At 41.9% G+C, this 121,896-nt stretch overlaps 3 protein-coding genes across 7 annotated transcripts in view; 2 read left to right on the forward strand and 1 right to left on the reverse strand.

Moving 5' to 3' along the window:
* Positions 1–7,833, forward strand: part of IER3IP1 (immediate early response 3 interacting protein 1) — a 16,730-nt gene extending 8,897 nt beyond the window's left edge. The window contains exons 2-3 of the mRNA XM_032859461.1: positions 5,290–5,391; positions 6,646–7,833. Of these exons, the coding sequence (XP_032715352.1) occupies positions 5,290–5,391; positions 6,646–6,701 (158 nt within the window). The 3' untranslated portion in view covers positions 6,702–7,833. The remainder of the gene's footprint in view (positions 1–5,289; positions 5,392–6,645) is intronic.
* Positions 7,834–11,540: 3,707 nt separating this feature from the next.
* Positions 11,541–45,877, forward strand: HDHD2 (haloacid dehalogenase like hydrolase domain containing 2). 3 transcript variants are annotated; one of them, XM_032859460.1, is made up of 8 exons: positions 11,867–11,997; positions 17,975–18,018; positions 19,448–19,558; positions 23,173–23,381; positions 28,821–28,905; positions 38,033–38,249; positions 40,584–40,647; positions 44,498–45,877. In XM_032859460.1, exons 3-8 carry the CDS (start codon positions 19,458–19,460, stop codon positions 44,599–44,601), a joined length of 780 nt encoding a protein of 259 aa, XP_032715351.1. In that variant the 5' UTR covers positions 11,867–11,997; positions 17,975–18,018; positions 19,448–19,457; the 3' UTR covers positions 44,602–45,877. The 3 variants fall into 3 exon arrangements, with proteins under 3 accessions (XP_032715350.1, XP_032715351.1, XP_032715349.1); XM_032859459.1 differs by lacking the exons at positions 11,867–11,997; positions 17,975–18,018 and adding an exon at positions 11,541–11,648; XM_032859458.1 differs by lacking the exon at positions 17,975–18,018.
* Positions 45,878–51,903: 6,026 nt separating this feature from the next.
* KATNAL2 (katanin catalytic subunit A1 like 2) lies at positions 51,904–119,360 on the reverse strand. Of its 3 annotated transcripts, XM_032859463.1 has the most exons (16): positions 119,220–119,360; positions 94,012–94,082; positions 91,169–91,338; positions 89,795–89,837; positions 85,769–85,886; positions 84,534–84,632; positions 82,157–82,255; positions 81,877–81,954; positions 78,313–78,411; positions 76,236–76,299; positions 75,919–76,037; positions 69,522–69,613; positions 67,239–67,349; positions 53,881–54,043; positions 52,867–52,969; positions 51,904–52,363 (listed from the first exon to the last, which is right to left on the reverse strand). In XM_032859463.1, the coding sequence occupies exons 1-16, from the start codon at positions 119,268–119,270 to the stop codon at positions 52,224–52,226; spliced, it is 1,620 nt and encodes a 539-aa protein (XP_032715354.1). In that variant the 5' UTR covers positions 119,271–119,360; the 3' UTR covers positions 51,904–52,223. The 3 variants fall into 3 exon arrangements, with proteins under 3 accessions (XP_032715354.1, XP_032715356.1, XP_032715355.1); XM_032859465.1 differs by lacking the exon at positions 94,012–94,082 and having other exon boundaries at positions 119,220–119,285; XM_032859464.1 differs by lacking the exons at positions 94,012–94,082; positions 119,220–119,360 and adding an exon at positions 96,080–96,122.
* Positions 119,361–121,896: the final 2,536 nt, after the last annotated feature.

Below are 121,896 nucleotides of genomic sequence, written 5' to 3' on the forward strand. Positions count from 1 at the left end.
GCAGTGTATATGTGTGTGTGGTTGTTAAAGTCAAAAAGCTCTTCTGTTTGTAAAGAAAGATAGAAGCCCTCTGCCCCATCTCTCTTCAGCCTGAGCCCCGTTTCTCAAAAGCAGTTATTTTCAACCCTTCCAAGTTCACTGACTTACTGTTGTGGAAGGGCTTAGTATAAGTATACCATCAGCAGCACATTTGTGCTTGTGGGAGCCCAAGTACGCACACATTTCCTTTCCCCCATCTTATCTCCAACCAATTATTAGCGATATTGGTATTCCATATTTATATTACTATCACTGAATATTGCTCACAGCTGAACAATAAAAAACAGTGATGTCTTTCCTCTAGTTGATTTGTGGTTTGGGTATAGAATTCTAGATTGGAACTAATTTTTCTTCAGAATTTTGAAGACATTTTTCACTTTACTCATTTCCAGTATTGACATAAAGAAGTCTGATACCATTCTGTTTCTGATTATTTGTACAACCTGAGTTGTCTCTCTGAAAGCTTTTAAGGTATTCTCTTTGTCTTCAGAGGCTGAGATTTTACAAAAATGTGGCAACATATGGGCCTTTTTTTATTGGGCTGTTCTCTTGTTGGGTCCTTTTGGCTTAAAGGCTCATGTCCTTCAGTTCTGCAATATTATCTCTTAATATTTCTCTGATGTTTCTTCTTGTCTGTTCTTTCTTCTCTCTGAAACTCCAGTTATTTTGACGGGTTGATATTCTTCTTTTTCCTTTAGCCTTGTCTAATAGGTTTCCTCAACTTAATCTGTCAACCTCTCGAACTTCTTAGGCTAATGTAGCAAGAACAAGGGCTCTGTCTTAATTCCTTAATGTTCCTTTTTTATGTCATCCTATTCTTGTTTCATAGGTACAGTAGCTTTACTCTCTATGGATATTCATTTTTAAAAATATTTTCTCCTGGGGCACCTAGCTTGTAGTCGGTAGAGCAGACGATGCTTGATCTTGAGGTTGTGAGTTTGAGCACCAGGTTAGGCATAGAGATTACTTAAAAAAATAAAGTATAAACCAGTCACTTTAAAAAAATAGTAAAAATACTGTCTTTGACTTCTTGCTTTGTCTCTTCCTCAAAGTTTCCTTTTTCCTTTTTTGCTCTGTCTTCCATGTTAAGGATTGTTTCTTCTGACAGTTCTTTTTTTTTTTTATTTAAAGATTTTTATTAATTCATTTGATAGAGGCACAGAGAGAGAGGAAACACAAGCAGGGGGAGTGGAAGAGGGAGAAGCAGGCTTCCCGCTGAGCAGGGAGCCCAATTCGGGGCTTGATCCCAGGACCCTAGGATCATGACCTGAGCCAAAGGCAGTCACTCAATGACTGAGCCACCCAGGTGCCCCCTGACAGTCCATTTTTAAGTGTAGGGCACAGAGAGGTTCATTGGAAGCTGTGCTGTGTGGTTGGGGCTTGTTTACTAGTGGGTCTCACTGGTGTTTAAAGAATTTGTCTTGTTGACCCTTCCCTCCACTTCCCAGTGTCAGTATCTGAAGTCTTTCTTACTGGGGAGCTGGACAGTTTCCAAGTAATTTTCTAACTTCCTGCCTGCAGAATGTAAGCGTTATATGATTAGACTTAGAGACAAGCAGAGGAGATGGGTAAGAGTCTGACACTTTGGTGTGCAGACTTTCATTCCGTCCACTCATAGTGGACGTCCCCAAGTCCAGAGCTTCTGTGGTTCTCTGGTGAGAGTAAACTTCTTGTCTTTGATGTAGTGAGAGGCATACTCGCATACTCTTCCATCAGTCAAGTCTAGGAAAGGAGATGGGAGGGCAGGGGGGAGCTAACCGCTTTTAGGTACACCTTCAGTGAGTCCTCCTGTTTTTTGCCCCTGTTGCCCACATTGGCACTTTGAGGATTCTCTCACCTTCCCAGGGTTCTTATTCTCAGCAGGAGTTTCCCCAGTGTTGTGTTGTGTGCTCCCTGCAGAGTTTAGGTTTCAGCTTTCTCCGCTAGGTCAGTTACCCTTCTTCATTTATTTTTTTTTTTTCTTTTTAAGATTTTATCTATTTATTTTGACAGACAGAGATCACAAGTAGGCAGAGAAGCAGAGAGAGAGAGAGGACGAAGCAGGCTCCCTGCAGAGCAGAGAGCCCGATGCGGGGCTCGATCCCAGGACCCTGGAATCACGACCCGAGCCGAAGGCAGAGGCTTAACCCACTGAGCCACCCAGGCGCCCCTCATTTATTTTTTAATGTCCAAATTTTGATTGACTTCTCTTGCCTGGAGACTTCTCTTTTGTTAACATATATCCTTTATTGTCATTTTTAGTAGGGTTTCAGGACAAAGCTAAGATAAAAATGTATATCCATTGATGAGGTTCAAGGTTTAGGACATGCTGCCCCAAAATATGACACCTTGGCAGTATTGAGTATCTTAAGCTGAAGGAGCTCAAGAAAATGGCAGAAGCAGGAAGGTCACTCTCACCGTCTGCTCCCATCTCCCCTTGCCCTCTTTTCTCAAAGCCTGGTGCTTAATCTCCCATGTGAAAGGTACCCTCCCTGTATCAGGAGGAGGGGAGACATCCTTATCACCAGAGAGGCTGTAAAAACAAACCTTCTTACTTTTCCACCATTTATTGCCCCCCACTCCCAGTTCAAACTCCTTTGTCTTATCAGTTCTTCAAAAATGTCTCAAAAGTTTCCTGCTATAATCACTTCTTTAGGTCTACTTTCTCTTCTGAAGGCTCCCATGTACATGTGAAAAGTTAATAGAATTTGTATGCTTTTTCCTGTGTATCTCTTTTTATCAGTGTAATTTTCCCTGTTTTTTAAAATACTTTATTTATTTTGAAAGAAAAAGAGAGAGGGAGAGATGGCGGGGCTCAGTCCCACAACCCTGAGTTCATGAACTGAACCAAAATCAAGAGTCAGACAGTCAACTGACTGAGCCCCCCAGGCACCCTTTATCAGTGTAATTTTCAGACCTAGTCAGGGACCCCAGGAGGGTCAGAGTTAACTTTTTCCTCCCTGACCCTATCAGGTTGAACAAGCAGCACCACACTGCTTTTTTATTGTACAGAGCTCTTAAAGAAGTTTCTGTAAGTAAGTTATCCCAGCGGTGTGGGTTTCTCACAGAAATCTTCTGTTGCAGTTACGCAGGTTGGAAATTGACACAGCTGATGGTGGGTGGTCATTTTGTGTGTCCTCTACATCTAGAGAGGAATATAAAATAGTTTTTACCACACTGTAAGTAGGTGAAGGCTCATGCTACAGTTTGAACTTAAGATTTACAAAAAGAGGACTGCCATTTGGTGGGCAGTGCTGATTGAGCTCTCAGAACAATGAGACAGTTATTTGGAGGAAAAGCATGGTGGTAAAACTCGTAGTGGAGTAGAAGCGGGTGTTGGAGAAGTGGCAGTTTATTTGCTTGCCGGACAGAGTCGATCCTGAAGTAGGAGGGTGATGTTGCCCAGTCAAGATGCAGGTCTATTTTCTAAAATTGCGTTTAGCTTGGATGGATGTGTACATTTAATATGGAAGATTTCTGTCTTCATCTCCTAAAGCTATAGTGGAATATCTGTTCATATTATAACTTATTGTGTCATAAAAATTCAGAAATAGAGTTCTTTGGAACTATGATCCTAAAATTTACCTTATTTCACCTTGTCCCAGATTAACTCAGTCGACCATTATTCACTTCAATTCCACAAACATTTACTAGGTACTTGCCGGAGAGTGGGAAGGTGAAGAAAGACTAAATTTGGTCCCTGTCTTCCAGGATTTTATAGTCTAATGAGACACTTGAAAACAACTAACCAAGGAGAACACAGTCACAACGATTAGGAGGTTATTTGGGGAACAAAGAGAAAGAAGCCTTATTATGATATGAGAGGGAACTAGGAGAGGCCTTCAGGATGAAGTCACACCTAGATTCAGAAGCTCCCTTTAGCGTGTAGCACGATTAGGGGGCATCGAGTGTGAATAGGAATTCATGGAAGGTTGTGGTGGGCTATAGGGCTAGAATGTCAGTTTCAGGAGTTTGGACTATATTCAGTAGGCAGTGGGAATCATCGCATGATCGGGTGGTGGATAGATCTAACCCTGTAAGCGAAAAAATTCAAGGAGTCAAGACAGCTAGATTCCCGAGGCATCTGCTCAGAGAGTCTTGACAGACGTCAGAGAGGCTGATCGAAACCACTGTGATGGTGCTGCAGTGTGGGAGCGCAACGAGTGACAGCCCTGTGGACTGCAGTGGCTTGTCAGAAGAGCCTGAGCTAGGCCTCGAAGGGGGAGCATGAGTCCACACAAATCACCTCTTTTGTGAACTTGAATTTAAAAGTAGTTTTATCCCATAATAAATCTCAGGGTTGATGTGACCAAAGAAGCAAGCCAACCCTTTCTTGACTTTTATGTTGACCAAATAAAAGTTGATTAAATGAAGTGCAGTCTTGTTTCCTGAGACCTGGTTCTTTCATGTATAAAATAAAGATCATCTCCAAGTTTAAGGGCCAGCATGTCGGCAAGTAAGCCCTATAGTCATCAGAGATACAAAACAATGTAATGTAAGATATGAAAAGTGGGCCTGAAATGCCAGCCAGAGAAGGAGGAGTTGCAGAAATGAGGACTTGTAGGCCTTTAGCAGAATGTAGGGCAGTAAAGAAAGAACTAGTAGATAAAGATGAAGAAATAATGATGTATAATATCAGGAAAGTGACACAGAAGAAGGTAAAAGACTCTTCTACAGAGAATAAGTGGGGTAGTAAGCTAAATTGCACAGCTGGAGTGGAGAAATGAGGAGAGTGATGAAGGGGGAAAGATAACACCCCAGTTGGCAGGACGGACCACGCTCTGAAAGCCTAAGCAAGCCGTGAGCATGTTTGCATTCACTTTTCCCCAAGGAATGTAGTTAGTGTGTCTCAGCTACAACATTTTTATACTGCTCATTGGGTGAGATTTTATAAATTCTGAAGTGAGCTAATTATCGAGTTTGACAGTATGCCTTGGTTATCAGTTCTGACATGAAAATGTTTTGTTTGAAAAAAGGGAAAAAGCCAATCAGGGTGTCAAAACAATCATCTTCACGGAATTAAATGCTGTGGAGTAATTCAGACTGTAGTTTATTTTATAAAATCAGTGTGGAAATGAAATAAGATTGTTGCTATCAAAAGTAAAAAATATATTCTACAATATTTAATCAGTGTGGTAACTTTTAAGTCAGATGACTATATTTTATGTCTTTAACAAAGTCTCAAGCTAATCTTTTAGAAGATGACTAATGAGGGAGCAAGGCAAGTGCATAATAAATTTTAACACAGCTAATCATTTTTATATTATGCAGTTGGCTGGGGAGCAGACCAGGGAATTGGTGGATTCGGAGAGGAGCCAGGAATTAAATCTCAGCTAATGAACCTTATTCGATCTGTAAGAACTGTGATGAGAGGTAAGAAGAAAAACTAGTGATACACTCTTTTAAGTTTTAATTTTGTGGTGTTTAAGTAGCAAAGCTTCTGAGTGTGAATACTATCACACCACTTTTGTAGTGAAGTTTTTTTCTGTTCAACCTGGGTTTACTGTAGAAGTTACTGATTTTCTTTTTTAGTTTTGCCTCTTACTTCCGTCTAAACCACTTGATGCGAACGGAATGCTCAATGGTATATCTGTTCATGTGTTGCCTCTCAGACTTCAAAGCAGTGTTCTTACGTTTTGAAATTTATGTTGCTTCAAGTAGTGACATCATCTAGAGTCCTAGAAGGCTTTTGAGAGGAAAATAAAGGTCCCATATCTGCCAGTCTATTGGATATTATTTTAAAGATTTTATTTTTTTGTCAGAGAGAGCACAAGCAGGGGGAACAGCAGGCAGAGAGAGAAGCAGGTTCCCCGCTAAGCAAGAAGCCCGACGTGGGACTCGATCCACGTCAGCTGAAGGCAGATGCTTAACTGACTGAGCCACTCTGGCATCTCTATTGGATAGTATTTTAGAGCAACTGGAGAGAGAAGGGTTCAAAATTTCTACTTAAAACCATTAAAATTAGGGTTTCTCTGTGTCTCCCTCTTTGTTAGGTCTTTTGATCACAATTTTGGATAGAATGGTAAATAAGTTCACTCTCAATTTAGTGGTGAAACTGTGGAATCTTCTTTGTTCTTTTTTTTTTTTTTTAAAAATTTTTTTTTTTTTTTTTTTTTAATTTACTTGACAGACAGAGATCACAAGTAGGCAGAGAGGCAGGCAGACAGAGAGGAGGAAGCAAGCTCCCTGCTCAGCAGGATGCGGGGCCCGATCCCAGGACCCTGAGATCGTAACCTGAGCGGAAGGCAGATGCTTTATCCCACTGAATGACCCAGGCGCCCCATTCTTTGTTCTTTATTTCTTATGTCAAGTGTCACAGCCATATGGGTCTGCTTTTGCCTGGGCCTGGTGTGCTTCTGTGTTCCCAGCCCTGCACTAGCACCATTCACATATGTCCCATATTGATCTAGTTGTACCAGTGACCCTTACCGCAGTCACACAAGCCCTCTTTAAAATAAATTTTGGATTTTATGATCCAGTACATGTTCCTTTGTTACAACAATTTGCCACATGGTTATGAATGACATATTGTTTGATATTTTCATCCTTCCTGGATGCTAATAACTATTACTTAGTTTTTCCTGTTATTTTCTTTATAGTAACAAACTTTTTTTTTTTTCTTTACAGTGCCATTGATAATCATAAACTCAGTTGCCATTGTATTACTTTTATTATTTGGGTGAAGAACAGTGGGGGAAATGGAGACTCAGAAGAAGAGATGCCAGCAGAAATTATTACTTCGGTCATTATTGGAATATACATGTTATCGCCGGTTGTCCTTGCACTTGACAAAAATGTAAATCTGACAATAAAACCAGAGTCCCTATTTATCTGATTTTTAAAAAAATGTTGCACTTACAGTTTCATTACAAAAGGTTTAGGTCATCAGAGGCAGTAACTATCCAGAACTGGAATACATTTGATTGCTAATTGTTAATAAAAGTTCATCCTATGGTAAAGATTGTTCAGAGGGTATAGGACTGTCACTTGTGTGTTTTTAGAGATTTTTCTCTCTCACTTCTTTCTCAGGGATAAATTTTTTTTCAAAGTTTTGAAGTTCTTTGTGACTTAGCTATGATGTGAGAGTGATTATCTTCCTAGATAAATTTAAAGGATTTTTTTTAAAAGCAGTTACTACATATAAAATGGTAAGTCAGTAATTTGGATAGTTTTACTTTGAACTCTTTATTTTGTCTATGTATCATTTCGACTATGACAAGTTCAAATTTATAGCAACTATGAGCAATACTCTCTGACTTCAGGGAGATTTCTAATTTTGTAAGTCAGTCACATAGGTTGTGTTTTTAAGTTCTTTCATGTGTTTGTTATTTTATTAATTGGCCTGAATGATGAGGTCAGATCACTACGTATTTCCATTGGTAGAAAAATCTGTGTAGAAAAGTCTATGCCCTTTTTACAATAATATTTTATTTTTTAAAATCAGCCTAAATATTAGCCTGCAAGAGCTATCCTAAACAGTCACAATTAAACTGTGCTATGTAAGAAGACTATTGTGAAGCATTTACCTCTCCCCCAGATTATGACATTTCCATTTTCTGGAGTAGCACGTTAAGGGGTATAATTCTTAATTTTTTTATTCTGTCAGTAGAGATTCACGTTAGATAAGTTTTCGTTTTGTTTTTATATTCTTAGACCATTCCATATTTGCTCATCCCATAATACAGTTTATGCAGGAAGATTAAAATTATGTAACTTTTTTTTCTGAAAACTACCAGTTATAATAGTTTAAAGGAATAGATTGGCATCTTTGTTTATAGGAGAACATTTGTAAATAAAGTTAAATTTCCAAGTCAAGTACTTGTTTTTGTACCTTACCTGTCAGTGTTAATTGAATTAATCTCATTTCTTTGCTATAAAATCACAGAGCACAAATTTAATGAAAGTAAACATTACAGTCACTTTTTTCCTTCAGTGAGTTAACTGAATTGCTGATTACATCAAGGAGACTCAAGAGCAACTTTTATTCCATGACTACGGTTACTTCTAAAACTTTGGAGCAGGTACTGAATGCCTATTGGCCATGCCTGAATTAGAAATAGATGATCTCTGGGCTGCAGGCTTGCAGCTGAACCAAAGAGATGTACCAGGGATTCTTAGTTGATTATCTGGCTCATGTGAGTAACTAACATATTTGGCAGCTAGAAGCAGTGTTCTTGTGGCCTTACAAAGATCCGATTCATGCGTCCAAGTTTAAGTCACTGAACAGGTTCAATACGTGCAGTTAATTGAGAGCACTCCCATTTCTCCACAGATCATACAGAATTTTTAAAGGAAAGAAAAGAGACCTTGGCCTGATGCCATTTTCTTGTAAAACTTCACAGCACACCTTCATGCTCATTTAGTGGCAGGATACTGTCCGAGTTCGGACTCCAGTGGAGAGCAGTCGTAGCATGGCAGGATCAGAGTATTGTGTAGCAAAGTGGGTCTGAGGAAACTGAGCACTGAATCTCAAAATCTGTCATCTCTAGAGGCCACTTAACACAATGCTAGCTTCAGTGTGCCTGAAGGGAGGCCTGAAGATCTGTAAGCTTCCACAAGTTAGCGCTGATGTCCCCAGAGCAGAGATTGGATAACCACGGTATCTTACTTAGTTGACAGTAACTTCAGTGTCTGCTTGCCTGCCCACATCCTCCCCCATAGCCATTCTCGTTAACAATTGGTGATCATTCTAGATTCCAAATATCCATGATGTTTATGGTCCTAATGTGTGCTGACCTTGTGTCTATATGCCTCTGACCTATCTCATGAAGGATCTTGGCTCAAGTGTAGATATTAACCAAATGTATACCCTGATCTTTAGTTAAATACAGTGGTTTTCAAGTATTGATTGTTTATGGTAGAACCAGATTTCAAAAGGGATAACACAGAACTATAATGCCCCACTATTTGAAACATGATAGCAGTCTACTTATTTCTAGTTGAAACAGGGATGCAAAGGCCCATTGTTTAACCTCCACCCCACTCTTGTTATCCTTTCTAAGGTCCTTCCACAAAACTCCAAGTTTTTGAAAACATAGTTAAAATGAGTATCTTAAAAAAAAAAAAAAAACCCTGCTTTAGAGGAGGAAGTGTGAACTGTGGTCTACTGGTATATGCTATCACTTGAGTGTATATGTACTCATATCAAGGGACTTGAGAGAAAGCAATATATTTGAGTAGTAAAAAGAGTGGGAGGCAGGATATTTGTAACATGCCGAGCAAAACCTTTTATCGTGACTTAAGACAAACTTCCTAAGACCTCAGTTGTTTTCTGTTGTTTCATCTGTAAAACTGGTCAAGAATTATTTCAGAACAGAAATCTGCTCCAGGTGATTTATATATTTATACCTTTTCCAGGTCACTAACCTTTGATGCTAGGTTTACCTCAACCAAAGAGATGTTCTCCTAAAGTAAATGTTTTCAGTGAAATAAATTGCTTTCTCGGTGCCTCATAGTTTCAAAGTTATTACCAATAAAATTTTGATACTAAGCAAAATGGGATTATTTTTTGCTGAAATTTTTCTTGGCCCCTGATTGGTCGTTAGATGCCAGATATTGTGAAAACATTCTGTGCAAGGACTTCAGACGCATAATGGCCAGTGTCCAAGGGTGAGTTTTGGAATCCTGCTGTTTTTCAGTTCTGACACTGCTTTCTTTACTCCCCCTTTGTGTTTTAGTACCATCTTTATCTTTTCCAAATTCAGCCCCTCCTTTTTCCTTTTTTGTCAATAACTGAAAAATTTTTTTTCAGTATTGAAGTATAGTTGGTGTGTAATGTTAATTTCAGGTGTATAACATAATGATTTGACAGTTCTATACATTATGCAATGCTCACTCCATGAGTTTAGTCACCATCTGTTTAGACATCCCATCCCTCGTTACTCATCTTGGCCTTTGGCAAGCAAAATCACTCGAGTCTTTCAAGAAGGAAGCCATTAGTCCTGTTTAATCATGCCACATTATAGTCACTGACACCATCACTTACACTACCAAACTGCCCAAGCCTAAAACTCAGTAGTTACCTTTTTTTTAAAATTATTTATTTCACAATAAATAAATTTTTTATTTAATTATTTATTTCACAGCGAGAGAGTGAACACAAGCAGGGTGAGTGGGAGAGGGAGAAGCAGGCTTCCCGCTGAGCAGGGAGCCCGATGGGCTCGATCCCAGGACTCTGGGGTCATGACCTGAGCTGAAGGCAGGTGCTTAACAACTGAGCCCTCCAGGTGCCCCCTTAGTAGTTATCTTGATGCCCACCTCTCCCTTACCAATTTAATCTCTAACCATTTCTATTTTACCTCCTAAGATCTCTTGAATTTGTCTGCTTTGTTTCCCCACAATTTAGTGCAAGCATTGCTCTTGTAGCCCTGCAGTAGCTTACCTGGTCTCATGTACAATTTGGTCCCTCTCCCATCCATTCGCCATACTGCAGCCAGAGTATTTAGGAAAATGCAAGTCTTAACATTACGCACTTGCTTAAAATCCTTCAGTGCTGTTTTAGTTCGCAGCTCTTAGTTCTGAAGGGGAAACTAGGAGCAGATTCCTTTTCCTTTAACCAAGTATGCCCTTACATAGAAAATAGACTTAACAAATATGAGTAAAACAAAAACAACCTTCAGACCGAGTGGGGAGGAAAAGTAGAGGGTCGCTAGTCCAGAAGAAAGTGTTCTAGCTCACAACATAGCAGGCTGCAGCACTGGGCAGAGGGCGTGTTGGATGGGTTCTGGCAGCACCCAGGCAAGGAGTTCCATATGTGCAAACCAGAGTGTGTATCCTACTAAGTCAGACTGCTCCAGAAAGTTTTTCATTTAGTCGTTTTCATAGAGAATGCATAAGATGACCACATCTGCACTCAAGTTTTACTTATTTAAAGGCAGCCAATGTGGATCAGAGACTCCCAGTAGGTGCGTGGGAGAGGAGCAGTGAGGGAGATGGTTACACGCACAAGATTCTGCTCCACTAGGGACGACAGGCAAGGCCTGGGGTTGGTCTCTAATGACAGGCAGGATGGGAGAGTTGGCAGCTTAAGGTTTTGGAACAGCTGATGTAGGAAAAGAGGAACCTCGTTGCCTGAGGTAGGGGTTAACACAGCTACAAATGCCAGATGCTATTAAAGTAGCAAAGCATAAAATGACTTAAGAGATCGGGTATTTCACAGAAAGCATCACGGAGTTAACTTCCAAGTTACACCTCGAGAATGGGCATGAAGCGGTGCAGCGAGGGAGGGTGGCAGCAAAGAAAGGTACTCAGTACTTGGTTCACCAATGGGGCTGCAGAAGGGTAAAGAGCTGCTGAGCGAAGACAGAGGTTTCGTTTATCCTCCTACACCTGGGGCTAAGCAGGCCGTGCCCTTCAGGGAGCGGGTCTTAAGAACAATTTTTACACCTCAAATGTGGCAAGGAGTAAACCTACACTCTAGAGTGAGGGCCCGCAACCCGGAAGCAGCCGGGGCGGATGGGGCGGAGTTGGACGGGGGAGAGGCGGGGCTTCCGGTGCGGCTGTCGGCCCAGTTTCCGGCGTCTAGCGGCTGCTTGCCTGCCTGGACTGGTCTCGAGGACGTTGCGGACGGCAGGGCTGTGCTGACTTTCCTGGTAGCGGAGCTTTTGCTGAGGACCGCGTGCGGAGCAGGGGTGAGGAGCCGCTCCGGGACGGGCAACCTCCCACCCGTGCAAAGGCTGCGTTTCTTTGTGAAATGCTGGTTGCGTTTCCAGGCCACCACCCCCTCCTGGGCCGCGGACCAACCCGCGCTCGCGCTCCGAGATGACGGTCCCACCCCTCCGGGCGGGGGCGGTTCCCGTGGCCGCCGGGCCGGCGCGCATGCGCGAAGTGGGGTCCTAGCGCTTTTGTGGGGCCGCGGGGCTTCGGGGCCGTGGTGGTGCGGGGCTCTTCGTAGTCCTGGAGCACATCGCGATTCTGGTGTGGTAGACATCCCACGGGACCTGCCCCCTGGACTGTTTCTCGAAGCTGGTGTCCCTTCCGGTCAGTCTGGCCAGGTCCTGGATTTTGCAGTGGGGCGGAGTGCAGTGACCAGTCCTGAGGCCCTCCATCCGGGAGATGGAGGAGCTCGCAGTTGTTCGTGCTGAAAGACCTTTGTTCCTGGAATCCTCCCAGTCAACTGAGACCGGGATTCATGAATTGGGTTAACTCACAAGCCCATACTGAGCGGTCAGTAGTGCCGCGGAAAAGGCCACAACAGCTCCTTTCCTCAGTGAGCTTAACACTTTGGACCGAGTGATAAGTGGAATAATAGGAGCAAGCTAGGAGCTCCTGGCCCGTCCCTGGGCGAAAAGGAGTTGCACTCGGGAATGCCAGAGGAAAGGATGCTAATCTGAGACCTATGAACTGCAGTTGTCCAGGGGAAAGGAGGATGTAGGTGACAGGTGTGGTAGAAGTCAGAAAACAAAAGGATTTCCAGACAAAAGTCCAGCGATGAGGGAGGTATAGGGCTGGTAGCCGCCTGCAGTGCTGTGGAACTTTGGCGTGGGAGTAGAGGGGAAGGAGTTGGAGAGGTGAACCCAGGGCTCTTCACAGCAAGGTTCATTGTTGAGACTTTACCCTGAGGTCAGTGCTGAGCAACTGGAAGATTTTTTTTTTTTTTTTTTTTTTTTTTAAGATTTACTTATTGACAGAGACGGAGGAGAGGGAACACAAGCAGGGAGAGTGGGAGAGGAGAAGCAGGCATCCCGCGGAGCTGGCAGCCCCGTGTGGGACTGGATCCCAGGACCCTGGGGACCTTGACCTGATCCTGAGGCAGACGCTTAAGGACTGAGCCACCCAGGCGCCCCCAACTGGAAGATTTTTAACTGGATAGTGACTGAAAACTAGTGTCATTTGTGGAGTGCATACAGTGGTTCCAGACTTTTCCACCAGAAGTGCATAGGGAAGAAAAGAGAATTTGTATTCCCCAGGAGGTCTAGAAGGCATATTCTGAAAAGCCCCAACTTTGCAGAAGAAAATGGTTTGTTGAAAACTCTTGTCTTAAATATTTATACAAGATTTGAATGATATGCCAAAGTATAGACTTGGTTTGGTAGAAAATGTTTTCTCAAATTCTCAATTTATTCTGAGGCTTTAGGACTTTCTGTTATATGTATCCTGTGATTTCTGTTGGCCTTGACATGTGCCTCAGATTCTCTCCCTCCCCCCCCCATACATAAGGCAGCCTTTCTGTGTGCGCAGCAGTGTTCACAACACGCGTTACTTTCTGTAATTGACCTGTCAACCCTTAGAGTTGGGTGTAATTCTTTTTTCTTTAGTAATGAAGAGCCTGAGGCTGAAAGGTTAAGAAACTTGCCCACATTCACACAGCTAGTGAGTTGACATTCAAACCCAGCCATGTGCAGCCCCTTAGTTCTTGGACTTCGCTAAACTACTTTGCTTCAGGTAGCGGATTTGGGGCTAGAAATAAGATTTGAAGCAGAGAAGACACTTAGGGAGTTGTTGAAATAGGCTAGATGAGAGGTGGTTTCAAAACCAAGATCATTTTATGGGGCGCCTGGGTGGCTCAGTGGGTTAAAGCCTCCGCCTTCGGCTCAGGTCATGGTCCCAGGGTCCTGGGATCGAGCCCCGCATCAGGCTCTCTGCTTGGCAGAGAGCCTGCTTTCCCCCTCTCTCTCTGCCTCTCTGCCTACTTGTGATCTCTGTCTGTCAAATAAATAAATAAAATCTTAAAAAAAAAAACCTTAAAAAAAACAAGATCGTTTTAGTAATTATGGAGAGAAGTGAGTGGATTCAAAGGAGGCAGAGCTGAGGTAACTTGGCATTTGATTGAGTGGGAGGAAGGAGTGGGAGAGGCTGATGGCTACATCTGGATTGCTGGGATGGCCATTCCCTCATAAGGACTGTAGGAAAGAGCAGCTTGGAGGGTAAAGAGGGCTTGCTTTCCTGAGATGCACCACGATATTCAAGGGGAGATATCCTTCTGAAGTATCTTGAAGAGTTCCTTTTGGCATGAGAGAGAATTTACTTTTCTCTGCACTGAATATGGGCCGTTCATTATCAGCTGTTGATGACTTTCTAAGTTATATCTCCTATAACCTTTCCAAACTGTGGGAGATGGTGAGACATGGACCCAAGAAAAAGGACATGGACTACTTCTGAAGCCTTTGCCTGTTCTTTGGAGGTGCACATGTATTTTACAATTATATTTTATCAAATACTGACCTGTAGATCAACTAACAAGTATTATAGAGGTTCAGACAAGGTCATGGCAGAAGTGGCCATGGCCTATGCTGGGGCTAATTAAGGAAGTGTGTTTTGAGGTTAGAGTGGGGCATCTTAGTTTTGTTTTTTTTTTTTTCTTCTAGACCTGTCAGTCACTCTCAGATATGTAATGCTCCAGAGAGCATTTTAGAATTTAAAAGGTATGTTCTGTGGAACTGTTGAAAGCAAAAATAGCCTTTTTAAATGCTTTGGTAACATTAAGCCTATGTGGATACTTCAATAAGGATTAATATTATCAGTATTTATTATGACAATTTGCTGGCTCTAGCTGTACAGGTTTTTTCTTTGTTGTTGTTGTTTTTTTAACTACAATTCTTTTGTTGTCTGTCCAGTCTTGTTTATATTTTGTTCTTTAATTACCTTCAGAGTTAACATTTTTTATTGAGTACAGATGTTGCCCATTTTCCTACTGGGTTGTTTGTCTTAATAGTTACAGTTTATATTTTCTGGATTTTGGTCCTTCCTCACATGTGCTGGAAATTTGTTTTTCATTTTGTATGTTTTCACTCTGTTTCTCTCTTTCCAGTACTTTTAAAAACTCTTTTCCAGTAATTGAATTTATCTGCCTTTTCCTTTATGGTTGGTGCTTTTTATATCTTTTTTTTTTTTAAGATTTTATTTATTACTTATTTGACAGAGAGAGACACAGCAAGAGAGGGAACACAAGCAGGGGGAGTGGGAGAGGGAATAGCAGGCTTTCCGCTGAGGAGGGAGCCCTATGTGGGGCTCGATCCCAGGACACTGGGATCATGACCTGAGCTGAAGGCAAAAGCTTAACCGACTGAGCCACCCAGGCTCCCCGGTGCTTGTTGTAGCTTAAAAAAAAGCCATTCCTATTCTCAACATGAAGATATTCTATCTAAAAGTTTTACAGTTTTGCCGTAAACATGCAGTCGTTTAATCAACCTGGGAAAAAATTGTGTGTAGTGTTATATGGGAGTGCAATTTAATTTTTTCTGACACCATTTTATTGACCACATCATTCTTTCTTCATGTATCTGGAATTACCTCTGTCATGTCCAGTTTCTACACATGGGATGGGGGTCTTTCTCTGGATTCTCTCTTCTGTTCCGGTGATTACTTTGTCTCTTTATGTGCTAATACCACAACATCTTAACTAATTATGAGACCTCATTAATCAAATCTGTATATTAGGTAAACCAAGGTCCCACCTTCTTTTTCTTCTTCAGTCTTGGCTGAAGTATGTTGGCTATCTTTGGCCATTTGCACTAATGTCTAGCTTTTAGAATCAGCTTACCAAGTTCCACAAAACACTCTTTGAGATAATGATTTAAATTGCCCTGAGCCTATAGATCATTACAGGGAAAACCGACATCTTTACAATATTGGGTCTTTTAATCCATGAAAATGGTACATCTGTATATTTAACTCATTTTTTGTGGCTTTCATTGAAGTTTTTAAAATTTTGACCTAAAAATATCAACATCATTAGACTTTCCTGGTGACTTGACATTTTATGACACTGTTGCAAGTAATATTTTTAAATTTGTTTTCTAAATATTTTTAGTGACATAGAAATGATAATGATTTTTAATATCAATTGCTATACTTTCCTGCTGGTTCAGCATCTTGAATTTTTGTATATACACTCATAACATGTATGAATAGCAATAGTTTTCTCTTTTCCAGTCCTTATACCTTGTTTTTCTTGCCTGACTACACTAGCTAGGATATGATTTACACTGTTAAGTGGAAGTGGTCATAGTAACATCCTTGTGTTATTATCTCTGAGGAGATGTTTCCAGTATTACTGATAAGTCTAATGTTAGCTGTAGGCTTTTATAGTTAGTCTTTGTCAGCTTGTAGAAGTTGCCTGCCATTTTTATGTTGCTTAGAGTATTTTAGTATGTATAGGTGCTGAATTTTATCAAATGCTTTTTCTGCATGAATTGACATGATCAGACATTATTTTACTACATTCATTTGTTAATGTGGTAAATACAGTGATTGGTTTTCTAATTTAAACCAACCTAGTATTAGTAGGATAACCCCAATTTGGTAATGAATTTTATTATATGTTACTAGATGGGCAGTTATTTTCTTTCAGCACACTGAAAATATTATTCTAATGTGTTTCGGTTGTCATCGTTGCTAGTGTGAAGTCAGCTATCAATCAGTCTCTTGGGTCTTTGAAAGTAATGTATCTTTTCCCGTGGCTGCCTTCAGGATCTTTTCTTTGCTTTCAGTATACTGCAGTTTAGATAATGGACTTCTTTTTATTTTGCTTGGAATGCACTGGGCTTTCTCAACCTGTTTTGCACAGATTTTCAGTCTTTTATTCGTTAAACTTGCAGGCCTTATCCAGTGGATTTGTCTGATACTCACATTATCACAGGAGCCCTTACAGGACGGCTTTATGCTCGGTTGTTTCTGCAGGTTCTTCTCCATTATGGTCCTTGTTTCTGTAGGTTACGTGCTCATTGTGCTTAGAATTTTATTTGATTTTATTTGTGGGATTTCTTTGCTGTTTGGGCTGAAAGTCATATCCTGGGGAGGATTTGCATTTGCTTCAGCAGGCACCTGCTAGTCAAGGTCATTCTAATTAAAATCTTGAAGGTTCTCTGAGGACTTACCTTCGATGATGTGTTTAGTCTGCAGACTGGGTCCAGGGCTGGCTTATGTTTCCATATTCTCTGTAGCATTTTCTTCCTTTCATTCTTTGTCCAAGTTTCATAGCAGTTGATTTTCTTGTAGTCGCCTGAGATGGTAGAGTGGGAGTGCCAGTGATGGTTTATTTCTGGCTCATCCTTACAGGGAAGCCTCTGCACTTAGATTGGGAGGATCTCTCTCTTCAGGTGGGCTCTGAGTTTTATTTTGTATTCCCTGAAGGGGCCAAGGAGTTGGGGGACTCAAGGTAACCTAGTGTGGGCAGATGCTGTTAGGGCCAAAACAGGCTGTGGTATTCTGCTCATCTTCTGGTTTGTTGCTTTATTCAGGTCTAAGAAATCCTTATTTTCTTCCTTGTTCCTTGAAGCTTTACACACACGTGCGCACGTGCACACACACGCAAACACATATACATGTATCATATACATACATATGCACCCTTGAACAGCATGTGTTTGAACTGCGCTGGTCCACTTATATGATTTTTTTTTCAATAAATACAGTATAATACCGTAAATGTACTTTCTCTTCCTTACAATTTTCTTAACATTTCCTTTCTCTAGCTTACTTTATTGTAAAAATACAGCATACAATACATACAACATACAAAATATGTGTTAATCTAGTGCTTGTGTTATCCATGAGGCTTCCAGTCAACAGCAGGCCATTAAAGCAGTTACGTTTTGGTGGAGTCAGAAATTATACTGGATTTCCAACTGTGCAGGGGTCAGCATCTCTAACCCCTGTGTCATTCAAGGGGTGTGTGTTTGTGTGTGTGTGTAATCTAGTATTGTTAGGTTTCATTTGGAGCATTAATTTGGTCACTTAGCCAGCTATATTATAGGAAGCCCAAGTCCAAGAATGAGTTGGTTTTGTTGTTGTTGTTGTTGTTGTTGTTGTTGTTGTTGTTGTTTTTAAGCAAAGAAGCATACCAGAGTTTATTCATCCACAAATACGTATTTACTTTTCAAAGGAGTCAGCATAGGAGATTACAAGTTTCTGCCATTGCTCAAGATATATTTGGAATCTTTTTTTGGAATTGGTTTCAGAGCTGTAACATAATCTTTTAAATATCTTTATTACCTACATTTTTCATCCTTTGAAGGTGAAACTTGGGCTTACCAAAGGATCCAGCAACCACACTCCTAGGTATTTACCCAAATAAATGGAAAACTTCTCTTAACGCAAAAACCTGTGCATGAATGTTTATAACTGCTTTATTCAGGATCACTGAAAACCAGACAGACCAAGGTAAAATTCAACCGGAGAATGGATAAACTGTGGTATATCCACATTGTGGGGTACTATTCAGTAGCAAGAGGAATGAGCTTTATTGATTCTAGCAAAAACATGGATGGATCTTAAATGCATTTTGCTAAGTAAAAGAAGCCCACCCCAGCAGGCTACATATTCTATGATTTTATTGATAGGACATTCTGAAAAGGAACTAGGGACAGAATATCAGTGGTTGCCAGGAGTGGTGGAGAGGAGAGCAGCTGACTACAAAGGAGCTATACAGGGGACATTATAGAGTGATGTCTTTTATACTTGTTTGTATGTCTGAAGTATTTTATTATTATAAAAACAAAAATGGAAGAAAAAAATGAATAAGCTTAAAAAAACTAAAAATGAAGTCCCATTCTCTTCTCTTTAGTTACCCTACTGTTCTTATCCACTCTGTAATTTTTAAACAGTACATATACCTTATATGCCACTGTATATATGATGTAGCTCATAATAAGAAAATTTTAAAGGGGAAAATATACAGAAGGAAAGTTGAATCTGGTTAAGGTAGGGGAAACATCTCCTGACTAAAATTACTTTATAGCTTAAAATTTCCTTCTCGGTGACCTGTAAACACTGATAGCTCCTTGATTACATATACCATATCAGGCTATCATTCTAGAGATGGGCAATTAGAACATTTGCTTCCTTCCTTCCTTTCTTTCTTTTTTAAGATTTTAAAAATTTACTTATGTATAGAAAGAGTGCACATACATGCATGTAAGCAGAGGGAGGGGCAGAGGAAGAAGGGGAGAGAATCTCAAGCAGACTCCACCGGAGCCTGACATGGCTCTCTCTCGACCCTGAGATCATGACCTGAGCCAAAGTCAAGAGTCGGACACTGAACCGAGTGGGCCACCCAGGCGCCCCTCAGCACTTTCATCATATATAGCAAAAGATGAAAAAGATTTTGCCCATGATTTAAGGCTTCCATTCACCCATTCTTCAGAGTACATTTGCTCATATTTAAAATAAATTTTTGAATGAATTGTTCCACCAAAGAATTATTTTAAGAAATCTAAAAGTAAATAGTAACTTCTCTTTTAGTATTCCCCTTCCTATGGTTTTAATTCAAGATTTTTTTTTTTTTTAAGAAAAATCAAACATTGTAGAAGTTCTATGGATCAAATTTTAGATTTTTTTATTTTTTAAAACATTTTTTTTTTCCTGAAAGAATCAGCTTAACATGAAGCAGTATTTTTCTGGATATGAATGATATTTTTGAAGACTTACCAGTTTTTAATTGTCCATTGTTTCCTAAACCGTATTTTTAATTTCATTTGCTCTCTCCTAGGGAATGAAGGATGGCAGCACGCCGTGCGTTAAAAGCTGTTTTGGTGGATCTCAATGGCACACTTCACATTGAAGATGCAGCTGTGCCAGGCGCCCAGGAAGCTCTTAAAAGGCAAGCTATTCTCCAGGTTCAGCTGACAAATATGTTTGTAAGTGCCATTTTACCAAGGCAGATCATTAGCTAAATGGATGGCCTTGGGATGGCATTTCACCAGCTTACCATATATACAGGAACTGCCTTGGGTTTAGCTAGAAGATGTATGCACTGTAATATCCTCCAAACACTGTTTTCTAAACCTTTATTAGGTTTGGCCTTTTGATCTAGTGCTTTTGTTCTGTGTGTGTGTGTATGTGTGTGTCTTTATCTAAGTCAGTAATGTAAATTTGGGAATAAAAACTTAAGATTCTAAAGTATGGTATAAATACCCATTGGAAAATCACAAATGAATCCTGGAATCACAAAATGAAACACACACGTACACAAAGGCATAGTTCTGCCCACTCCCTTTACCCAGAATTTAGCATTGAGTGTGTAACTGCTTGAGTAAAATTTAGTAAGAGGCTTGAAATTTTATATTGCTTTCTGTCAACTACATATAATGCTTTTGAAGTCTAGAGACTAGCTTACATTTCTCTCTCTTTTTTTTTTTTAATTTGAAATACAACTTTACTCTGATTCTAAATGAAGAGGAGTGGGAATGACAGTGACAGACGAGATTACGCCACTGGATATTGTGATGGGATTAGAGCAGTCTCATATCTGAAACTCAGGAGGGAACGGTTGCGTTCCAAAACAGCTAAATATGCAGGTCCAAAAAATGAAGGTACTTTTTTAAACGACCACATTGACTCCAAAGCCCATTCATCTCCTTCAGCATCCACAGGTTAAGCACGTGTCCAGCTCGGCTGTATCATAAAGTGGCAGACATGCTGCACCACTGACATCATAGGACAGTTATCCTAGAACTAGACTTCTGCCGCTGGGCTCCAGCTACCGTTCTTCTTGGGTCACCGTCCTCACCCCAGGGAGCAGGTGTCTGAGCAGCCTCCAGCTTGTGCTCTTCCTGTGCTGGCTGAGCTGGCTCTGTGTCTGCCAGTGGTGGGGCAGCAGCAGACATGGCCACACACCCACACAGCACATTGGGCCTGTTTTCACACCCTCGGACCAGATCTCTATGCCAGTTAGGCACATTCTTGTAAGTAAGCCTTGGCATTACATCAGATATTACAGTGGCACCCTGGGCTTGGATGTCACAGCCATCTCTCAGCCCACCAGATTTCTCCTGACGAGCCGTATCCCATACGTTGAACTTAGTAGGTCCTCTGTTGGTATGGAACACAAAGGGATAGACCTCAACACCCAGGGTGGCTCCATACTTCTGAAATTCAGTCTGATGATGTTTCATGAACATAGTTTTTCCGGTACTACCATCGCCCGCCAACACAAGTTTGAACTGGACTTGGGGTTCTCCTGGGGCAGCCATTGTGCTGGTGCTTCCAGAAGCATCTCCGGCTGTCTGGCTGAGCTCTTCTATTTCTGATGTATCAATCACAGTACTTAACACAAGTCTGCATACAAACTGGGGACATGGGAAAACTTTATTAAAGTGAACTGAATGTGTTTGCTTCTGAGTTCTGAAAAAGGTACTCATCGATATGACACAACTAATAATGTTACTAAGTACTTTCATCCTGAAATAATTTAGGGAAGTTTTCAGAAATCAGCAGTAGTGAGCCTGTGGTGCTTATCATTTTCCAACCTGAAAATATTCATAGTATGCTGTTAATTCAGAAAATATTGTGACCAGGGTCACAGGGCCAGGTAGTAGAGCAAAAGAGTGACACAGACTTTGGACTCTCAAGGAGCTTATTTCCCATTGGGGGAGTCAGTAAACATGAAGAGGCTTTTGTATCTGGTAGACTTCAGTTGGAATCTATCATTTTCTTTAGAATTATGGTATCTGTTAGAAGTGGACATGTTTAAAACCAAAAGAAAACCCATTGCAGGGTTGGACTTTCTCTTGACACAGTTTCTCTCCTAGGTAGGATTTCTAGGGAAAAGGATGCCTGTTGTTAGTCCATTCTACTGGGTAAGAGCTTTTGCTGCTTTGATGATGAGCTTTCTACTATGGATCCAAAGAATTTCTTTCTGGTGAACAGTGTACAACATTTCTAAGTTGCCCAATAAGCTGTGAGCCTGCCAGTCTTGGGGGACGAGAGTCTACACACTATTCTCTTACTGGCACTGCAGGCTTTCCATCCCAAAGAAATCACTGTACTCTTGTCACTGCTGGTTTGGGTTTCTGTGCATACAAAAGAAACTAAGGGAAGTTGAAGGACTAGTCAAAAGAAAAGTGTTTTTAAAAATCCTCATTAAAAGTGATGTGGTGGGGCTCCTGGGTGGCTCAGTGGGTTAAAGCCTCTGCCTTCAGCTCAGGTCATGATCTTGGTCCTGGGATCGAGCCCCACATCGGGCTCTCTGCTCCGCGGGGAGCCTGCTTCCCCCTCTCTCTCTGCCTGCTTGTGATCTCTCTCTGTCAAGTAAATAAATAAAATCTTTAAAAAAAAAAAAAAAGTGATGTGGTAATTTCCATTCTTGTACTGGTTCATTTTTAATTATGTTGATGGTAGTTATGTTGAAGTCACCAGTTTCTTTTGAGAGAGAAATCACCAAATTTAATGTGTTTTTCAGAAAAGCTATCACACAGATATTATACAGATAATCATGATTACAGTGAACCATTTAATCAAGGAAATGTATTTAATGTTCTTTGGGTGAATACTTAAAAATGTTTTTTCTGATTTATTTGCTTGCTTGTTTTAAATTGTTATTAGTGCTGTTATGTTTTGTGTCCATTCGAAAGAGGCATAAAATAAAAAGCAACAGGGTATCGATACAAAATTTTAAATTGTGGTTAAATTAAAATTATTTGTGGATTTTAGATTAAAATATTTTAAGGCTAAGAAAATCATTTCCATTTTTAAAGAAAGCTAGACTATCACGAATTCTCATTCTGGTTGCCAGTTTAAGTTCCAGGAGCAGATCACGGAATCAAAACAATCCTGTATGTAGGTAGTTCAAGGGGAAAACACATTTCGGTGTGTACAACTGGAATGTTTCTTTGAGCATTCCAGATAGTTTCTGTTGATTAACTTAGTAACATATTGAGGGTTTAGCCTGACTCTGATTGACTGCTGAAGTGTCCCCTGTTCTCTTCACATAGGAGTTCAGAAGTTGTACCACAACATAGATCTGAGTTGCCCATGGGCTCTACTGACCCCCTTCTGTGCAGAGCTGAGCAGTCACTTAACTCCTGGCTTCTTTTGTCCCGTCTTTAGGAGAAGGCTGCACTAGTAGATAATCTCTAAGATAACTTTCTCTCTCATAATCTGTGAGTAAACTTTGTTTTGTTTTGTTTTGTTTTGTTTTTTCATTTCTTTACTAAAACCCTGAGGTAAAACTCAGTTTCAGAAGGCCTTCAGAGAGGTAGACATACATAGCTTTTACAGTTAGACGGTGCAGCCTTCGAAGATGAAGCAGTCCACAGGGTGCGGATGGTTTGTAAAAATCTGGATAGGTTACAAAAACAAGCTTATTGGCCATAAAAACGTTGGCTTGGTGACGAACTCTTCATTTTCTGACCTCTGGCAAGTTCTTGTAAATCCAGTTTTATGGGGCTAGAGTGTAAAAGCTGCTTGTTGACATATGAATTTGACTTTTCCCAGGTTGCGTGGAGCTTCTGTAATGGTTAGGTTTGTGACCAATACAACCAAAGAGAGCAAGCAAGACCTACTGGATAGGTTGAAAAAATTGGAGTTTGATATCTCTGAAGATGAAATATTCACTTCACTGACTGCAGCCAGAAATTTAGTAGAGCAGAAGCAGGTTCGACCCATGCTGCTAGTGGATGATCGGGCGCTCCCTGATTTCAAAGGTAGGGGACATTGGGAAATATACAGAAATTGGTTCTTCACGTTTGCTTCTAAGGCATTCTTAAAACTGGACATTAAAACATTCTTAAAACTGGACATTTTGTCAGATTTACTCTTATTATTGAAATGGTCAACAGATAGTTTTAATAAGTTCATGTTTCTCAAATCTGGTTTCTTTGTTGTTGTTTTTAAGATTTTATTTATTTATTTGACAGAAAGAAACAGAGCCAGAGAGGGAACAAAGCAGGGGGAATGGGAGAGGAAGAAGCAGGATTCTTGCTGAGCAAGGATCTAATGCGGGGCTTGATCCCAGGACCCTGGGATCATGACCTGAGCTAAAGGCAGACGGTTAATGACTCAGCCACCCAGGCGCCCCTCTCAGACTTCTTTTGACTACATGCTACAATATGCACACATAATATAGTAACCCAGTCGATAAGTATTTGTGTTTATGTGTGTTAAACAATACTTACTCCTACTACATGAGATGTACTCCATTTTCTGTTTGGTTTACTTTATTGTTTGTTTGAATTTGATGCTGCTTAGAGCCCTCTAAATTAGCTTCACAGTCTGCTAATGGATCATGGCCCACAGTTTGAAAAAACACAGGTCAGAATCACTTTATGTATTATAATCTTCAATCCAGGAGCCACTGTATTAATTTGATTAAATGAAATATGTTGGAATCTTACATTTTACTTTAGTTTTAATGGAATTAATCTGATCCCATTTATAAATGATTGATTATGAGGAGTTTCTATTTATGATGGGTTTGGCTTTTGAGGCTGATGAATAAATCTTAATAATACTGTGAAAAAAGTAGATATTCTGTATCATGTGAAGTTTTTACAATGACCATAAAATACTTTTAATCAAAATAAAATAAAACTTTTTTCTTCAAAAAAATTAACAGACCCTGGGAAAATATCCTGTTTTTTATGAAGCTTTGCCACATTACTTCTTTTTATAAATGACACTCAGAGTGAAATGACACAATATAGAAAAATGGGTATAAGTACCTCATTATAAAACCTTATGATGGTTTTACAAATAATGATTAGGGAATTCAGCGTGACTATATTGTTAGGCAGAACCTAGAAACTTGTCCTATCAGGAAGTAGAACAGTGTATCAAGCAGTTATTATTTGTAAGAAACAGAAGCCAACTTTGGCTGAATTAAACAGAAAATACATTTATTAAAAAAATATGGGGCGCCTGGGTGTCTCAGTGGATTAAAGCCTCTGCCTTCAGCTCAGGTCATGATCCCAGGGTCCTGGGATCAAGCCCTGCATCTGGCTTTTTGCTCAGCAGGGAGCCTGCTTCCTCCTCCCTCTCTGCCTGCCTCTCTGCCTACTTGTGATCTCTGTCAAATAAATAAATAAAATCTTAAAAAAAAAAAAAAGAATCTGAATGCTGACAGGAATATAAAATGGAGCACCTCCTATGGAGAGGAATTTGGCATTAGCAAAACTGGGTATAAAGCAGAACTGCCACTTGTAGGAATCCATCCCTAAGAAGTAGTTACAAAAATACACCATGGAATGTGATTAGAATTGTTCATTATGGCCTTATTCGAAATAACAAAAGATTGGAAACAATATGAATGTTCATTGGAAGGGGCTGATTGTTTCAACTATGATATGTCCACAAAATGGAATGGCTTGTAGCTGGAAAATAAGGAAGGGCAAATTCTGTCTCCTGATAAGGAGTGGTCTTCATAGGATATATTAAGTGAAAAAGCAGGGTGTAGGAAACCTTACATATTTTTGTGTAAGAAAATGAGAGAGAAATGGATATGTGTTTGTCTTATATTTGTGAAAGGAAGCTAAAGAAGAATAAGTGGGAATCTAGGAAAAGTGATTTATCTAAACAGGAGGAAGAAAGAAAGTGATTAGGAGACAAGACTTCTCTGCAAGTACCTTGTTTATAGCGTTGCCTTTGGAACCATGTAAATGTTTTGCATGTTTGAAAGGCAGTTAAAAAGTAAAAAACAAGCCAGTCCCTGAAAACCAAAATCAAATTGAAACAAATAAATTTAATTCTATATCAAGTTGGTGACATATTCACTCAGAGAAAAGACTTATTTCAAATGACTTTAAAATACAGTATTTTTTTTAAAGATTTTATTTATTTAATTGACAGAGATCACAAGCAGGCAGAGCAGCAGGCAGAGTGTGGGGAAGGGGGGAAGCAGGCTCTCTGCTGAGCAGAGAGCCTGATGCAAGGCTCGATCCCAGGACCCTGAGATCATGACCTGAGCCAAAGACAGAGGCTTAACCCACTGAGCCACCCAGGTGCCCCTAAAATACAGTATTTTGATGGTTCGTTCCATAGGGGGGTAAATTCTAAGGATAAAAGCACTGCAAAGAGATGGCATGATAATGTATGTTGAAAACTCAAAAGACTCCACCCCAAAATTGCTAGAACTCATACAGGAATTCAGCAAAGTATCTGGATATAAAATTAGAATGCACAGAAATCAGTTGCATTTCTATACAATAACAATGAGAGTGAAGAAGACAAATTAAGGAGTCGGTCCCATTTACAATTGCACCCCAAACCGTAAGATACCTAGGAAAAAACCTAACCAAAGAGGCAAAGAATCTATACTCAGAACTATAGAACTATAGTTCACTCAGGGAAGAAATTGAGGAAGACACAAAGACATGGAAAAACATTCCATGCTCGTGGATTGGAAGAACAAATACTGTTAAAACGTCTATGCTACCTAGAGCAATCTATACATTTAATGCAATCCCTATCAAAATACCATCAACTTTTTTCACAGAGCTGTAACAAATTATCCTTAAATTTGTATGGATCCAGAAAAGACCCTGAATAGCCAAAGGAATGTTGAAAAAGAAAGCCAAAGTTGATGGCATCACAATTCTGGACTTCAAGCTCTATAACAGAGCTGTGATCATCAAGACAGTATGGTACCGGCACAAAACAGACACATAGATCAGTGGAACAGAATAGAGAGCCTAGAAATAGACCCTCAACTCTATGGTCAGTTAATCTTAGACAAAGCAGGGAAGAATGTCCAATGAAAAAAAGACTTGTCCAAAAATGATGTTGGGAAAATTGGACAGACATATGCAGAAGAATGATACTGGACCATTTCCTTATACCACCCACAAAAAGAGACTCAAAATGGATAAAAGACCTAAATGTGAGACAGGAATCCATCAGAATCTCAGAGGAGAACACAGGCAGCAACCTCTTCGAGCTCAGCCGCAGCAAATTCGTGCTAGACATGCCTCCAAAGGCAAGGGAAACAAAAGTAAAATGAACTATTAGGACTTCCTCAGGATAAAAAGCTTTTGCAGAGCAAAGGAAACAGTTTACAAAACCAAAAGACAACTGACAGAATGGGAGAAGATATTTGCAAATGACAGATAAAGGGCTAGTATCCAAAATCTATAAAGAACTTACCAAACTCAACGCCCAAAGAACAAAGAATCCAATCAAGAAATGGGCAGAAAACATGAACAGACATTTCTGCAAAGAAGACATCCAAATGGCCAACAGACACATGAAAAAATGCTCAACATCACTAACCATCAGGAAAATACAAATCAAAACCACCTCATACCAGTCAGAATGGCTAAAATTAACAAGTCAGGAAATGACAGATGCTGACAAGGATGCAGAGAAAGGGGAACCCTCCTACACTGTTGGTGGGAATGCAAGTTGGTGCAGCCACTCTGGAAAACTGGGTGGAGATTCCTCAAAAAGTTGAAAATAGAGCTACCCTACCACCCAGCAATTGCAGTACTAGGTATTGACCCCAAAGATACAAATGTAGTGATCTGTAGGGGCACATGCACCCTAATGTTTATAGCAGCAGTGTCCACAATAGCCAAACTATGCAGATAGCCCACATGTCCATCAACGATGAATGGATAAAGATGTGGTGTATATATATAGTGGAATACTACTTAGCCATCAAAAAATGAAATTTTGCCATTTGCAACAATGTGGATGGAACTAGAAGGTATTAGGCTAAGCAAAATAAGTTGATCAGAGAAAGACAATTATCATATGATCTCACGGATGTGGAATTTAAGAAAAAAACAGGATCATAGGAAAAGAGAGGAAGAAATAAAAGACAATGAGATGAGAGGGAGACAAACCACAAGAGACTCTTAATCATAGGAAAACAAACTGAGGGTTGCTGGAGGGGATAGAGTGATGAAGGGATGGGATAACTGTGGGTGATGGACGTTAAGGAGCCTGTGTGATGTAATGAGCACTGGGTATTATATTAGACTGATGAATCATAGACCTGTACCTCTGAAACAGTAATACATTATATGTTAATAAAAAATGAACTGCAAAGGAATCTTAAACTGCATTCAGTAGTCTTAGTGTTGTTAGTAATGTAGTTAGATATTATTTTTAAAATTATAGATACAAAACAAAGTAGTAATTACACTAGTATTGGTAGTACCCGTGATTTTATGTATAAGTGAAAAGAGATAAGAATATAAAAATCAAGCCGTGTATTACCAATTTTGAATTAAAAATACCATTATCAATTCCCTTTTTCTCTTAAAAAAAAAAATTCTCTAGATCTTGTACTGCAAAGGCCTAGAAGCAGTGACAGCCAGTGCTTGCTGGTGGCGTACTACCAGTACTGAACTACTACTCAGTATTTGTGGCTACTAGTAAGGAGGCAATTGGAAATCTGGGTATCGCTCTTTCTATTTCTGCCCCTCCCATTTTGGTGGACTCTATGTTGATGCTTCAAGGCAGGCAGTGAGAGAGGAAAATAGGAATTGGTATATAGATAATCTGCAGAACCTTTAATCAGATCTTTAATAACTGCGATGGTGAATGCACTTGTTCAGTTGTCATATCTAAGGTTCTGTTACCAGATACCAAGGCCTTAAAATAATGATAGAATAATATTTGTGGAACTGAGAGTAGATGAGGCATTAAGTAGGAAACTGTAGAATCTACGGTGCACTCCTTATTTATCATGAGTGTGTTCACCTCAGCTGTGTCAATTAGAAAGTCTAATTTCCCTTGCCTCTTGGACTTTTAGTCCCTTATCAGTTGCTATTGATCTGATAGCTCATAGAGAACTCAGTGGCTGTTCTTGTTGATTGTAATCAGTAAAGCTTTTAAAAGTTAGAAATTGTCCCTTGTTTGAGAGCATCAAGTTGTAAGTTTCCATTGGGATCTTCTGATTACTAAGCATTGTGACACCAGGGAAAAGGAATATGCAGAAATACTAGAAAATTAAAAATAACGAAAACAAACTATTTAAAGTATTGCTTATACCTCCAAAGTACTTTGGGCAGAATAATCTCTTAAATTTCAGATTATGGCTACAGCAAAAATTTGTATTTGATCGACTAAAGCTATTTTATTATAAAATATATCATTACTCTTAACTGCACTTTTCAATAATTACATATTTTTTCCATTCCCAGGAATACAAACAAGTGATCCCAATGCTGTGGTCATAGGATTGGCACCAGAACATTTTCATTATCAAATACTGAATCAAGCATTCCGGTAAGTCTCTAGCTATTTATTTTTCATCTGATCATATGCTCCTCTCTTCCCTTCCTGAGTCTCTGTCATGTAAGGTTATAGATGTATTTCGCTTTCTGGCCACCCAAATTGTACATGAGGGTAGATGCCTTCAAGATCACTTCAAGATCAACATTAAATCATATTTATTACTATCTTGCTTAGTTTTTAAGAATTAATCAATATGTTAAAATGTGATGATCATTGGGGTTTTTCTGGTTTGTAGAATCAATACCCTGGGACAGAAATTCATAATAATATTGCAGCTCTGAAGTTAGCAATTTTGTAATGGAACCCAAGTCCATCTGCCTGGTGGGGCTCAAAGCCAGTCCCTGAGACGTCAGTTTTGCAGCAAGGAAGGAGTTTATTTGAGAGGCAGCTAAAGGAAGAGACTGGAGGATAAGCCTCCAATCTGCTTCCTCAAAGGGGGAGAGAACAAGGGTTTTATGATCAGAGGGGTTGAGATTACCTACATATTGCTGAAAAGGGCAGGGAAACTTACATGACTCTTCATGAGAAAAGATGGAGCGTGATCACTGAGCAAACATAGATGTAACATCCCATGTTCACTTTGGGGTGGAGATTTAACCTCAGAATGAGGTAGAATTCAACCCCTGACGTCAGAAGGTTATCTTGGGGCAAAGAGTAGAAGTGGCTATAGGCATGCTCTGAGAACTGGTGTAAACTGAATGGGGTTTTGGTCTCCTTATCTCAGGGTAGATATGCTGGGCGTGGCTTTTCCTAGGCTAGAACCCTGTCAGATGACCTTGATTCCAGGCTTCTGGAGAGACAGCTAGTAGATATGTTAGTAGGGTCTGAAAATATGTAATGACTGATGAGGGGGCAACAGTTCTCTGAAAAACAAGCTTTAAACTTTCTGCTCATTTTAACCTCATTTATCCTGTGGGAAATAGTTTCAGTTTTATCTTTTATTATCATTCTTTTGATTCTCCATGGACTATGCTATTGTCTGAAGGAAGGTATATCATCCCGATTAATGCTCCAAAAACAATACACGCGATTTCTTCCTCTGGAGATAATCTAGGGTATGGAGAGAAGTTGACACATTTGACCATACTTTCAAAGAGACTATTTGGTAAGTGATAATGATAGTCTGAACTGGGATGGTAGCAGTAAGGATGAAGGAGCAGATTCAGGTAGTGTCAACATGACTTGATGGATGGTTGGGTTTAGGGGTGAGGAAGACCAGTGAATCAAGGCTGATGTCCAGATTTCTAACCTGAGCACATATGACAGAGACACCCCCTGTCGGGGTTCAGGAGGTGATAAGTTTAGGTTGGGGCTGTTCGTCCTTTGGGATGTCTAACTGGAAATGTTCCAGTGGCTGCCAGTAGAAATGTGGGGAAATACAACATGGAAAATGTTCTGAATCTTCACTTGTGTGTCCATTTTGGTTACATGAACTTTGCACTGGCTGCTTCAAAAGGAAGACAGCATCCTGGTTCTTACACTTCAGATAAATTGGAGCAGAAACTACCCACAAATATGCTCTAGAGGGAGACTGATTTTTTTTTTCCCCCTTGGATTTTTCATTTTTCATAGATTTTTCATTTTTCATCTTTTTTAGTTCTTGTCAAGCCATTAAACAGTGTAATTTGCCTTTCAGTTTATGACAAGTTCAGTAGTTCTAAATATTGCATCAGGATACGCTGAACTTGTGTAAACATTTTTTGTAATGGCTTGGTAAATTTTTGGTATTTAGTTACAAAGAATGCCATAAAACCATCGTTTTCTTACTAGTATGAAGATCTGTAAGAATCATTCTAACATATACTTGATGTAGAGTCATTTCTTGATGTAGATGTCCGGTAGTCAGAATGTTTGCAGGAAAGTTTAAAACTCACTGCAGGGTTCACACATCTGGGCTCATTATTTGCTGCTGATCTTGGAAATCTTTGTGGCCAAAAATAGCACTTTGGGAGTAACCACCTTTTCTCTTTGTATGAATATTTATTTTAGATCCTTGGTTAATAGAAACCTTGGCTACTTAATGCACTTTTATTTGTGACTCTCTTACCCGTCACTGTGACAGTCAAGCCTTTGTTTAAAAGAAATAAACTCACTTTTCATAGTTGTTCAGGATCCATTTGCTGTACGTATTTCCTGAAGATCCATTCTGTGGTGCACTGCTTGAAGTTACACTTTGGGGTGTCTGGTAGTAAAATTCTTCTTGCTTCACCTACTTCAGTTATCCTCCTTTAGCTTCTTGGGTTGGGGGTAGGGGGGTGGATTATCTAGCTGCTCCTTAAGTAAGGTTTACCGCTATGCCAAAATCAGTTTTCATGTAAATGAAGAATCTGCTATGATTTCTTACTTGTGAACTTAACCCACTACCTTTTATCCATTTCTTTAACCACAGAATTCAAGGAGAGGGTATTGATTGATTTTAGTTGGTAATTTGGGAAGGACATATTTAATAGGAAGTTGGGAGGTTTCTGTCTTAGATGAATACTAGACTCAGGGTAATAAAAATGTATGTTGACATAATACTGACTTTGTAATTGCTCGGATGCTGTCTAATTAGTACACTTCCCTAACCATATCGATTTTTTTAAACACTACATTTTAAAGCATTACAGTGCACTTATAGGTCAACTCTAATTTCACAAATGCACTTAACAGCTGGGTGGAGAATTAACAGAAGGATTTTAGGTCTTGCCCTTCTTTGCATATTGATGTCTCCACAGAGACTGTGCCTTCCAACCAATGACTACAGCTGTTTGGATTGTGTGTGGCAAATATAGACATCTCAAATAAACCACCGATTAGTTAAATTACTATTCAGGTTGATAATGAGAATAAACATTGGATTTTAAACCCCGTTGCATCGCTGCCTTGAATAACAGCTTCGGGGCATATCGCCCTGAGGCAGACACATCAACCTTCCACATTACACTGCCTCTTATTTACTGTGTTTTGAATGGGTAAACCCATTCATAAACCCATATGTAGACCCATACATAAATGTATGTAAGCCCCAAGCACATACAGACACACACACATATATAGCACAGTCTGTCTACAGATTTGTCTTAAATGTCTGAATGAAACTGAAAAACCTGAATTTAAAGAATTGATTTTGGGGAAGGATAAGAACCAGCTATAGGGAACAGAAATGACTTGGGTTTGGGTTCTAGAAGACATTCAAAAGCTAAGAGCCTTGGATGGCTTTTCCCCTTTTATCTAACACTGAAAGATACAAAGTGTAATATAATGAACACTCATATGCCTGTCAGTCAGTTTAAGAAACAAAAACTGTCAGCACATTGGATGTCCCCTGCGTGTGTGTTCCTGACTTTACCACCTAAGACCTAGAAGTAATCACGGTCATGAATTCTGTGTTGATCATTGTCATATATTTCTTTGTACTTAGCGCATACGGCAGGTGTCCCTAAACAACATGTAGTAGTATTTTGTGCGTGTTCTACTCTATCAGTGTTGCTTTATCTGCTGGTAGTACTGTTGGATTCATCACCACGAATATCCCCAGCTCCAGTACATTCATTTGCACAGCAACAGTACTTGCTTGTGGCTAGGTCTCTTTTCATCTGCTGACCTGAGTAAGAAACCTAAAGCTTGAGCATTTTAGTAGTGGACCAATTATAATTAAGCCTCGTGATCTCTATTAGGAGAAAGGCTGCTGGGCAAACAGATCACTTAATAACAGATCACTTAACTTAGTCACAAGACTAAAAAAAAAAAAATCAGCGCAAAAGTAATTTTAAAAAGTCTTCATTGTGGATAAGTTTAAATGCTCAAAAAGGAAAAGAATAAATAAAATTACTTGTAATCCTGCTACGTAAAGAGAGCCCCAGTTAACATGCTAGCACGTAGCTCATTTGTTTCCATGTCCATAAATACCAGATAAAAATGAGAATGTACGTATACTCTGGGTTCACTGGCTAACTCCACTTTTGTGCATGTTTATCTGTGTTACTAGTCCTCCAAAACACATTCGATTGCCACAGCATATTCCACTTTAAAAAGTACAATACACTTCCTATTGTTGGCTCTTTCCAGGATTTTGAAGTTAGTTTTTGAAAAATGAAAGCACGTTTCTTTAAATAATATTTATATTTATTCCTTAAGATTGTTTTCAGAAGTATATATTGCTGGGTCAAAAGGATTTGGGAGGAAAACTACAGAGAATTGCTTAACCTAGGAAAAGTTGTAATTTTTGGTGTTTTTTTTTCCTAAGAGCAGCTACCTGTAGCTTCTAGAGGAGCTTCTTAAAATATCGTTATAACGAGGTAAATGATACCGAAACTTTCACAATTAAATGCAGAGATGAAGTGTACTTAATAATAATGTTTTGAAACTTTGTTAGTGACTTCTCTTCTATAATTGTTGCCAGGTACAGGAGTCCTCCCAAAGTCTTAGATGTGTGCAAAAATTAGGGGGTTTTGGTTTTGGGGAGGAGATCCTTATCACCATGGATGGTTTCTGTTCAGTGTTGAATTGCTTTCTTTTCCCTATCTCCTTAAGAAAAAAATAAAATGTTTTTATTACTCCAGTATATTCAGTTCCTTCGAAAGGGAAGAAAAAATCAACAGTAATGGCCTCGGTTATTAGTGCATTTGGACAGGAACTCCTGAACTTTTTCTGGGTATTCAGAGCCTTGGGCATGAGGAATTCCAGAACAATGTGGCAGCAGGGCTTAAAGTAGAAATCATTTCTCTGGGCTTCTTCTCTTTTGAAAGGGCTATGATGCAGTTTTTTAAATTGAAGTCCAGACTATAAAATAAAATACTTGTAAGTAAGAAATTGTTTAAGACTTAAGAACTTGAATTATATAAAGCATTCCATTAGTATATGCAGGAGGACAACTTAATATGCCAGTCTGAAAATCAGATTACAGAATTGAGTTGATTATCGGCCACTAAACGACTCTTACTTTTTAATCAGTGGGGAGATTCTTTTATGGTCAAGGCAGCTCTTGCTACTCCAAATAAAAGCTTCCAGTGAATAATTCACATAAATATATTATTACTGATTTTTTTAATTTGATGTATAACATGCATGGCAGAGTATACAAATTGTCAGTATATGACTCAGTGAAATTTTACACTTAGATATACCTGTGTAACCCCCACTCTGATCAAGGACCAGAACATCTACAGCACCCTAGAAGGCTCCCTATCCCAGTCAACACTACACCTTCCTTACAGTCACCCCTATGATTGCTGTCAGTGTTGCGGGTTCTTGATCTTCATAGGAATGAAATCATATAATTGTAGCATATTTGTCTGCTTTTGAGATTAATCAAGTTGTTGCATGTAGCAATACAGTTCGTTGTTAGTGAGATTTTCCTTTGGTATGTTTCATGATTTACTATCATTTTAATTTGGGCTTTTGGTAGTTTGTGTTTCTCAGGTTGATGGATTTTAAATGTATTGAGTGTCAAGGCTTTGGTAGTTATCCAGTTTAATGGTTCTTAACCAGGGGCACTTTTGCTTCCCAGGGGACATTTGGTAATGTCCGGAGACATTTTTGGTTGTCACAACTGGGGAAGAGGCTGCTGCTGTCATCCAGTGGGGAGAGACCAGGGGCGCTGCTAAACGTCCTATGCATATAGGACAGGCACCACAACAATGCCTTTTCCAGCCCAAAGTATCACCCGTGCTGAGATTGAAAAAGCCCTGATCTGTTTCAGCCTCTTCGTTTGATAAGAAACCAAGGCCCACAAATATGAAGTGATTTGCTGTTAGCTATTTTAAGTAGCATGGATCCCATACTTCTGTATTTATGAAGAATAATAATTGCCATTATTGTCAGGCAGACACTGTAAAAAGGTTTGCATAGATCCTCTCTAGTCCTAGGAAGGTAAGCATCACTCCTCATGTCATGCGTCAGGACCGAGACAGACGGAGCTTCATCCATTAATTCAGTAAACATTTGGTGAGAAGTGCCAGTGTTTTTTTTGTTTGTGTTTTGGAAGTCAGAGATAACAGCGATGAGTAAAACTGATGGGCATAGTGGAAATTATATTCTGGTGAGGAAGACCAATCACAGTTGAGTAAGAATGATGAACTATGGGAAGTGATACAAAGGGAAAAGGGTGATGAGAGAAGAGATCAGAGGCGAGGAAGAAGTCCACTTTACATGTGAAGGTTGGAAATGCTTCTTCGTTGTGCTGACGTTGAAGCTGAGACCTGATGAATGAGCAGAAGACAGCTGTGTGAAAAACATGGGGAGCTGTGTCAGGAGGTGTAGGCACAAGAGAGTGGCATGGTTTTTAAGAAGTTGGAAGAGACTGCTGTATCTGGCACATGACCATCGACTGAGAAGGTGACTTAAGATTGGAGATGTAGGTTGCGGTGAGGACTTCGGATTTTATACTATTTGCAGTGAGAAGTTGTTGAGGGCTTCTGAGTGGGGGAGGGATGTGATCCTATCTGTACTTTTAAAACTCCCATATTGCCTATACAATGGCTTGGAAGAATGGAGCAAGAATAGAAAGCAGGAAGGTTGTTTGGGAGACCGTTGCAGAAGTTCAGGAGAGGAGGAAGACAGTTTTGAGATATTTTAATTTTTGTTTTGGAATTGGAAATTACTGGATATGTTAATGAGTAGGGGTGAAGGGGGATGGGTGAAAGGGAGAGGTCAAGGATGGCTCCTAGGTGTCTGGTTTGAGGACCTGGGTGAATATATTGGGATGGGAGAGATTGGGGCATGGTTTTGGGGGGAGCAGAAAGGAAGGGACTCCCTAGTTTGATGTTGGACATATAAGAAAGGTCTGACAATCATTTAAGCTGCCATGTGATTTCATTTCCATATGCTCCATCTTCCATGGAAATGATGAAAAGTTGATTGTTTTCCTAGAAAAGTTATTTAGAAAGACAGTATAGTGCATTTGGAAGAGGACTCGATTGGTTTTCAGATGTTCTCTGGGTTATAGTTCTCCTTGGTGGTGCAGTCGATCATGGCCAACATCTCCAGATGATCTCTTCATCCAATGACAGGGCGTGTTGGACCTGATGTTCCTCGAGGTCCCTTTCAGCAGAGTTTTGTAGCTATAAATGTGAGTTATCCCCTTAGCTTTCCTCTCACTGCTCTGCCTAAGATTTCTGTATTATGGCCCTGCTTGGCTAGGGCATGTTACAGGTTTTTTACTTTGCCTACATGGGATTTGCAGCCAGAGATATTTGAATCAGGCCTTCTTTGTGCCTTTTCCCTCCTCTTATTTCTTGAACCTCAGTGGTTTTATGGTGAGATACAGACAGAAAATTGTCAGACTTCCTGCTAATGCATTCTTCGTTATAACAAAAGCAACTGACCCTTTGCGGCCCTATCTAGGAAGTGTAAAAATACTCCCAAGTATTGGCGTGTCTATTTTTGATATTTTTAAAAATGTTTAACTATAAAAGATCTTCTAATCTGTGTTCTAGAACATGTTTATCTTTCAGTCCATCCTGAATATGGCTTGGCTCTTCAAAGATTCGGTAAATCCCATGTTGTGCACAGAAGGAAGGTAGAAGCAGGAACCTCTTCCATGAGAGATGCCTATCCAGCCTCGTGGAGAACCTGTTCCCATTTAGAGAAATGTGGAGGAACCCGCAGTTTCAGCCCTTCCAGGGAAGGCACTGAAGTACTGCCTGGGAATTAAAGTACACACATCAACCAAGCTGATAAGTCTTATCCCCAGTTAATATATAATAAAATATTAACAAAGCTAAATCAAATGAGTTTTTAGTTTAGCTATGTAAGTGGAAAGCAATTTTGAGGTCTGTTGCATAAAGAATTCCAGTTCCGTGGTAGAGTAGCAAATAAATGGGATTGGGGGTGGGGTGACAAGAAGTGGGGCTAGATAAATCAACCAGCATTATCTGACTGTTGTCAGCAGTGGTTCTTTAAGGCCAACATATTGGCTTTATCAGGTTTCCTAACAGTTGGATTTCAGGATCTGCTTTAAGAAGTTAATTTGTATGAATGTTAGTGAATACATTTGAAGGATCTATCCTGTGCTGTGAGCAATTCGTAGTAACTAACAATAAGGCCCTGTAATAGTCCAGTATTGGTTTTTACTTAATAAAATATTTAATCTTAAATGTCTGAATTCTGCATCTCCCACAGGAAGGCATTTCTGTGCCCACTGACAAGAATAATTTAGCAGTTTCATAGTTGAAACTTAATTACTCATAATTGTGAAGGGTAAGATGTGATGAATTCCTCCTCGATGGACATACTAAATATTTTAACTAAGGAGATGACTTAAAGTAAATCAGGCTAGTGAGATCATTTATTACATTGGTTAAAAGCAGTTGAAGAAATCTATCCTGTCCCGAATTCCATTAGAGGAGAGTACGTGCATGGCTGTTTTCTGCCCTGTGACTGCGGGCGGCGCTGTTGGGATGGGCGGCAGGTGTTTGGGGATGGGGGTTAGCTCTCTGTGGAGTTTGGGTCTCAAACTCCGGTTGCCCTTCCCATCGGTCTCAGGGCATTTGTCCTATGTCGGGACAAAGGAAGGGACTTGACAGCATGGGCTTTCCTTTAAGCCTCACTGGTGTGTTCTTCAGGGAAGATGGCTTGAAGCAGTCAAAGGTAGAATGAAAAGGTAAAGGCACAAGAGAAAGTGTTTGTAAAATGGTCTTCTGAATTTCTGACTGAAGAAGAAACTCACGTCTTGGAGTAGAAGAAGAGGAATGCAGGTATTTCCGGCGTTAGCGAGACCATCCGTGCAGCAGCAGTTGTCTTGCGTTGGAAAAGGCTCCAGAGCCTCCTGCTTGCCATTAGGGAAGGCTGAAACAACCTGTCTCGTTAAGTTAAGCTTCTTCCCTCGAGTGTCTTACTTAGCTTTACTTCTCTTCATTCTCTTTCCCTGGTGATTCGGGTAAAGTGTCTGAAACCGCTAAAGGTAAAGGTTGAAGCAATCCCAAATTTAATAATCTATCACCTTTCTTTTGCGTATCTGAGTGTAATTCCCAGCAGTGCTTCGCGAATTCATTAGAAGACAGCAAGTCATTAAAAGTTAATAAGAAACTATTTGTTTCTGTGAGTGTGAATAAAGCCACTTTGTGAGCCTGACATGCTTTTCCAGTTATAAAAGCCTTGCTTTCTTAGCCACTTTCCATTTTCTCTGACTCCCTAGCTTACTCCTGGATGGGGCCCCTCTGATAGCAATCCACAAAGCCAGGTATTACAAGAGGAAAGACGGCCTCGCCCTGGGGCCTGGACCATTCGTGACAGCTCTGGAGTATGCCACAGACACCAAAGCCACAGTCGTGGGAAAACCAGAGAAGACGTTCTTTTTGGAAGCATTGCGGGGCACTGGCTGTGAACCTGAGGAAGCCATCATGATAGGAGATGTAAGTAGAGAAGCCCAGGAAATGGCCAGAGCTTACCCGTCTGCAGGCTAGAACCAGCTTCGCCGCCCTGCTTTGAAACACAAAATGACTCTTCCTGTGGTATCAGGTGGTAGTAAGTGGGCGCCTATAAACAGACCTGCCAATAGCCGGTTAGCGATACTCTTGTAAAGAATTGAAATTCTGATTACTTCTGACATCGTTCATGGCGTGGTGTATACAATCAAAAGACCATTAAATGCAAGTCAGTCAAATGCCTTATATGTCTTTTTGAAGAAAACCTCTACACAGACTTAAGGTTTTTTGAATATTATGTATGTAGAGAGCAATGTATACCTACAGAATTCTACCATTATTGATTTTTTTCCTAGTATATGCTTTATGGAAGAACTTCCCAGTCAGTGTGCCACAGATAGCTACAGATATTGATCGCCTTGGCCCTCTGAGTGGTAGGGCTGGACCTGGACGATCGGAAGCTCTAGCCAGTGAGCTCTGGCTGGGCGCACCTTTTTTCCCAGTGTCCTGGGGACAGGTCTACGTGTGCCATGAGGGGGAAAGAGCTAGAAAGCACACCACCTTGTGGCAAGGAGAGGGGCAAGGATTATATTTCAATTTTAAGTCAACACATTGGGCTGAAAGACCGTGGAGGTTGTCTGCTCCACACTTCATCATCTGATAGACTGGGACGCTGGAGCCCAGAGAGGTAAAGCTCCACGCCTGAATTCCCGCAGCTAATGAGTGGCCCAGCCAGAAGCAGAATGCAAGGCTCCGTACTTCCTCCAGAACTAACTATGGACCCCTTGCCTGGCTCACTTGTGATGGTACAGCCCAGTGCTCCTCTCCCGTCCACGTCCTTCCTTGCTCACCCGAACCCAAACATGATAATCACTAAACCTGATGCTGCTTTGAGAAACCACCTCTTCGGTCACATCTTTTCCTCCTGGCAAATCTTTAGCTGACTTTTCCAGGCAAATACATGTTTGAAGTGGAGACGTCAGAATTCTTTATCCCGGGAGTTACCAGTATGGGGACAGGGTGGGAGGCGGGAAGGACATTTGATGGCAGCATTCAGCTGCCTGGAGGGTTGCTTGTTACCAGACGGCAGGTTTTCCTTCCCTCGTCCACTGTTTCCCACCTCCCTTCTTCCTTCTCTCCCTCTCCCCTATCTCTGCTACTTCACTAGGGCAAGTTTAGATGCAATGGAAGGTTTCAAGTTAGACCTTGGATGAGGATTTTGATATTCTAAAACTCATCCCCAAGGTCTGTTGTTGAATGGTATCGATTTTTGAGGAAAAGACTTTTCTTCAGACATGGTCTGAATGAATCCTGTCTGTAAAGTCCTATAAAGACGTAAGATGGCAGGGTTGATTTTCTTTCTTTCTTTTTTTTGGGGGGGGGTGGGTGGTAGGGTACAGAGGGAAAGGGAGAAAGACAATCCTAAGCAAGCTCCATGCCCAGTGCGGAGCCTGATGGAGGGCTGGATCTCACAGCCCTGAGATCACAATCGGGGCCGGAGTCAAAAGAGTTTAGATGCTTAACCAACCGAGCCACCCAGGGGCTCCAAGCGTTGTTTTTCTTGATATTTCTTCGAGTCCTTGGATCTTTATTACCTGGTGTTTATCATCACAGTCAACCAAGTGTATTCATCTCTATCTTGGGTAAGAATTGGAAAGAGGAGCTACCTACTCTAACTGACCTGTTATCCCCAAGTGTGAAGTGAATCTCAGAAAATCTCAGTATTCTGATTTGGCTTGATTCCACCTTCGAGGGACAGCTGGATGGAGAGTAAGGGTGGTGTGTTACATGGGTAGCAGCAGAGCCGTCTTCCAAAGGTCGTCCATTCACGGTCTGCAGTTGGATCATTCACCTTCAGAGCTGCCAGATGAATAAGATGCTTTTTCCCATGATCTGTTTTAAGAGGAGACAGATGTGCATGTGGAAAACACAAACTGAAGATGTGCTGTCTTGCTTGGTCACTGGACTTCCTACTCTGTTATACACCTTCCACTTCGACACTTCCCTCTCCAAATGGCATGCTTCGTCGGTGGGTCCCATGTGGATTTTACTCCCTTTTCTCTTGTTTTTTGTTTTTTGTTTTTTGTTTTAGATTTTATTTATTTTATTTGACAGAGATCACAAGTAGGCAAAGAGGCAGGCAGAGAGAGAGGGAGGAGGAAGCAGGCTCCCTGCCGAGCAGAGAGCCTCATGCGGGGCTCGATTCCAGGACCCTGGGATCATGACCCAAGCCGAAGGCAGAGGCTTTAACCCACCGAGCCACCCAGGCACCCCTCTCTTGTATTTTTTTTTTAACTAAATGCTTTCTTTATCCTTTTCTAGGATTGCAGGGATGATGTCGGTGGGGCTCAGAATGTTGGCATGCTGGGTATCTTAGTAAAAACTGGTATGTATCTTCTGCATAAGCCTTCTCTCAAATAGGATGGTAAAACACACAGTTGCTTAAAGACATCAGTCTTTGCAGAAATGACAAAGCCCACTGAGCACTTTAATTCTCTTTCTGCCTCAAAGCAAAAATAAAAGGGGCTCAGGATCTCAGGGAAAGACATTGTGGGAGGGCCCATGCTGCATAAAAATTGAAAGATCAGAGAGAATTCAGAGGTTATTTTAAAACTTACCCAGAGATAACTGTGCTGGTTGACAATTACTATTTATATGATTTTCTTGATACACAAATCACCACATTGGAATGGACCAAAGTTGACTGATTTGGGGATGTTCTATAAAAGTATCTTTTTTTTTTTTTTTTTTTTTTTTGGTGCCAGCAAAAGATGATAAAGTTGGTCTCCTTAGGAACTTGTGGGCTAAGTGATCTGATACTTTCTGTTAACACTTGTATTTTTTTTTTTTAAATCACACAAAGAACTTTTACTTACTGTTTTAGGAATTATTTCCTATACCCAAAGTAGGTATACTCTTTGTGGCCCTTCAGAGCAAACTTAAGACAGGAACTTCCTGGGGAGGACTCAACTAATATGGTATTATGACGACAGAGGACCCAGTAGTGTGCTGGGTCCTGGCCCCAGTCCGCAGTGAGTGGACTTCATAGAGTGCCCAGGTTCATAGAATGCTAGCGGAACCATTTAAGAGGCTGTTCCTATGAAGGAAGATTTAAACAAAGTCTCAGAAGAGCCACAGCTTGGACATTTTTTAGAAAAAGTACATTTACTCCCAACTGACATATATTCAAGAAAATGTGGTTGCATAAAAGCTATTTTAAATTTAAAAGTAGAAGCTGGCAAGGATAGCTACAGCTAGCATTGTAGAAGCAGCATTTGTCAGGGCCCTGTGTGAACGGAGTACAGGCTATGCCAGGATTCTGGAGGGAGTCCTGTGAGCCTTGCAGATAGGGACTCATCTTTCCAGAGTGAACAGGGCATTTGTTTATACTTCTCAAAATGCTCAGCAGCCTCCTGCGAACATGACTGCCCTTTGATGTAAGCAAAAAAGAGGAAGTACCAAGAAAGAAAAAGTCCAGAAAAGTCATCGCCCTCATGGTCCCTCCCTGTATCCTAATTTTCAAATTCCTGCCATTCACTGTTTTATTTCCTGGTCACTGAGGAAATCTCCAGATAAGTATTTCTCCTCTTATTACCCCGTGAACATTTTCTCTCCTCAATTCACATCATTAAGGATTTATACTAAGTATGAAAACCCCCTATGCCAGTGTCTTGTGGGCCCTGCTTCCTGTGCCGTGGCTGGCTTCTGTTGGTTGTCCCTTCTTTCCTGACTGGCAGTTGGTTGTGGTCAGCCTGTCACGGAGCCATCTAGTTGGGTCTTAGAGAAGCCAGCAGCGTAACACGACCGAATTGAAAACGTATAGCCAGTAAACCGCAAGTCCAGTGCAGGGAAACAGGCCCATTTGTACTGTTCGTGTCTGGTCGGAAACAAGCCCAAGTAAGCCCAGTGTTCTAAAAGCACACAAAATGGCTAGCTCTGTTGGTGATTTTGAAATCCATGCATTTGAACAAGTACTAGGCTCCCCAGTGTTGAAAATGATCACAAAGGTGTAAATCTATCCCATAATAAGTGCTTCTTGCGGACGGTCTTGAGCAATTCTGCTTCTCAGTGAATGGCACCTGGTGGAAGCTCAGTATGTATTTGCCCAACGATGTTATAAAAGATTTGTGACTAGTCCTGCCCAGATTGTATTTGCTTAGCATGTAAAACAGTCACCTAGAAAAGGTGGGGTCACTCTTGATCTAATATCCTCGAAATGGCTTCCTGTACTCTTCCAGGAATCCATCCATCCAGGAGAGCACAGACTGCCACAGTGAGTGAGGCAGGCGTGAGTGCTGGTGGCCTGCTTCGTGCACGCAGCCCCCATCAGTGAGCACCTGCTGCAAGCCAGCCGCCATTTGAGGTGCTGGAGCTACCACACACATCTGTAAGCCACTGTGTCGGTGTGGACTTTGTAGAAGCCCCCACTTGCACAGCCAGATGGCAAGAGCATTCTGCAAGCCGTTAACTCCGTGGCTAAGAAACTCGACTTTCACATATGCGCCCTTATGCCGCTGGATCCGGGAAGTAGGTGGTATGGTAGAGCAGTAGTCCGTGACTTCTGTTTGAAACCAAGTAGAAACGTGGCAAGAGTTTGTACTTAATGGAATTTAAGGTTGAGGAAGAACTAGCAGCAGAGTTTTCTGTGTGGCCCCTACCGCGGACAGGTGCCTAGATGAGGTGAATGAGGCCGCTGTTTGTTCGCTTTGTACACTTGATGCTGGCTCGGGGCCTATAGGGAATTCCCAGTTAGTAAGACAGAGCAGAAAATATTTTCACCACAGCGCAGAGGTATGGAACAGGACTTTGAGGCTGTTTGCTGAGCAAAGCCTCATAAAGAGGTAGTTAATGGAGAATGACGGGAACTGTAGAAATGGTGCGTCTGTTAGGGGAGCTGGATTCAGGCAGAGTGCTGGAGGGTGCAGAGGATTAAATGGGAGAGATCAAAGGAAAAGGGATGAGAGAGCAAAGAGAAGGGGAAAGTGCAGAGGTAGCCCCAGTGGCTACAGGGCACTTGGCCTTGTTCCCCGGGGCCTCAGCCCTTCCTTCCTCCTCCCTCCCTTCTCCCATTTTCCCTCCTTCCTTCCCTCCTTCCAGCCTTCCTTCCTCCCTCTCTTGCTTCTTTGCATTCCTAAAGAAATTGCGGAATGCTCGCCTCGTGTTAGTCGTCATGTTCAGAGCTGGGAATGAATACGTTGGGGAAAATAACAGATACGGTCCCTACTCTGAGAGAACTCACAGTCTTGGGTGAGAGACAGACATGAAGCAAATAAATACATGAACCGCAACGCATTATAAATGTGGAGGCACAGAACAGGGTGCCAGGGGAGAGGCAGGGAGGAGATGTAATCGGAATGGGAATATGAAATTCGACCCGAAGCATGCGGGAGGTGATGAGTGGGGTGAGAAGACTGTTGCCAGCAAAGGGAACAGCAGGTGTGAAGGTCCTCAAAGAGCCAGGTGCCGTCTAGGACTGCAGAGTGTTGTGAAGGGGGCACGTGCTGAGGTTGGAGGGATGCTGGGCCACATGACAAAGGGCAGTGATAGGGATTTGGGTTCTTTCTGAAGGGCCTTGGGACCCATTAAGGGTGTTTAAATAGGGACCATGCTTCATCAGACTTAAACATTTGTAAAGCTGCCTGTGACTACTGTGTGGAAGGGTTCCTCTCTGTGCTGAGGTCTTTGGTTATGTGTCCCACATTCCAGAGCCCAGGGAGACTGAGCCAGTGCACCTGCTGGGTGCGCCGTCCTACTGAGCCAGGCCTCTGTGCCTTCATTTCTTTCCGTCCCCACCCCTGGGTGCTCTCAGGGTCCCTGGGTGGCAGCACGTGCTGTCTCCAGTCTCGGGAGCTGAGAAGTCTTCCTCCCTGTCCTGTCCTGGCTTCCACTGAAAAGCATTGCTTCAGTCTCCATTCCTATCTTTAGGGCTGGTGGGGAAGAAAATGATTTCCCCAGCTGTGGAGATCTGAAGGAAACCTTAGCGGCCAGGTGTCCTGGCCCCTGCGACTGTCCATTATGAAGGACCGGAGTCCTGGGGGAAGATGCTGGATGTGATATTGCTTTGAACTGCCTCATTGCAGCCAGAAGCTTCTCTAAGAGATGGTTTGGGAGATGGGGAGCCCCTGGTTCTCCAGTACTCGCCAGGGTGTTTCGGAGGTGGCCCCGGTGCTCCCGGGACGTGATGAATGTGGCTTTCTAGCAGTAGCCTTTGTTCACTGGCTCTCCTTTCATTTCAGGGAAATACCGAGCAGCAGATGAAGAAAAAATTAATCCACCTCCTTACTTAACTTGCGAGAGCTTCCCTCATGCCGTGGACCACATTCTGCAGCATCTCCTGTGATCCTTTACATCAGTCAGAAGCAGCCGGAGACGCAGCTGTTCGTTGTCCAGAACGAATCCCTCCCCGGGTCTGTGCCAGCCCAGACAGGCGCGGAGCAGCACTCCTCTGCTGTGCAGTAATTAGAAAGAAAGGTATCGAATCGCAGGCAGCCACTACGCCTCGTGTATCTCTTTTGTTTTATTTTGTAAAAGAAGATGAGACCCAGAGAAAGGGAAAGCCGAGATTTTATGCCATTCCTCTTAAAATATTCATCAGGCCGGCAGGGCTGGGAGGGAGAGCCTCCTGTGGGGCATCACGTTCTCTGCTGCCTCCTCACTGGTCCGCCGGGAGGGGGGAGGGTTCCGAGTGTGAAGGAGATTGAATGGCATTTTTTAAATTATAAAATAATGTTTTGGAAAGTGCATTTCAGCTGTAGTTTTAATATTGAGTTCAACTGTGAAATCCGTCAGAAGTGCCAAGTGGAGTACAAGTCAAAGCGGCAAAATAAATTGTCCTTTAGCCCAAGTGATCAAGTGAATTTTGCCTTAACGGATGTTGAAAACTAGATTATCTACCGTATTATTCCCAGCACGGGTGACTTCTTTTTCTCTTCATTAGCCAGAGATGACTAATTTAAATTTAGAACCTGATTTTAATTTAAAATAATATTTCCATTAATAACCTATTCATTGCAGATGCCTATTATACTGTGTAACAGTTGTTTTGGAAATTTTATGTAAAATTAAAACTATCAGTATTTTACAGATGTTTTAATTAGACATTGTTATTAACAGGAACAGTGCAGAAACTAAAATCAAGCCTTTAATGTCTTATAGACCATGCATTTTTGAAGTTAGTGTCCACCGGGGTCCTATTAACTACACATTTGCAAGATTTCATTATTTTTGCCTTTGACACTATGGGAAAAATCTTTCAGAAGCTATTGGGACAGATTCAAGCTTTTATGTACTTGGTTACTACAGCTGTAAAATGAAATCTCGTCTTATAGCCTGGATTATTCTTCTCATGTTAAACCCACCAAAATGAAGGGGCCTAAGTAGGTAATGATTTTCCTCGTGCATTTGCATACTGTGATCATCCTGGGCCTTTGCAATTGTTTTACAGGGCTCTTGGGCATTGAATTATTAGCATGTAATTGTGTATCATTGTAGTGTTCACCTTATTGAAGCGCGCACTGATGTTAATGAGCTTCGGGCTTTGATGCTTGTTTAGAGATCAGCTTGGTCTTCGATGGCAGGGAGCAGAGCTAAATAAATGGCAGCCCCCTCTCCTTCTGGTGGTTTGGTGATTGCTCGGTTCTTGTTTTTGCAGATGCCCTGACTTCGTACTTAACACAGCCTAGAGTGCAAAGGACAGCATGATAGGACGGCCACTGCCAGTCGGAGGCACGAGTGGAATGGCCAGGAGCATGGGTTTGGGGGCCTCGCTAGCAGTTAACTAGCTCTGTAGTTATGTGTGTAAAATGGAGACCATGACAGCACCCACCACACAGGCTTGTCATGAGGGTAAAATGTGTGACCAGCCTAGTAAGTGCGGAGAGTAGAATTGGCCAAATGCTGAGGACCACATTGTGCAGCATCTTCGAAGCACATTGTGTCTTCGGCGCCGATGAGGAGGCAGACCTAGTGGCACTATCCACACTGAATAATCTGATAAATCTTGATAGAATTCATCTCCACAGTCAGTTCAATAGGGGAGGTCTTCCTGAGGATTAATAAAAGGAGATGCTACTCCATTGCACGCAGAGGCATGGTCAGCCGGGCGTGCGGCCGGAGCACGCTGCCTGGTGCTGATGGCTGCGCTCCATTCGCCCGGGACCGGGTTACCTGGCCGCCTGGCTCAGCGATGCCTTGGCTCAAGCACCACTGAGTAGCGTTTGCTGGTTGCTACGTGCTAAGTGCCACGCTAGGAAATAATCGAGTGTGTAAGGAAAGGATTTTGCCCTGAGGACCCTCACTAGTGGAGGAGCTAGGGAGAGCGTACAAGATGCTCTTAACACTCCAGGGCCTGCTCTGTGATGTCCACCTGACTGCAGGTGGAACGAGCACTTGTTAGATGATGCCTCGATCCCCACATGTCCCTTCTCCCCCGAGACAGGACTGTGGCCTCGGTCCCCATGTGTCCCTTCTCCCCCAACACAGGACTGTGGCCTTGGTCCTTATGTGTCCTTCTCCCCCCAACACAGGACTGTGGCTCATTCTTTTTTATATCTCCTGCAACACAGATAGTTGGTTACTCATATGGTTCTCAAACCAATACAGACTAACTGTAAATACTGTAGGAATTTACTGTCAGAAGGTAGAACTGGGAGTAGGGAGGAGAAGACTGGTTACCCATAGGGGAGGCCCCATTAGACACTCAGAAATAATGGATCTGATGCTTTAGAGACAGGTTAGAGCTAAAGCAAAGAAGTAGACATCACTCATGTGTCAGGAGTCAAACAGGGGCAGGAAGAGGTAAGACCACGTGAGCATAAGGTCCCGGGCCAAGAGAAATGGCTTCTTTCCTGCATTCTAGTTTGGCCGTATTGGGCCATTAAAATCTTTGTTTCTTGTTTTATTTAACAAGCATTATATAGGGCTTGTTAACTGACCTGTCCACAGTGAGGTTCATGAGGATAAATGAAAATCTGGTTTTAGATCCAGGTTACTATAAACATTCCCAGCATAGCTGGTTGGTCTGCTGTGGCCTCATGGAGGAGATTTAATAACTGAAGTCCCCAAAAGACTTCGTTTTTCCAGCCATCCCATTTAAAGGGCTTTCTTCCAATGGTATGACCTTGAGGACAGTGTTTGCATCAGTTTTACTATAATCCTCTCCTAGGCCCAGAAAAGGGACCAAGTGCCATTTTGGGACTAGAAAGGGTAGTAAGGAACAGTGTCAGGAGAAGATTACTGAGCATCTGCCAGAAGCCAGGTGTGTGCTGGGTGTGGAAGAAGGTGGAACACCAGTCCAGTGGTAGAGACCGATGGCTGTCCCACTGCTGCACTCTCCTCCCTCCAAAACTGGCTTGTTTTGCTATAGCTATTCTGCCTACCGTACTGCATCTGTTGGAGCTGATCGGGGCCATTGAGCACTTGTAGCCATGGGTGTCAGAAACTCCCTTGGAAGGACAGTGTCATCACCTCACTCTCAACCCCACGTTCAAAAATTACTGTACCACGTTGGACCAGGAAGTCAGAAACACACCTGTATGTGTTGTGTTCATCTGCTTTGAGATCAGTGGTGGTTCACGTAGGATGAAACTGAAATCCTTGGGCATCTACAGTAAGGAATTTTTTAAAGTGCACTGGTCTCTTTCACCGAAACACTTTGCCTAGAACAGCAGAATCCCTTTCTCATATCAGCGGTTGCATGCGTAAAGCCACTTTTGTGTTACCAGGTTCCTTTGACGTAGTCCCAAAAACTTTCCTTCGGCATAAATGCATAGGACCTTTTCTGACTTTGTCATGTCAGCCATCAAGGCCGACTACCCCCACAGCATGCTGCTCTCTCTAAGGGACAACCAAACAAGACACCAGAGCACCAGAAATCATTTATCATTTAAGTTATGTATCTGTTAAAATCCAGCAATTTTGAATATCTTACTCTTTTCAGTGCCTACCTTCACGTCCTACCCATCTCAACTCCTGTTTGTTTCACCAGCTTGTGTGCCCGAGAAAACCAAATTATGAAATACCAACTATGGGTAAAGTAAAAGGTGTGTCGTGTAAGTGCTCTCAGAGAAGAGGTCGAGTGCAATGAACTAAGTGCTTTGGAACAGTCATCACAGCTTCTTGCATGGGAAGCAGACACAGCGCTCCATTGTAAAGAATGTTAGCTTCATTCACTGGCAGTGATAAAAGTACCACAGCCCTGGGGCTAACATTTTGGGCGCAAGACGATAAAACATACACACAACTGTGTAACACAATAGCTGTATGGCTCCATGAAGGACGAGAAACGAGGGAGGGCCTTATTTTAGATAAGTAGATTCCAGTCCAGTAGGTAAGTAGAAGTCCACCAGGCTTTTGATGATGACCTGAATGAAATGCAGGGACAGGCCGTGAATCCTAATGTAGATACTTAGCCTTAGTGGCCAACATCTGGGTATCAGGAGATCTCAAATGCAGATCAGTTACTACAAGTTTTCCTAGGAAGACTGAAAGATCAGCAGTGTTGGGTCCCAGTGTCTAAGTTGTGGGAGCTGCACCACTGCTGTGTCGTTCAGGTAGTCTCACCCTCCATCATAGCCCCTCCTCTTCCTTGTCCTACACCCAGCTTACTTACCTGTGTTCCTACAGGCATTGTGACTTCTGCTTTAGGAGAAAGTGTACCACATGTTGGATGAAGTTACATTTTCCTCTGAAAATAGGCCAGGTTCCTATATCCCTATAAACTTAGATGTACTTCTGATCTACTTTTTAAATAATAGAGGCTCTAAACATAAACTAATCATATGTCTTGGTTGGTCTCTCTTTCTCAGAGCCCCACTAAAATCAAAGTAAAGGAATAAAGAAGGTATAAACTCACAAGGAGAGCCCACAAGAGGAGAGATGGGCACAAGTGGATGAGAGGGTACAATAATTTGAAGGATGGAACATGGATAGGTTGTTGAGAACAAAAATCCATGCAAAGAAAGACAACCAAAACTCATCCTGTAGAAACTCAAAGATTGAAGTCTTGGAGACTAGGTAGAGAGAGGTGAGGTGTGAGGTAGGATTGAGATTTGAAGCTGGTAAACAAAATGGTTGAAGTCCCAGGAAACATGAAAGTGAAGGCCTTGGGGACAACGGGCGTGGTAGCGAGCCAGGATGAGCTACAGGGCTGCACATGGGGGCTAGGTACATCTGTGCTTATTCTATCAAGGTTCTTGGTTCCTTTCCCCTTAAAACACCAGGACCAGACGATACGGGAATGCAATTGACAGTCTATCTGATATTGGCAAGGCACTTATTAATTCCTGGGAAGACAAAACCAACATATAAATTAATTGTAATTTTGATTCACTAGGGGCTCTGCGTGAACAGTACACATTCCCACAGAAACACCGATTATTGAGTAAACGTAAAATCATAACTATTTGGCGATGATGGAAACACAGCAGAGGGATGAAATAGCTACATTTCATTTCATCCAAAGCAGGAAGTCATTAGATAGTGTATAAAATGGATAGAGGAGTCAATGAAATACAGCATGACTCACAAACATACTTGAGTTATTATTTGGAGACATATTTTCCAAGGGAAAGAGGAGGACTGAATATGCAATTGAAGTAGACGGAAGTATTACGAAGATGAACTTGGAGATTGTCAAGAGGAATGGAGGAAGGATGTGGGGGTGTGTCAGGTACATAGTCAGCTGTGTGTGGGGTTGTGTGTATTTGCCGTGAGGGATGGCAAAACCACGCTTACGCTGACTGGAGTAAGGAAAGAGCAGTAAGCTAAAAGGGGCCAAACATTGTCACAAAGCTTTTATCCATAGGGGCTGTCTCCGTTGCCCCTTTACCTGTTCACTTTCAAGTACACACACACAAACATACCTACTTCTAATCACAACAAGTTAGCAACAACAATTGAGGTTCCATCCAATTGAGATTTTATGAAATCAGAAAGGATGGTAGTGGCCACAAGTGGATGGACTAATGGCAGCAAGAAATACCCACTAACAACCTGACAAAATGACCCTGGGATAGTGACCTGAGCTGAAGGCAGTTGCTTAGCCTTCAGTGCCAACTGGTTCAGTTGGCTAAGCAACTGCCTTCAGCTCAGGTCACTATCCCAGGGTTCTGAGATCGAGTCCTGCATCGGGCTTCCTGCTTAGCGGGGAACCTGCTTCTCCCTCTGCCTGCCATTCCCCCTGCTTGTGCTTCTCTCTCTCTGTCAAATAAAATCTTTAAAAAGAACAGAAAGAGGGAGGAAGAAAAGAAAGGAAAGAGAAAGTAAAGGAAGGAAAGAAAAGAGGAAAGGAAGGAAAGAGGGAAGGGAAAGGAAGGAAAGAAGGGAAGGAAAGAAAAAATGAAAAGGGAAGGAAAGGGCACCTGGGTGGCTCAGTGGGTTAAAGCCTCTGCCTTCGGCTCGGGTCATGATCCCAGGGTTCTGGGATCGAGCCCCACATTGGGCTCTCTGCTCAGCAGGGAGCTGTTTCCTCCTCTCTCTCTCTGCCTGCCTCTGCCTACTTGTGATCTCTCTCTGTCATATAAACAAATCTTTAAAAAGAAAAAGGGAGGGGAGAAAAGAAAAGGAAAAGGGGAAAGGAAAAAGGAAGGAAAGAAAGAAAAGGAAGGGAAGAAAAGAAGGAAAAGGAAGAAAAGAAAGGGAGGGAGGGAGGAAGGAAAAAATGACCCCCAAACACGGGAAGCAGATGTCTGAGACCATTTAGAGATGTCTACATCTAGGGTCATGCTGGTGTTGGATATTATAAGACTTTCAGGATCATGAAGAAGCTTAAGTTGAGCATATACTAAGATGAAATGTCTTTCTTATTTTTAATTTGTTATATATGGTGTATTTTCTGTTTGACTACATTACCCATGAAATGGCATTTTAAAAGGCATTTAAGAATATTCTCAAAATAATCAGTACCCCCCAAATGCTTTGTTTTTGTTTAAAATTAGGATAAAGTCCTTTGGAATGTTTAGCTATCCAAAATACCCCTTTTCCTGCAAGTTTTTCTTCAGGGAGGAGTGTGCCTTGCAGAGGGATGAAGAAAATGAGGTGGGTAAGGGAAGAAGGAAGGGACAACCACGGGTAAGGTCTAGTGGGGAAGAGGGGTGGCGGCATCACTTAGTGGCATTTTTCAAGGGTTTAAAGTAGGTGGCCCAGATCATGAGTTTCTGAAGAAACTGCTTCTGTTAACAACCCCATAAGGAGATGCAGGGGAGCCTAAGGGAAGGGAAGCCCCAGGAGGACTGCCCTGGGGCCTCCCTTCCCTAAGCTTTCGATCCACTGAGGAGCTGTGGCCATCAGGAGAGGGCGGAGCACACGTGAAGAGTCGGATGATGCTAGGACCGGGAGCTGGTGGCTTGAGGCTCCCGAAGCCCCTCCCCCAGACCCCTGTCGGGGAGCTAGTCTGCTGGGGCTTTGCTGCTGATACTGCTCATACTGGTCGGGGTCAGAGTTAGGGAGAGCTGATGACACTCAGGACGTCCTCAGAAAGAAACACCATGTGTCCTTCCCTGCACCCATTCTTAACCCCCCTCAAGCCCGTCACCTGGCCAGATGGTCTGTCACGCTTCGCTTCCAAGGGGCCCCCCCGACTTGGAAGCACTGTGCATTCCAGCACAGCTTCCAACACTACATCTTTTTCTTCAGAATGAAAATGCCAATTCACAAACGCGGAACACCGCAAGAAATCGTTCATCAAAGTGTAGGGAGTCTCAGTGGAAGGGGGAGAAGTCTGCATTGCGCGACTAATAGCCTATATACCTGTAACTGACATCTTCCATTTCTGCTGGCATCAGGCAGGAAAGATTAACAAAAATATCTCTCATTTCCAAAACAGTCGAGTTGTTCAAATGAACTCAGTCTTCAAGTATAATTTTTTCTTTTCTCTCCCAACCATCATGTTCTTCTCCCGCTTACACTAATAAATGGCAAGGCCTCCGTGGTGCTCTCTGTGGCCCGGTCAGGGTCGGTGTGATTTCATACAGACTCGAACTGACTTTGCCAGGCTGAGTATCTCTGAGTCAGATTCTTTGCTGAAGGCTTGGTGTGAGCTAGCACATCTAAGAAGTCAGCAGTGGTCACTGTATCCAGCTGGATTCCAGGTAAATTGCTGCTCTCTGGATCAAAACACAACAGCACAGTAATTGACCTTACCGGGATCAGCGCTCTTGAAATGCTAATAGACCTTTTTTCAAGACAGTGCATAATGCAGCATTCTTAATCGTTAATGCAGCAAAAGGCAAGACTAAAGAGAGCTGGGGAAGGAATTCTTTAATGTGCAACTCAGCCCCTGAAGCCCGATAAAAAATATGACTTAAATGTCTCCCTATCAAAGCAGTGTTTAAGAGTAACACAGTGCAGCAGATGGATCCCGCCCACATCATAGTGTGCCAAAGAATAAAAGCCTGAGCCTTAAGGAGTTGATCAGCTGGGGTGAAGTCGATCCAAAAACAACACCGGAGGAGAAAGGAGTTGAGTACGCAGAGGGCAGTTGGACCAAAGAACGTTTGCAAGCGCAAAGAGCAACCAAGAACAGGAGCAAGGCTCCATCTGCTGGTGGAAGTTGGGTTTTTAAAGAGCTTTCTCTCCCAGAGCACCCCCACTGTGATCCCAACCATACCTGACTGGTGATTTTCAAGGGCACTGAAGATCTTCCTCACAGGCCGCATGGCTGCTTCCCTGCAGACGAGCTTAATGTCTGAGCCCGAGTAGCCCTCCGTCTCCTGAAACAGCCGCGGAGCAGCCGTGGGTCAGCAGGCGCAGTGCCGGTGGTGATTACGCTCTCACAGGCAAGACGCGGTACACGAGCAATGAATCATTGAATGCTATGTCAGAAACGAGTGATGTACTGTATGTTGGCTAACTGAACTTAAATAAATAAAAAGAGGCCCTGTTTAGAACCTGTGTCCGTCCGCCACAAACACCCTATCTGTAATGTCTGGGGCTGCTTATGTGTTTGGTGACCTGAGAAGCTGGAGCATAAACAGCTTCCTGACCCCATCCAGATCCACGCTGGAAGGTGCTGGTGAAAGACTGGACTATCCACGGTAGCCTAATGGGGCCCCTGTGCCCACATCCAAGCATGACCAAATTTGGTAGACACTTTTGTTCTTGTGAATAAGATAATACCTGCCTTTGAGGAACCTCACAGAACATCATGCAGATGACCAGAGGATATGTTTGTTCCAGGGTCCACTCAGAGGAGGCAGTGAGTGACACCAGTGACAGTGAGGGGAGCAGACATGTACCCCCATTTCCATGTGTGAAAGACTTGAATCATCACAGTAATCCTTCGTGGCGTATCAGTTACCCATTGCGCAGATGAGAAAACAGGCTGAGAAAGTGGTTTTCCTGAGACCTCACGGCTAATAAGGGGCAAGACCAGGATGTGAACATAGTTCTCTGAGTCAAAACCCTATGCTGTTTCCTCTACATCACACTATTTGTCTTGCTTGAATGTTTCTGAGGAACAGAGAGCTCACTTACGAAGGAGAGGTGCATTGCATTGCTGGGGCAGCTCGAGTCTTTTCTAGGTGGCTCCAGGACTATGCCCCAAACCAGCTCACAAGAGCCCTGCTCAGAAGATTCAAGCGGCAGCTGCTTGGCCTGCAGGTGCGCCCTCCAGGCAGCTTACCCGGCTCAGCACACTGTAATCCAGCTCCGTGCGCAGCTCCAGGGCTCTGCTCTTGCTCACAGGGGGCAGCCAGTGGTGGATCATGGCCTGCCTGGCCTCCCGGCTGGGGAGATCAACCAGTATCCTCTTCTCCAGGCGGCGTAACATGGCACAGTCCAGCTCCCTGAGATCATGTGGGAAACAGAGGAACCGGTTAGAGCAGTCAACTCCCTTCTTAAGCAACAACATTTTAAAGAACAGTTTAGCATCGTAGGAAGCAGTTCTGCATTTTAACTTTACATTTGTACCTGAGTGAACAGGACAATTACCTCACATTGTTTGGGAGAAAGACTTGACAAAAAAAAAAAAAAAGAAAGAAAAAGAAAGGAAGGAAGGAAGGAAGGAAGAAAGGAAAAGAAAAGAAAATACATCCCCAAAATACCTTAGGTAAAAGAGAGAATTTTTAAGTGACTTAATTTGGGGGGAAATTCCAACTAACAACCACCACATGTGAGCATTCCCATTGCTTTCGTACCATGAATTATTCAGTGTGATGTTGCCAGTGAGTTATTATTCCTGACAATAATTTGGGCACTCTGGGAAGTACATTAATTCTTCCCAAACTCTCACATTCTGGATTGAATGATTGTCTCACGCCATTGCTCTGCGGAATTCAAAAGAGCAAAGCTCTTTCCAGTGTGCCCAACGGAAATGTGGCCCTTTGAGCCCTGCATGCCTCCTTCTCCCAAAACACTGTCAGGCCAGGTTTATACAATTTTGCATCTGCAAGCCAATTCCCTAAACTTCTTAATATAAAATTTCCAAACAGAAAAGTGGAATAAAGCAATGGTTATCCACAAACCTTCCATCTTGACTCAAGAGTAATTAACATTTTGTCATATCTGCTTCGTATCTGTTCATCCAGCCGAATCATTTCAAATTACGTCATGAGACCCCACCCCTAAATGCCTTAGCATGCATTTCCCCCAGTAAGAACATTTTCTTACATAGCTTCAGTACTATTATGACACCCAACAGAATTAACACTGATTACATAATATGTCTAATGCTCATTCCATATTCAGATTTCTCCAGTGATCCCCGAAATATCTTTTCCAACCCAAATCTAATCAAGAATCATGCATTACATATCGTTATATCTCAGATCTCTTATAATCTAGACCAGTCTCCTTGCCATTTCTTTAGATTTTGCCTTGACCAAGATAAGGCACATTCTGGACTCTCCTGATGTTTTCCTCACGGTATCGTTGTAACTGGTTCCTCTGTGGCCTGTCCTCTAAGATGGAATTTAGATTAAAAGTTTAAGTAGAATCAGGGTAATGATTTTTGGCAAGTATATTTCATAGATGATATGTTTTCAAATTCATTATGTCGGGATCCACATGTTAGCATGTCTCACAATTAGTGATGTGCTGTTTGTTCAATTACTGGGATCATCTGTTGACCTCCACTGTAAAGTAGTAAGTATCCTATGTACAATACTTTAGCACTGTGTACATACCTCTTTTCCCATCCCCTTTCAACTAGTGGTTTTAGTTTCTGTTAATGATCTTTGAATTGGTTATTTCATAAGAGTGGTGCAAAATCATGATTTAAATTTTTTTTTTCATTCCAAATGTATTATTTGGCACTATTTGGTAAGGTAGAGCTTCCCCTCATTAACTGGGGCTCTTTAGTTACCTTGAATTACCATTCCTATTAATAGATGATTTTACGTGTGAGTTTGTAACTCTTTATATGTTAAAATTTCAGGTTCCTAGACGGGAGGGCAACATCTATTTGATTTCCTGGTACAGAAATTAGGCGATGCCTTTCTATATCAGCAGATATCTCTCACTCATAAAGACACAGATGTTCCTGTTCTTACTCTCATTCTGAATCTCTGTCCTGATAGTCCCTTTTGCATCAGAAAATGAAAACACCCTTTCAGGGAGCATATGTGAGTCCTAATTTGGGGTGACTAGATTTCTTTAGAGATTCTATTTTTTCTTTACTCATTATTCCTCTAGTCCTGAGCTGAGAATCCAGAGTCTGGGGGTGCTTCCGCAGCCATAACAATCACCTCTTGCTTTTTTGCATCCGCTTTGTTCTTTACCATACTTGCCCTATTGAAATTTCATTTCACATCTGAGATCCAGACCCTCTCGCTCTGTGCAGCCACTCCCCCTCTCAAGGGCAAGATTTCTATTCAAGGCACAGGGTCAAGGAAACGTTGCACAAGTTGAGGAAACTTATTTTTTGTATTTGAAATATGAATAAAAACTGTTGCTTATGGAGTAGTTCTAAGCGGCAGGCACTGGCTTTAGCATTTTATAGATAATAACTCACTGAATTCTCACAACAGTCCTACAAGGTAGGTACTACTTTTTAAACCATTTTAAGGTGAAGAAACTGAGGCACAGAGGTTCAGTAGCTTGCCTGAGGTAAGAAAGTTAGAGAACGGTGGCAGGGGACTTGAACCCAAATGGTGAGAGCTCAGGGCCTGTGGCTCGGGTTCTGGTCTCATGCCAGCACCGTGACTGTTAGCAGACTGCCGACTCCGATCATGGTGAAGTCTCAGGACCCCAAGAACAAAGAGGATTGTAAAAGCTTCCAGAGACAAAAAATAGGTTACAGACAAAGGATCAGTAATAAGTCTCATCAGCAATGCAAGACAGTAAGGAAAAATAGAGTGACACCTTCAAACTTCTGAGGAAAAATAATTCCCAATGTAGAAGTCTACATCTTAAACAACTAAGGGGACAGACTTAAGTTATGTTCAAAATGCAAAGCCTGCGAGTACGTACCTCCCGTACACCCTTTCTCAGGAAAGTACTAGAAGACCAAAGGGAGAGCATAAACCAAACCAAAGGGCTTCGTGGGATTCAAGAAACAGAAAGGAAAGGAAATCTCCAGGATGATGAGGTGAGCTCCCTGGGTCTCCTTATTTACTGGGTGCAGAGGAACATCAGGTCAGTTTGGTGTTAAAAGAAGGTTCTGGCAGACCAGGCTCCAAGAAGATGAAATTGAATACCTGGTGTGTCTGAATGAACCCAGAGCGGATTGAGACAGCAGAGAGTTGTGGCTGAATGGGAGGAGAAGGTGGGAAAGGAAAGGAGGGCAAGAAGGAAATTTTAACAGAGGAGAAACCATTAAACTCACATTTTAGGCGTTCAGTTCAGCAATACTGACCATTGCCAAGTGTGTTATCAGTGCTAAGTCTTCAAAATACAGAATTTAATGAGACGGATTCTCTCCTTATAAGTAACTAGAGGCAATACTGGGGACGTTTTGGCCTTGGACTGCAAGAATGTTGGTCCTATAAATATCAAAGATAAAAATGGGACTTGAGATCGGACTAAAACCCAGGAAGGAAACAGACTACCCTGAAGGAAATTATAGAGCTGGGGGTGACAGGCAGTTGGCTTATTTCTTTTCAAGGCCTCTCCCTGGACCAGCTGCCCCTCCTGCAAAGGCAGGGGATTGCAGAAGAAATGTTCTTTTGTAGGGTACCTTCTCCTGGGTCTCCCCATCCCATCTAGAGTGACTTCTTATTGAAAGGAAGACCAGATCCCCAGAATGTCTTAGGAAAATGGAGTCATGCAGGAGGTGGGAAACAATACCTCACTGTAGATGTCTGTATTGATCAACTAATGCCCTAAAGCAAGAGATTTACCTCAAAACTGCTTGTGGGCACAAAATAAGTGCAACTCTCTGACAGCCAGGTCTGATGAATGCACTTTTAATGACATCAATAATCATATAATCATACAAGGGAGGAAACAAAGGACAAATGGAATGCACCCAGGAATTATTCTTTATGCCAATATAGTTATATGAAAAAATTTAATGTGTGGCAACCAGAAAACACTCCCTTTAGCTCTTACACTTTGATTTTCAACTAGTTATTCCGTTCTCATGTGTCCTCTATTTTGCTACTCTGGTACCTTCCATCACCTGGGAAGGCAAAAGCAACTAGCAAGAGTGACATGAGACACAGCGGAGCCTCACAAGGCCTCAGGCCTGGGCTGCTGGGCCTATGCTCATTGGCCTCCTGGGCAGTCGCCTGGGCCCTGAGGCCCTGCTTCCAGGCCCCCGGGTGTCTGCTCCAAACCTGAACTCAGGGCCTCCCCTTTGCCTGTCTCCCCTGTTAAACTGTGTGGTTCCTGGAACAGAGTTAATTCCAGATGTTACAGAATTTTGAAACAGAACGTAATTCTATTTCATTCATTCAATAGCTAAAACACACTAAGTTCAAACCATCTCGGTATGGTGGGAGGAAAAGGAACCTTCCATTTTGTAAGCAGCCTTTCCAGTATGTCCGCAACCCACAAAAAGGTAATGATCATGGCCGCCCTTGAAGAGCAGAATAAGGAACTGCTTATTCTGTAGCAGATAACAGGGAGCCAAAGAATAAAGCATGGCAGGTTACTTTGTCTCCCACAGTAAACCTCGCATATGCTGACTTTTAGCTATATTTCCCATGAGGGCCAAGCTGGTCCGTTTGCTGTTTTTGGAATCTGCGTTTTGCCGTCCTCTTTGAGCTTCTACTCCGGCGATTTTCGTCCACTGTGTCTACCAAGAGCCAGGTCATTTTTACAAGCCCAGTTCAAGTGTGCTCTGGTCCATAAAGGTTGGGTTTTTTTCTTTTTTCTTTTAAATTTTCTGTTCTTTCTTTTCTGTTCTTTTTCTGTTCTCCGAAATGGCCTCTTCCCCGTACAAGCGCATTTTACTTATTTTTTGTACCATTCGCATAGTACTGGCTATCTCCCCATCTCAAATGATTTGTGTTTATGTCTCATTCATGTCCCATCAGATAGCCAGCTTTCAGAGGCCAGTGATAATGGACCAGATTTCTTGAATTCCCCGTCCATCCATCAAGCAGAATACTCAGAAGAGGTGCTCAATAAATACAGCTTGGAGGAATGAATGAGCTTTGGGGGCAGGACTATTGGCTTCATGTAAGATGGTCTGCTTTCTTAAAGCCCAGCCTTTATTTATTTTTTTTTTTAAGATTTTATTTATTTATTTGACAGAGAGAGATCACAAGTAGACAGAGAGGCAGGCAGAGAGAGAGGGAAGCAGGCTCCCTGCTGAGCAGAGAGCCCGATGCGGGACTCGATCCCAGGACCCTGAGATCATGACCTGAGCTGAAGGCAGCAGCTTAACCCACTGAGCCACCCAGGCGCCCCCAGCCTTTATTTTTGAAGGTTTATCTATTTTGTTGAAAATTAGGATTGTCTGGTCATGAGTTCTTATTAATAGAGAAAATCAGCATCAACTTGGGCAATGGGAATAAAACTTTCTATTTTCATCCTTAGTGAAAATAATGGAAGCAAAGATTTCAGGGGATGATTCATCAAATTCGCTTGGCTGGGAAATACTTTTGAAGATGAAAGATGTTGTCTTGGGGCACCTGGGTGTCTCAGTCGGTTAAGCGTCTGCCTTCAGCTCAGGTCATGATCTCAGGGTCTGAGATCGAGCCCCACATTAGGCTCCCTGCTCAGCGGGGAGCCTGCTCCCCTCTCTCTCTGCTCCTCCCCTTGCTAATACAGCCTCTCTCTCTCTCTCTCTCAAATAAATAAATAAAATCTTTTTTAAAAAAGAAAAAATGTTGTCTCCAGCCTCTCCTCTCCAGAGACGTCTTATCCTGAGGTGTGAATTCACAAGCCTGAGACAAGAGTCTCCATTAGGAAAGTCTGGAGCAATCGGTTCAGTGTATGCCCTACTGGTATTTGGGTTAAGAGCATCATTTCTTTATAATAAAGAGTAAAAATTACTTCTGATTACTATAATATCATCAAAGAAGATATATTCCCATTACTCTTACCAGCAAATATTTTATCAATAATTTATTTAAAAAATAGGAAGATTGTTTCCAGCAAAGTGAAGAACTCTAGATATCCAGAAATCTCTTGTTTTAAAGCCCCTTTTTAAAATGATGAATTATAGGAAACACTTTTTGAAAACACAATAAATGAGCCCACAAGGAAGCAGGGCCAAAATTCTTGAGGACTAAAAATGAAGAAGCTGAAAATCCACACTGAGCATTTGAACTTGAAGCTGTGGCTGACTTGGGGTGTTTGCCTCTTTGTTACAAAAAGGTTTGGATCTGAAAGTTACATGTGGGAGAGCATGAAAGGTCTTGGGCCCATTCAAGATGAGAGGTGGAATCAAGGCCCATTACATAAAACAACTAGAGGCACATCCTCTAGGAAAGGGTGGGTTAGAAAAATATGTCCACTACCAAGAAAGGAACAGAAAAGCTGTCTGTCTTGCATTTCAGGAAAAAGTCTTCCTTCGTAATTCAGAACTACATACGTACCCTCATTGGCATGATCAGAGAGACCTTAAGCTGAGGATTAGCTTAAAAGGGTCTAAAGCTTAACACAGTCAAATACAAATTTTCTCTGCGAGGGCACATGCAAGACTCAGACGGAGTCCCCTTCACTAAATGCAAGCTCACCATCTAAAATTACAAGACCTTTATAACAAACCACCATGAATGAAAGCAGGAGAGACTAACAGAGTTAGATTCCACTGACCTGGAGCATAAAATCGTTTTGTTTAAGATGTATAAAAGATAAAAGAGAGTCAAGGAGAAGAGAGGAGACGTTCACTTCTGGCCAAGATGGAATAGCCTGCCCTCTCAGAATTAAAAATTCCTGGACACGATACAGCAAACAAATGCCAGGAAATGGTGAAGGGTAGAAAGGAGGAGAAGGACAGGCTGGGCACCTCGGGACTTGAGGGATGATGTGGCAGTGGCTTCTGTGGGTTTTCTTTTAGCCTCTCACATATCCCCAGTAGGGTACTGGGGACGCCCGTTAACGTTCCCAAGCAAAAGCCCATTCTCTTTATCCAAAAGGCTATGAAAACCTTTTTTGATAAAACCTGCCCTACTCCAGCCAGACAGTAAAGGAAAAAAACTACTTCCCACCTAAGAGTATCTGTGGGGCGGAGCTGGGAGCTGAGTCATGGTGGGGCAAGCATGACCCAGTAGGTTGATGCCATATTAAAACTCTCAAGAAAAAGAAAAGGAAAATCAAATCAATTATGGCCTACCCATACAGTGGAACTCTATATGGAATTGGGTAGATTTTCAAACTTGACCACAATATATGAAATAAAAGGAAAAATAACACAAGCCACATAAGAAAATAATAGGCATCCACAGGGTGATGACATTTTTTATCGTGTCTGTGTGTGTGTGTGTGTGTGTATGTGTGTCTACACTGCACACACAAGACTCTGGGAAGGTTTAGATTTGCCAAGGTACAGCTCTAGGGGACCGTTCAATTTCAAGCAATACTGAAGCATATACTATATTTTTAATGAGCATGTATTACTTTTCTGCAGAGCTGAAGCAGTAAAACTATTCCCCCTTTGGGAAGAAAAAAATTACCCCAGAAAGCTACACAGGCAACAAATGATAATAACAAAACCACTTTCACCAGAAGGCCTATACAAAAAGGCTAGTAATACCTGTGTCACAGTGGTAAAATTATGAGTGTTTTTTCCAGCTCTTAAATTTCCCATAAAAGTTATATTAATTGTATAATTTATAAAATTTAGTTTTAAAATTACAGTTCACAAGTCAGCCTGCACCATTAAGAAGAAAGAGTAATGCCATGGTAGAGCCAGGTTGAAAGACTTCTGTCTGACGGAACCAAGCAAATGGAGTAAGAGGTGAACGGGACAAAGGCAAGGTTACTAGTAAGCAACCTCCTGCTCAGCCAGTCCTGTGCCTTCCCCACTGCACCTACCCAGTCCTGCACCACACCCTTTCCTGGTTGTGTTAGAATTACCCATCAACCTCACGTGGGGGATCATGGACTCGATATTGTTGCATGGGATAGTGGCATTATATGTGGACAGAAGCAATTTCAAGCAAAACAGTTTGACCGCTGGTAGGTACAAAAATACAGTGAACAATAAAAAGCCTACAAGCGTGACTGAATGCAATTGCAGTAAAAAAGGATGCGATCATCAGAGTGAGTTCACGCAAACCACTGTCTCCCAAGCATTCTCAAATGGAAAAACGGTCTTGTGAAATACTTGTTGAGGAAAGGATTCCAGGGTCAAATAAGTACGGAAAGTACTGCTTGCTCAGCACTTTCTCGAAGCTTCTCTAGGAAAGTCACAACACACAGTAACATCTTAAAGGCTCTGAGAAGATAGTTGAACTATCTTTAATTCAGTATCTCTTGAGCTTATTAGATCACTAGATTCTATCCTTGGATAATGCTTACTGACTTATGACAGACTGCTCAGAGAAATGTCGATCTAGAGGGTAATGATAGTGAAGGCATGAGGCTTTTCCCTAGAGGGCATGAGATGCATGGAGAGATTGTGGAACGAACTGGGGTTGTGTATACTGAGTTCTTCAATCCCATGCACACATTTTTATAGAAATATCTCATCAGAGAGGAGACAGCTCCTACAAGACGAAGTCAGTTCAAGAACTTACATAAGTAAGAACTTAAAGTAAGTTCTTGAACATTCCCAGTGCAATAATCTCCTGGATCTTATGCTTTCTTCTGAATATTAGGCTTGAGGCTTACTTGTTTTTAATCCAAAGTTTGGTCATACTCAGTGGTGTTTAATTTTAACAAGGATAGCGAATTCTCTAGCCCTTCTGCAGAAGGAAGTAGGAGATGAGCTTCATCATACTTCACACATAAAATTTTCACACCTTATTTGTACAAACTACCATCAAGTTAAATAGACATCCAAAGATGGTGTTTGCCTTAATGACCCTGTTCAGTATTTTGTTTCCCTCTAGGCTCTAAGGCCCGAGTTGTGCATACTTAACAATTGAGGCGGGTCAAATTAGCCCTAATTGTGCTCACTAAACATTTCTTACATGGCTGTTATTTTAGTGATAATATATTACAAGTGCAACATTTGTTATTCTCCTCATTGCTGATTTACACATCGAATGACACAGCCTTCTGGTCCTTTCTGTGATGCTATAAATGAGGGGAGGTGCCCCTTGGAGGAGAGGCTGCACACTGTCTCACTGCTGAGAAGGGAGAAATGACCAACCCTTTGAGACAGAGGGACTCCCCCCATGGAAAATGGTAAGTTAACGAGTAGTAAACGATAGCCTTGTGCCCTGAAAGATGCTATGGGTGAGAACTACCAGTAACTAACCATGAAGAATCTCTTTGGGGATTTTAAGATTGGGTTTTTATATAGTTTGGTATCATTTAGTTATTTCCCCCAGAAGGACATTCTGCTTTAATCAGATAATTTTGTTCCCTCATATAAGACCCTGAAGCCAAGATAAAGGTATGTTCCAATAGCCTTAATAAGAATGTAGTATCTCCTCACAGATAGACTTGGACAGTATGTAGCAAGGAGCTTAAAAACCATCCATGTTCTTTTATACGGTAATCCTACTTCCAGAAATCTGTCCTAAAGAAAAAAAAATTTTTTTGGTCAAAGATTTTTATTCAAGGAAGTTCATTTCAGTGTTATTTATAATAGAGAAGAGTTGGGAGCATCATATATGTTCAACAGGAAAGGAATGATTAACTAAATTGTGGTATATTCACATGTGGGAATTTTGGACAGCCATTACAAAATCCAATTTTCAAGGATTATTTAATGACTTTGGAAATGTTCTCACTATAATGTTAAGTAATGAAAGCAGGACACTAGTGGGAATACAAAATGTACAACCTCTATGGAGGGAAATTTGGCAATCTCTACTATAATTTCATGTACATTAACCCTTTGACCTAGCAATTCTATTTCCAGGAGCCTATCCCAGAGATACACTGGCAAATACACAAAGTGATATATGTGTACCATTATTCACTGCAATGTTATTCATAATAGCAAGAGTAGGGATAACCCAAATGCCCATCACCGGGCGACAGGGACAGATTATCATATGCACAAAATGGAACATACGCAGCTATCAAGGGAGTAAGAATGAACTTTCTGCTCAGAATATTTTGTTCAGAAAAAAATCAAGGTACAGAACAATTTATATCATACGCCACCTTTGGTGTAACCAAATTCAATTATTTTTTGGAGTTAAAAGAAACCTTGAGAGTTCATCTGTGGAGCATGTGACAGTTTGTCTCTATTTAATGTCTGTCACTTACTTCTGTTCAGTGAGTCTCAACTGGGGAGGATTTTACTGCCCAGGGAACATTTGGCAATGTCTGAAAACAAATAATTTTTGTTGCAATAGGGAGCAGTGCTACTGGTATCTAGTGAGGCAAGGCCAGAGATGCTGCCTAGCATCATACAATGCATAGGACAGGCCCCCACAAAGCGTTATCTGGCCCAAAATGTCAGTAGTGCTGGGGTGAAGAAATCTGGATTTAGCACTTCTGTTTCAGGCCAGGTGTGTACTGTCATGTTCATCAAAATGTTGCTGTCATGAGAGTATTGGTATCATTACTGAGAAACTCTGTTCCATATACAAATACAAAATATATCTACATCCTAGGATTGAGTGAATATTAATTGTATTAATGTTAAGAAATAAGATTTTCACAATTAGAGAAAAGGTACAAATATAAAATCAAGTAATTTAACTAAAGCTCTGGTAATCTAAAATTTGAATGGGAAACACTAGTATGAAGTCATTATTTGCTTCTTTTTAAAACTATGTATTTCTCTAGTTCTGCCTGATCAAAAGGCCAAGAAAGAATGATAATCCAGTTAGCAAGGAGCGCCTGTAATCATGAGATTGCTCTCCCTAAGTATTATTTTTCCCATCAAAGGATATAGTGAGTACGATCTAGACTCTTCAGACGTATTACAGGACAGTTTCCCTGACGATCAAGTCAATGGCAAGTGGGAAAAAAAGGGGAGGAGGTCTGTTATAGATCAAAGGATGCTTAAGGGAAATTACAAAATGCAAACCTTATTTGGATATCAATTCAGTAAATTAACTGTAAAAAGACATCTTGGAACAATCTGGGAAATCTGAAAAAACACTGGGTAGTAGATGATATGGAGGAATTGGTGTTGATTTTGTTGGGGATAGTAACAGCATTGTACAGTAATGGAAGAAAATGTCCTTTTTTAGAAAGATGTCTACTGAGGTATATTTGTGAGAAGTGACATGACGATAGGGACAGAACAATCTGGGATATATTTTAAGGTACTGTAGCAAAACGAGGGAGGGGGCAGGAATAGATTAAATCAGTGGACAAGGGGCGCCTGGGTGGCTCAGTCAGCTAAGCATCTGCCTTCAGCTCAGGTCATGATTTCTGGATCCTGGGATCAAACTCCGTGCTGGGCTTCTTGCTCAGTGGGAAGCCTGCTTCTCCCTCTCCTTCTGTGCATGCTCTCTCTCTCTCAAATTAATAAAATCTTTAAAAATCAATCGATCAGGCAAATGTTAGTTACTGAAACTGGGAAATGATGGGTGCTTTCTCCTCTTCTTTGGTGTCTGGAAGTTTTCGTAATAAGCTTTTTTTAGAGCCCAGCATTGCTAAAGGATGGGTCAGAAAGAACATATTGGTTCCACGGTACATTGTCATGATGTAGGCAAAGCCATGTATTTACCATTTGCCAAGATGAGGGGCAATTCTTCTGGAAAAGCCTTCAAAGACTTCTTTAATATTTGATTGTTAGCCTTTTTTTTCTTCTCTGATCATTTTAGTTGGTGTTTACCAAAAATTGATGACCTCGGGGAACCTGTGGCAGCACAGTAACTTCCTCAACAAAGTCCTACATATTCCCTGGGAGTAGAAGTTTCTCTTTTCCTGTAGAAAATGTGTAGGTCTCCCCAGGGGACACAGATGTTCCCGGAGCCACACACAGACCCTCTCCAGCTGACTCCCACATCACCTGGGATAGGAGTAAAGTGCTTATGATCAACCCTATTTCAAATGGATGAAGCAATGGAGATTCTTTCTCTGAAGGATTTCACAATCACATTTAAATGACAGTTCTCTGCGTGGATTTCACTTTAATATTGTATGCAAATACCTCTATCATGAACAATAAAGTGCTGATCACCTTACACATTAGTGAAATCTTATAAATTTGAGGGGAGTTGGAGCCAGGTTGAAATTAAGAATATATTTAAAATAACAGATTACATGTGAACATCTTTTTAGTGACTTATTTGGGAGCTTAGATGACCAGCAAGAGAAACAGCAGAAGAGTTTCTCTTTCATCTTTGAATGTGGAAACAGAAATGGATGGGGTAGGGGTGAGTTTGGGGGGGATACAAGTTACAAGTCCCAGCTCTGTTGCAGATTTGCTTTTGACTTTGGGTGGATTGACCTTCCTTGACTTTGGTCCCTGTCTTTGAATGGGAAAAATAGCACTTCCTTATCTGTGTCCTGTCTTACCTGCAGCTCAAAAGAAATAATGTATGTGAAATAGTATTGGAACTATAAAGGGATTATCATTTTTTTTAAATATACTCTCCAAGTAGATACTGTTTTTCCCTAGTCAACCTCTCTTATTTCCCAATTCCACTTCTAGAACTGTTCTTAAACCACTCTGGGATACAGTTTGAATAAAAGACTCTGTGAGTAGATTATATTTTCAATTAGAGATTATTTAGCTTTCTATTTACTTTCCTAATTTAAAAAAGAGTTTGATTTTAATACTGTTAAAGTATAAGCATATCATTTCTGGAATATTCCTTGAATCCTGCCTGAAGATTTTAGCATTTTATAGTTCTCTGCCAAAGCCCTACTTAAATAGAGTAAATAATTTGATTTGAAACTCAAAATGTAAGTCCATTTTATTTTTTTAAAGATTTTATTTATTTACTTATTTGAGAGAGAGATCACAAGCAGTGGGAGAGGCAGAGGGAGGGGGAGAAATAGACTCCCCTCTGAGCATGGACCCTGACGTGGGGCTCAACATGGGACCTCGATCCCAGGACCCTGAGATTATGACCTGAGCTGAAGTCAGACACATAACCAACTGAGCCACCCAGACACCCCAGAATGTCCATTTTAAATATTGTTAGTGGTAGTCCTGGCCTATGTTCCTTCTATTAAGGCAGATTCTTTCCTGGTACAGATAGTAAGGACTGAGGACTTGACCAGGAAAGACTTCTGATTAATCTTCCAGGGCAGGAACCAAACCATGAGACTTTGCCCAAAATGGTCAACACAGTGTCTTCATCCGTACTCACTGGCTCATGAAAATGTATCAGGGGGCACCTGAGTAGCTCAGTCAGTTAAGCATTAGACTGTCTCGGCTCAGGTCATGATCCCAGGTGGTGGGATTGAGCCCCACATAGGGCTCTGCACTCAGTGGGGAGTCTGCTTAAGATTCCCTTTCCATCTCTCTCTGCCTCTCCCTGCTGCGTGCCTGCACACACTCTCTCACAAATTGATAAATCTTTTTTAAAAATGTATTCAAAATGTACTAAGATCTCTTACCATGGCAGGTTAGAGGCTGCTAAGACAAACACGAGATCTTCTGAGCGAGCCAGGCCATCCATTTGCACCAGTAATTCTGTCTTCATCCGAAGGCTTCCTTCATGTTCTCCACTACAAAGGGACACAGAGGGGAGATTATTGCAAGATGTGGAGCCTTTGCTTCTAGGACAAGACTGGCACTCACATCAATGACTGTCCCTGTAAAACAGGTTCCCTGTCTCATTCTAAGGAGCCACTCGTACTAGGGTTGGAGGAAACAAACAATATGGTACTATTTTCACATAGAGGGTGATAGAAAGGAAGTAAATGAATATAGTGACGATATTGAAAAGAAAACCAAAGGCTGGCAGTGAACTAGAAAAGAGTTGAAAAGTAGACAGTAGCCCCAATGGACTCAAAGCAACCATGTTCCCCTACAGCGCTATCTGCCCTTGGTAAACACAGTGTAATTGAGAAGAATCCTTCCATTTTGGTAGCAGGCATGAAAGTACGTTTATACACAGTATTTCCTTTAGTATAATTTGTGGATATAATCTATTGAAGAGGAGAAATGAGCTACCATGAGGAATCTGTTTCATTCTCTTCTAATAAGAGACAAGACAATGACACGGAAAGTATGCTTGCCCCACACAGCAGATGGGGGCTGTCTTCCGTGCGAATTCACCCTCTGAGCCCCTCCTCCATCATGGCCAAGACCCCTCCAGCAAGAAGGACCTCAGTACAGGACCTAACAATGTAGACTGGCTCTAAGTACTGACTACATTCAGCAGGCTCTCCTTCCTCTTTTCTTGTAGAGATTGAAGTAAAAGGACAAAAAAATCCATTTCTTGGACCACACGACAGCCAGCCTCTCATCTCTACATGTGCACGGTGGCAGCATAGATTAGGTATGTGGTTTTTTTTTTTTTTTAAGAACTGTGCCACTCACCATCAAACTGCCTTGTCCTAAGAGAAAGGACAGTCTCACAGCATAGTTATATATTTATTTATCAATGACTCATAATTAATCTTTTAACATCATATGACCCATGAAGTCTTCAGAGCACCTGCCCTTATTCCTTGGCCCTTTGAAGACTCTAGTTTTAGGGTCCAAGTTCTAGACAAGGAAGTTGACATTCCACACAAACCCTGGAGTACACCCTAGGATAGTTGATGAAGTTCCCAAATCAGCCTGTTCAAAGCTGTGGGGAACCCTGGGAGCGGAGAAGGACCAAGTGAACGAAGAACAAGCACACAGGTCACTCTGGTGAGGCAGGCCAGGCGGGCCGGGTCTTTGCAGAGGGAATGACCAGTGGGGTGGTTGATCTGTCTGGTGGGTGCCCAGCTGGGTGCCTGTGCACTGGTCTGCTCCCATCAGGTCCTAAGAGAGAGACAGGGTGTCCCAGCCTGGGGCTCACTAGCACCCATTAAGCCATGGCAACTGTCCCATTTCAATCCGTGCCATCAATGCCATGCCTCATGGGTGCATCTTAATGGTTGCTTTGCCATTAGGGAAATGATTTTCAATAAGTAAAATTTCATAAATTATATTGTAGTTATACATCCAAGAAGCTAAATATTTGCCTTTTATTACTATTAGTTCAGCCTTGATAATGGACCATTAGAGGCCATTAATAAATGCAGCTGTGTTGAGATTTGCCAGAGATGTGTTTTTCCAAGCCAGGTTTAGTAAAAAGTTTCAAAGAAGAATACTTCTGACGAAGACAGAAAGACTTTCTTAAAACACACACACACAGGAGGCTCACTGCAGTCTGAGATGTGTGCTTTCCTGCTGGGGACTTTAGTGGACACTTCATCTTTAGAGATAACATATGTGATATATTTAAAATGAGGCTGAGCCACAACCTGATGTCACAGAGAAGTGGTGGCTTCCCCGGCCTCACACACCTTGTCAAGGGCTGCCCCTTGGGCCTTAGCCTTTGCAACCCCATTCCCCACAGGCAGCCCCTCTGGCTCCAGAGGCAGTGGTCACAGGCAGCTATTCTGGGCCAGCGAGACCGTGATGGCAGCCTGGGATTATGGGGCTGGGTGATCTTCAGTCCTGAAAACCACTCTGTGGGGAAAGGGGGAAGGGAGGAGGACATTTCCTCCGGTTATAAAAACTACTTAAATCAGCTATTCAGTTAACAGGATCTAATTTAAAGACCTTTCCATGTGTCTGCAGAAAATTTGTGGGCTTATTAATAGGCTCATTCTGCTGGTAAATGTCGATGGGCTTCCGACCATCAAACACACTTACAAGAGGGGAGAAGCGATGACCAAAAAACCCCCCCTGTCTGTTACCCAGGAGCAGTGCCTCTCTGACTCATCACTGACTCCAGCTCGTCCAGGAAGATGGTGGAGGGGGCGTGATAGCGGGCAAGTTCAAATAACACCTGGGAAGGAGAAAAGCAACCACATGTTCAAATTCATACACTTAAGTTCAAGTTCACTGATGCTCCCAGAGATTAAAAGCTTAGGCTGGCTGTACTATTAAGCATTTATGCTGCACTCTGTTCTTCCACAATAATTTTATAATCATCGCAATTATTTCTCCTTAGCAAAACCCCATGGATGGTCCAATTATTTCTACTTATCACTTGATAAGATTAGAGCCAGAGAAGAGTTAGTGGTAAGCTCAAGGTTACTAACCATAAATGGGAGAGCTTAAGATAAAACTCATTGCCTGAGCTTCTAGTCAGTTAGTTAGCCCCTGAGACTCCCTGCCAATCACATGTTCTGTAAGGACACAAAAGCCTTGGAATATGGAAAGTCATTTGATGATTTTCCCTTAACCTTTAGGGACAATGAAGGTTGTTCTCAGAAGGAAGAACTGTAGGGAGTGGATACAGTTCCTGTGTTGGGTAACAAGGCTGAAGAATTTTGCCCCTTTCTGCTCCCCAGATTACTCTATGGGGTCCCCATACCACTCCAAACACTGATGTTTGGTGGGCTTAGGTGCTTGAAGGCAATTCCCAATTGAAAAAAATGTTCCATTCCAAAATAAAATATTATAGACTGAACAAGAACAGCAAAGCAGCCAGCAAAAGAACAGACATATAAAAACAAAACAAAGAGCTCTAAAGGGAGATGTGGTGGTGATGAAAAGAGTATAAAAAACTAAACCTTTTTTTTTTTTAACCTTGAAACTGATCTCTTGAGCACCATATACAATTCTTCACGGGTTGATCGGAGAAAGCAGTAGAGATTTAGAAAAGAACAGAGGTTCTTTAATAGGCATAGGGGATTTATTCTCCAGGTCACTTAGCACTAGCAAAGCAGCACAGAACAAGTAAGAGGAGAAGAGCCCAGAGAAGGCCAGATTGTGGCTTTCATGAGTAGTGGCAGGTTATCCCTTACAGGTCTCCCTGTCACTGAGCTGGAAATCCCTCACCTTCACCACTGCGTGCACGTGTGGTACACATGCTCATCCTCAAGTGTTTTCCTTTCACAGAAGCCTGCTTCGTTTGGCCAAGACAGTTGGCTCAGCCTAATGAACTGAGGGAACAGTGTCAATGCTGGGACACACATCACAAATGCCTCTTAGACACTATAGAGACCCTCTCATTAGAAGCCAGCAACTTGTTTCACTTATCACCAAAAAAGAGGAAAAAAAAAGCCCCAATATAACTGATATTAAGGATGTCGCAAAAGCAGCAATCTACCCAATGAAAAGTGGAATATCAGAACGCTTTAATAGAACCACACGTGTTTTTAAGGTGCTCCCTAAGGGGCAGAGGGACTGAGAGGCTCTAAAAAACCAAACAACCAGTTGGAAGGAGAACCACATCTGGAGCCCATGTCTCCATATTGACCACACCATTGCTCTTTCCAGTGCCAGAGAATATACAGAATTCCGGGTAAGTGCTCTGGAAGCATTAGTCTAAAATTTTCTAAAGTACTTGGAGGAAGTTAAATCATATGATTGGGGGGCAGGGGAGAGTCATGTTGAAAGATGTAAGCACCAACAGGTGTGCGCATTTGCTGAAGAGACCACTCAACTATTCAAGAACATCAATTCCTAGGAGGCAAGAACATTAGGAGGGGAGGGAGGAACATAACCCAAGAGTTCCCTATAAATAACTCTTTAATTGGACTAGAAAGAGAAACAAATGGTAGGAATGTGTCTCTGATTTAGAGGAAGATTCTGAAGGGCTCTCTTTATCTGAAAGCTTCATAGTAAAGATCTTGACAGCATGACCAAGATTGTCCAGGTGAGGATCCTTCCAAGAGCTCAGAAAATAACTTCTGAAAGGACAGAAGATGAGATCCTTCAAGGTTAGCAGAGGTTATGTTTTCTTCCTGAATCATTTTTTTAAATATCCAAAACCAAAAATGCATTTCACAGAAAATAAGAAAATATAAATATCTTCTAAACTTACAAGAAGATGCTCAAGTTCATTCAGAATTAAATAAATGCATATTTGAGCACTGAAATATTAGATTCATTATCAGATTGACAAAGATTTTTAAATTTGGGTTCTACACAGTGTTGACCAGGGTCGGGGAAGCAAACACGCACATCACTGATGGGTGTGTGAGCTGGTGCAATGCTGCTGTCAGGCAATTTGGCAATTGGTGATTTTTCATTCTCTCTGACCTAGCAACTTGACTTCAAAGAAATGGTCCTACATTACTACGCATGCAAGGACATGTATATAGTGAGATTGTTTACTGTAGCTTTGTTCATGATAGCAAGAGACTAGAAACAACCTAAATGTCCATTAAGAAAAGACTGGTTAAATACATTTTGGTATACTCAGGCAAGGAAATGCCATGCGGACTTATAAAAGAACTATTCTGTCTATAATAGTTTGGAACAATAACCAAGTTATATTATTGAGTGTGGGAAAAAACCAAAAGGTATAGAAGGGTATTGTGTTCTCCTCTATGATTCTGATGGATTCCTGTGTCATGTTGAGGTCTTTTATCCATTTCAAGTTTATCTTTGTGTATGGTGTAAGAGAATGGTCAAGTTTCATTCTTCTACATATAGCTGTCCAGTTTTCCCAGCACCATTTATTGAAAAGACTGTCTTTTTATCCACTGTATATTTTTTCCTGCTTTGTCGAAGATTATTTGACCATAGAGTTGAGGGTCCATATCTGAGCTCTCTACTGGTCTATGTGTCTGTTTTTATGCCAGTACCGTGCTGTCTTGGTGATCAGAACATAGGCAGTAACTTCTTCAATATCAGCCACAGCAACTTCTTTCAAAATATGTCTCCAAAGGCAAAGTAAACAAAAGCGAAAATGAATTTTTTGGAACTTCATAGATCAAAAGCTTCTGCACAGCAAAGGAAATAGTCAACAAAACAAAGAGGCAACCCACGGAATGAGATAAGATATTTGCAAATGACAGTACAGACAAAAGGCTGATATCCAGGATCTATAAAGAACTTCTTAAACTCAACACACACAAAACAGATAATCATGTCAAAAAATGGGCAGAAGACATGAACTGACACTTCTCCAATGAAGACATACAAATGGCTATCAGACACATGAAAAAATGTTCATCATCACTAGCCATCAGGGAGATTCAAATCAAAACCACATTGAGATACCACCTTACACCAGTTAGAATGGCCAAAATTAATAAGACAGTAAACAATGTGTGTTGGAGAGGATGTGTATAAAGGGGAACCCTCTTACACTGTTGATGGGAATGCAAGTTGGTGCAGCCACTTTGGAAAACTGTGGAGATTCCTTAAGAAATTAAAAATAGAGCTTCCCTATGACCCTGCAATTGCACTACTGGGTATTTACCCCAAAGATACAGATGTAGGAAAGAGAAGGACCATCCATACCCCAATGTTCATAACAACAATAGCCACAGTTGCCAAACTGTGGAAAGAACCAAGATGCCCTTCAACAGACGAAGGGATAAGGAAGATATGGTCCATATATACAATGGAGTATTATGCCTCCATCAGAAAGGATGAATATCCAACTTTTGTATCAACATGGATGGGACTGGAAGAGATTAATGCTAAGTGAAATAAGTCAAGCAGAGAGAGTCAATTATCATATGGTTTCACTTATTTGTGGAGCATAAGAAATAACATGGAGGACATGGGGAGATGGAGAAGAGAAGGTAGTTGGGCGGGGGAGATGAACCATAAGAGACTATGGACTCTGAAAAACAATCTGAGGGTTTTGAAGGGACGGGGTGGGGGTGGGAGTTGGGTGAGCCTGGTGGTGGGTATTATGGAGGGCACATATTGCTTGGAGCACTGGGTATGGTGCATAACAATGAATTCTGGTACACTGAAAAGAAATTAAAAAAAAAACTATACAAAAAACAAAACAAACAAACAAAAAACTCAGTAAAAGAAGGGTATTGTGTAGTATGTTCCTACTTGTATTTAATAAGGAAGGAGATATGGATGAAGTTGTTGGTCTTAATATAGATAAAGATAAATGTTCTAAAAGGCTGCACTAGCAGACTGTAGTAGTTGCCTCTAGGGAGAGGACTCAAGGGTCAATATTCCCTTTTGTACCCTTTTTTCTTCCCAGAAATACTAGTTATTTTTAAAAATATTTATTTATTTATTTTAGAGAAAGAGAGGGAGCATGAGTCGGGGGAAAGGGAGAGAGAGAATCCTTCAGAAGACTCCCTGCTGATTGTGGATCCTGATGTGGGGCTCAATTCCAAGGACCCTGAGATCATGACCTGAACTGAAATTAAGACTCAGCCGCTTAACTGACTGAGCCACCCAGGTGCCCCAACACTAGTGATTTTTTTTTTTTTCAAATATATGGTAAAGGAAGGGGAGAACTTGGGAAGGACTCATTTCCTCACCCTTAGAATCCTAACAAAATAATACTGAAGCAAAGGATAACTTTAGTTAAATAAATTGTTCACAGAATGGAGAATCCCTGTTAAGTGACTTTTCTGGTTATCCAACATTAAACAAGATAATTCTTTTAGTAGTTTCAGTCTTCGTTAAGAATATTCATAAGAGGGTGCCTGGGTGGCTCCATGGGTTAAAGCCTCTGCCTTCAGCTCAAGTCATGATCCCAGGGTCCTGGGATCAAGCCCCACATCGGGCTCTCTGCTCAGCGGGGAGCCTGCTTCCTCCTCTCTCTCTGCCTGCCTCTCTGCCTACTTGTGATCTCTGTCCATCAAATAAATAAATAAAATCTTAAAAAAAAAAAAAAAGAATATTCGTAAGAGGGGCAATTGGGTGTCTTAGTCAGTTAAGTGACTGCCTTCTGCTGAGGTCATGATCCCAGGGTCCTGGGATCGAGTCCCACATCAGGCTCCCTGCTTGGCGAGGAATCTGATTCTCCCTCTGCCTCTCCCACTGCTCATGCTTGCCCTCTCTCTCACTCTCTGTCTCTGAAATAAATGAATAAAATCTTTAAGAAAAAAGAATAGTCATAATATATTTGAATTTATTCTTCTGTTTAGGGGAGTCCAGTCCAGGGAATATAATGTAATCTTTCTTTGAGCTTCTTGCAGTGTTTTGTGCTCACAGTTGTAAACACCACTTTTCATGACAGGAGAGAAATCTAAACTGATTCTGGGGGCATCTTGTAAAAGTTTTATTGTTCTTCAGCCCATAGAAATGGAATGTTAAAAAAAGAAAAAGTCTTCAGGCTGATGAAGATTTTATAGTTAGTTGGATTTTAACTAATTGACATCAAACTAACTAGAATCACATAGAACCCAAAAATTTAGGAACAGGTGAGTTCCAACCCCACCTTTAGACGGGCACTAAAGGAGACTCAAAGAACAAAGAAACATGTCAATGTGGATTTCCACGAATTACAATCGTGAAGCAGTGATAAGAACTGTAAAAACTTACACATTTGAAGTAACTTGAGAAAAGAATCAAAGTAATAAATGATAGGCCATTTTAGGTAAATCAATCCTATAAAAAATTCCATTATGACTTCCAAGGAAGCCATAATATTTTGAAAATGAATCATCCAAGGGAATGTAACTTAAGCATAATATTTTAGAGTAATTTCTTTTCAGAAAATATATAGTATTTACATTGACTTGGTATTGATTACTTTCCAGGCATTCTACAGAATTCAGCAGTTTAACAGGATTTCTGAGAAGGACCCACCTTACATTGAGGTGTTAAATCATAAACAGATGTTCTCTTAAGGTGCCAGAAAGTATAGTAAAATTTTATAGTATAAAATTTCATATCATATTTTATATAAAATATATTTTCTATTTCTCTCCTAAGGAGAGGAAAAAACTGTAAGGCTATGGGGCACTGTGGAGGAAAGTTGCTGAGAGCATCTGAAAAAAGATAATTGTTTTCAATTTCTTGATTCTTTCTGAGGGTATCTAGTGTAGGTACTAGCGTATGCTAGTAGCTTCTCAATAAATGTTAGCTGAATATACTGCACATGCTTAAAAATAAATGTTTCTTGGAGGAAGAAAAAAAATATTCCATTTCTTAAACAACCTTTGTCCTGGCTTCCATTCCTAAGCTACAGGAATCAAAAAAGCACTGTTCGTCACATCCTCAAAGGAAAGGAGATCATATTTTGCTGATGGGAACAGGATTAATATCCACATATAATAGTCAATCTATCTCCTGGGCTTTTGGTAATCAAGATCCAGGATAAATTCTAGCATACAAATCACTTAAAAACAAATAAGCTCTAACATCATGTTGAACCACTGTATTCTGTTGGAGCTTATTGTAAAAAAATATAAAATCAAGAATTCCTACCCGAACAAGTTTTTCTGAATCCCCTCTCCATTTGCTGACAATGGTAGATGCAGAAATGTTAAAGAAGGTGGTTTTACACTCCGTGGCCACAGCTTTAGCCAGTAAGGTCTTTCCTGTGCCTAGAGACACATGAGGATAAAATGCGAGTGACCCCTGCACTCCATTTCTCTGCTCACAGATAGAAGTCAGTCTCCCAAGTGGAAAAGGAGGTGGCTACCCAGCGGTCCTTAGCCCCCCGCCTGGATGAGGACAGACAGGCCAGCTCACCCTCGGCATCCACACTTCATATCAAGACCAAATCAGAAAGATTCCTTTACCTGGAGGACCATACAGCAGTAGACCTTTCCAGGGGGAAAGGATTCCCGTAAACAGCTGCGGATACTATGGAAACAAGGAACAAAGATGAGGTTTGGTATCAGTATGTCAGCCGGCACACCCTCAGCGCAGACAAATGAAGGAAGCTGGGGAGAAACACAGCACAACGAGTTGGGTCTTCCTTTTGTTGAGGCTCACTGCTTCTGTTTACATCTTATTTCTTCCCGTTTTACTTTCACACTTAATAGCAATGCCCGGCTTAATTTTTGTGGCTTTTAAAAGAGCAGTATTTTTTTTTTTAAGGAAAAGAAAGGCATATGTGGGTACTTTCCTTCTCTGTTACAATAGTTATTTCCTACATACATAACATCATTTCTCCTGGATTTCTGTGTACAGGGTATTTGGCAATCTTTGGAACGTTGTGAACCAGGAATGCCCTTCAAGGTAAACACTAAAACCAAGCAACAACGGTGTATGCGAATAAAGCACAAAGCTATGGCAAAGCCTGATTTAGAAGTCGGGAACATTCAGTGCTGAATGCCTTGTGAGACACTAACTCCAAACGGGACATGCGTGGACTTCCATATTCCACAAACTTCCATGATTCTCTCCCATTAGTTCAAATCCAGACAGTCGGGGGCAGCAGGTAGAGCTGATAGAGAACAAGGGAGAAGGAAAAACGATAGTAAAATTGTAAGTAGCTCTTGTTTTCTTGCTGATGCTGTTGCCAAACTCTCCATGCCATCACACACAAAGCTTATAACACCATGGAGATGACATATCCAGAGCTCCAATGAGATGTTCCATCCTTTCCCGGAAGACTTGTACTGTAGAGCCACTCAGAGGAAAGAGTGAATAAATTTCTACTAAATCTGAATGCCAGTGTACTTCTTACCTCCCATGTCTGAATACAGGAAGAAAAGGCGGGGAGACCATCCAGATTTACTGATTTTTGTCTCATTAGACGAGAAGCAGCCAAAATTTAGGGTCTGCATTCTTATCTCAGTGATAAGAATCAATAGATTATTCAATACAACAAATGTGTTATCTTGACTGCGGGAGATCACAGAAAATGGCCACAAATTAGCTGCAGCTCCTTCCACCAAGAGAGTATATTTCTCCGACTCTAGAATCTGGACTTGGCCCTGTGACCTTGGCCAATGAAACATCAGCAAATATAAGAAGAGACGTGAAAATATAGGACCTATAAGAAGAGACGTGAAAAATGCTGCTGGATTGGCACCTGCCCTTTCTCGCTTCTGTCTGGGAAGTCTGTGCCACCACGGAACAAGACTGGGCCTGCCTGCTGGGGGAGGAGAGGCACGTGGACAAGTCTCAGTCATCCTGTCTATGCCAGCTTTCCCGGGCTCCAGCCCAGACCGCCTACCGCCACCCAGACCGCCTACCGCCACCCAGACCGCCTACCGCCACCCAGACCGCCTACCGCCACCCAGACTGCCTACCGAATGCATGACGTTTTGGGGTGGTCTGCTATACAGCCACAGCTCTGGGGTACACAGACCTTCTCATCACCACACTTGCAAACCCAACATGAAATGTCTTGTCTTTCTGTTTTCCTTCCGGTCTCACGAACTACTCTGCACAAAGACTTGTCAGGAAAGAGCAGTGAGCATGATACAATGGCATTCCTGGCCAGTGCCCTGGAAGGGGCTGCCTGGTGTTTACAAAAAGTCAGGAACAGAACCCTAGAGGAAGGGGGTCAAGGTGGAGGGGGATCTATAGAAACACAGTGAGAGGCCCTCTCCTACAGGAGGCATTTCTTCTATAGTAAGTATAGTTTTAGGGAGGCAGGCTAATTTGAACCAATCTGTAGGAACTGACAAGTCTTAGATCTAAAATGATCACTTGAGCAGACCCCGCCTTGACCCAGTAGGTAACACGATTTCAAACTGCCTGCGGTGGACCGCACTTCAGTGTTTGACCAAATACGGCGACACAGCCCAAAAGTTAAGGCGATGACAGAAGAACATCCTGTCCTCTTCCTGATGGGTGCGTGACATACAGTTTGTCCGGTGGACAATGAACAGAAACCACCCCCATGAGGCTTCCCATCCTTACCCTGATAGGGTACACAACAGCTTCCTTGACTAACTGCTTGGCTGCATCGAGTCCAATAATGTCATTCCACTTTATGTTTGGATTATGGAGATAAATGTCCTGCAAGGCACATTTGATCATTTTGTTAAAACTAATGTTTTCCTCCACAGCTGTAATAAACATAGGAGCAGCAGAGTACTTGACTTACAATGGGGCATAAAGTGCTGGTGATAAAAACTCTTCATATTAGATATATGTGTATATATACATGGTAATTACGGGCTAGTTCGCCAAAATGGATGCCATGAACACATTCAGTGATTTTTTCCCCCAAGAGGAGATTGATGAGATAATACAGTACTTTTAAGAGGAAACAAAATCTCCTAACGATGGACTATACCTGTCTTCAGTCAATAGCAAACCATGCTGATTTATGACTGTAATCAAAGAAGCTACAGAATGTACCTTCAAATTACACTGGCTTTTACTGCAAAACAGAGTTCCGAACCAGTGCCTGGCCTCGCCTGCTCCTTGATCTCGCAAACGCTTTTTTGTGGCCTAAGAGATAATGCTCCTCTGAAACCAATGTCTCCTTTCCCCCAGGGATCTCTCCCCACTTTCCATCAGGAGCAACTGCTTCTACAAAATTCAAGGAAGCCAACAAGCAAGCAAAAGTGCAGTTTGCCCTCTCCTAGTGGAACCCTGTAGCCACCATCCGGGACCATCAATTAAGGCAGCTTCTACTGATAACTAATTTACAGTTTCCAAACTTCAATTCCACAGGACGTCTCAGAACAGCCACTCAGGGCCTTTCTCAGTAGGAGCTGTTCCAGGCATAGTGAGTATCAAGAGTCATATCAGAAAAGCCTTCCTTTTAGAAGTCATTTTGAGTGACTGTAGAACAATCTGGTAACTATTTCTATATTCAGTTAATTTTTTTAAAGATCTATTTATGTATTTGAGAGAGTTTGTGTACCTGAATGGGGGAGGGGCAGAGAGAGAGAGAATCTTCAAGCAGACTCCCTGCTGAGCATGGAGACCACCTCAGGGCTCAATCTCAAGACAGTGAGATTATGACCTGAGCCAAAACCAAGAGTTGGATACTTAACCTAAGCCACCCAGGCACCCCTATATTATCTAATTTTTAAATAATACATAAACATGTTTTAAAATATAAAAATATGTCCTTTCAGTGCTGGTGAGATGTTATGTCCCCATCCCCGTCCCCTGTCCTCCCACATCCTTCCACCATGGCTGACCACTTTTATTAGCGAAAGTATTCATAGAAGTGATTTTGGTAGTGCCTAATAGGCATGATCCTGTGATACAGCGATGGAGAAAGGACTCCGTCTTCCCAAAAAAAAAAAACACAAACAAAACAAAACAAAACAAAACAAACAAAACTTGGGAGAGCGCCCCCTATCTTTATATTGTGGATCTGCAGGCTAGCCTACCTCCCACTCACTTTTTTTTTTTTTTTTTTTTTTTTAGATTTTATTTATTTGTCTGACACAGAGAGACAGCAAGAGCAGGAACACAAGCAGGAACACAGGCAGGGGGAATGGGAGAAGGAAAGCAGGCTTCCCGCCACGTGGAGCTCAACCCCAGGACCCTGGGGTCATGACCCATGCTGAAGGCAGAAGCTTAATGACTGAACCACCCAGGCACCCCCCTCTCACATTCTATTTACCACAGTTTCTTAGGAAAAGCTTGACACAGATGGGGGATTAATCTATCCTGGAATTCAAAGCATCCGTAAATCAGAGCAGTATTTCTTGTCCTCGTCTAGAGCTGATACTGAGTTCCACATAGCAGTGTTTTTAATTCCCTAAAAGGAAGTTCCTCCTTATAGTAACAAAACTTATCAGTCATGAGGTGGTGATCTCCCCATCACTGTAAGCATTCAAGCAGGGACTGGATGACTACTTCCCATGGTACTGTAGAAAAGATGCCAGGTGGAATCATTTTGGGCCAGTTCTACTCTACAACTCTGTCATCACTAGTCATGTTGTCTTTTTGTTGTCTCATTACTGTTTAGTAATGAGACTATTGATTTTTATGGGCATAATTTTTTTTTTCTCTGCTCTCCTTTGCATCCTAATTACCACAGCCTGGCTCCGACCTCATCCTCTCTCACTGGTAATAACTTGAGAGCTGGTCTCCTCATCTCCATTTCTTTGTTCTCCATCCACCACACTGTCATTAGGACAGACTAAAAGCACATTTGAGCATCCCGTTCTCCTGATGGACACCTTTCAAAGATTCCCCATGTCCTACAGGCCACTTCCAACCGTGGGCTAGCACTCACTGTGCCCCTTACCCAGAAACTGTGGCCTCTCTCTGCAGCCTTCTTCCCCACTGCTCCTTGTGGCTCATTCGGCTAAAAGCTGTACAGTTTCGCAGGCATGTTGTTTGACACAGAACCCTCCACCCTCCCTCATGTGCATTTTCATGTGCCTGTCTCTTGTGTATCTTCTTCCCTAATGCTTTCCCTACACTTTGACACAAAATACCCCTCCTTTTGTTCTCCTTACCCATGACATGAGAGACTCTTGTAGGCAAGAATTGTGTCTGATTCATTCATCTTTGTGTTTCCACCCCCCACCTTGATAGCTAATAGGGACAGGAAGAGCTGCCAAACAGAACAGCCAGAGCTAGGGAACCCTTAATCACTGCAGACAAGCTGTGCGTCTTGGAGCATATTAAACATCTCTCTGAGTCTGCCTAGGTTCTAGTCTTTCATTAAATATGAGATTGCTGGATATCAGATAAGTGCCCTGTAACTCAGGAAGGTATTCTGTTCCCAAGGAACATGTTCAAAGTCATGTTAGAAAGAGAAGGATAAAGAAATAAAATCCAGCTCAACTGATTCCAGAGCCAGTGTCACTCACCAGGAGACTTCACTGCTTTTAAATTCTGGAGGGTAGGGAGGTAAGCGGGGGGATGGGGTAACTCGGTGATGGGCAGTAAGGAAGGCATGTGGTGTGATGAGCACTGGGTGTCACATGCATCTGATGAATTACTGAACTCTACATCTAAAAGTAATGATGTGCTATATGTTGGCTAACTGAATTTAAGTTTTAAAGAAAGAAGAAAATAAAATAAATCCTGGAGGGTAAGCTTAAAAATCAGTAGTCCAGATGATAAGCTCTTTACTACTAATCTTGTTTTTTATGGAAATTCCCAATTATGAAATCATCAGACCGCCAACATCTGTGTTTCTAGACTTCGACTGTTGAAACCAAACACAGGTGTGCTCTTTCCTTCTCTAAGAGGCTTTCTTTCCTTAACTCTTGGCTCTGCTCTAAAACCTTTCACCTGTCCCTTCCCTTCTAAGTCTTTTTCCCTTTTGGTTTTCTTGGCCTCTGTAGTGAGATGGTGGGCTTTTTGTATTGTAATTTTATGATTCTATAATTTATTTATCATGCATTATTGTGCCTCTAAACAATATGAGTGCCTTTGCAAGTGGGGGCACTTTATAAATAAATGATCATATTTATTGTTATTAATAAAAGAAGCAGCCCACAATGCTCCAGGAGCCCCAGTCCGCCTCCGTAAATTTGTGAATTGAATATCAGATCTTACCCGGCTCACCACGGCTGCCAATTCTCGCATCTCACTATTCATGCCAATAAATGCACTCAGAGGTTTCAACAATCGTTCCTGACGGTGGGAACAGAAAGCTTTACGTTACAATATTGCTCATAATTTAGAAAGCGAAACGGGGCATGGATCTCGGTGACATAAGTGGTAGCAGGCTGCTGTGACCTTCGATTTGATCTCAGGGTTTCTCTGGACTCAAAATTATCTTTCTGAAGTTTGTCTGGAGGTTGGCAGTTTGCAATGTCGCATCTTAGCCACTTACTGAGGGGTCTGGGTTACAGTCAAAGCTGTTCAAGCCAAGTTCACTGGTTGCTCCTTTGATGGCATCTGTGAGCAGCCCTCGGAAGTCAACGATTTGGCCCTGAAACGGAGTAATGGTTACTTACACCATTAAGACATGGGGGAAGGCTATCCCTAATAGCTCAGCTTCAGTAAATCAAGACACATTTATGTATCTTGGTACGTAGAGCAAACTTAGAGTGAGGCCTTAAAAAGGACCTGCACTAATCATGAATGAGGTGATTTCTTCAAGTTGGACACTCTAGAAAAGAAAATTAAGTTGCAGATAAACCCTTCAGAATGAAGTTGGTTTGAATGAAAACTCACAAGCATTTTTCTGACACGATGCCCTCTGCTTCCTTCCAGGTCTGCCTCCCCTACATCGTCTGGTCCTTTGAAACATCCCACATCCAGGAAGAAGGCACTGGCACAAGAGTGACAATAGCTCCCACTTACTGACAGTCATGTACCTTCTCTACTCAGTAGAGTCCCAGGTTACAAGTGGCTTAAGGCCAGGATTCAAACCCAGATGTCTGTCTCCCATCCTCCCTGTGCCCCTTGCCGTCCCCGCAAGGGACAGGCAGAAAGAAAAAGCAAGGATGCGTGCAGAAAACAAACAGCAACAGCAGTAGCCAGCGCGCAGGGGTAATGTGCAGACCTCCATGTCATACACCGGGCACGAGGCTAACACTCTCCATTCAAGATATTTAAAGTAGGCACTGATTATTTCCATTTTCCGGAGAAAGAGAAATGAGGCTTGGGAAGATTGAGCAACTTGCCTAAGGTCACACAGCTGGGAAAGTCTGAGCAGGGTTTTGAACCTAGGCAAATTGACTAGTGCCTTTAAGAACAACATGCCTACTAAATTTGTAGGGGGTCCAGGAATACCGAAGCTAGGGGCCCTAACACGGCCATGATAGGCCCATTTTGGAGATGGGCCCCTGGCCATATACCCTCATTCAGTTTATGAACATTTGTAGTGCTGGGAAGAAACCCATCTGCATTTTAAGGACACTCTGCTCAGGACACTTCTGCTGGAAAGAGAATTTATGACCAGACTCCTTCAAAGGTTAAGTGCTGGGTTAAATGGTCCCTTCCTTGTGACCTGATCAGAAATGACTATTCATATCAACACGAGATGTTCATGGGAGAAACTAGGGCCACAGAATTACTAGGCCAAAGTGACTCAAAACACAATGACACTGGCAGAGGTAAACCAGGAAGCTTTTCTCCGCGGGAGGCACTGATCTGAACGCATCATCTCCAGCGATCACCCGTATCACCGAGGCCCTTCCAGGGAGCCACTGGAGGCCAGTGAGAGCTCCTTGACTTCCAGGGAGATGCTCCCAGCTTCTTCTTCAGGCACACACAGCCAGAGTCTCGTTTACCCAAGAAGAGCTGGCCAGAGCTAAATCCAACGTCCTGTAGTCTGAGAACTTGCCCAGAGAAAGAACAATGGCTCTTAGAAGGAGTACAACCCCGGAAGTTACAGTCAAGAGAAATCTGTTGATGTTGATACTGCTTCTTCTCATCCTCAAAGGACATGTGCTAACTGGCCTTTTGCCTCCATCTACCCAGTCTGAGTCTTTTCTGTCTGAGCCGCTCTTATTTATGGATCAAGACATGAGGTTCATTTTGAAAGGGATAGAGCTATCTATTAGGGACAATATCCACCCTGTTTCTTTTTTTTTTTTAAGATTTTATTTATTTATTAGACAGAGATCACAAGCAGGCAGAGAGGCAGGCAGAGAGAGGGGGGGAAGCAGGCTCACCACCAAGAAGAGAACCCGAAGCGGGGCTCGATCCCAGGACCCTGGGATCATGACCTGAGCCGAAGGCAGAGGCTTTAACCCACTGAGCCACCCAGGCACCCCTATCCACCCTATTTCAACTGAGGTTTCATGGCTTACATGAAATGATACTCAAGCCTAGAGCCACACCTCCAGGGAGGAAAGGGGCCACCACTAGTCAGATACCACACACAAAAGAAGAGAAGGATGTGTGCACCACCATAACTCTTTCAATAACCCAGAACACCGACGTTTCCCATTTCAGTCCCAGGACGTTTAAGTTGACCGTGACATTAGAAGCCATCGCTGCCAAACCCCTGAGCAAATAGGGAGACTTGAGCTTCTTAGAGATGGGGCCGTTCCTTCAAGACCATTCATCCAGAAAGGAGATTCAGACCAGAACCCCAGGGCTCAACCCCTCAGCCAGTGCTCTCCTCAGCTCACCTCACAGCCAGGCTCTGACCATTCTGTATTAGCTTTTCTATTTGACAACGATAACATTTTTAATTTTCGTTTTTAGAAAGAAAAGCAATTTCCCATTTTGGTGCTATGTTCATGAATTCTACTTACTTTTTGTGGGCGGACATTTTCTTCTCCACTGCCTTTGTTGATTCCTGATATGCTCAAGCCAAAGTCAGCACTCTCCGCGTGGGGATTATTGACAGCCTCCTGAAGAAAGAGGAAGACAACGAGAAGTCAGCTGTGGAAAGCAAGTGACAGATGCTGGTGGAAACTGCCCATTCCATCGTCCAAAATTCACACATTGGCTCTCAGTTCAGTGAAAGGAAACCCTGTGTGTAATTGGGCCACTTCTGTGTAGTCCCAGCAAGACGAATTCACTCCCTGCCTGAGCCACGTGGGAAGGGCTGTCAGTGGAAGCCATGGGTTCCAAGCAGCTTTTCCAGTGAAGGAAACCATATGGTGCCTCAACCCAGACCCACTCACTGACTTTTCTCTTGTGACCAGAGGTGTGTGATGCGGGAGGGGCTGAGTTTGGAGATGGAGCAGAGTTGATATTCAACCCACCACCTGTGGAATTCTCCTGCCCCATCTCACCCCCCCTTCCGCCCAAGGCAGATTACACTGGCCAGGAATGTACAACCTCTTTAAGAGGGAGAGATTCCTTCCGACAACTGAATTTCATGATTAAACGCCTTTCTATCCCGCCGGGCATCTCTGACAGCCATTCTTGCCATTCCTTTTCACAATTTCACTTGGTTTTCTTTCCTCTGAAACCTGTATGTTTGGCTGAACCCAAGAGCTTCTAGGTATGGATCCCCTGAGTCAGGAGCCATTGATCTCACCCACCTGCTGGGCTCTTGCCTTTTGCTCCCCACCCTGTTCCTGAGATCGTCCAGTGTGGAGGTCCGGAGGGGGACCGACCATGTGTACTTTGGAGAAGCCCATGGAACGGAGGAGCCATTCCTGACTAATCTTTGGCCTCATCCTGGATGTGCTTTGGGACAGGAAGACTTGTCACCTACAGTTACCTCAAATGGGATGATTGAGCATTGTAGCAACCAGGCCCCCTGCTCTTTCTGGGTCCAGGGCTCACCCCTCAAAGCCTGTCATCCAGGATTCTGACCGGGGGGTAAGGCTAAGGGGAGGAAGGAGACCTCCCACTCAAATTAGAAGGCATTAGGAAGACTAGAGATTTGCCTGTGGTTTTAATCCAGAAGAAAATCTACAATTTAACACAGTCACGCAGCATTTTAAAAACATACGTCCTTGAATAAATAAATGTGACTTGGAGCAATTTCTCAGCCACCTGCAATTTTACCAACACCAAGCAAAGCTGTCCAGACCTGTTTAGGATGCTCCTTATGGAGGGATTTGGCATCCCCCGATTTCCCCGCTGTGGTTCTGGATCGTGGCCTCTGCTGACTGATCTTGGGAAGATTTTGACAGCTGTCGCTCATCACTCTAGGAGAGGGAACAAAGACCTTAGAGGAAATCATCTTAACCACTTAATTTGAGGTAACTAAACAACTTGTGTAGCACCTTAAAAAAAAAAAAAAAAGCATTCTGGAAAGATAGGCATATGTACCCCAGTTGGGACCTCCATCTGCCCTGTCCTCCCACCCCATCCATCCTGGCTCTGGCTTGCTCCATTCAACCCCTTGGGGTCCTCCAAGACCAGGCTAGAGTGTCCACCTCCTCCCAGAGACCCCTGACCTCCTCTTCCTTTCCCCTCATGCCACCCAACTCCAGCCCTTCTGCACACAGCTCTGTATTTCAAGAACACATGACTTCACAAGCATTTCTCCAACATTCCCACTTTCCTTAAAGAACAGTAGCAGACCAGGGGGCAGGTTGTGGGGAGATAAGAGAAAGCCTAGGGATTTGCCAGTGGTTTTGATCTGGTGTGCGGGGTGTACCTAGAGGGGATTTGTGGAAGGGAAGCAGACCTTGCCTCATCTCTTTTGTCATGGATCTTCATATTTGCAAAACAAATGTTCACCAAATATTGTTCATTTAAAGCAAAACAAATCAATGGGGTTGGAAATTCAGATAGTGGCTGCCTCTGGTGGAGATGGGGAGTATTGGCTGGAAAGGGAGCCTATTAGGAGGCAGGGGGTGCTAGGGTGTGGCACTTACAAGAGTATATATGGGTTTGACAGCATGTATGTGTATATATGTGTTGGATGGCATATATGTTATATGTTTTACCTACATCAATGCAAAAGTAAAATAAATTTGTACACGAGGTCCTCACCATGAGACCTAAAATTCAGTACTGGAATATTGTTGGATTGGAGATGGAATCAGAGAGAGGCAGGATGCGTGGAGGGCACAGCATGAACCCCATAGCAGAAGTTGTTTAGTTTTCTCAGCTCCTTTGTCCTTAGACATGAGATGTGTTTGCAGGAGTTTCACTGGAAGCGTGTCTCCCATGTTCTAAGGGGTCTCAGAGAGCAGCTATTTCTCCATGTCTTTGCGAGAAAGAAAAAGTTGTTTGTGTCTAATGTAAACAGGTGTTTGGCCAGCAAGACCGCCCACGCCAATGATACCCCCAGTGTCCATACGCGATGACCCCAGGGTTCACCCACAGGGGTGAGCGTCGTAAGAGGTGTATGGCATTTGTTTTTCATCTGTAAATTAGGAATAAAAATGCCTGTCCCTCGGGCCTTTTGCTGGCACAAAAATGAAATTATCTAGGAAATGAATACCAAACATTTTATAAGTGTAAACCCTTATTAATAGCATTGATTTAAATGAAGTGAGGTCATATATATATATATATATATATATACACACACACACACACACACACACACACAGAAACTTGCCTAACGTCATTGCAGGGCTGGCAGGGAACTGGGAATCTGATTCCCCACTCTAATTTCCCTTTAGAGGCAAGTGATTCACAGATTTGCTTTAACACAATCAAAGACAAGTGCTTAATGTGCAGAGCAGCGTGATTCATTTCCTGTCAGCTCTAACGATTGTAGAATTCTTCCTAATATGAAACCAAACTCACCCTACTGTAACTTTATTTGCCACTCCCAGGTGTGCCCTGTGGAATTCTACAAAGAAGGCTCAATCCTCTTTAGAGAGTGAAGACTGGTACCGTGTTGTTCTAGGGGCACCTCCTCCCCAAGTCTTCCATTCTTCAAGCTAAACATCACCAGCTGCTCCAATCATTTTTAAGACTACCCTAGCTTGGTGCAACCACTCTGGAAAACAGCATGGAGGTTCCTCAAAATGTTGAAAATAGAACTACCCTATGACCCAGCAATTGCACTACTGGGTATTTACCCTAAAGATACAAACATAGTGATCCGAAGGGGCACATGCACCCAAATGTTTATAGCAGCAATGTCCACAATAGCCAAACTATGGAAAGAACCTAGATGTCCATCAACAGACGAATGGATAAAGAAGATGTGGTATATATACACAATGGAATACTATGCAGCCATCAAAAGAAATGAAATCTTGCCATTTGCGATGACGTGGATGGAACTAGAGGGTTTCATGCTTAGCGAAATAAGTCAATCAGAGAAAGGCAACTATCATATGATCTCCCTGATATGAGAGAGAGGAGATGCAACATGGGGGGTTAAGGGGGTAGGAGAAGAGTAAATGAAACAAGATGGGATTGGGAGGGAGACAAACCATAAGTGACTCTTAATCTCACAAAACAAACTGAGGGTTGCTGGGGGGAAGGGGGTTGGGAGAGGGGGGGTGGGGTTATGGACATTGGGGAGGGTATTATGGTGAGTGCTGTGAAGTGTGTAAACCTGGCGATTCACAGACCTGTACCCCTGGGGATAAAAATATATGTTTATAAAAAATAAAATTAAATTAAATTTTAATAAAAAAAGACTACCTAGCTCCTAGAGTCATCCTCATCCTGGTCACTTTCCCTTTGTCCACTGTCTTCTGACCAGAACAGAGTCACCTCCCACTCTGTGGACACTGCATTTCCACTGAGGCTGAGATCACATGGGCAATCACATCACTCTGCTGACTCACACCGCGTCTGTTATTAATTCCAATTTCTAGGTCTCTGATTTTGTAATGAAGGAGCTATTTGTCTTAATCTTTGGTTAGAGCTAATACCTTATTTCGTTAAATTTCATCTTGTTATTTTGGGCCCATCTTCCAAATTGTCAAGATTTTCTTGGCATCCTAATTCTGTTACCCATCCCATGAAATAACCATACCTCCCCTGGGTCATGGGCAAATTGGTACACTGGGAGCTTGCTCTCTGGTGTGAGATGTGCAAATTAGGAAAAGGTACTTTCATTTGTTAATGGCCAGTCTCATGACACAACCTCTCATTTCAATAGCTGTCTTCAATTATAAAATTATAAACAGCATTCATTACTTTCCTAATTATCCTTCCTGACTCCAGCCATTTGCCGGCTGACCTCTATGGTTGCCGTGTACAAACACTTACTCAGAGAGGAGCTGAAGACACCTAAGCTGTCAAGCTCCATCCCTAAAGAGAAGCAAAGTGCTCAGAAGACACTCGCTCATGGAATGTTCTGCCATATAGGGAATGCTGGGGAAGTTCCAGGCATGAGTGGCTGGCTGGAAAATAATCAGAATCCAAATGCATGCCAAAGTTGGCCCCTTAAAATCCTCCTCACCATTTCTGTTCAAAAGTAATTATCAGGGGCGCTGGGTGGCTCAGTCAGTTAAGCCTCTGCCTTTGGGTCAGGTCATGATCCCAGGGTCCTGGGATGGAGCCACGCATCAGCCTCCCTGCTCAGCGGGAGCCTGCTTCCCCCCTCCCTCTGTCTGCTGCTCCCCTGCTTGTGCTCACTCTCTGTCAAATAAATAAAATCTTAAAAAAGTAGTTATCTTTCATTGTCAGAGTCGGACTAGCTTTATGGAAACTATAAATAAAAGGATAACACTGTGATCAAAACAATAAAACTATTCCCAAAGAAGAGCACAAAGCAAAGGTTGCCTCAGGCAGAACATTATTGAGAGTATTACCATGAAGCATGCATGGGGCCCTCTACATGTGGGGACCTCACTTTGGGTCAGACTTGCTCCAAGCTGGTGAGTAGCAGAGCCAGGAATTGAACCTGGATCTTTTCATCTCTGAGGTCTATACTCCTCATAGCACAGAGCCTGGAAAGAGCACCAGTGAACTCAGTTAACTGTGATAAAACCAGGAGAACCAACAGACAGTGACCCATATCCTGGACACCTGTAACGTGAGGAGAACCCATGGCTGGGCCCACCAAGGTCACATGACCATAGTCTGCAATTGCTGGTGGACAGACATGGAGCTGAGCTGGAGAATCTTCTGGAAAGGGATCCCACAAACTCCTAGAGTTGGGTTGGCCAAGACGAATTACCATTCATTTTACCTTCTGGTCTTCCCTCCACTTCTTTGTGGTAAATTATTTTCCACTGTGGCAAAACAAATATTGGGAGAAAAAGGAAAGTTAATTTTTAAGAGAAAGTGATTTGTCAGTAATGTTTGTCCTCTCACATGGTTCTTAAAATTTGTGTTACAGCCTTGTAGAATATGGGAGGTCAAAGCTATTCTCACGTAGAAAGAAGTGAAACTACCAGCAAAGAGAAAGAAGCCCATGTTTGCCAAGAATTTCCACACAGAGGAGGACCCCAAAGCCCTCAGATATGAAACATGTTGGAAACCATGAACCTGGTGGCGACCTCAGTGTGGGCTAGGTGACAGTAATCATTTCAAGTTTTCATGAACTTGACACCATTTTGCTGTGGTCTGTGGGACACCAGGGCAATTCATGGAGACTTATCAGTTGTACTCTGCCAATTTATCTTAAAATAAATACACTGTGCCCAGTATCCCAGGAGACTATGGTTCCAAGTTAGATCAGAACAGAAATCTAGAGAGTAGATTGTGTCAGTGATAGTCTTGGTGGCTCAGTGGTTAGGCATCAGTGTTTTCTCTGCCAAAACCCAGATCCAACACCCAGCCAAGGACTTGGGAGCTCTGAATGCGGCACTGGAAAGGAACTCACATAAAATATCCCCTCCAGCTAGGAGAATCACCCCCAGCTATTTTTAATTGACATTCCTCTCAGTTTCCTGGTCCCCACATGAAATGTTAAAGTCTGTGGCTTAACAAGTGCCTTGTAAACAGGACAATGATCTCCCTTGGTTTATAATTACTTCCCCCACTTACAGACTTCTAAGTCAATGTTACTCAGAACATAGGGCCCTCACTTTACATCTTTCCTCCAGCCAGCCTCTTTGACTGCTAACCTATACTGGGTCTTTACATTCTATTGATCATTATCTGGATTGATGGCTTTCAAAAGCATTTCATTATCTATACATGAGCTATTAGGTTCACCAATACTCATTTTCATGTTATTTTCAAGATAGATAATAGGTCTTCCTAACAATAACAACAAAAAGGTCTTCTGTCATTTATCCTCTTCCAACAGCTCTTTTCATCTCTAAAGAAATGAAAGTAGTGTTGGTCTTCTAAAAAGTACCTGTGATACACTGGGGTTGTGCTCTCCTTGTCCTAAAATATACATTCCTTGAACAAATAGCAGCATGGCTATAGGGACGTCACGGCCCAGACAATCACACTGACGTTATCTGTATAGGATCTACTAGAGGCTACATGGTCTTTCTGGTCTATTCTTTCAGTACAGGGTGGCAGTAGCATCCATCTGGGGATACAATGAGGAAGAAACACCAATCTTAAAGATGAGAGAAAACATTATTTCTGGAAAATAGCCATGTACCTGTGTCTGATGATGCCTTTTTGACAATTTTGGGATATTTCTGAAATTTTACAAAATAGTAGCTCTCATATTCCATTAAAATAGTTTCAAGGTCAACGTTGTCGCAAACTTCAAAGCGTCGTAACCCCAGTTTAGTTTCTTGCTCCAAAGCATTGGCTGCATCGATGTATCTGGCCATTTCACAGAAGAAAAAAGCAAAACAAAAGAATTAACTCTGGGTGAAATGAATAAAGGCAAACAGGCACGACAAGTCTAAATATGTTCAATACAAACAGTAAGCTTAGGTTAAATAGTACATTAGATGACAATAGGATACGTGATGTTCACCTATAGAGTAAGAAGCCCCACATACGGTAAGGATATGCACGTAGTGTTTTTCAAAGCAGTTGCCTCAGGAAGTTACATACTTACTCTAATGATGTCATCATTGTTCAAAATGTTTTTGGAAATGCATAAAAGTCAAATAAGGAAATCAACTAAGAAAATGTTTTATGCTTTACCTTAACTCATTTTTAGCCTAAAGTGGGTATTTGCCCAACTCTATTACCTCTTTATTCACCAGCACTCCTTTTAGATAACATCGGGCAATTGATAAACCCAAATTCAACCTCAAGAGGCAAGATCTGCCATGATTTTGAAGCAATTGAAAAGGGTAGGTTTTGAGTTTTGAAGGAAATTCTGAAACTATGTTGATCAATATCATTGAGGGAAATTTAGCATAAGAAGACATCATCGGCTTGGATGTATTATTCCTGGTAGTGTTTTCTTCACTCGCACATGACACTAGCAGCTGACTGGGGATGTGAGGACCGTCTTCACCAGGCATTCTTCACTGTCATTTTTAACCTGTTCAGTTGTAGGGCGGTCCAACTTCAGTGGTCTTAGCAATAAAAGCAAATGCTTTGTCTCACTCTGAAAGTGGAAAGACTCTTCAGGTCTTAATCTTAGCTCTTGGCTTCTTATTGAAACCAACAACTCTCTCCTGAAAAGTGTGCAGATATGCACAAGTTAACATACAGTTTCATCCAAGGACCTCAGATTAAGAATTTCTGCTGCAGGACAGAGTTCTTGCTGTTTGATTCCAGTCTGGGAAAGTAGGAGAAAACATTGCTTATTATGCTCTCTTCCCTGCCCCAGATTCAGGTCAGTTGGAAGCCTGAACTTTCTTAAATGAGGTGGCCATGATTATTTCCGGTGACCCTGCTAATTTTAAAAACATTGTAAGTGTCAATTGATAGTCAACCTCTGGTCTTTCTGTCTACCTAATTGTTCCACTTAGCTTATGCCCTTTCTTTCTTTCTTTTCTTTCTCTCTGCACCTGCTAGAACATCCTCATCCATCGTGTCTCTCTATCCATGCTCCATACATATTCCATACTCCAGACATCTTTCAAGACCAGCTCGCATCACCTTCTCTACAAAGCTTTTTCCGATTGTTTATTTCAATCCACTATAATCTATCCTCTTTGTGAAGATAAGTTCTTAGTATTTTGTTAAGGGCAGGTCTACTTTTCTGAAAGTTTACTTTTCATCTTGAGAATCCACTCATAAGTACCTTAACCAGGGGATTCTCAGGACAATGATCAACTCTAGTCGAATTTTCATTAATGTGAGATGCAAGGGGCCATCTTGTGGCAGAAAGGGGAAATGCATGCTTTGTGAATAACAGTAAACGCTGTAGCAGAAGGGATAAACTACTACGCTGACTTTTCTTTGTCTTTGTTTTCACAGTTCTTCCTGATACAGCGCCTTCAGCGCCTTCGCAGGGTTGACACCTGGGGCTGGATAACCGTTGTGGGTTGCTGTCACGTGCATGGAAGGACGTTTAGCAGCATCCCTGCTCTCTCCCTCTGGGTGCCATTGTGGCAGTCAAAAAAACGTCTCCTGACATTGCCAAATGTCCCCCAAGGGGCAAAATTACCCCAGTTGAGAACTGCTGCCGTAACTTGAAAGTTCAAGCCCTAAGCCTGAAACCCAAATATTTTCTTCCTGGCCGAGGCTTGGAAAGAAAGAAAACTCAAAAGTAAATAGTGGATGAGCTCTCTTCCTCACAAAACCCAGAACACCTTCAGCCTTCATGGCAAGGGCTTGCACGTTTCTGAATCAGGTAGGTGGCCAAACTCAAATGCTTTTCCATTTCCTCTCCTGCCAGTCAACAAATGGCATTACCCAGCAAAGAGAGCCAAGCACAGGTCATCAGGTAAATGCGATACCTTTATTTTTAGGGAAGGAGAATTGAGGACTAAGAGCATTATCTCTGTGTAGATACCCAGCAGTGGGACCCCAGGGAATCTTATTTGATAGGGCTGAAACCTGAAGGGGAAAGGGAAGGTATTTCAGGAACAGGGTAGCTTTGTTAAAGTTTTCAAATGCGTAATGGGAATAATATCTATGTAAATGAGGCAATAAAAGTCCGTGTCTGTGTTGCTGAACATGAGGGCATCGATAGGCAGAGCACAAGGGATTTTTAGGGCGAAGCTATTGGATATGATACTGCAATGCCAGATCTATGACATTATGCATTTGTCAAAGCTCACAGAATTATACAGCCCAAGAGTAAACCCTGATGGAAACTATGGACATCAGCTAACATTAATGTATCAAGATTGGTTCTCCAGTTGTGACAAATGTACCACGCCAATATAAGAGGTTAATAATAGGGGAGACTGGCTTGGGGGATTCCCAGTAGGTGGGAACTCTCTATACTTTCTGCTCAGTTTTTCTATAAATAGAAAACTATTCTAAAAAATAAATTCTATGAACTATTTTGTTAAGTGTGTATCTGGAAAAGTGGGGGTCAGGGAAAGAGGATTCATCTCTGTAAACATTTGTAATGTAACATACCCTTCTTGTGTTAAGTAATGCAAAATCAAAATAAGGAGATTTTTTCGCCGTGCTTCTGTCCTCATCTCACACTGTGAACAAAAAGGAAAATTTAGATGGGATGACAATGAGATAGAACACTGTTTTTAGAGCAATAAACCGCTGAAGGTAAATGTAACCTGTCAAAACCAGGAAGCATGATTTAAAGGCTGGAAGGCAGTTTGATGTCCCTAAGGATATATAAAGTTATTTTCCATTGTCTTCTTCTTAGAGCTGCCTTCTCATTTGCAAACTGAAGATATGATGATTTAAATTAGAATTGTACTTTACTAGTCAACTTCTTACAGCCAAGCTAATTGGCATTTTATTGCTCATAACTGCAAAGAAGCAAATATATACACTCCTCTTTGGGCCAGGTTAGGAGAGTGATGGTAAAAAGAAGCTCATGACCTAGAAATCAGCTCTGACATCACAGGTCCTCACCTGATACAACTGCACTTCCCTTAGAGTCCCACCCAGTCCCAGCACAAATGTGGGGACAAATTCCAGTAAGCCATTCAGCAGGTGGCCACACAGCAAAATGCCCAGAATATCCACTAAGAGTAGCAGAGGTCAGAAAAGGGAAATTCCTGCATAAATGCATCTGCACATTTTTTTAGGGTTCATGTGTTCCATTTAGTTACCGGGCATCTCAAATTCCCCTGAAATGTATTCATAAAATACCTACTTTCAGCAATACCTCCCTGCTTATCTAACATTTTTATCTAAGGAGAATACAGGTAAGAGCTGTATAAAAACAAAAAAGGCCCGAGTGACCCAAATCGTATCATAAAAATCTATGTGCAAACACTCACGCTCACAACGCATACAAAAACTTTTCAGATATGCATCCAAAGCTTTCTAAAAGTTAATGTGATGAAATTAAAATGTACATATGGCTGTTTAAAATTCAAGCAGTACTATAAATCATTTTTCTTCTTACTTTGCTTTTTTACTGTGCAGAAACATACCTAACATACAACGTTCCATTTCAGCCATTTATTCATACAATTTAGTGGCATTAAGCTCATTTACCTTGTTGTGCGACCAATCACCACCATCTGTCTTGGGAGCTTTTTGATCTCTCCCAACTGAAACTCTGTATTCATTAAACGATGATGCCCTCCACCCCCCCATCCCCTTAACCCCAGTGACCACCACTTTCCTTTCCCTCTCTGTGAACTGGTCTCATGGAAGTGGACTCCTACAGTGTTTGTTCTTTGGTGTCTCGCTTATTTCACTCAGCAAATGTCATCAAGGTTCATCCATGGTGTCATGTGTGTCCAATTTTTTTCTTCTTTTCAAGGCTGAATAATAGCACTATGCATTTTTAAGGAAAACTGATAGTCTCTGCCCCACTCCACTACCCCACCTCCCAACCCCTCCCTAGAGGCAACAACCTTAACTACTTTAGTTGTTTCTGCTGATATTTATTTCCGTGTTTCTAAATAGGTCAGTTTTCCATGATACATGAATGTTAGGCATTAACTAGTCACACCCCGTTAAGGTAGATGAAAACTAAGCAGTCATCCAACTTCTCCCCCTACCCTGCCACTGATATCAGTATTCCAGGATTCTATTATTAGAACCATGTAAACAGTGTTCACAGCCAAGTCAGAAAGTACTTTTTCTTTCTGTACATTGTTTTTCTTAGAATGAATAATTGCCTCTTTTTTTTTTTTTTTTTTAGCTTGGTTACTCTTCTGTATACCTATTGCTAATTTTCAAACACCAACACACCTCTAAAGACCCCTCATCACTTTTCTCACCATCAAATACATCTGAAAATGTGTCATTTACACTCCCTTTTATCCCCCCAAGACTTCCCTTCAGTTCAATAGAATTGTCTCAGAATTCGTGACAGGGAATAAAGCTTAGGATTGCTCATTGTTCTGTGGCACTTCTGTTGCTTTAGCAACACGTATATTTTAGATTGGGCCCCAATCTAAGATATCTTAGAGTTGATCACACTAACAGTATGAAAGCTTCTACAAAAAAATCTTACACTATCCTGATATTAAGATGTTTATCACTGGCAGTATTCGCTCACCTTTCTGAAGATGTTGACACAACGATTCTTGGTAAAGACTGAAGCCTTTTGAATTTACCATATATAATAACTTTGACTTTGCTGGTCAAAACCACCCCCCAACCCCTGCCTTTTTGGGGGGGAATCTGGTTCGCCTTGCCTCTAGCGCCATCTAGTGTATTAGGAGGGGAAGCACTTCATGAAATACAGGTCAGTTCCAAATTATTATTTGCATAATAAAGATGACAGTTATCACAAAATTCAGTCCAAATCAAGTTTGCAAAATAAAAATATAACCACCTGTTAAATAAGCAATAGTAAAAGTGATAGAATGTTTCTAAATATACAAATTCTCAAGTTCACACTTGGAGTTTTGATGAATTTGAAGAGTCTAGAAGGTACTAGGTGATCATTGAGTCTCAGGAACCCAAGATCCAGATAAATTAAGAGATACGCTCAAAAGCCTGTGGAGTTGAGATTAGAACCCAGTGCTCTTCTCCCCATCACTTCCTCCCCTGCTCTCATCCCCTCCTCGACCATCCCCACCCCACCCCTTCACATTAACCACAGACTACAGAAAAGCTGCTATTTTAACTTGCCAAAATCCGTCTGCCAGATTTGCTAACATCAAACAGTCATGGCTACCAGACAGTCTTTCTTAGCTGACCCCACATAGTAACACATGAATGGTGTCTCTTACAAGAGCCATGAGAGCCGTGTCCATTCTCAGAGGGAATTCACCGGACACTGACTAGTGCCATTTCCAACCGGAGAGTGTTTTGCAAACTGTGGAGTGCTGTGACCGTAGCAGGGTCAGTGATCAGTGGCTGCTCCACAGCTGTTAGTTGCTTTGTTCATGTATTTCAGAGTCCATCCTTCACACTGGAGGCATGCGCTTCTTCCTAATCTAAACGGGCACAGATGCACCTGTTCTCTTACGAGTAGGATGCTAAGATTAGCTAAGGAGCGTTTTGCTTGTGCTCCCCAGGACTGCACATGATGCACTGGGTTTGGCTGATAGCTCTGAATGTCCTGAAGATGAGGGTCTGGGTAGAGCCTGAAAACTTATTAGGGGAACAGGAAAAGATCTTGGGAGAGATGTTTGTTGTTTTGGGTTGTTTCTTTTTTACAGAAACAACCCAAATCGTATCAAGAGAGCACAAGCAGGGGAAGTGGCAGTCAGGACTCCATCCCAGGACCCAGGGATCATGATCTGAGCGGAAAGCAGATGCTTAACCGACTGAGCCAACCAGGAACTCCAGGAGAGATGTTTTTAAAAGGGAATGGGAGCAGGGCATCTGGCTGCTTCAGTGGGTGGGATGTGAGACTCTTGATCCCAGGGTCATGAGTTCGAGCCTCACACTGGGCATGGATCTCACTAAAAAATAAAGAAAAAATAAGAAAAGAAAAGGGATGGGGAAGCAGAGGAAGATGGAGGAATGGAGATGGGTAATAGTTAAGGGGTACAATTTCTTTTTGGGGTAGTGAAAATGTTCTGGAGTTACTGTGGTCATTCTTGTATCTCTCTGTAAATATACTTTGGGTGAATTGCGTGGTATGCTAATTGTATCTCAAAGAAGGCTGTTTTGAAATGCCAAAAACAAATGGAGATAGGTAGAGAAAAGAAGGTTAAAATGAAGGTGAATGATTTGAATAACCTTTTTACCCTGATCTCTAAAACAAATGATCTGACCAAAAAATGGAAATTATTTCATGCAACATTTTGGAGCACTTCAAAATGGAAATGGTGGGGAGAAAGAGCTGCTTATCGCCCACACCACTGTGAGAGCCTGCTCACCAGCCTGACGGCAGAGCCTGGTCCCATCCTGGGCTGGGCTGCCACTGGCGCTCCTTTATGTGCTCTGATGACCAGCTGTAGCGAGCGAGCTCAGTCCAGGTGAGTCCAGGTGAGACATGCTGGGCAGAGAAGAAAACGCAAAACCATCCAGAAGGCTTTCACTTCCCTTTACTGTAGACATTTTTTTTGTTTTGTTTTGTCATTATTGGCTATGCACATAAAAGTTGAAGAAACCACCTTAAGCATCATTAATATTTCCTCGGTTCATTGGACAAAAATAAGCTTCTTTCAGTAAGAATCTTCAATTTCTTTAAATGCAGAAATCTTAATAATGTTATCCAGATAATACTCAGGCTTGGCAAGGGGCGAAAGAACATGCACTCAGCCGTTACTGGTGGAAATGTAAACTAGGACAACCCTTTTACAGAGCAAATTGGCAAAATCTATCAAAATGAAAAATGCACGTACTTGTTGACCAGCAATTCCACTCCCAGCAATTTACACTATAGAAGATCAATTATACTGTATTATAGAAATAGTCCATGTATGCACAATGATTAATGTTCAAGGATATTTAGTACGGCATTATTCGTATTCACAAAAAAATAGAAATAAGCTATAAATGCCCATTAGTGATTAAGTCACAGCAGGAACTCACAGTGGAAAGCAAGACACTAGTCAGAAGAATGAGGTGGGTGGGGGCGCCTGGGTGGCTCAGTGGGTTAAAGCCTCTGCCTTCAGCTCAGGTCATAATCCCAGGGTCCCGGGATCAAGCCCCACATCAAGCCCCACAACAGGCTCTCTGCTCAGCAGGGAGCCTGCTTCCCCTCCTCTCTCTCTCTCTCTGCCTGCCTCTCTGTCTACTTGTGATCTCTGTCCGTCAAATAAATAAATAAAATCTTTAAAAAAAAGAAGAAGAAGAAGAATGAGGTGGGTCTCTACACACTGACAAGGAAAGATTCTGAAGACATTACGTTTTCTCTCCACCCACTCGCTGCCCACCCCAAATATTCTGTTACTCAGGGAAAGAAAGTTTAAAATACAGGCTTGAATTAAATTTAACAAAGGAAAAAGTTCAAATAGTACAAACAGTTTAAAAAGAGAAGATTCTTTCTCCATGCTACCCACTATTTTTAATTTCTTGTGTAATGGTTCAGAAAGGAATTACGAATATGGCAACATGCGTATGCGCAACTTTTTAAAAATTTACAAAAATGGAATAATTTTGTTTATGCTGTTGGGCATCTTGCTTCCCTCCCCCTTAATAATATGTTTTGAAAATCTTTCTACCCCAGCATATGTAGATCTACCTAATTCTAAGGCCTACTGTAAAGTGAAAAGTCACAGAAATACACAGTCACAATCTTTCACTCATAGAAAAAGTAAAGACTAAAAACCCAGGTACATTATTACCTGTGGGTAGAGGAAGGCCTGGGGGCACAGCAACTTAGGGGTCAATCCATATACTTCTGAATTATTTAAATTTAATGTTGACAAGTAAGAAGCAAACATAACCTCTACTTGGGTTCAACTGTTCCCAGATCAGAAAATTTCTGGGCCAAAGAATTACATCCAGCACCTTCACAAAGAGCCACTCTGACATCTGGGTTCTTTGCCCCAGTCTTGGGAGGTGTGGGGTGCAGGGCCATGTTCTTTCACTGGGAGGGAAAGATCCATACAAAGTCACTTGAAGTCACCTCCTCCACACCACACTTCCCACCCCCTGGGACTCCAAACCCCACCTCACCTCACTGCACATGTGCAGATGCAGAGAAACCTAAGAGTTTTCTCATCCACCATCCATAGCTACACCTTGGGTCTCACACCCACCCCGATAAAACTTGAGCTGGAGGATCTTTCAGAATTATCTCCCTCAGATTCTTGTTAGCATCCTTGGAGTGCCACCCGAACAGTGACTCACTGACCTGGGGAACTCACAGTAGAGCATGATGAAGAGGGAGGCAAAGCTCTCATTCTTGGGACAGAGGTACCTCTGGAGCCTGGGCTGATCTTGGCCATGTTGGCCATACTCTTCAGAGAATATAAATAACCTAGCAGAGAGCTTGTCCAGGGCTTTGACTGCATTTCTGGAAAATGGTAGCTGTCCCAGCTCTAGTCAAGAGTATTTCTAGGGGTCTTTGACTAGAATCACCAAGTTTGGCAAATAGTCCTGATGTGTATGGCAGACAATGGGGATTGAGGGACACCCTTTGGTTCAGTGACTTAGAATTCTGTTTGGTAATGAAGCTGCTCCAAAAAGGGCTTTCTGACTAAGCACATGGCAAAACAGCTTGTATTTGGGGGCTCCAGGCCTTGAAATAATACTTCAACTTTTTCTTGGAAATTAGTTTGATGGGAATTCAGAATTAAGTGAGAATAGAAAAAAGATATAAGAAAATACTATTCACATATCTAATGCTAAATATTTAAGATGTGCTATTACTTGAAACACAGAATGTGGTCTCATGAATTTGTTAATTAAGAGTGTAAAGTTTACCAGATCTGTAACATCTTTATTCTCATGCCATTCAGATTAGCACAGAAAGTTGTTTTCTGAATTAAAGAAGTAAGAATGGGCCACCAACAAATGGTCAATTTAAACCGTGAAAGATGGTATACCCCTGAAATGGACACAATTAGATGCTCAATTAATTTCTGTCTACCAAAGAGAGGAGGTCCAGAAGTGAACATCTAACTGCGGTGTCTCATTTGTCTCTGCTTCAATGATCTGGCTGTTTTCTTCTTCCTTCATTTCCTTTGTGGGCAATTGTGCAACAAAAATGCCTCCCTTATCAGATTCAAAATTGAATCCTATGATACTGTAGCCTGAGGAAAAGGAAGCATTGAATATCATTCCTAGTTTTAGACCCAGAAGATATTTAGGAAATGTTACTGTATATACACCACATGCAACATTAGTGCTTTTAATTTCTTTTTTACGGGTGCAATGGAGATTAATTTGCATGAGCTCGTTTCAATTTCTGTAATAAGATCCAAATTCTGCATTAAGCTTTCCATCTCAAAAACAAACAGTTAAAAAGGACACATTTCTTCTTTCAAATGTTTTTAGTATAGTTCTATTTTACAGTCCCTGCATCTAATATTCACTTAAAAGCTTGAATATATACCCATAGGTTCTAATTTGTTTTTTGTTTGTTTCCTGATTACCTCCTGTTTCTACCAGGAAACTTCCTAAGTTTCAAATGCTGTAAACTTGACAAAGCACTGGAACTACCAAGAAAGTGTCTACAGATCCAGGAAAGGCATTTAGTGTATTAGTATAAAGTCAGAACTGATCAGCTGTGCTCAGGAACAGTGTTCCACGAGAGGAGGCATTTGCGTGTTAATCCTGAGTGTGAACTGATTATGGAATTTGGGATTTCAGAGAACTATAAAGTCTACTGAAAAGGGAGACGTTCCATACCACATCATTGTTATTCAACACTGCACTAGGTTAGGGAATTACGATATTTGTGTTTTTTCCAAAAGCCATGCTGACACAAGCTACTTTCTGTTTATCACAGAGCGGCGCGATAGGGAGATCAGACAGCTGTCACAGGAGTTGTCGGTTCCCTGATGTGTGCAAGGTGAGGTTCTCAGTGTCACCACTAAGCTAAATAAGAGGATTTAACTGAAATTCATCAAGCCTTTAGAACCAACTTCTCATTCACCAGTGATAGAGCAGCAGGTGAGATCTCAAGGAAGCAGTGAGACAAATCTGGAAGGGGAGATGTTCCAGACAACAATCCTCCTGGTTTCTTGAACTTGAACAAGCCAGTGTTGTTAAAAATAAAATAACAATAGAGAAGGTAAGGGGTGAGGAAAGCTCTGGTGATTCAAAGAGACGTGAGGGCTACAACAACCAGATACAATGCAAGATCCAGGTCAGAGAACCAGCTGCCTAAAGAACACTATTTAATATGATTTCATTTTGATAAAACGTGTGTGTGTGTGTGTGTGTGCGCGCGCGCGTGTGTGTGCGCACATGTATCTGTATATACACCCATAGAAAAGGATCTGGAAGAGTGTCTATCCATACACTCACCTTTGGTTAACACCTTAGTGTATCCGGGAGTGGGAATGTGGTGTTTTTATTTTATTTATTCTCTTTGTTCCCTTTAAACTTGACTTGCGGTTATGGAAGCAATCACGTGATATTAGAACTATCAATTGATACTACTAAGAATATCAAAAACAGTAATAACTGCCAAGAATTCTTAAATCTAATAAATTCTAAGACTTGAGAAAGCTTTAAAACCTAGAATAATGGGGGAGGGAATATAGGTTACCATATAAACAAATTATGTAAACAATATTAAGACAACTGGAAAGAATTGAGGGAAAAGTTGATAATGCTTCACACTGTATACCTATAGAACTGTTCAAAAGATTAAAAATTTTAAATATAAAAAATAAAGGAAGAACAACCATGGAACTTTCCTGATTGGAGCAAGAGGTCTGGCATTCCTGGAGATCCAACTAGGATCTAATCAGGTCTGAGCTAATCTAAGGAACTGTGATCAATGCTGTCATCTTAAGACTATTAAGTGATTATTTTTTTTAAGATTTTATTCATTTATTTGACAGACAGAGATCACAAGTAGGCAGAGAGGCAGGCACAGAGAAAGGAGGAAGCAGGCTCCCCACAGAGCAGGGAGCCCCATGTGGGGCTCGATCCCAGGACCCTGAGACCATGACCTGAGCCAAAGGCAGAAGCTTAACCCACTGAGCCACCCGGGCGCCCCAAGTGATTATTTTTAATGGTAATAATAGTCATAAAATGTAGTCCTTCTAAGAGAAGGGTAAGGCCTTCGAGGATAATTGGGTTGGGGGCGGGGCCCTTAGGCTGATCTGGCTCAGGCCCCACCATGGACGTTCAGATGGTCCGAGCCAATGGCTGTTCATTCATTGAAGAATTTGTTTGATGCTTGTGTCACACTGATTTCGGGGCAAGCCTAGGTAGGGGCTATTACCGGCCTCACAGGGCTACACTGTCCGACTTTAGACTAATCCTGTCTCTAGGCCTCAGCTCCTCCCCCTGTTCAGAGGTGAGGGCTCACCCTAGCCCTGTGCTTCCTGGATTCAGATTCCGGCTTCATTTCTTTCTGCTATGTGACCCCATGCAAGTTAATTCGATCTCCCTGAGCCTCAGTTTCCTCATATAAAATGGGGGAATATCACTCGTGTTTCTGGGTTGAGGTGAAAATTAAGATAGCCAACAGCAGGCGCAGGGCACGAGGATGGTCACTGCTGATGGGCTCCTGCTGATTCTCAGGATCGCAGAGGGGCGGAGCAGCCCAGGGACCACCCACAGGAGTTCATTTCTTTGGGGCGCGCCACTGAGAGTGCCCAAGGGAGAGCGGCTGGGATACTTATGAGGCCAGGATCTAGCGAGGGGTCTTCTTCTGTCCTGGGCTGCACGCTGCCGTGGCTCCGCTCCCGGAGGAGCAGAAGCCGGGGTGTCGGGAGCATCCAGACTGCAGACCCAGTTCCCTCCCGGCGCACCCAGCCACAGGTGCGATGGAGCCCGGCTCAAGGCCTCAGCAGCGAGGTAGCTCGGGCGGTGGCGGCAAGGTCGGGGCACTCAGTTGTGCGGGAGCTGAGGGCTTGGCTGCTAACCAGCCTCTACCCAAAGAAGCAGCAACAAGATTTGAGGAGGCCGTCCGCCTGCGGGGCTCATCTCTAGCCATGCTCACAGAGAATTGGGGGGGAGGGCCGCCGACAGTCACTCACTTGCACAGACACCGGCAGAATTGACTTCTGTGAATCAGACACTGAGACCTACCTTGGGAGGAAGATTCCTCAAAGCGCCCTGGCACAGCTCTTCAGGAGGCCGGAATGGAGGGAGACGACCCACAACCCTGCAAAGCCTCCAGGTGTAGGCAGGACTGCCCTGAGCACAGACAGAAAACACACACACACAGGCCCCACCTGGTGTTCCACAGTCCTGAGAGGAGACAAGGAAGAGCCACAGAGATACTCCAGTTTGGTCCTCAGAGCAGGAATCTTCTGGTTACTCCCCGGGAGCAGTCTGGGGACAGGCACAGATGGCCAACGCAGGCCCATGTTGCATGCTAGAGGCCTGGGGAAGGCCACTCTGCTGCCTCTCAGGACAGACCGGGGCTCAGGCAAGAAGGCCACCCAGGTGGCCCCAAGGGGAAGGGGCGGTGAGTCAAAGCAAGGGGCACCCATCATCCTAAAGGGACAAACTCCTGGTAGGTACCAAGAGCCGTGAGGAGTCCAATGCTTTAATCAGCCAGAAATCACACCAGGTCTTCTTCAGAAAGGAAAGCCCAAGGCTTCTGTCCTGAGACAACACAAAGAAGACAGGCCTTCTGTAGGGGTGTCAAGAAAGAAGGAAAGAGGGCCACTGCACCCCTACGTTTTCACCTCCGTGGGTGGTTGCTTCGGATGCCTTAAGCAAAAGCGCAAGGCTCCCAGAAAACCAAATCAGACAAAAACAAGCAAAGTCTAGACAGCTTAGACGTAGGAAAGTGGGCAGGAGGCCTGTTGCCCAAGGTGAAAGAGAAAGTTCTAACAGCTCAAGGACTCAGGAAGAGAAAATAAAAGCTTCTGATGTAGACAGCAAGTCGGTGGGCTCCTCTGTGATGCTGAGATCTGCATCATGAATTGGAACCAGCCACTGTGCCTCTATGTCCCCCAAGAAAAAGGAAAAAGGAAATAATCATGAAAACTTCCCCTATTGCATTTGGAGAAAAAGGACTTAAAAATGATTCTAAACGCACTAGTGAAAACGTGGACTCAGGCCAGAGGTTACCTGAGGTGAACAAAAGCAAGTCAGAGAAGCCGCAGCCAAGCTGAGAGAGGTCCCCACTGAAGCACTGCCAGCGTTGCCAGACCTTCCATTGCCCACGGTACAGGCCGATTACTGACCACTTCTGCCCTTGAGTCAGTGTCCTCCTTCCAAACCAAAGCAAGAAGTACTGTCTTCACCCCTGGAAGAGGAAGCAGCTGGATTTCCTGGGGGCAAAATGAATTCGAAGATGCAGATGTTTTCTGGTTCCAAGTGTGCCTAGCTCCACAAAATGATCCCCCTGAGCAACTGTGCATCCCGGGACTTAAAAACAACATCCATCTTGGAAGCGGGAGGATATCACCCATTCTGTTCTTGAGCCCATCCACTTTGGAGACTTTATGCCGATCAGCTCTATCGCATAAATATACAATCACGTCCTAGTTGGAGAAACATACATTATGGAAAATTCATTGTCACTGAAACTTTAAGAAAGTCCAGAAGATCATGGGGCATGGTAGGAAACGTACGTGTGGCTTTGGGATGCCCAAGAGCGGCAGCTACAGAGTACTGACAACAAATATCCAATCTGCACCTGCCAATAAGGGCAGACCCTTTTCAACTGTGTGACCTGGCCCCCTTCTCGTGTCTGAAGGAGCCAGGAGAAGTTTGAACTAGGAGGAGCAGATCAAGCCAGCATCATCCCTCCAGGAAGCAGCCATGCTCCCTGCCACAGTGACGGAGCGACCGTCTGAACCTCTTCTTGGGGAAGCCACGCTCTGACAGCCTGAGCTCCAGCAGGGCCAAGGGGCACAGTGGTGAGCAACAGGAAACCCACCAAGCAAACTGCCCAGATGATGGCCAAGACAATGAAAGATTCCAAGAAGAGATTCTCCCACCGGTAAACTAAGGACTTGCCCTGGACATGGAATCTGGGGGCAGGAAAACACAGGCAGTGGGGATTAGGGGATAGGACTTCTGAAAGAGACCAGAATCTTTTGCTTTGTGGAGACTTTTGGACTCTGACTCCTGGACTTTTCCAATATTGCCCCTGTGAGCCTCTGTGCCACAGCCTCCCTGCCTGGAGAATACTTCAGAATGCTGAAGATGGGAAGCCTGGGTTTCACTGGGGATTTTAAGATTGATTATACTTTTGTCAAGTCGCCTCTCAGTAAACAACAAGACATCGTTTTGGTTAATAAATAGTATCCCCAGATTGTACTTAAATAAAGAAATAAAACTACTTAGCATGGTTTTGTTTTGTTTTCTAATCTCAGAGTAAATAAGGCCTTCTTAGACACAAACCCCAGAAAGCACTAATGAAAGACTGATAAATTTAGCTACATTAAAACTTAGGAAATAAAAAACAAGGTCAAAGGACAATAATCCGGGAAAGATATTTACAATTTTATTAATATTCAAAAGGCCAAATTCCTTTATATATAATGAGTACCCACAAACCAACAGGGGAAAAAATGCCAACAATTTACTACAAAAATGGGCAAAACAGAGGAGAAGATAGACCACTGAAAAAGAAACACATGTGAGTCTTAAATATATGACAAGATGCTCAATCTTATAAAAATGCAAATGAAAGACATAATGTGATACAAATTTCTACGTATCAGATGAATAAAGTTCAAAAGAACAGCCGGCTGTGTTGGCGCAAATTACCACTCATTACCAGCAGACGCAGAAATTGATACAACTTTTCCTGAAGTTACGAGGCAAAATGTCGACTGTGTATGTTCTTCGGTACAGCCGTATCAGTCTTAAGACGAGAGACTGAATATATCAATAGCTAGTGGTCAGACTCACATAATTTCAGGAAGCCAAACCGTAACCACTGCAGCAACCATCCCAGAAAACCAAACCACTAACTCTACAGCAAGCCGTCCAGCAACTGGAATCATAGCCTCTGTGGTAACTGGCCCAGAATGGTCAGGATTTGGTCAACAACTGTCAGCCTCCCGATTTTTTGCCCCCAGCTTCCAGATGAGGACCAAGCAAAGAAAGCCAAATACAGTCTCCAAATCAGTCACATAAGATACCCTGCTTCTCGTTAGCCTGCATTCAGCTGTCCCAGGTCAACAGCCTCTCGTCAGCTATTTTCTGACGAGCTTTTTTCACTGCCAAGCTTTCCCACTCCTTTGCCTGCCTTTGATTCTCTGCCAAATGCAAGTGATGGTACCTGACTCCCTTATTCCAGCACATTCTCTATAAAGGGCTTCTGCTCTCATTTGGATGGTGTTCATTTATTTCCATAAGAATTTTATTGTACAGATGCATGTATGTCAAATATGCACACATAAAAACTCTTAAATATAGCAATTTCACTTAGAAGATTTTACCCTACAGATATACCTGTGTGGCGGGTGTGTGTGTGTTCATTAATACACGGACGTGATCAATGCATTTGAAGCCACTTTTTCCCAAGTTCATTTACCTCCCACTAAGAAGCTAAGATGCTGAGTAATATGTTTGACAACCTCAAGGTGCTATAGGTACAAAAGTTGGAATCCAGGACCCAAGGGCTCAGTCCCATGAATAAGGACAGAGGAGTAGTTAAATTGCCCAAGATTATTCTCTCATTCTCTATGTGGCCCAGAAAAATCTCAGTCCCTGAGACTGGATTAAGATGTTCCTAGATTGAGGGGCACTTTGATGATTTAGTTGGTTAAGCATTTGACTCTTGATCTCAGCTCAGGTCTCAATCTCAATATTGTGAGTTCAAGCCCCATACTGGGCATCACTGATTGTGGAACCTACATTAAAAACAAAACATGCTCCTGGATTGCTAGTACCTCCCACAGGCACAATAATGCCTCTTATCCCCGCTTCTATTCAACATTTTGTTAGAGGTCTTAATCAGTAAGATTAAGCAAGAAAAACAAATGGCAAAGAATTGAAAGAATTAACTCTGTCTTTCTTCATGGATAATATGATTGCATAGATAAAGAAGTCAAAAGAATCCACAAATAATTCCTAGAATAAATGAATTTAGGAATATTGCTCAAATAAAATCAATATATGAAAATTAATTGTATTTCTACACATCAATAACATAAGATGAAGTTTAAAAAAACAAGAAACCCTTTACAGCGATGTAGAAAACATTTACAATAGCATCAAGGACTGAAAGTATAGCTAACAGAAGATGGGCAAAATCTCTATGCAGAAAACTTCTTGATTCCTACTGAAAAGAATTAAGAAACTTGGAATAAAAAGGATAGGGATTGATCGGAAGACTCGTTGTTTTTTATCAGTTCTCTTCAACTTTATCTTCAGGTTCAACTCCATCCCAGTCAAAATCCAGCAATCTTTGTGGAATTTGACAAGTTGATTCTAAAACACATAACTATGTGTTGTCAGTAATAGTAACCACCTGACAAAAACGAACGAGTAGAAGTCTTTGCTTTAATAGATACCAAGATTGTGCCACTACAGTTATTAAGATAGAGTGGTATTAGCGTAGGAAGTAGACAACTAGACTAGTGGAACAGACTTGAGGGCCCAGAAACAATTCTGCATATACATGGACAAAGAACAGTGTGGGGAAGGACATCTTTTCTGTAAATGCTTCTGGAAAAATTATATGCCTACCTCATCCCTTACACACAGATGTGTGTGTGTGTGCGTGCACACACACACAAATCAGTTTTGCATGAATTACAGACCTAAATGTGAACACAGTAAGATTTTTAGAAGATAATACAAGAGAATATCTTCATGATTTTGGAATAGAGAAAGATTTTCTTAGGATACCCAAAACCCACTAACTGTAGAAGAAAACATGAATAAAATGAACTTTTTTAAAAATATGAATTTGTGTTCATAAAAGTGAACATGTTGGTATGCTGCAAATATCAGCACTTAAAAGAATTAATATACTAATGTATAGTGAGTTCCTCCCAAAACAATTAAAAAGACAAACTCATCCAATAGAAAAACGGACAAGAGAAATAGGTACTTTGCAAAATGAGATATTCAAATGGCTAAGAAACTAACAAAAAGGTACTTGACCCCATGTATTCTCAAGGAAACGTAAAATAAAGGATAAATAATTGAGAACAAGTATTGCTTAGATGTAGAGCAATGGGAATTATCATGCATTGTAAGGGCAATAATAAACGGATATAACCACGTGGGAAATTATTGGGCATTACCTACCAAAGTTGGATACAGCTATTCTATGTTTCAGCAATTCCTCTCCTCAGGTTCCAGTTTACCTGTTAGCTGACTTCCCTACTAAAATATAGTCACCATGAAGATAGAGGCAGTGTTTGTTTTTTTCGCTACCATATCCCCAGAACTTAATATCTGACTCAGGCTCCCCACAAATATTTGTGAAGACACTTACAAGACATGTAATAAAGTAAGAGGGAAATACAGAAGGGAAGAAATTATCTCTTCTGTGAAAAGAAAAAATATAGAAATAAATATGCACTTAAGACATACAAATATATTCCTAAATAGTTTATAAGAAATGACAGATGATAGTTTCTTACAGGGTGAGAAGGCAGAAATGGGTAGGGGGTGGAGCGTAGGGAAGAAGGCATTTACTTTTCCACTGTACACCTTTCTGGTAAATACTGTGTGAATTTTCATACCACTTTTGAAATCACCTTTATTAACGTATCATTCACATATGGTACAGTGCACCCAGTTTAAGCGCACAGTCCCATGAATGTGTGTACATACGTAATCAACACTCCAATCCAGATTTAGAACATTTCTGTCACCCAAACACGTTCCTTCTGCCCGTATGGTTGTTGGCAGAACTCCGTTCCTTATGAGCTGGAGTACTGTGGGCCTTAGTTTCTTGTTGGTTGTTGGCTGGAAGCTTCCTTCCTTTCCTTGCCCAGTGGCTATCTCCAGAGGGCCATTCATAACAAAGCATCTTGCTTTGTCACAGCCAACAAGAGTGTGTTTGTCCTGCTTGGAAGTTTTTGAGTTTCTTGGATCTGCGGGAGACTTTTAGCCATGATTTCTTATTTTTTTTCTCCTCTTCATTTCAGCTCTGGGATATGAATTGCACGTCTGTTTGACTCCTTGATATTGTCCTTCGTGTCACTGAGGCTTTGTCCATTTTTTTCTTCAAACTCCATGTGCTGCACTTTGGTTTCCAGGGAGTCTTTCTGATTAAAATACTGTCTTTTTCAACTCTGTGAACTGTGTTTTATTTATTTATTTTTGTGTATTTTCCGGTTTTTTTCCTCTTTAGAATTGTTTTCCTTAAATCCCCCTTAAACATATTTATTGCAGCTATTTTTAAAGTCTTTGTTTGCCCATTCTGTCTTCTTCACTATTTCTGAATCTATTTCGGTTGACTGAGTCTTGTCCTGGTTTTGTTTGTTTTTCCTATTTCTTATAACCACTAGTAGTTTTTTTTTTTTAATTGGATGCCAGTTTTTGTGAATGTCTGGATTTTCTTGTCTTTTAAGTGTTAAGTTTTATTTTGGCAGGTAACTATTTGCAGGTAAGTCTGATCCTATCAAGCTGTGCTTTTAAGCTTTGTGAGGAAAGAGAGATCAAAGAAGCCTTCCTCTAGGGCTTGTTCAGCCTAGTCCTAATGCAGAGCCTTCCTGGAACCTCCACTAAGTGCTCTGCTCTTCCACAACATTTCTCCACTTGGGCTGCTTGGCATTAAAACATCTCTCAGTGTCATAAGGAGGTTATATGAACACTACTAGCTGTTCAGCTTATCATTCCCTGCTGACTGGGTTTTCCCCAGCTTTGTACTTTTTCACTCTGTAGAGGCACAGCTTAGTGTTCAGCCCAAAACTCAGAAATATGGAGCAATTTGTTTGCACAGCTCCCTTCTCTCTGGTCCCCTTTCCTCCCACCATTAACCATCTAAGTCTTCCCAAACTATACTCTGTCTCATCTCTGCTCAGCATAGATACTCCCTTGGGTGCCAGAACCCAGTTACTGCTTCCAAGCAGAAGCCCTTCTCTCATGAGCACACTGTCCACTGGCTGAAAATAGATTATTCATATACGTGGGCCAGGTTTCTAGCTGTGTGCAGTAGGAAGGCTAGTCTGGTACCTGTTACTCAATCACAGTGGAAAGCAGAAGGTTATATTTAATTTTTTTAATGCATACGAGATTTATCTGGGTGATGGGGCACCTGGGTAGCTCAGTCAGTTGAGTGCCCAACTCTTGGTTTCAGCCGGGGTTATAATCTTAGGGTCTTGGAATCAAGCCCCGCCTCGGGTTCCCACTCAGTAGGGAGTCTGCCTGAGGTTCTCTCCCTTTCCCTTTGCCCCTTTCCCTGCTCACACATCCACACGCGTGCTCTTTCTCTCTCTCTCTCTCAAATAAAGAAATAAACTCTTTAAAAGAAAGATTTATCTGAGTTGTGATATACCTTTTACATCTAAAAATAAAACCTAATAAATGTTATTTTTCCAAAAGAAGGTATTTTTAAACCAAGCCATCAAATACACAAATTCATATCTGTACACTGTCACATTCTCTTTTAGCGGTTAAAAAGGAAATAAAACACAAAAACAAGTCTCCAAGAGTAGCAGTGTGACATTAGCAAAGTGTTCCAAGTTGTCTGGGTAGTCTCCCTTCCTTGGTCCACATCCAGGAAGAATGTGGTCCTACAGCAGCCACAGCATTTTAGAAGATACCCACAAGGCTGCTGCGGTGGTCAGTAGTGAAGTGGTTAATCTTCCTTATGTAAAAGCAGAGAAGAGTGCTTAAAACATAAAGTTACTTAAAATTCAGCTTTGCTTTATGGTGATTTAGATTTTGTTTAATTAGTATTTAGAACTGCACATTGTTTATAGCTATTGGTATTTCAATAGATGCTTAAATGTTTGAACATTTGAAGTTTAATAAGCCTCAGTTCTTTGAAGAAAAACATTGATGTAATTAAATTTTCAATTACTCTTTTTTTAGGGGCCCATACAATTAATAAAAGCTAAGGCATTTAACAACACTCATTTAAAAACCTAGTCAACCACCTCATTAATTAGCTAACACTTATAGCAGATATTTTTTAATAATAAAAGTCTCACAAAGGCAGAGTCACAACTTGTGAACAGTATATATAATGACATGAAAAATAAAATTAACTTTATTCCAGGATTATTCTGTGTGTATATATGAATGTGTGGATCAATTATGGCTTTCCAAAATGCATTCTTGTGCATTGATACCAATTACGTTTATTTGTTTTGAATTGTGTGGTCAAATTAAAAACACTGAAGCAATTGTTCCTCAGAGCTTCCTTGCCCTTAGCACATTTTAGAGGATCTTAAATTCAAGTTGAAAATAAGAAAGGCGCAGAGGTCTACAGATGGGAAAAAGTCGTATTCAAATTAAAAGCTACATTTATTTTTTGTTTTTGTTTTTGTTCAAGATTTCCCTCTCCTTTATTTAATTTTTTAAAAATTTTTATTTAAATTCAGTTTCATTAACTGTATTTTCATATACTGTATTATTCGTTTCAGAGGTAGAATTTAGTGATTCATCACTTGCATATAACACCCAGTGCTCACTGCATCATGTGCTCTCCTTAATACCCATCACCCAATTATCCCATCCCTCCACCTCCATTCCCTCCAGCAACTCCCAGTTTGTTTCTTAAAGATAAGAGGCTCTTATGGTTTGTGTCCCTCTCTGTTTTTATCTTTTTATTTTTCCTTCACTTCCCCTATGTTCACCTGTTTTTGTTTCTTAAATTCCACATATGAGTGAAATCATATTGTATTTGTCTTTCTCTGATTGTTTTCACTTAGCATAATACCCTCTAGTTCCACCCATTTCATTGCAAATGGCAAGATTTTATTCTTTTTGATGGCTAATATTCTATCATATATATATATATCACACCTTCTTTATCCACTTATCTGTTGATGGACATCTGGCCTCTTTCCATAGTTTGGCTATTGTGGGCATTGCTGCTATAAACACTGGGATGCAGGTGCTCCTTTGAATCACTCTGTTTGTATCCTTTGGATAAATACCCAGTAGTGCAATTGCTGGGTCATAGTGTAACTCTATTTTTAACTTTTTGAGGAACCTCCATACTATTTCCAGAGTGGCTCCACCAGTTTACATTTCCACCCACAGTGTAAGGGGGTTTCTTGGCATCCTTGCCATCTGTCGTTTCTGGAGTTATAATTTTAGCCATTCTGACTGGTGTGAGGTAGTATCTCATAGTTGTTTTGGTTTGTATTTCCCTGTGCAGAGTAATGTTGAGCATTTTTTCATGTGTCTGTTGGCCATTTGGATGTCTTCTTTAGAGAAATGTCTGTTCACGTTTTCTGCCCATTTCTTGATTGGATTATTTGTTTGGGGGTGTTGAGTTTGGTAAGTTCTTTATAGATTTTAGATACTAGCCTTTTATCTGATATGTCATTTGCAAATATCTTCTCCCATCCTGTAGATTGTCTTTTAGTTTTATCGACTGTTTCCTTTCTTGTGCAAAAGCTTTTTATATTGATGAAGTTCCAATAGTTCATTTTGCTTTTGTTTCCCTTGCCTTTGGATACGTGTCTAGCAAGAAGTTGCTGTGGCCAAGATCTCAGAGATTGCTGTGTTCTCCTCTAGGATTTTGATGGATTCCTGTCTCCCATTTAGGTCTTTTATCTGTTTTGAGTCTATTTTTGTGTATGGTGTAAGGAAGTGGTCCAGTTCCATTCTTCTGCATGTATGTGGCTGTCCAATTTTCCCAACACCATTTGCTGAAGAGACTGTCTCTTTTCCATTGGATATTCTTTCCTGCTTTGTCAAAGATTAGTTGAGGGTCCATTTTTGGGCTCTCTATTCTGTTCCATTGACCTATGTGTCTGTTTTTGTGCCAGTTCCATATTGCCTTGATGATTACAGCTTTGTAATATAGCTTGAAGTCTAGAATTGTGATGCCACCAGCTTTGTCCCCGCCCCCCGCCACATTCCTTTGGCTATTTGGGGTCTTTTGTGGTTCCATATAAATTTTAGGATTGTTTGTTCCAGTTTTTGAAAAATGTTGATGGTATTTTGACAAGGATTGCATTGAATGTGTAGATTGCTTTGAGTAGCATAGATATTTTAACAATATTTGTACTTCCAATCCATGAGTATGGAGTGTTTTTTCCATTTCTTTGTGTCTTCCTCAATTTCCTTCATAAGTGTTCTGTAGTTTTCAGAGTACAGATCCTTTACCTCTTTGGTTAGCTTTATTCCTATGTATCTTATGGGTTTTGGTGCAATTGTAAACGGGATTGATTCCTTGATTTCTCTCTCCTGCTTCATTTTTAGTGTATATAAAGGCAACTAACTACTGTGCATTGATTTTATATCCTGTCACTTTGCTGAATTCCTGTATGAGTAAGCAATTTTGGGGTGGATATTTTGGGTTTTCAACATAAAGTATCATGTCTCCTGCAAAGAGTTAAAGTTTGACTTCTTCTTTGCTGACTTGGATGCATTTTATTTCTTTTTGTTGTCTGATTGTTGAGGCTAGGACTTCCAGTACTATGTTGAACAACAGTGGTGGGAGTGGACATCCCTATTGTGTTCTTGACCTTAGGAGAAAAGTTCTCAGTTTTTCTCCATTGAAGATGATATTCACTGTTGGTTTTTCATATATGGCTTTTATGATATTGAAGTATGTTCCATCTATCCCTACACTACAGAGAGCTTTTATCAAGAAAGGATGTTGTGTTTTGTCAAATGCTGTCTCTCCATCTATTGAGAGGATCCTATAGCTCTTGTCCTTTCTTTTATTATGTGGTGTATCACGCTGACATGCAGATGTTGAACTACCTTTGCAGCCCTGGAATAAATCCCACTTGGTTGTGGGGAATAATCCTTTTAATATACTGTTGGATCCTATTATCTAGTATCTTGGTGAGAATTTTTGCATCCATATTCATCAGCGATCTCCTTTTTGATGGGGTCTTTGTCTGGTTTCTGGGAGCAAGGTAATGCTGGCCTCACAGAAAGGGTTTAGAAGTTTTTCTTCCATTTCTATTTTTTGAAAGAGCCTCAGAAGAATAGGTATTAATTCTTCTTTAAATGTTTGGTAGAATCCCTCTGGGAGGCCATCTGGCCCTGGACTCTTGTTTGTTGGGAGATTTTTTTATTAGTGCTCCAATTTCTTTGCTGGTTATGGATGTGTTCAGGTTTTTTATTTCTTTTTGTTTCAGTTTTGGTCATTTATATGTTTCTAGGAATGCATCCATTTTCTTCCAGATTGCCTATTTTTATAATTACTCATAATATTCTCTCATAAATGTTTGTATGTCTTTGGTGTTGGTTGTGAAACAAGAGAAGTACCAAATACACAATCTATCCTTACACCTAAAGAAGCTGGAAAAAGAACAGCAAATAAGGCCCAAACCCAGGAGGAAAAGAGAAATAATAAAGATTATTGTAAAAATCAGTGATACAGAAATTAAAAAAAAAAATAGATCAACAAAACTAGGAGCTTGTTATTTGAAAGAATTAATAAGCTTGAAAACCTCTTGCCCTTTAGTTTTCTCGATTGTTTCCTTTGCTATGCAGAAGTTTTTTATTTTGATGAAGTCCCAATAGTTCATTTTTGTTTTTGTTTCCCTTGCCTCACGAGATGTGTCTAGTAAGAAGTTGCTATAGCTGAGGTCAAAGAGGTTGCTGCCTATATTCTCCTCTAGGATTTTGATGGTTTCCTAGCTCACATTTTTTTATTTTTGGGTATGGTGTAAGGAAATGGTCCAGCTTCCTTCTTCTGCAGGTGGCTGTCCAGTTCTCCCAAAACCATTTGTTGAAGAGACTGTCTTTTTTCCATTGGATATTCTTTCCTGCTTTGTCAAATATTAGTTGACCATATAATTGTGGTCCATTTCTGGGTTTTCTTTTCTGTTCCATTAATCTATGTGTCGGTTTTTATGCCAGTTCCATACTGTCTTGATGACAGCAGCTTTGTAATATAGCTTGAAATCCAGAATCGTGATGCCTCTAGCTTTGCTTTGCTTTTTCAGGACTGCTTTGGCTATTCAGGGTCTTTTGTGATTCCATACAAATTTTAGGATTGTTCGTGAAAAATGGTGGTATTTTGATAAAGATTGCATTAAATGTAAGCAACATTTATAGCAACACAAGCTTACCTCAAGAAGCAAGAAAAGTCTCAAAATCTTAAATAAACACTCTATCCTTACACCTAAAGGAGCTAGAGACAGAAGAACAAACAAACAAACAAAAAAAGCCAGGAGAGGGACGCCTGGGTGGCTCAGTTGGTTAAGCAGCTGCCTTCGGCTCAGGTCATGATCCCAGCGTCCTGGGATCGAGTCCCGCATCAGGCTCCTTGCTCGGCAGGGAGCCTGCTTCTCCCTCTGCCTCTGCCTGTCATTCTGTCTGCCTGTGCTTGCTCTCTCTCCCTCTCTCTCTCTCTGACAAATAAATAAAATCTTTAAAAAAAAAAAAAAAGCCAGGAGAAGGAGGGAAATAATAAAGATTAGAGCAGAAGTGGGTGGGGGGAAAAAGGACAACAACCCTAGAAGAGCAAGTGACAGCAGACAAATATGACAATAAAATTGACAGATGGAAAGCAATTGGATAAATGCCAGGTGAATTAAGAGAACAGAGAAAGACAAAAGCAAAAGACAACCAAAATCAAAGAAAACCAACACCTATAGAGAAAGTAGTCAACAAGAAGCACTTAAGTATGACAGCACCCTAGACAATTACAGGAACTGAGTGTACTGGGCACTTCTGGAGTCACCAGGCACTTCTAAGGACAGAAATAATGAGGAGCAGGCTAAACTCAGTGTATAAGAGATTCCCTTCCCCAACCCAATCAGGTGACAATCCCTCTTCTACCCTGGCTGAAGGTTGGACATTTACTCTGAAAAGAAATTCAACCACACAAACTTTGGAAAGGAAAAAGTAATTAAGTATGCAATTACATAATTAAGGTAGGAGTGATTAAGTATAATCTGTACACCAAACATCGAGGAGAAATCCCCCACCCCACACACAGCTGTCTTCCCCTGTTTAACTCCACCGATGGTGGCAACCAAGATTATTGTGCCCTTATTCCTATAGAAGGGTGTAGAGGATTTCTCTTTGGAGAAATTAAAGATCTCAGATCAATAGTATATGTATGGATATATAATTTGAAACAATAATAAAAATCAACCAAATAAAAAGGAAGTATTCTGGAAATTCTAATACAGTAGATGATTTAGATGATCAACATTCCTTGTGGACATACAATCCTTCTTATATTCAGTTCACCAAATCACCAAACCCACCTCTATCTTCTTCCTTCTGCAGACCCCTAATCAGCACAACTCCTTGCACTTATACCCCCTGCAAAATCAAGCCATCAATGGGCATACCTAAATATGTCCCTTAGCACCATCTAGGGAATAAAACAAGAAGTAAAACTGGATCTGCCTTCAAGTTACATGAATTATGTTTGACAGGCTGTGTCATATGCAGGAATCTGTAACATAAATTAATCACAAATTAGGGGCACCTGGTTGCTCAGTTGGTTAAGCAGCTGACTCTTGATCTCAGGTCTTGATCTGGGTTGTGAGTTAAAGCCCCATGTGGAGCCTACCTTAAAAAAAATTAGGGGCACCTGGGTGGATCACTCAGTTGAGCGTCCAACTCTTGATATCAGCTCAGGTCATGATCTCAGGGTCCTGGGATGGAGCCCCACATTGGGCTTCCTGTTCAGCAGGGAGCCTGTTTCAGGATTCTTTTTCTCTCCCTCTGATCCCCCCAAATGGATGAGTAAATCTTAAGAAATAAAAATAAATTAAACACAATTAAATACTAACTTGCATGGTACAGAGTTATGTGGTGTTCAGAGACATGTCAGATCAAAGAGAATGTGCCTGTATCAGTGGGAGGCAAAGCAGAAAATGGTGAAGACACCAGATACAGGAGCTGGGCTACACCATTGCAGTGCTCTGTAGATCATGTCAAGGTTTGGGGGTTTTACTCTACGTATAATGAAAAGCCAATAAAGGATCCTAGTCAGGGAGTGACATAATTTTAAGATCACTGGATGAAGAATGGACTAGAGGGAGGCAAAAACCAATAGGAAGAATAGTTAGAAAGCTATTGTGGATAGGTAAGCCATTGTGGTGGATTAAAGACCTATTATAGAAGTAGAATCAATAAGATTTGCTGCTGTCTTCCTTAGGTAGAGAACAGAGGGAGGGACTAAGAGGAAGGAGCTAAGGATTCTGATTCCCAGAATTCTGATTTGAGCAACTGGCGGATGGTGGTTTCACATTTCCAGGTGGAGGAAGACTGGGAAAGGAATAGGTTTCAGAAGGGAAACAAAAAGTTAGATATTGAGCAAATTCAGGTGCAGATACTTGAGATACTCCCCTCGATTTGTCAAAGAATCAGTTGATTCATGGTCCTCTCTGTATTCCACCTTCTAGGACACCACGTGGCCTTGGGACCCAGCAAAAAAATCCACTCTAGAGTCAGTGAGGGGTTGGTGGTTGTTGGCATATAGATGGCATTGGAAATCATGAAAATATAGGAGACTATTTAGGGCAGTGGTTTTCAAACCTGGGTGTGTGTTTACAATGCACTTTTCAAGACCCCATCCGGGACTGTTTCTGATTCAGTAAGTCTTGGTCAGGTCCAGGAATCTGCTTTATTAAAAGCCAGTGCAAAAAGGTTAGGATGCAGGTAATTGGGGCTAGATGAAATAGGCTTGAAGACAATCCAGAGATGAGACACTAGCAACTCCAACCCTTTCCAGAAGCTGGACAGAAACAGAGAGAGGTTGGTAGGTAAAGGGGAATGTGAGGCCAACCAGACGGTTATCTCTTTTTCTATGCTATTAGTTTGTTTTTTAAGGTGGGAAACACTATGGCAGTGGTTTGTAACGCTGGCTACACATGTAAACCCTCCTGGGCTTTTAAAAAATACTGATGCACAGAATCCACCCAAAATCAGTAAATCAGAATCTCTGGAGGTGAGGGCTCAGATATCAGCATTTTTAAGCTTTATTTATCCTCCCTCCTCCCCAAAGCATTGTTTTTATTTCCTCAGTGCCAGGCATTGAGTATGCGCTCAATTCATGTGCACTGTTGTGTAAAGTACTGCTCACCAGTGAGCAGTCGGTACAACCGAAACCACTGTATGTTCTGTAAAGCCCATGTAATCTTCGTGTGAAAAGGATTATAGTCTAAGAATTGAAGCCCGAGAGGGGAATTCAATACGTAAATTCTCTCCGCCTTGGTAAGTGGAGAATCAGGATCAGAACCCAGGGTCCCAACTCTCAGGTGAGAACTGCCTGGCCTTTCAACAATCCTTATTTTAACCACTCCCCACACCTGCTCACCCATCAAGACAGCGGGTCTAATAAACACCACACCGTTTCCTAAATCACAAACTGCGGTCCCTTTCATCAAATCCGTAGGCACTCCCAAACCCTGCTCTGTCCTAGACCCAGCCTATTCCCCTCACAGCCTCACGCCCAGTCCTGGACTTGACCAGTGGGACCTAAGGTCCCTCCCAGCGCTGGCGCCGCTCGGCTGGGGGGAGGGGAGGGGAAACTCGTCGCCATAGCAACCGCGGACACGCAAATGGGCCCTCAGTAACAGGAGACCAGAGCTCCTGGTACAATTTTTTTTTTTTTTTTAATGTGCTTTCCTTACCGCTTCCCGTGCCTGGTGCGTGAATTTGAGGGTCTGGTAAGAAAGCTCCATCAGCTACCGTTTCAGGGCCGGAGAAGTGAAAAGGGCCAGTCACTAGCCTGACCAGTACTTCCAAAGAAAACTGCTCGGGGAAACCTGACGCTTAACTAGCCCGCCCCTTTCAGGATTGGCCGGAGCCTGGACTGGTCAGCCAATCGCTGGGCAAAGATGGATTCTTTCTCATGCCAATCAATATTAAAATAAGCACGTTTCATCCAAAGCCTTTGCAGGGCACTGACCAATCAAGAGAGGGAGGGGGGATGATTGACAGGGTTTGGGGCGGGGCTTGAAGTTTTCTGGTTCGGGTCATTTCTGTCTCTAAAATGCCAGGTTACCAAGTTTATGTATCGTATTATTTGTCCTTGATTTCGGCTGTTGTCCAGGCCTTTGTGACCCAGCGCTTACGTTCCCAAGACTACACTTTGACACCCTGTCTTTTCCAGGTCCCCATCTCTTCCCCCCTCCCCCGCCGTCCCCCCCCTTATTAAGGTAACGTTTGGAAGGAACGTTCTGCTTTACTTTGAAATGTCTGCAAGTGGTCCTTTTAGACTGGAAGAATCTGCTATGGACTTTGGCTGTCAGAGGCTTTCTGGGATGCAAAGTGTGCGTCAACCTTTCCCTTCTCCTCCAACTCCCTTCGCTCTGGACCTATGCTCTTTAAAAGCGGACAAACAGGGACTTGACATTTTCCTCTGCTCCATTTTCTTCATGTGTTAACTATTTTGTGTCTTCAGTGTCTTTGCCTTCTGTCTCCGCTTGCTGTTAATCTTATTCTAAACGATCCCCTCTTCATTATCTTCGGGCTGCTTCTTGCATTCTCTACCCTTAGAATTTAAAAAAAAAAAAATCCAGTTTCCTCAATCTAAAAAAACAAAACAAGCAAACAAAAAAACCAGAACAAAGCAAAACACCAGATCTCTCATCGTATAATTGCTGAATTGAATCCCCTCTCTTCCATTCACTTCAAGCTTTTTGAAAAGACTGACTAGGGGTGAGGTCCGGAACAGATGACCAAGAGAGAATTCTTGAGACATCTTTGGTGCAAAATTGTGGTTTATTAAAGTACGGGGACAGGACTGGTGGGCAGGAAGAGCTGCTGCCCCAGGGTGAGGAGTGGTCTATTATATACTTGTAAATTGGGAGGGGGTTAGGGATGATGTAAGTCTCTAAAGAATTTTGGAAGCAAGGTTTCTAGGACCTTGAGGGGCTAGCTATTTTCTGGGGAAAAGGTTATTCATTACCGGTAATAAAACCCTCTAGTGAGACCCTTTAGATGTATATCCGTGGGCTATATGCTTGGGAATGATTGTGACCCTATCTTGGTGGTTTAGAGATAAAAGTTTCCTAAAGGAATTGTTAAAGTAGACTTACAGGATCCTGGTTGGGGGTAGGGGTTTGTCAGGCTAGGATTGTCCTTTGCCCTTAGCAAAGCCTTAAGGTGGAGGTCACTCTGCCTGTTTTAAGGGCTTGTCAGTAGGTAAGGAAATTTAATTATTCTTCTGCCTCTGCTTCCCACATCATTCCCCCCTGAACAATTTTGACCCTTAAATCTTTAAGGTAGTTGAAGGTGGAAGGTCTCATTTTCTGTAACTTCTTCCTGCTGAATAGGGGTGTAGAGTTGTCCCTACCTACTCTGGTCAACATTGATCAGTTGAGCAATGTGTAGGGAGTTAAGAAAGACAGAGGCAGCTGAATCCAGCGCTCCCAGTGAAGAAGTGTCTCTGTGCGTGGTAAGGATCATCTGTCATCGTGAAGTCATTTTAGCAATGGAGTCTGGGCACCAAATAGAGAAACATCGAACAAGGCAACACATTAAGATTAATAAGGCTATAAGAATGAGAAGTCCAAAAAGGGAGATTTTTGGCCATAGTCCTCCTTTAAACCAGGAACTTAACCAATCACTGAGAGAGAGAGAGGGATCCTATACACCTTCAATCTGGGTATTCATATCTTTTATTAGTCCTGTGACATTTTTGTGATATTCTGGGATGTACACACAACATTCTGATTTGATAATTTCACATGTGACTGTCTTCTTCCGTTTGCCACCTCCCATCCATTTCTCAACACATTCTGCCCCTCCTCTTTTGAACCTGTTCTTATCAGAGTCTTCAATAACTTCCTAATTAGGAAAGCCAATTATAGGTTATTTTACACCTTTTTTTAAATCTTATTTAAACTTAGCACCATTTGAAACTGTTGACCACTCTCACATTAGATAATAACTATAATTTATGAAGCATCTATGGCATCAGAAAACACACTATGTGACTTATGTGGTTACCTAATTTAATCCTAACACCCCATGCAGAAGTCATTAACACTCCCAATTTACAGTTGTGGAAATGGGCTCAAAGAGCCAAATTAGCCAATCTTAAATTATCCAACAACATAAAGTTAGGATGCAAAACTATCTCCTGAATGAAGCCAATCTGCCTTTCCACTATGCCATGCTGCTACCCTCCCTGTCCAGTTTCACCTGTCATTCCCAGCCCAATCGAGGCAAACCCCCCAACCCCATCCCCAGATTACATGAATTTGTGAACTACTCCTGAACAGTTTCTTTTGCCTAGAGGATCACTCTCACCTCATTTGCCTAACAAAAGCCTGTATTGTCTCCTAGGACTCAGCTCAGACT

Source organism: Lontra canadensis, unplaced genomic scaffold (genome assembly GCF_010015895.1).
Source record: "Lontra canadensis isolate GAN:19392208 unplaced genomic scaffold, GSC_riverotter_1.0 scaffold17, whole genome shotgun sequence".
Taxonomy (NCBI): domain Eukaryota; kingdom Metazoa; phylum Chordata; class Mammalia; order Carnivora; family Mustelidae; genus Lontra; species Lontra canadensis.

Excerpts from the sequence above, each read along its gene's own strand:
- HDHD2 (XM_032859459.1), top strand. The coding sequence starts at position 19,458 with ATGGCAGCACGCCGTGCGTTAAAAGCTGTTTTGGTGGATCTCAATGGC. Across the intron at positions 28,906-38,032 it reads ATACTGAATCAAGCATTCCG|CTTACTCCTGGATGGGGCCC; the intron begins GTAAGTCTCTAG and ends CTGACTCCCTAG. Across the intron at positions 40,648-44,497 it reads GGGTATCTTAGTAAAAACTG|GGAAATACCGAGCAGCAGAT; the intron begins GTATGTATCTTC and ends CTTTCATTTCAG.
- KATNAL2 (XM_032859463.1), bottom strand. The coding sequence starts at position 119,270 with ATGGAGCTTTCTTACCAGACCCTCAAATTCACGCACCAGGCACGGGAA. Across the intron at positions 78,412-81,876 it reads TGGCAGCCGTGGTGAGCCGG|GACATTTATCTCCATAATCC; the intron begins GTAAGATCTGAT and ends TGTGCCTTGCAG. Across the intron at positions 54,044-67,238 it reads GCAGCCTCTAACCTGCCATG|GGAGCTGGACTGTGCCATGT; the intron begins GTAAGAGATCTT and ends ACATGATCTCAG.